This window comes from Salmo trutta, chromosome 2 (assembly GCF_901001165.1).
Source record: "Salmo trutta chromosome 2, fSalTru1.1, whole genome shotgun sequence".
NCBI classification, from domain to species: domain Eukaryota; kingdom Metazoa; phylum Chordata; class Actinopteri; order Salmoniformes; family Salmonidae; genus Salmo; species Salmo trutta.
In genome coordinates, this window is record NC_042958.1 from 13987859 (window position 1) to 14093784 (window position 105926).

A 105926-nucleotide genomic window follows, 5' to 3' on the forward strand; every position below is an offset into this window, starting at 1 on the left:
TGCAAAGCTGTCAAAGAAAAAGGGTGGCTACTTTGAATAATCAAAAATATTTTTGATTTAACACTTTTTTTGGTTACTACTGATTCAATGTGTTATTACATAGTTTGAGGTCTTCACTATTAATCTACAATGTAGAAAATAGTCAAAAGAAAAACCCTTGAATGAGTAGGTGTCCAAACTTTGACTGTTGCTGTATGTCCAACCATTCCAAATCTATGCAGAGCTACGGTGTAGAAGTTCTATATTACATGTATGATAGTGCAAAGACACTAACTGGCTAACTGACACATGCATGTATTCAAAACACATTTAGAATGTTTAAGCAAAGAAGAGTTACCACACTTAGCAAACTGACTGACAACACAATCCTATATTCTCACCAGCATGAGCCGAGAAGACAAACACACTATGTTTTGGTATTCTTTATTAAAATACTGCTGTACACACAAATATTACAACATTTTAGTCAAACACAAGAGGGGCATAAAACATACTAAGATGGTGATGGAGGTGTGTGTGGGGGAAGAGAGCTGTGTGTGTGTGTGTGTGTGTGTGGGAGAGAGGCAGCAATAGTTAGTGATGCACGGGTTGACTCATACCCCGCAGTCCCTAGTTATATCCGCAGGGCAAGAGGTTTTAGGGTCCTGAAATATTGTGTGGATGAAGGGTGGGTGGTTGGCAGGTTGAATAAAGTGAAGGGGGATTTATTTATTTTTTTATCTGTACATGTATAATTGTGTAACTCATATCTATAGGCTACATTGAGGTTTTTCTTTAATTAGAAAAATGAGTGCGTAAACCTAAGCTTCAGGGCCTAACTGCAGGCTACGCGTGCCAACTAACCTAGCATAGAGGACGCTATTTTGTTTCTCAACAGTGCTGCAAAAGAAAGACAAAAGTAGGCCATTATAGTCTCTCAACTGAACTTTATTTTGTGTAATAGCGTATTTATTTATATTTATATATATATATATATATATAGCTTAGAACATAAATACGCTATTACACAAAATATTTATATATTTCATTAGATGTTTTATTTCATTCATATGCTGGTAGAGGCTATTAGCCCACAGGCAGTCGGCCTAAAATATATCCATTTATTGTTTCACATTTGTTTCAGAAAAACATTAGGCTACTGTTCAATAGGCCTAAATATTGAATAAATTGATGAAATGTTGAAGAAAAACAATTGTTCAATAAATGTTGAAGAGAAAAAGGGAGCATTTTGTTTTCTATATTAGCAGGTTGGCTGCAGCCCTCAGATATTCACTATCACATATAGTCGGGTTGTTGCACATGGCTTTTTAGCAATTGCAGGTGGGGATGCGGGTAAACAAACAGCTGACCCGCGCATCACTAGCGCTAGTATTACTGGAGTGTGTGTCACGATGGTGATATGATAAGCGTTGACGAGTGGATAGGATGGCTGTGTGTTGGTATGGGTGTGTGAGAGATTGGTTTAAAGATAGGGGTCTAAGCACCACATTCACCAAATATTCTTTCGGTCTTGATCATGTCACTAAAAACAGGAAACAGTACATGATTCTAACATAGCCAACTCACAGCTCACCTCATGGAGTAGGTAGACGATGCCCCTAACAACTGACATAGGGTCAGATATGCTGTTATCCCTAGTAGTTCAGGTAAGACTGGACTACGGTAAACTGATGCTAGATCTGTGCTTAGGAGCATCCATCTCCTCACAATTTCCCCCCACAGTACCCCCCCACCCCCACTTAAGAGTCCCGCCCACACCGATCTGACTGGATAAAGGGCGACCAATGACGGCCAAACACATTCAGTCATTGGGCCCCTGCAGCTGTCCATTGTCCTGAGAGAATTTCAAACCATCCAACAGAGGGTCTATTCAATAGGGTTGATTGTTGCACATAGAACTGTGATGTATACAATAGACAGTTACCTTCTCATGTGACTAGAAGTCTTGGTATGATCTATATAATACATTTCTAAAACGCTTTGAATGTTTCACCCTTCTGAATAGATCCTTGCTTCTGAGTGCCACCACCCACCCCCCTTACCAATTCTCTATCCTTCTCCCTGATGTGTACACTCCTTCACTAGCCACTATGAATTCAAAGGCATTGGATTGGTATAAGCATGGTTTGGAGTTTCCATCATATCTCTTATGCCAATCCATTATTTTTAAAGCCATGAGAGGGTGTGAATGAGAGCACACTTCAGGGGGAAAAACCCAGGGGACCTCCGGAAGGGGTCAAAGGTGAAAGGTGACTCCTGGTCATTGCTGCTCGGTGTCTCCAGCATGTTTTGTGTCACATGATCTTAAAAGGTAAAATAAAAAACACATTTTCTTAAAATGATTCAAAACCCCTACCTACAATCCACTTCGCCCCATTGCCCCGTTCCTTGCCCCCCCCCCCCCCCCGCCCGCTGGAATTGGTCCACAGAATAACGTTTGTGTTGAGGCAGAAAGACTGTCCCTTCCATGTCCCATCATGCATCACTGCACTACAGCAGAGTAAAATGAGAAGAACCAGCTAGAAAGAATCATCACAAAAAGCATAACGTATTCTCAAATGAAGAGGTCACCAGGGACCCTTCAGGGGAGGGAGAAAGACGGAGGGAGGGAGGGACCCTTCAGGGGAGGGAGAGGGAGGGAGGGAGGGACCCTTCAGGGGAGGGAGAAAGACGGAGGGAAGGACCCTTCAGGGGAGGGAGAGGGAGGGAGGGACCCTTCAGGGGAGGGAGAAAGACGGAGGGAGGGAGGGAGGGACCCTTCAGGGGAGGGAGAGGGAGGGACCCTTCAGGGGAGGGAGAAAGAGGGAGGGAGGGACCCTTCAGGGGAGGGAGAAAGAGGGAGGGAGGCAGCAAAGAAAATAATTGAGGCAGAACTGGCTCCATTCTCTAGTTATGCCCAATCCATGGGTTCTACCCCAGAGCTGACAAAGCAGTTCCATCCCCCAAGTTCATCATTTGTGTCACAACATTTTCCACAATAGTGTCCTTCATTAAGCAATAAAGGAGGTGCTGCCTGGCCTGCATGACACTGCTCTAACAAACACGGACACAGCCATCGGGAGAAAACTGTTTCAACAGAGTCCCCATCCCAACCCGCACCCTACTCCAAAACTCAGTGGTTTGTCCTCTCTGAGTGGGAATCGACAACTAAGGCTGACTTGGACCGGCCCATTTCATGTATGGGTTCTTTGACCACCCCCTTAGAAAGCATCCTGCGGTCTGTCCCGTCTCTTAAAGTGTTGGTATGAAGGGGTGTGGCCCCCAGCAGAGAAACGCAGTAGAAAGAAAGCCTGGTTTCTATTCAGTTCTCAGTCTGTGTCGGTGTGTGTGTGACTTCACCTCTGTCTGTAGGTGCATCTTGTAGGCCACTCACACATCCATTAAAAGTCCAGTCTTAGTGCATCCTCCACAGAAAAAAACAGGAAGAAGTTCAATACCACGTGGTTGGTTTATTTTTTTAGAATCCGTTTTGTTCCCCAGTTCTAAAAAAAAATTATGCAGTGTTCATCATCCTTGTTATCATCGTCATCGTCACAGCTTCCGTTTCTGTCCATTATTTGTAGTCGCAGATGCTGGGTTTTAGGGGAAAAAAGAAAAAGAAATCAGCTTCAGAAAAGCCTTCCTGGTTGCTAAGACAGTGTATGTGACTGATCCAGCAAGTCCCGCCCCCTCTGATGATGTCCTCACTATGCGCCTGGTCCTCCGATGTAGTGCAATAATGTGCTTTCAGGTTCAGGGTTCAGGCAGTCCCACCCCGCTGCCTGTGTGTGGGGGGCAGCGGGGGCGCTACAGGGGGCCAGTGGCAGCGGCCTGCTGCAGCTCCTGGAAGGTACTGTCGAAGCAGCGTTTCAGGTCCAAGTAGGTCACCACCAGAACACTCTTCTCATCACGAGACACCAGGTTTATCTTCTCAGGCACGCCCGCGTCCAGCTACACAGGGAGACGAGAGACAGAGAGAGATAAGTACTGCTAGACTGGTAGTCCAGCTACACAGAGAGAGATAAGTACTGCTAGACTGGTAATCCAGCTACACAGGGAGACCAGAGAGAGATAAGTACTGCTAGACTGGTAGTCCAGCTACACAGGGAGAGATAAGTACTGCTAGACTGGTAGTCCAGCTACACAGAGAGAGATAAGTACTGCTAGACTGGTAGTCCAGCTACACAGAGAGACGGGAGAGAGAGAGGTAAGTACTGCGAGACTGGTAGTCCAGCTACACAGAGAGAGAGATTATATATATATCTGAAGACAAGTGGCTCACACAGAAAGAGGGGAGAGGTGAGAGGGAGGGAGGGTGAGTGGAGAGCAGAAGTGGGTGAGTGGAGGGTTAGGAGAAGAGGGTGAGTGGAGGGTGAGGAGAAGAGGGTGAGTGGAAAAGAGGGATGGAGAGTGGAGTGAGAAGAGGGTGAGTGGAGAGGAGGGAGGGTGAGTGAAGTAGAGGGAGGGAAAGCAGAGGGAGGGTGGAGAGGAGAAGAGGGAGGGTGGAGAGGAGAAGAGGGTGAGTGGAGAGTGAAGCAGAGGGTGGGTGAGTGGAGAAGTGGGTGAGGGGTGAGGAGAAGTGGGTGAGGGGTGAGGAGAAGTGGGTGAGGGGAGAAGAGAAGAAATGGGGGAGAAGAGATGAAGTGGGGGAGAGGAGGGTGAGGAGAAGAGGGATGAAGGGTGGAGAGTGAGAAGAGGGAGGGTGGAGAGGAGAAGAGGGTGAGTGGAAAAGAGGGATGAAGGGTGGAGAGTGAGAAGAGGGAGGGTGGAGAGGAGAAGAGGGTGAGTGGAGAGGAGAAGAGAAGTGGCGGAGTGGTGAGGAGGATGAGTGGAGTGAAGCAAAGGAAGGGAAATCGGAGGGAGGGTGAGTGGAAAAGAGGGTGAGTGGAGAGGGTGAGTGGAGAGGGTGAGTGGAGAGGGTGAGTGGAGAGGAGAGGATGGAGGGAGGGTGAGTGAGTGAAGAGGAGGGAGGGAGGGTGAGTGAAGAGGGAGGGAGAGTGAAAAGTGGAGAGGGTGAGTGGAGAGGGTGAGTGGAGAGGGTGAGTGGAGAGGGGGAGGGAGGGAGAGTGAGGGAGGGAGAGTGAGGGAGGGGAGAGTGAAAAGTGGAGAGGGTGAGTGGAGAGGGTGAGAGTGAGTGAGTGAGTGGAGTGGAGAGGAGGGAGGGAGGGTGAGTGAGTGAAGAGGAGGGAGGGAGGGTGAGTGAGTGAAGAGGAGGGAGGGAGGGTGAGTGAAGAGGAGGGAGGGAGGGTGAGTGAAGAGGAGGGAGGGAGGGTGAGTGAAGAGGAGGGAGGGAGGGTGAGTGAAGAGGAGGGAGGGAGGGTAGGTGAAGAGGAGGGAGGGTGGAGAGGGTGAGTGGAGAGGGGGAGGGAGAGGGAGTGAGTGAGTGAGTGAGTGAGTGAGTGAGTGGAGAGGAGGGTGGGTGAGTGAGTGAGTGAGTGAGTGAGTGAGTGAAGAAGAGGGAGGGTGAGTGAAAAGGAGGGAGGGAGGGTGAGTGAAAAGGAGGGAGGGAGGGTGAGTGAAAAGGAGGGAGGGAGGGTGAGTGAAAAGGAGGGAGGGAGGGTGAGTGAAAAGGAGGGAGGGAGGGTGAGTGAAAAGGAGGGAGGGAGGGTGAGTGAAGAGGAGGGAGGGAGGGTGAGTGAAGAGGAGGGAGGGAGGGTGAGTGAAGAGGAGGGAGGGTGGAGAGGGTGAGTGGAGAGGGGGAGGGAGAGGGAGGGAGAGTGAGTGAGTGAGTGGAGTGGAGTGGAGAGAGGGAGGGTGGGGTGAGTGAAGAGGAGGGAGGGAGAGTGAGTGAAGAGGAGGGAGGGAGAGTGAGTGAAGAGGAGGGAGGGAGGGTGAGTGAAGGGGAGGGAGGGAGGGTGAGTGAAGAGGAGGGAGGGAGGGTGAGTGAAGAGGAGGGAGGGAGGGTGAGTGAAGAGGAGGGAGGGAGGGTGAGTGAAGAGGAGGGAGGGTGAGTGAAGAGGAGGGAGGGAGGGTGAGTGAAGAGGAGGGAGGGAGGGTGAGTGAGTGAAGAGGAGGGAGGGAGGGTGAGTGAGTGAAGAGGAGGGAGGGAGGGTGAGTGAAGAGGAGGGAGGGTGAGTGAAGCAGAGGGAGGGTGAGTGAAGAGGAGGGAGGGTGAGTGAAGAGGAGGGAGGGTGAGTGAAGAGGAGGGAGGAGGAGGGAGGGTGAGTGAAGAGGAGGGAGGGTGAGTGAAGCAGAGGGAGGGTGAGTGAAGCAGAGGGAGGGTGAGTGAAGAGGAGGGAGGGTGAGTGAAGAGGAGGGAGGAGGAGGGAGGGTGAGTGAAGAGGAGGGAGGGTGAGTGAAGAGGAGGGAGGGTGAGTGAAGCGGAGGGAGGGTGAGAGAGTGGAGCAGGGTGAGAGGAAGGCATGAAGGAGAAGGGAATGACAGGGAAACGAGAGAAGAGAAGGAGAAAAGGAGATGAGGGATGGGTGAAGAGACAGGGCACTGAGTAAAAGAAGAGAGAAAGAAGGGTGAGAACGACCCAGAGAAGAGAGGCAGAAAGATAGAGCGAGGGAGAGAAATACAGAAAGAGAAGCAGGAGGGGGGGCATACTTTGTTGAGGCAGGAGACGATGTGGCTGAGGTCTATCCAGGGGGTCCCAGCCTCCGTCACCTGGTGGAACAGGTGGTCTCTGAACAGCTTCAGCAGGTACCGGTCTCCTGTCTCCGACCACGTACGGTCCTTCTGAAACCTGGCCACAGAGAGACAGACAGAGAGAGACAAAGTTAGACACCTACAAGTGAAGAGAGCTTGTAGAAGTGTGAAATGAAGGGAGAGTCAATTGGTCAATGTTAAACATTTACTTCAAACAGAGTGATACAGTACTTACTCTGGCCTCTCGTTGATGGTGCCCAGTTTGGCCAACAGACGGAAGAGACGACCATTTTGGACCTCCTACAATAGATATAAACAACTTGATCAGTCATATATAATACACTTAGAACCACAACACAATGGGTAAACTGAACCGTTGATGTAAAGTCCTAAATGTATTATTTTCAACTGGAAGAGGTGTTTGTCTGTGTGGACTGTAGGTGCTAGTATTAGTTATACACGGAGTGTACAACACATTCCTAATATCAAGCTGCACCCTCCCTTTTTGCCCTCAAAACAACCTCAATTTGTCAGGGCATAATCCATGTCTGAATTGTCTCAAGGCTTAAAAATCCTTCTTTAACCTGTCTCCTCCCCTTCATCTACACTGATTGAAGTGGATTTAATAAGTGACATCAATACGGGATCATAGCGTTCAGCTGGATTCACCTGGTCAGTTTGTAATGGAAAGAGAAGGTGTTCCTAATGTTTTGTACACTCAGTGTACAGTCGTGGCCAAAGGTTTGCTGCTTCAGTGCCTTTAGATATTTTTGTCAGATGTTACTATGGAATACTGAAGTATAATTACAAGCATTTCATAAGTGTCAAAGGCTTTTATTGACAATTACATTTAGTTGATGCAAAGAGTCAATATTTGCAGTGTTGACCCTTCTTTATCAAGACCTCTGCAATCCGCACTGGCATGCTGTCAATTAACTTCTGGGCCACATCCTGACTGATGGCAGCCCATTCTTGCATAATCAATGCTTGGAGTTTGTCAGAATTTGTGGGTTTTTGTTTGTCCACCCGCCTCTTGAGGGTTGAACACAAGTTCTCAATGGGATTAAGGTCTGGCCATGGACCCAAAATATCGATGTTTTGGTCCCCGAGCCACTTAGTTATCCCTTTTGCCTTATGTCAAGGTGCTCCATCGCGCTGGAAAAGGCATTGTTCGTCACCAAACTGTTCCTGGATGATGGTTGGGAGAAGTTTCTCTCGGAGGATGTGTTGATACCATTCTTTATTCATGGCTGTGTTCTTAGGCAAAATTGTGAGTGAGCCCACTCCCTTGGCTGAGAAGCAACCCCACACATGAATGGTCTCAGGTTGCTTTACTGTTGGCATGACACAGGACTGATGGTAGCGTTCACCTTGTCTTCTCCGGACAAGCTTTTTTCCGTATGCCCCAAACAATCGGAAAGGGGATTCATCAGAGAAAATTACTTTACCCCAGTCCTCAGCAGTCCAATCCCTGTACCTTTTGCAGAATATCAGTCTGTCCCTGATGTTTTTCCTGGAGAGAAGTGGCTTCTTTGCTGCCCTTCTTGACACCAGGCCACTCCAAAAGTCCTCGCCTCACTGTACGTGCAGATGCACTCACACCTGCCTGCTGCCATTCCTGAGCAAGCTCTGTACTGGTGGTGCCCCGATCCCGCAGCTGAATCAACTTTAGGAGACGGTCCTGGCGCTTGCTGGACTTTCTCGGGCGCCCTGAAGCCTTCTTCACAACAATTGAACCGCTCTCCTTGAAGTTCTTGATGATCTGATAAATGGTTGATTTAGGTGCAATCTTACTGGCAGCAACATCCTTGCCTGTGAAGCCCTTTTTGTGCAAAGCAATGATGACGGCACGCGTTTCCTTGCAGGTAACCATGGTTGACAGAGGAAGAACAATGATTCCAAGCACCACCCTCCTTTTGAAGCTTCCAGTCTGTTATTCGAACTCAATCAGCACGACAGAGTGATCTCCAGCCTTGTCCTCGTCAACACTCACACCTGTGTTAACGAGAAAATCACTGACATGATGTCAGCTGGTCCTTTTATGGCAGGGCTGAAATGCAGTGGAAATGTTTTTTGGGGGATTCAGTTCATTTGCATTGCAAAGAGGGATTTTGCAATTAATTGCAATTCATCTGATCACTCTTCATAACATTCTGGAGTATATGCAAATTGCCATCATACAAAACTGAGGCAGGAGACTTTGTGAAAATGTATATTTGTGTCATTCTCAAAACTTTTGGCCACAACTGTATATTACTTTACTGGAGTTAAACAGGCAATCTGCAATACATTTTTGGACTTTTAAATGAAACGGTATATACCCATTGATTCTTGAAGAATATAACTTAGAAATATAGCCTCAAAATGTTAAAATCTTTATGGCTCAGTTGGTAGAGCATGGCATTTGTAACACCAGTATAGTGGGTTCGATTCCTGGGACCACCCATATGTAAAATGTATGACTAAGTCACTTTGGTTAAAAGTGTCTGCTAAATATTATAGTAATGTTGATCTCACGGACAGTCAGTGCTAGCATCCATAGCTAAATCTATGAATTTGAGAGTGGTTACATTTCTCCAGTCCCATCCTTCAACTATTTTCCAAAACAGAGACGGGGGTGGCCACTTCTTTATATTTTGAACTGCAGATTGTTTCTTTAAATAAGTCACCATCAATGCAAACCCACAGAGAGCATGAACACACACACACACACACACACACACACACCATTTCCTGTTGGTAACACAATTCGACACAGTGGTGCTTATCTGTGTTGTATGTAAGGAAGGAGAAGTACGTGCAAAAGCATAAAGGTTATTGTGGATAAAAATACTACCAGAAACCCATCTGAAGAGGAACCCCGCACCAAGGGAGTAGCATGACTCTGGCACATTCACAACTGATAGATTGAAAGGTGGCATTTCCTGTTTAATGCTAAAGATGGCAGCAGAACCGCTCACACAGGACATACTCACTCCTCTCTTCCCTGATACAAGCACCAAAACAAAACTGAAGAAGGGGGAGGGCAGGACAGAAGAGGAAAGCAGAAGCTGTAGAGTGTGGACAGAGGGACCACAGCCCACACCCTGTATCTTCACACCCCTCTCCTTCCTCACCCTCGCCACCTTGCGTGCCTTCCTTTCACCACGCCTTCTACAGAGCAGAGGTGGCATCACAAAAATACACCCAGCAGGTTTCCAGCCTTTTTATGCCAGTAAAGTACATGACGGATTAAAAAAGTGTCACGACAGGCCTGATGGAAACAGAACATGTCGACAACACTAAATATGCTTGTCAAGGTGGGATCTCTGCGTCAGTCAAATTAATTATGCAAGAAATGGTGGTGGAATTGCCTTTATAAGCAAATATTGATATAATAACTAACCATCATATGGAAGTCAACTTGGAGTCACACGATGATATGGTGTGTGGTCCTCACACTCGACCCAGAAAACCATGCAGTTTATTAGGCTACAGATTAAGTTCTGATTAACTTCACAGGGTGGGGAAGGCTTGATGCTCCTTTCCAATAAATATCCAGGGTCTTACTCTGGTGGCATGATGATCGATGCTTGGCTGCCGTTTCGCAGAATAATGCTCTTTTGTCCATAACAATCTCATCATGTAGGTAGTCTACCCTCACTGCATCTGCCAGCTGTTGGCTAGAGCGCACATACCAACACCAGAGTGGCCACATTCACTATATAACGCAACATTTATGACAAAAACCATCTGTAAAGTAGAAAATGAGATGGAAACCCATTTAATTTGCAAGAATTTAATTGCAAAAGTTATTTAAATTACGTCATTATGCACAGCCTTTTATCTGCAACAAGTCAATTTGATGGAAACATCTCTGGTGGGAACATGTGCATATTGTGTGTATGTAGATTTGAGAATATTCACATGAAAATCTGTCACCAATTGGATGAAAACTTAGCTACTGTTGAACTCCATGACCCAACAGTGTGTGTACCTTGGCAAGGTCCTCCTCGATGACATCATTCCTCATCTGTGATGCGTCCAGCTGTGTGTAGAAGCGAGCTCCGATCATTGGCATGATGTCATTGACGCTTCGCAGCCTTGACTGCTCTGTCAGCAGATACCTACAACACAGACAGAGTGCATTACTTCAGTCAGTCCAAACTAACAACGCAGGAGTGTCAAACTCAATTCCTGGAGGGCCAAGTCTGAGGCTCTTGTTCTTTTCTTTCAATTAGTGTCCAATTAAGACCAAATAACGAGGTGAGCGGAGTTCCTTACTCAGTAGTGACCTTTAATTCATCAATCAAGTGGAAAGGAAGAGTGAAAATGTGCAGACACTCGGCCCTTGAGGACTGGAGTTGGACACGTGATGCTATATGTGAGTGTTTGTTGCAGATGCGTGAGCGGTTGATTAACACCAGCTTCATAGCCTTGTGCAGGTTCTGTCTGTGGGTGTCTTACAGGACGAGGTTCTGTCTGTGGGTGTCTTACAGCATGAGGTTCTGTCTGTGGGTGTCTTACAGGATGAGGTTCTGTCTGTGGGTGTCTTACAGGATGAGGTTCTTGAGGTCTGATGAGTAGTTGATTGACACTAGCTCCATGGCCTTCTGCAGGTTCTCTCTCTGAATTCCAGCCAGAGAGTTACAGGCCAGGGCCAACACCACCTTGCCCAGGGATATCAGGTCCGCTTGCTACACACACACACACACACGAGAAACGGTTAACAAAACACACACACTACAGGGAGGGGCCAACTCAACCATTTAAAAGAAAATCAGGTCAACATCTCACAAAGCCAAGTATAACAGACACAGACTAGGACTTAAAACTGGATCCGGTATCCTGAGATTTCCCAAACAAGCTCCTTCCCATCATTAAAAAAAAAAAAAAAAAAAAAAAAGACAGGTAGTGACATATCAACTCTCTAGCTTCATTCATACATGAAACTAGGTCTGTGACGATACCAGTACTGAGATACTCATTAGTATCGTGGCAAGGAAACAAAAAACAAAGCTGATTTAACTTCTTTAGGAGAACAGCCCTAATGTTGGAAACAAACATCATTGTTGTCATCCAAAGTAAAAAGGAATTCATTTTCTAAACTATAGCACAATATGTTACATACAGCAGGTTATTGAAGGAACAAAGAGTGAGGTATGCTTCATGTTTACATTTTGCCATCAAAAGAATACTGGTATCAAAAATTGACACACACACACACACACACACACACACACGAACAGGGTACAGAACAGAACCATGTGTCCATCTGAATCAGAACTAGGCTATGTTCTGCCAGACTGACAGACAGGGGGGTTACTGTACCTGGTACTGTGGCATGAGGGTCACATGGTTGGTCTGACTGTTGTCAAACGTTAAGACATCGAACACCCCTACACAGTTCACCCGTAACCTGCAGGGACAAACGGCATGGTGAGCTGTGTGTGTGTGTGTGTGTGTGCGCTTTCTCCACATTCTGCAGTCTGAAAAAAGGAAGCCAGGACTAATATGGAGCTTCTGCTTTCACTGTACTGTACAGGAAATAAGCCACCAGATAAGCATCAGGGGGCTGCAGACACAATGGTTTATACACAGTTCCCTAGCAGGGAACTTTAGGTAGCTTGCCCACAATCAAGCAATGCAAAAATGGTGGGAATTCAGGACTAACAGAGACAGCAGCTGCAACATTGAACTGGTTTGAGGTATCTATCAGTTTCTGACCACACTGCATCACATTCAAAATCTGTCTCTACCTGGTATCAGAAAACATGGACCTTGCTGGGATCCATAACCTTGGTCACCATTGTGTGTGCCTGCAAGGTGTGTGTGTGTGTGTGTGTGTGTGTGTGTCTACCTGGTCTTGCCGGTGATGAGGATCTTGCTGGGGTCCATGACCCTACAGGCCAGGCCAGCAGTGTGGATGGTTCTGAGAGCTGAGCTCAGCTGGACGATGTAGGCCCAGATCAGAGACTCAGGAAGCAGACCAGCGTGCTGCCGGGGCGGCGGGGGCTCATGCTGTCCTACAGGGGGGCACCAGACTCACACGATTAGAAACACGTTGAGGATTCTCAAATAAAAAGGATCAACTTCCTAGGCCATTTTTTTTTTATTGAACCTTTATTTAACTAGGCAAGTCAGAAGAACAAATTCTTATTTACAACGACGGCCTACACCGGCCAAACCCGGACGACGCTGGATCAATTGTGCACCGCCCTACGGGACTCCCAATCACGGCCGGTTGTGATACAGCCTGGATTCAAACCAGGGTGTCTGTAGTGACGCCTCAAATACTAAGATGCAGTGCCTTAGATCGCTGCGCCACTTGGAAACCAAATGTCAAGACACAGTCACAGACATCCCGGTACATACACACACACACCATGAACACTTGAGAGAGGTGTTAGTGTGATATAGAGTAGTAATTACAATGGAGGTCAGAGAGGCTGAGAGGCTCTGCTTCCTCTGGGCCTGCCTAGTAGCTATAGCACCTGTCTCAGGATCAGTTTCAGCCACAGCTTCCCCCCCACCCCAACTACAGCATGAGCACACCAGCAACCACACACACACACACTCACGACATCTCTACTATCATACAGACCAGCAACTGTCAGTGCTGGCACCACAAACATCCACTTACCCCCTACACCCCTTTACCACACTCACAGAGACACCGTTAGCACTGGTCACCTCACACAGACACCGTTAGCACTGGTCACCTCACACAGACACCGTTAGCACTGGTCACCTCACACAGACACCGTTAGCACTGGTCACCTCACACAGACACCGTTAGCACTGGTCACCTCACACAGACACCGTTAGCACTGGTCACCTCACACAGACACCGTTAGCACTGGTCACCTCACACAGACACCGTTAGCACTGGTCACCTCACACAGACACCGTTAGCACTGGTCACCTCACAGAGACACCGTTAGCACTGGTCACCTCACAGAGACACCGTTAGCACTGGTCACCTCACAGAGACACCGTTAGCACTGGTCACCTCACAGAGACACCGTTAGCACTGGTCACCTCACAGAGACACCGTTAGCACTGGTCACCTCACAGAGACACCGTTAGCACTGGTCACCTCACACAGACACCGTTAGCACTGGTCACCTCACAGAGACACCGTTAGCACTGGTCACCTCACAGAGACACCGTTAGCACTGGTCACCTCACAGAGACACCGTTAGCACTGGTCACCTCACACAGACACCGTTAGCACTGGTCACCTCACACAGACACCGTTAGCACTGGTCACCTCACACAGACACCGTTAGCACTGGTCACCTCACACAGACACCGTTAGCACTGGTCACCTCACACAGACACCGTTAGCACTGGTCATCTCACACAGACACCGTTAGCACTGGTCACCTCACAGAGACACCGTTAGCACTGGTCACCTCACACAGACACCGTTAGCACTGGTCATCTCACACAGACACCGTTAGCACTGGTCACCTCACACAGACACCGTTAGCACTGGTCATCTCACACAGACACCGTTAGCACTGGTCACCTCACACAGACACCGTTAACACTGGTCACCTCACAGAGACACCGTTAGCACTGGTCACCTCACACAGACACCGTTAGCACTGGTCACCTCACACAGACACCGTTAGCACTGGTCACCTCACACAGACACCGTTAGCACTGGTCACCTCACACAGACACCGTTAGCACTGGTCACCTCACACAGACACCGTTAGCACTGGTCACCTCACAGAGACACCGTTAGCACTGGTCACCTCACACAGACACCGTTAGCACTGGTCACCTCACACAGACAGACAACACTAGTTCTATACACACACACATCCATACTTTCAAAATAAATCACTACACAAGACATTCACTCCTGCACACACAGAAAACCTGTTAGGAACAAGTAAAAACGAGAAGCGGTGAGGAACAAAGGGGGTCAGTATGAGAGGTGGAGGGGGGAATGCATTGGGTCAGTATGAGAGGTGGAGGGGGAATGCATTGGGGTCAGTATGAGAGGTGGAGGGGGGAATGCATTGGGGTCAGTATGAGAGGTGGAGGGGGGAATGCATTGGGGTCAGTATGAGAGGTGGAGGGGGGGGAATGCATGGGGTCAGTATGAGAGGTGGAGGGGGGAATGCATTGGGGTCAGTATGAGAGGTGGAGGGGGGAATGCATTGGGGTCAGTATGAGAGGTGGAGGGGGGAATGCATTGGGGTCAGTATGAGAGGTGGAGGGGGGAATGCATTGGGGTCAGTATGAGAGGTGGAGGGGGGAATGCATTGGGGTCAGTATGAGAGGTGGAGGTGGGAATGCATTGGGGTCAGTATGAGAGAGGTGGAGGGGGAATGCATTGGGGTCAGTATGAGAGAGGTGGAGGGGGAATGCATTGGGGTCAGTATGAGAGAGGTGGAGGGGGAATGCATTGGGGTCAGTATGAGAGAGGTGGAGGGGGGAATGCATTGGGGTCAGTATGAGAGGTGGAGGTGGGAATGCATTGGGGTCAGTATGAGAGGTGGAGGGGGAAATGCATTGGGGTCAGTATGAGAGGTGGAGGGGGGAATGCATTGGGGTCAGTATGAGAGGTGGAGGGGGGAATGCATTGGGGTCAGTATGAGAGGTGGAGGGGGGGAATGCATTGGGGTCAGTATGAGAGAGGTGGAGGGGGGAATGCATTGGGGTCAGTATGAGAGGTGGAGGGGGAATGCATTGGGGTCAGTATGAGAGAGGTGGAGGGGGAATGCATTGGGGTCAGTATGAGAGGTGGAGGGGGAATGCATTGGGGTCAGTATGAGAGGTGGAGGGGGAATGCATTGGGGTCAGTATGAGAGGTGGAGGGGGAATGCATTGGGGTCAGTATGAGAGGTGGAGGGGGGAATGCATTGGGGTCAGTATGAGAGGTGGAGGGGGGAATGCATTGGGGTCAGTATGAGAGGTGGAGGGGGGAATGCATTGGGGTCAGTATGAGAGGTGGAGGGGGGAATGCATTGGGGTCAGTATGAGAGGTGGAGGGGGAATGCATTGGGGTCAGTATGAGAGGTGGAGGGGGAATGCATTGGGGTCAGTATGAGAGGTGGAGGGGGGAATGCATTGGGGTCAGTATGAGAGGTGGAGGGGGAATGCATTGGGGTCAGTATGAGAGGTGGAGGGGGGAATGCATTGGGGTCAGTATGAGAGGTGGAGGGGGGAATGCATTGGGGTCAGTATGAGAGGTGGAGGGGGGAATGCATTGGGGTCAGTATGAGAGAGGTGGAGGGGGAATGCATTGGGGTCAGTATGAGAGAGGTGGAGGGGGGAATGCATTGGGGTCAGTATGAGAGGTGGAGGGGGGAATGCATTGGGGTCAGTATGAGAGGTGGAGGGGGGAATGCATTGGGGTCAGTATGAGAGGTGGAGGGGGGAATGCATTGGGGTCAGTATGAGAGGTGGAGGGGGAATGCATTGGGGTCAGTATGAGAGGTGGAGGGGGAATGCATTGGGGTCAGTATGAGAGGTGGAGGGGGAATGCATTGGGGTCAGTATGAGAGAGGTGGAGGGGGGAATGCATTGGGGTCAGTATGAGAGGTGGAGGGGGAATGCATTGGGGTCAGTATGAGAGGTGGAGGGGGGAATGCATTGGGGTCAGTATGAGAGGTGGAGGGGGGAATGCATTGGGGTCAGTATGAGAGGTGGAGGGGGGAATGCATTGGGGTCAGTATGAGAGGTGGAGGGGGGAATGCATTGGGGTCAGTATGAGAGGTGGAGGGGGAATGCATTGGGGTCAGTATGAGAGGTGGAGGGGGGAATGCATTGGGGTCAGTATGAGAGGTGGAGGGGGGAATGCATTGGGGTCAGTATGAGAGGTGGAGGGGGGAATGCATTGGGGTCAGTATGAGAGGTGGAGGGGGGATGCATTGGGGTCAGTATGAGAGGTGGAGGGGGGAATGCATTGGGGTCAGTATGAGAGGTGGAGGGGGAATGCATTGGGGTCAGTATGAGAGGTGGAGGGGGGATGCATTGGGGTCAGTATGAGAGGTGGAGGGGGGATGCATTGGGGTCAGTATGAGAGGTGGAGGGGGAATGCATTGGGGTCAGTATGAGAGAGGTGGAGGGGGGGAATGCATTGGGGTCAGTATGAGAGGTGGAGGGGGGAATGCATTGGGGTCAGTATGAGAGGTGGAGGGGGGAATGCATTGGGGTCAGTATGAGAGAGGTGGAGGGGGAATGCATTGGGGTCAGTATGAGAGAGGTGGAGGGGGGAATGCATTGGGGTCAGTATGAGAGAGGTGGAGGGGGGGAATGCATTGGGGTCAGTATGAGAGAGGTGGAGGGGGGAATGCATTGGGGTCAGTATGAGAGGTGGAGGGGGGAATGCATTGGGGTCAGTATGAGAGGTGGAGGGGGGAATGCATTGGGGTCAGTATGAGAGAGGTGGAGGGGGAATGCATTGGGGTCAGTATGAGAGGTGGAGGGGGGAATGCATTGGGGTCAGTATGAGAGGTGGAGGGGGAATGCATTGGGGTCAGTATGAGAGGTGGAGGGGGGATGCATTGGGGTCAGTATGAGAGGTGGAGGGGGGATGCATTGGGGTCAGTATGAGAGGTGGAGGGGGGAATGCATTGGGGTCAGTATGAGAGGTGGAGGGGGGAATGCATTGGGGTCAGTATGAGAGGTGGGAGGGGGAATGCATTGGGGTCAGTATGAGAGGTGGAGGGGGGAATGCATTGGGGTCAGTATGAGAGGTGGAGGGGGAATGCATTGGGGTCAGTATGAGAGGTGGAGGGGGGAATGCATTGGGGTCAGTATGAGAGGTGGAGGGGGGGAATGCCATTGGGGGTCAGTATGAGAGGTGGAGGGGGGAATGCATTGGGGTCAGTATGAGAGGTGGAGGGGGGAATGCATTGGGGTCAGTATGAGAGAGGTGGAGGGGGGAATGCATTGGGGTCAGTATGAGAGGTGGAGGGGGGAATGCATTGGGGTCAGTATGAGAGGTGGAGGGGGGAATGCATTGGGTCAGTATGAGAGGTGGAGGGGGGGAATGCATTGGGGTCAGTATGAGAGGTGGAGGGGGAATGCATTGGGGTCAGTATGAGAGGTGGAGGGGGAATGCATTGGGGTCAGTATGAGAGGTGGAGGGGGGAATGCATTGGGGTCAGTATGAGAGGTGGAGGGGGGAATGCATTGGGGTCAGTATGAGAGAGGTGGAGGGGGGAATGCATTGGGGTCAGTATGAGAGGTGGAGGGGGGGAATGCATTGGGGTCAGTATGAGAGGTGGAGGGGGGAATGCATTGGGGTCAGTATGAGAGAGGGGAATGGCAGTATGGGGGGGGAATGCATTGGGGTCAGTATGAGAGGTGGAGGGGGGAATGCATTGGGGTCAGTATGAGAGGTGGAGGGGGGGAATGCATTGGGGTCAGTATGAGAGAGGTGGAGGGGGGAATGCATTGGGGTCAGTATGAGAGGTGGAGGGGGGAATGCATTGGGGTCAGTATGAGAGGTGGAGGGGGGAATGCATTGGGGTCAGTATGAGAGGTGGAGGGGGGAATGCATTGGGGTCAGTATGAGAGGTGGAGGGGGGAATGCATTGGGGTCAGTATGAGAGGTGGAGGGGGGGAATGCATTGGGGTCAGTATGAGAGGTGGAGGGGGGAATGCATTGGGGTCAGTATGAGAGGTGGAGGGGGGAATGCATTGGGGTCAGTATGAGAGGTGGAGGGGGAATGCATTGGGGTCAGTATGAGAGGTGGAGGGGGGAAGGGAATGCATTGGGGTCAGTATGAGAGGTGGAGGGGGGAATGCATTGGGGTCAGTATGAGAGGTGGGGGGGGGAATGCATTGGGGTCAGTATGAGAGGTGGAGGGGGGGAATGCATTGGGGTCAGTATGAGAGGTGGAGGGGGAATGCATTGGGGTCAGTATGAGAGGTGGAGGGGGAATGCATTGGGGTCAGTATGAGAGGTGGAGGGGGGAATGCATTGGGGTCAGTATGAGAGGTGGAGGGGGGAATGCATTGGGGTCAGTATGAGAGAGGTGGAGGGGGGAATGCATTGGGGTCAGTATGAGAGAGGTGGAGGGGGGAATGCATTGGGGTCAGTATGAGAGGTGGAGGGGGGAATGCATTGGGGTCAGTATGAGAGGTGGAGGGGGGAATGCATTGGGGTCAGTATGAGAGGTGGAGGGGGGAATGCATTGGGGTCAGTATGAGAGAGGTGGAGGGGGGGAATGCATTGGGGTCAGTATGAGAGGTGGAGGGGGGAATGCATTGGGGTCAGTATGAGAGGTGGAGGGGGGAATGCATTGGGGTCAGTATGAGAGGTGGAGGGGGGAATGCATTGGGGTCAGTATGAGAGGTGGAGGGGGGAATGCATTGGGGTCAGTATGAGAGGTGGAGGGGGGGAATGCATTGGGGTCAGTATGAGAGGTGGAGGGGGGAATGCATTGGGGTCAGTATGAGAGGTGGAGGGGGGAATGCATTGGGGTCAATATGAGAGAGGTGGAGGGGGGAATGCATTGGGGTCAATATGAGAGAGGTGGAGGGGGGAATGCATTGGGGTCAATATGAGAGAGGTGGAGGGGGGAATGCATTGGGGTCAGTATGAGAGAGGTGGAGGGGGGAATGCATTGGGGTCAGTATGAGAGGTGGAGGTGGGAATGCATTGGGGTCAGTATGAGAGGTGGAGGGGGGAATGCATTGGGGTCAGTATGAGAGGTGGAGGGGGGGAATGCATTGGGGTCAGTATGAGAGAGGTGGAGGGGGGGAATGCATTGGGGTCAGTATGAGAGGTGGAGGTGGGAATGCATTGGGGTCAGTATGAGAGGTGGAGGGGGGAATGCATTGGGGTCAGTATGAGAGGTGGAGGTGGGAATGCATTGGGGTCAGTATGAGAGAGGTGGAGGGGGGAATGCATTGGGGTCAGTATGAGAGAGGTGGAGGGGGGAATGCATTGGGGTCAGTATGAGAGAGGTGGAGGGGGGAATGCATTGGGGTCAGTATGAGAGGTGGAGGGGGGGAATGCATTGGGGTCAGTATGAGAGAGGTGGAGGGGGGAATGCATTGGGGTCAGTATGAGAGGTGGAGGGGGGAATGCATTGGGGTCAGTATGAGAGAGGTGGAGGGGGGAATGCATTGGGGTCAGTATGAGAGAGGTGGAGGGGGGAATGCATTGGGGTCAGTATGAGAGGTGGAGGGGGGGAATGCATTGGGGTCAGTATGAGAGAGGTGGAGGGGGGAATGCATTGGGGTCAGTATGAGAGAGGTGGAGGGGGAATGCATTGGGGTCAGTATGAGAGGTGGAGGGGGGAATGCATTGGGGTCAGTATGAGAGGTGGAGGGGGGGAATGCATTGGGGTCAGTATGAGAGGTGGAGGGGGGAATGCATTGGGGTCAGTATGAGAGGTGGAGGGGGAATGCATTGGGGTCAGTATGAGAGGTGGAGGGGGAATGCATTGGGGTCAGTATGAGAGGTGGAGGGGGAATGCATTGGGGTCAGTATGAGAGAGGTGGAGGGGGGAATGCATTGGGGTCAGTATGAGAGGTGGAGGGGGGAATGCATTGGGGTCAGTATGAGAGAGGTGGAGGGGGGAATGCATTGGGGTCAGTATGAGAGAGGTGGAGGGGGGAATGCATTGGGGTCAGTATGAGAGGTGGAGGGGGAATGCATTGGGGTCAGTATGAGAGAGGTGGAGGGGGAATGCATTGGGGTCAGTATGAGAGGTGGAGGGGGGAATGCATTGGGGTCAGTATGAGAGAGGTGGAGGGGGGAATGCATTGGGGTCAGTATGAGAGGTGGAGGGGGGGAATGCATTGGGGTCAGTATGAGAGAGGTGGAGGGGGGAATGCATTGGGGTCAGTATGAGAGGTGGAGGGGGAATGCATTGGGGTCAGTATGAGAGAGGTGGAGGGGGGAATGCATTGGGGTCAGTATGAGAGGTGGAGGGGGAATGCATTGGGGTCAGTATGAGAGGTGGAGGGGGAATGCATTGGGGTCAGTATGAGAGAGGTGGAGGGGGGGAATGCATTGGGGTCAGTATGAGAGGTGGAGGGGGAATGCATTGGGGTCAGTATGAGAGGTGGAGGGGAATGCATTGGGGTCAGTATGAGAGGTGGAGGGGGAATGCATTGGGGTCAGTATGAGAGAGGTGGAGGGGGGAATGCATTGGGGTCAGTATGAGAGAGGTGGAGGGGGGGAATGCATTGGGGTCAGTATGAGAGAGGTGGAGGGGGGAATGCATTGGGGTCAGAATGAGAGGTGGAGGGGGGAATGCATTGGGGTCAGTATGAGAGGTGGAGGGGGGATGCATTGGGGTCAGTATGAGAGGTGGAGGGGGGAATGCATTGGGGTCAGTATGAGAGGAGGAGGGGGAATGCATTGGGGTCAGTATGAGAGGTGGAGGGGGGAATGCATTGGGGTCAGTATGAGAGGTGGAGGGGGGAATGCATTGGGGTCAGTATGAGAGGTGGAGGGGGGATGCATTGGGGTCAGTATGAGAGGTGGAGGGGGGAATGCATTGGGGTCAGTATGAGAGGTGGAGGGGGGAATGCATTGGGGTCAGTATGAGAGGTGGAGGGGGGAATGCATTGGGGTCAGTATGAGAGGTGGAGGGGGGAATGCATTGGGGTCAGTATGAGAGAGGTGGAGGGGGGAAGCATTGGGGTCAGTATGAGAGAGGTGGAGGGGGGAATGCATTGGGGTCAGTATGAGAGGTGGAGGGGGAATGCATTGGGGTCAGTATGAGAGGTGGAGGGGGGGAATGCATTGGGGTCAGTATGAGAGAGGTGGAGGGGGGAATGCATTGGGGTCAGTATGAGAGAGGTGGAGGGGGGAATGCATTGGGGTCAGTATGAGAGAGGTGGAGGGGGGGAATGCATTGGGGTCAGTATGAGAGAGGTGGAGGGGGGAATGCATTGGGTCAGTATGAGAGAGGTGGAGGGGGGAATGCATTGGGGTCAGTATGAGAGAGGTGGAGGGGGGAATGCATTGGGGTCAGTATGAGAGAGGTGGAGGGGGGAATGCATTGGGGTCAGTATGAGAGGTGGAGGGGGAATGCATTGGGGTCAGTATGAGAGAGGTGGAGGGGGGGGAATGCATTGGGGGTCAGTATGAGAGGTGGAGGGGGGAATGCATTGGGGTCAGTATGAGAGGTGGAGGGGGGGAATGCATTGGGGTCAGTATGAGAGAGGTGGAGGGGGGAATGCATTGGGGTCAGTATGAGAGAGGTGGAGGGGGGAATGCATTGGGGTCAGTATGAGAGGTGGAATGCATTGGGGTCAGTATGAGAGAGGTGGAGGGGGAATGCATTGGGGTCAGTATGAGAGGTGGAGGGGGGGAATGCATTGGGGTCAGTCTGAGAGAGGTGGAGGGGGGAATGCATTGGGGTCAGTATGAGAGAGGTGGAGGGGGGAATGCATTGGGGTCAGTATGAGAGGTGGAGGGGGGAATGCATTGGGGTCAGTATGAGAGGTGGAGGGGGGGAATGCATTGGGGTCAGTAAGAGAGGTGGAGGGGGGAATGCATTGGGGTCAGTAAGAGAGGTGGAGGGGGGAATGCATTGGGGTCAGTATGAGAGAGGTGGAGGGGGGAATGCATTGGGGTCAGTATGAGAGAGGTGGAGGGGGGGAATGCATTGGGGTCAGTATGAGAGAGGTGGAGGGGGGAATGCATTGGGGTCAGTATGAGAGGTGGAGGGGGAATGCATTGGGGTCAGTATGAGAGAGGTGGAGGGGGGGAATGCATTGGGGTCAGTATGAGAGGTGGAGGGGGGGAATGCATTGGGGTCAGTATGAGAGGTGGAGGGGGGGAATGCATTGGGGTCAGTATGAGAGGTGGAGGGGGGAATGCATTGGGGTCAGTATGAGAGGTGGAGGGGGGAATGCATTGGGGTCCGTATGAGAGGTGGAGGGGGGAATGCATTGGGGTCAGTATGAGAGGTGGAGGGGGAATGCATTGGGGTCAGTATGAGAGAGGTGGAGGGGGGAATGCATTGGGGTCAGTATGAGAGAGGTGGAGGGGGGAATGCATTGGGGTCAGTATGAGAGAGGTGGAGGGGGGGAATGCATTGGGGTCAGTATGAGAGGTGGAGGGGGAAATGCATTGGGGTCAGTCAGAGAGGTGGAGGGGGGAATGCATTGGGGTCAGTCAGAGAGGTGGAGGGGGGAATGCATTGGGGTCAGTATGAGAGGTGGAGGGGGGAATGCATTGGGGTCAGTATGAGAGAGGTGGAGGGGGGAATGCATTGGGGTCAGTATGAGAGAGGTGGAGGGGGGGAATGCATTGGGGTCAGTATGAGAGAGGTGGAGGGGGGAATGCATTGGGGTCAGTATGAGAGAGGTGGAGGGGGGAATGCATTGGGGTCCGTATGAGAGAGGTGGAGGGGGGAATGCATTGGGGTCAGTATGAGAGAGGTGGAGGGGGAATGCATTGGGGTCAGTATGAGAGGTGGAGGGGGGAATGCATTGGGGTCAGTATGAGAGAGGTGGAGGGGGAATGCATTGGGGTCAGTATGAGAGGTGGAGGGGGGAATGCATTGGGGTCAGTATGAGAGGTGGAGGGGGAATGCATTGGGGTCAGTATGAGAGGTGGAGGGGGGAATGCATTGGGGTCAGTATGAGAGGTGGAGGGGGGGAATGCATTGGGGTCAGTATGAGAGGTGGAGGGGGGAATGCATTGGGGTCAGTATGAGAGGTGGAGGGGGGAATGCATTGGGGTCAGTATGAGAGAGGTGGAGGGGGGAATGCATTGGGGTCAGTATGAGAGAGGTGGAGGGGGGAATGCATTGGGGTCAGTATGAGAGAGGTGGAGGGGGGAATGCATTGGGGTCAGTATGAGAGGTGGAGGGGGGAATGCATTGGGGTCAGTATGAGAGAGGTGGAGGGGGGAATGCATTGGGGTCAGTATGAGAGAGGTGGAGGGGGGAATGCATTGGGGTCAGTATGAGAGAGGTGGAGGGGGGGGAATGCATTGGGGTCAGTATGAGAGAGGTGGAGGGGGGGGAATGCATTGGGGTCAGTATGAGAGAGGTGGAGGGGGGGAATGCATTGGGGTCAGTATGAGAGAGGTGGAGAAAGACTCACCCCACTTCCTCTTGGTGAAGTAGGAGTCGGCAGTGGGGTCGTTGAAGTGCCTGCTAAACATGGTCTCTGCCCCCGCATGGAAGTCATAGGAAAACACCAACGCTGAGAGAGAAACAGGAGGTTAGCATGGGGGTTATGCATCAAACATACACTGAAACAAAAACCAACGGAAACACACTTAGAGACCATCTACACCCCCACACACAACTCACAGTGGTCTCCAAAGGCCTTGGTGGTGAAGACCTCCCTCAGGGTAACAGAGTTGGAGTGCTGGATCTTCTTCCACATGTCCACCAGCATCATACACTTGGTGTTCACCAGCCTGAAACCTGGACACACACACACACACACACACACATACAGGAAAGACATTTAGAGAACATGACCACTCAAGAATCCTTTTATTTTCAATCAAGGTTGAGAAAAGATGTGATCATTTAAAATCCCAGTGTGTGTGCTCTCACCATGTACCCTCCTCAGGCAGTAAGGCAGGTCGTCCTTGCTGTTGACGGCCTTGTAGCAGGAAGTGATGTAGCTGAAGTTGCTGGTTTTCTGCAGGCGGTTGGGAGGGGGGACAGGCTCCAGGGGAAACAGGCTGTGGTAGCTGTCCACCTCAGATGGAACACCTGGGACAGGGATAGGCATCATGAGAACACACGTACACAGAGTGGACAAAACATTACAAACAACTGCTCTTTCCTTGACAGACTGACCAGGTGAAATCTATGACCCCTTATTGATGTAACTTGTTAAATCCACTTCAAATCAGTTTAGATGAAGGGAAGGAGACAGGTTAAAGAAGGATTTTTAAACCTTGAGACAATTGAGACATGGATTGTGTATGTGTGTCATTCAGAGGGTGAATGGGCAAGACAAATGATTTAAGTGCCATTGAACAGGGTAGGGTAGTTGGTGCCAGGCGCACCGTTTTTAGTGTGTCAAGAACTGCAACGCTGTGTGGTTTTTCACACTCAAAAGTTTCACGTGTGTATCAGGAATGGTCCACCACCATTAGGACATCCAGCCAACTTGACACAACTGTGGGAAGCATTGAGTCAACATGGACCAGCATCCCTGTGGAATGCTTGATCCCTTGTAGAGTACATGCCCTGACAAATTGAGGCTGTTCTGAGGGCAAGGGGGGTGTACACAGTGTATATACACCAGCACACAGTGTCTACATCAACTACATCACTTGACACTTATCTTCAGTTACAAGTTTTGATAGTTGAACAACTTGACAATGTTCTACAAACCAACCAGTGTGACTGTCCGTGTGTGTGTGCGTGTGCGTGTGCGCGTGTGTGTGTGTGTGTGTGTGTGTGTGTGTGTGTGTGTGTGTGTGTGTGTGTGTGTGTGTGCGTAAACTGTCGTCAGGAATCCTACAGACAGAGACATGAATCAGATACGAGTCTCACTTTCAGCCTGCAAGGAAACTCCACATCGACCGCAACAGAAGCTACACAACCACACCGTCACAACACATTTCAACTGTCCACAATGACCACAACTCCAACAACCCAACAATAGCCCCTCCACTACCTCTGTTCAGCCAATCAGGGAAGGAATGCTTTACCGGTGTTCTCTGACTGGTCGATCTGAGCCATGGTGATTAGATGTCTGTTTATCAGCTCCTAGAGGGAACCACAGGAAATGACATCAGAGATCAACACTGTGACATCACAGTATGATTGGAGGATTAGAACAGAGCCAGACAAACAGAACCAGGTAGATGAGAGAGAAAGAGTGAAATATGGAGACAGGGCAATAAGAGAAGGGACCGAAAAGGAAACAGAAAGTTGGGGTTTCAGACAGGAAGAACCAGGAGGATGAAGAGAGAGAGAGGGATACTGACAAATAAGAGACGGGGGGGGTACCTGTCGGAGTTCATCAGCCATGAAGAAGGACGGGGCGTTGGCTTTGGGCTGCATGTAGGCCACGTGGGGAGCAGTGGGGGGGTAGATGTGGTAGGTAGGAAACACCTGCACAAAAACACATTTAACAACTGCACTTCCTATTGATGGAGAAATCATAACTGACACAGTCCACTGATGATAATGAGGAATTTGTTTTTAATGCCGTCAGTAAGGGCAGACTAAATGGAACGTACCATCCCAGCCATGGGAGCGGGGGTGTTGTCGGTGTAGAAATAGGTGGTCCCCCCCACCGTCTCCTTCTGGATGATGTGGGCCCCCTGGTCAGACACACTGGTGGGCACCATGTAGTTAGCCGGATTGGGGTTGTTGGGGTTGGGGGTGTGGCTGCGCCGGCGAGGGGCGGGGGAGGTGTGGGGGGTGATTTTGGGGGAGTGGAGGGGGGAGGACCCTGCAGAAAGAGACATCCCTGTGGAGAGGGGGGGATACCAGAGGACATTGGTTAAACAGAGGTACAGAGTTCATTGGGGCGGCAGGGTAGCCTAGTGGTTAGAGCGGTGGGCTAGTAACCGAAAGGTTGCAAGTTCGAATCCCCGAGTTGTGCCCCTGAACAAGGCAGTTAACCCACTGTACCTAGGCCGTCATTGAAAATAAGAATTTGTTCATAACTGACTTGCCTAGTAAAAATAAAATTGGAGTGGCTCCAATCATTGTTCTGACTAAAGGGTGACTGACTATGGTGGAATTCATCGTGTTGGGGATTTACTTGCTGTTTTTTCTAGAGCATCTCCATTGTATGGAGTCCATTCACCTGGTTGCCAGGACAACAATGGGAAGTAACATCATTAGAAAACCTCTACACTGCAAACTCACTCAACCTGACATACAAAAAGAGAGCAAGGCTGAAAGCAATACAACCCCTTGGTTGGTGGGTTCAGAGAATGAAGTGGTTTTTGTAGTGGATGGCTCACCGGGTGCTAGGGCAGCGGCAGTGGAGCTGCTGGGGTGGGGGAAGAGGGGCAAGGGGAAGGCTGGAACACTGGACTGGACCATAGTGGCCATGCGGGGAACCCCCTTAGGGATGAACTCATTGGCTGTAGGGTTGGGAGCCTGGGAGAGCGAGCGAGAGGGAGCGTGAGAGAGAAAGAGCGAGAGATGCATGATATTAGAATTAGATTAAGTTGTTCTGCTTCATCAGAGATTGTATAATGTTTGTTTCCTTGTAAGCAGCTTTGGCTTCGTCGCATACTGGAAAACATACACTTCTCTACGTATTTATTTGGACAGTGAAGCTAAAACTTTAATTTGGCTCTATACTCCAGCATTTTGGATTTGAGATCAAAATGTTTTATATGAGTAGACATCAGGGGTGCAACTTTAGTTTTCGAAGTGGGGGGAACATCCTAATTTTTTTCTCTCTGGTCGGAAAAACCCTCCAAACAGCCTACCCGATCCCTCTGAGGCGTGTGTCCACATGGTCCTAAAGCACACCGTTGCCTCGTTTTGTATCACATTTCAATAATAAAACACGGGGAGACAAAAATAAAATGTCAAAACGTCCCCAGTGAAAGTTGCGCCCATGGATGATACTACAGAATTTCACTTTATTTGAGGGTATTTTCATACACATCCGTTTAACCGTTTAGAAATAAAAGTATCTAGTCCCTCCATAAAGGTGTCACTATTATTTGGACAAATTCACTTATAGGGCTCTATTTTCAGCTGGCAGTAAGGAGGCAGAACTGTCAAACCCACGTTAGTTTGCAATTTCATCATGTAAAATCTGGCGCACTGGCATTTTCCAGCTCTTGCACCAGGTTCAGCAATTTACCGGTCTAAAATCAGCTGGTTTGCGCTGAGGTGGGAGATGGAAATATTTTAGATGTGTCCTTAAAAAACAAAAAGTGTACAAATACGCCAATTTCAGTGAATGCAACTAGGGATATTTAAGACCGATCAAAGCTGGTTTTAGCGGGAATGCAATTGGTTATGGCATCGATTTTGCCATGAATCGTGAACGATGATGAGCAGGAAAGTTGCAGATGCACAAAGATCATGCCCCCAAAACATACTAACCTATCACAATTACCAATAACAGGGGAGGTTAGCATTTTTGGGGGGCGTATGATATGCCTTTCTCACTCATCATTAATCACGATTCATTCATGACTATCTGTAATAATGGTAGCATCCACATTAATGTAGAAGTGTTCAGAAACCTATTATATTCTTATTTACAATTAAAGTGACTTTGAAATGACAATACAATATTTAGCATTAATTTCTATTGGGCACAACATAATCTGAAACATAACCAAAACAAACTGCAAATGCATCCAACAAGTTTGTAGAGACACAAGCTAGATGTAGTCATTGCGTGCTAAGAATATGGGAACAAATACTCAACTTGACTAAATGTAATACACTATAAATAGAATTTCTACAAATACCTATGACACCTCTATTTCTAAATATTTTAAAAAAACAACATAAAAACACACTCAAATATAAAAGGTGACTTTCTGTAATGTTGCCTCATAAAACATTTGATCTCAAATCCAAAATGCTGGAGTATAGAGCCAAATGAAACGTTTTAGCTTTACTGTCCAAATAAATACGTAGGGGAGTGTATAAAACAACCAACAGAGATAGGATCACATTAGCTAGAGAAAACACACAACCCAACCACCACGGATCGGTTTAGCTTGAACTACTTTCCACTGTAGATGCCACAAAATCCAACTATTACCCTTGGTTGATAACCTCACCAGGGACCTGGGTAGTGGTGCTCTTACCTTTCTCCTTTGTGATATGCTCAGAGCACCAAAGTCACTGAAGAGTGAGGACATAGGAGAACTAACTGGATCTGGAAGAGGACATAGAGGGAGAGGGAATGAAGACTGTGTTGTCCAAGGGGAGTTTTCCATCGACCCACAACTCTGACCTGGTCCAACTGCGAGGGTTCCATGGAATAGATCTGTCAGTGATTCCATGGGTGTTCCAATCAAAGAGTTAGAAGTAGTTTCAATTATAATTCTACAGTTATTCGTTTCAATGATCTGATACATAAAGTGTTCTGTAGGTGCTGGGTTCTAACTTCTTACCGTGAGCGCTGTGGCTAAAGTTCTTTGCACCGTCATCAAGGAGACTGGGAGAACTGCTGCTACTGCTGCTGGTCATTCTCTACACAACAATGACAAACAAAACACAGATGCTTAAGATGTACTCTCTTAGTTAGCTAACATATCCTAGCAAAGCAAACAACCCTGATTTTCTTAAAAGGTACTAATCTGTAGCAAAAAAAATCCCATTAGTATCTGCATCACTGGCTGATTGTCTTGGAATTCTGGAATTCTGCTTAGGTATATAAATCTGGTTGAATTACAGATTAAATAGCCTACATACGTGCACAATTGAAATAAACAAGCACCTAGGCCTACGTAATTAATTCTTTGGACCTGTACTGAACCAGACTTTCTGATTAACATACAAGAAGAAGACCTTTTCCACATTAGCCAAGTAGCACTATCATTCAGTAACTGACCCATATTTCCTCATTTACCGCAGATTTAAAGCTGGTACCAGAACACTTGAGTGCACCTGTTCAGTCAGTACTATATAGTTTAATTCTGAGGCTGGTCATACCTGCATCATTGAGTATTTAGACTCTGCGGGGCTCCCGAAGCCGTTGACCCCAATGAAGCTGCTGCTGAAGTAGGAGTTGGTCAGATTAGCATCGGTCCCACCCTCCATACCAGGGACTGCAGAGGACAGGGATGAGGGGTTCAGAATCAGACATCCCTTCTACTACACAGGCACAAGATCTGGATGGTCCTGGTAAATGTCCTATTCAATGTTTGGAAAACATTATGGAGAGTGAGACAAGCGATGCCATACAGACTATCAGCCTAATGTATTGTTTGGCCAGTTGCTGGTCGAAAACATGTAAATTAAAGAACAGTTAACTTTCTCCCTTAAAGAGTCAACAATAATTAAATGGCTGTGTGCAGCAAAATGCATGTAACGCACAAAAGTCGTTTAACTAATGTTGTAGCCATGGGGCCATTGTTTGACTGTCTTCATTTACAGGACTGGTCCATTACAGATGAGTAGCCAATCAGCAAGCTTCTTGAGAAGATGTAAACACTTCAACTATATCCAGTCAGCTAGCTAGCCAACTTGTGTGCAAAATGATAATATCCACGTTGCAATCAAACGTATCATTGTGCATAGTTCACTGATATCACATACGGTGGTTGCAATATGTTGCTAGTTAATTATGCTAACTAGCTACTAAGTAAAGGGACTTCATAACACTGCAGCAGCTGTTTTGGGTTAGCATGTAAGCTAGCTAGCCATCCTACTCATGCATGAAGACAACAATGATAAAATATCTCGCTTCCAAACTATTCCACATTAACTAGTTAACTAGTTAGATACATTAACTAGCGCGTCAACAAGAGTTGTGTAAACGTTAATTTGCCACAAACTTTGATTTTGCAAGAGTTGATAATGGCTAGGCTAAGTTGTTTCGCCATAGTATGATAGTTAACAAGTTAGCCAATGATTGTCTGAATTTGCCCACTCATGTCTTGAAGCGGTCAAATACAAAACACTGAATTGTCTCAGTTAGCTAAATGCATTAATTGAAAGAGCTCAAAGGTCGACGCTGGATGAAAACCTTAGTGCTCAGACACTTTAATTAGGTATGCTTGATTGTGTAGCTTGAAAAACATGTTTTTGGGGGCAAAGAGGCCTCAAAGAATCCCCGGGCTCAATTTTAACAAAGCCACTCACACGCCCCAAAACCAACAACCAGTGATGAGGATGTGCTAGGCCCTGTCGTGTCGAACAGGGGGCAACCAGACCAAGCATACTCACTGGTTAACAGCTGTCCATCCAGAGCCGTGCCTGCAGACCCCAGAGAGTCGCTCTTTTTAGTGACGGTCGGCACCCCTACCGGGCAGGCCGGGGGTGCACTAAGCGGATACCCCGCTGCCGTCACGGCTCCTCCTGACATGGATAAAGGGACAGGGCTTCCTCCACCGTGAAGAGACATGCTTGCCATGGACGGTTCCTCGTGCAAAAACTGACACTCGTCCCCATAAAAGCAAGTCTTGTCCTTTGCGTAGTATCGGCAGAACTTCACCTTCACGCAGGGTATTCCGACACCCCCGAGCGGAGCAGCTGAAGCTGGGAGTCCACTGTTCATGGCACCGCTGCTGCCGCCGGAAAATATTCGAACATAGAGAGACGTCGATTGCTAGTTAGCTTGCTCTCGAGCTGGGTTCGATTAATGTAAATGTAAATGCAAAAGCGATATGCAACAGCAAATATGATTCGTCCTCACCTAAAATTACATCACTCACATATACGTCTAGATGACAAATAATTGAGATAAGGACATCACGTTTGATAAATCCTGGTCGCTTTTGTCGCTACCCATGTAGCTGGCCTAGCTAGTAGCTAGCCTGTTGTTGAGCCTCGTTCACCCTTGTTGTTGTTGTTTTCTGCTCTCTGGCTACTCAGCTAGCATAGCATTGCATTATGGGTAGCTTGCTACAACGCAAAGCTCCTACCGCAAAAGCAAGCGGACCGGGATGTAATCATTAGTCCAAACAGTTGCAAAACGTTTCGTTTTTGCAACGAAAACAACAGTTTCTATTCGACAAATTCAGGTAGGTCCCGCCCCGTTTCGTTCCGTTTGCTTCCGTTTAAGAAACGTTTAGCAACAGGTTCGGCGTAATGAATACGCCCCAGTGACATATGAAGCGGCTTTGGCTGAGGGAAAGCTTTTGGTCTGTGTACTGTACAGAACCAACGATTTCCTAAACAGAAATATGTTAGTTTGTTACCAAACCCAATCGTTGTATAGAATATGCAGTCATGAAAGTGCAAGTGACGTTTGATATTAAACCTCTATGATGTAGTAAATCACTGATGTCACACAAAAGGCTGAATGTCACGTCACATTGTAGCAAGCCAACATTTAGGACTGTTTGTTACATTGTAGCAGGCTAAGCACAGTATTCCTTTTCCCTTTGACATTTCACCAGTCATTGGATTACTCATTATTTGTATTATGTTAGCAACTATGAAAGTAATCACTTGATAAAGACATTTCTGTAAAGTAAAATACCTATGGTCCTACAATAATATTACTATCAATCCAATGAAAATGTGAGAATATGAGAACATTTCAGACTAAATAAAGATGTGTGATATTTTATATACATTTGGTTTCATTTTATTAGGTTGGTACACGGTCCTGTGTGGCTCAGTTGGTAGAGCATGGTGTTTGCAACACCAGGGTTGTGGGTTCAATTCCCACGGGGGACCAGTATGGGGAAGAAAAAAAAATGTATGAAATCTATGCATTCGCTACTGTAAATCGCTCTGGATAAGAACATCAGCTAAATGAATAAAATATTGCCATTAAGTAAGTGGTTATTACATTAGGGGCTCTAGTTCACCACCAGGTTATAATAGGTAGTCTAGCAGTTAGAGTGTTTATTTAATACATTCTTTATTTAACTAGGCAAGTCAGTTAAGAACCTGTTCTTATTCATAGTGATGTCCTACCCCTGCCAAACCCTAACCCGGACGACACTGGGCCAATTGTGCGCCACCCTATGGGACTCCCAATCACGGCCGGTGGTGATACAGCCTGGAATCGAACCATGGTCTGTAGTGATGCCTCTAGCACTGAGATGCAGTGCCTTAGACCTCTGTGCCACTCTGGGCCAGAAACCGAAAGGTTGCTGGTTTGAATACCTGAGCTGACAAGGTGAAAAGTCTGTCGATATGCACTTAACCTAATTTGATCCAGTTTGGATCCACTTAACCCTAATTTGTCGCCGTACTACTACCCTGTAAAACTACACATTTCACTGCACCTATCTGGTGTGTGACAATATACACTAAATATACAAAAGTATGTGGACACCCCTTTCAAATGAGTGGATTCGGCTATTTCAGCCACACCAGTTGCTGACACCAGTTGCTGACAGCACACAGCCATGCAATCTCCATAGACAAACACTGGCAGTAGAATGGCCTTACTTGAAGACCTCAGAGACGTTCAACGTGGCATCGTCATAGAATGCAACCTTTCCAACATATAAGTGTTGTTATTAGGAAGTGGAAATGTCTAGGAGCAACAACGGCTCAGCCCTGAAGTGGTAGGCCACACAAGCTCATAGAACAGGACTGCAGAGCACTGAAGCACGTAGCGCGTAAAAATTGTCTGTCCTCGGTTGCAACACTCACTACCAAGTTGCGACTGTAAGCCAGGCCTAATCACCCAACATCAGTGCCCGACCTCACTAATGCTTTTATGGCTGAATGGAAGCAAGTCCTTGCAGAAATGTTCGAACATCTAGTAGAAAGCCTTCCCAGAAGAGTGGAGGCTGTTTTAGCAGAAAAGGGGGACCAACTCCATATTAATAGCCAGGATTTTGGAATGAGATGTGTCCACATACCTTTGGTCATGTAGTGTATATATATTTTTTAAAGCCAACCATCGCCATTTTCGTGGCCTGACATTCAAAGTTACTGTGATAACGTCATGAACCTTCAAGTACCAAATAAGTCTCTCTGAAAAAGAACCACAGATCAAACGTCACACATAAAAGATACCTTATTGTGGCATCACTCTCGAGAGCTTCTCATTGTGAAAAAAAGAGACACAAGTTGAACACCAATGCCAGTGAAGGGAAATAGCAGAGTTCTCATCGGTGAGTTATTAAAATAACCAACAACGTTTTTTATTGCAAAAATAATCAATTGAATATTATTATCTCTAATCACGTTATTTACATTTTTTGCCTTATGTCCAACGACTGTTTTATTCGATAACCCTAAAATAACAATCCTAGCCTATATATTATCAAAATACGTTTTATAATCTATGTTGCACAACACTATATGCTGAATTGTATACTTCCCCATAGTCGCAATTTCCCCAATAGACCTATCACCCACCTGCTGCGCATCATTTAGTTTTTTTTTATGCATCAAAAGTTTTATTTTTTGTCTTTATCTGAAAGAAAAACATTACAACAAGTTGATGATTCTTCGTGTTGATTAGCTATTATAAACTCTTGCGTTTCGCTGATCTTGTTCTCTCTCCAGCTGCGCTCCTGTTGCTGTTCTCCCGCTGTGATGGAGACGCGTCGCAGCTTCAGGGAGACTCACCTCGAGCGCACTGTATCACCAGCCTGGAGGTAGGTGCCTAAACTTTTATTTCTTTTATTTATTTCACCTTTATTTTAAACTTTTCATCCGTGGGATTATAATTGACCAAATTGACAGGTCACCCACTATAAACCTATGGCACGGCACACCAGGTTTTCAAACAGTTTGTTCAAGAAAATTAGCCAGGGACGAGAAAGAAGAGTGGGCGAACTGCAGCCGGTGACTGTTGCGGGAGTGTACACTGAGTGTACAAAACATTAGGAACACCTGCTCTTTCCATGACATAGATTGACCAGGTGAATCCAGGTGAAATCTCTGATCCCGTATTGATGTCACCTGTTAAATCCACTTCAATCGGTGTAGATGAAGGGGAGGAGACCGGTTAAATAAGGATTTTTAAGCCTTGAGACAGTTAAGATATGGGTTGTGTATGAGTGCCATTCATAGGGTGAATGGGCAAGAAAAAAGATTTAAGTGCTTTTGAACGGGCTATGGTAGTAGATGCCCGGCGCACGGGTTTGAGTGTGTCAACATTTACATTTACATTTACGTCATTTAGCAGACGCTCTTATCCAGAGCGACTTACAAATTGGTGCATTCACCTTATGATATCCAGAACTGCAAAGCTGCTGAGTTTTTCATGCTCAACAGTTTCCTGTGTGTATCAAGAATGGTCCACCACCCAAAGGACATCCAGCCAACTTGACACAACTGTGAGACGCATTAGAGTCAACATGGGCCAGCATCCCTGTGGAACGCTTTCGACACCTTGTATAGTCCATGCCCTGACGAAATGAGGCTGTTCTGAGGATAAAACGGGGTGCAACTCAATATTAGGATGGTGTTCCTAATGTTTTGTACACTCAGTGTCTGTCACGGACAGTAAAGAAAGACCTGAGTCCTCCGTTCGGTTCCTGTTTAATAATAATGTAATAATGGAAGCCCATTACATCCATTCATTAGTAGTAGTAGCCATGAATTCCAGAATTACATAAAATACACATATTAAAATAGAAATACAAAATGCAAGCAGAAAGAAAAACATGGTCATAAAAAACAAGCACATTCATTAGTAATAAGGCCCTCAATCAGCATTCTGAATTGCCCTAGAGGCAACAAAACATCAAATTTAAGATTGTTCCACAAATAAGGTGCAGAAAAACGTATTTACCTAACTCAGTAGTCTCTATATGCATTCAATACTAAATTCAGTTCAATAAAGGTTTGTGTAATACAATGAATGCAGATAGCGTACACAACAGTATCATCAGCATACAAGTACTGCAGGTGACCATTTTTTTTCAAACCAGTCAACATTGTTAATGTAAACAGTAAAAAGTACAGGACCCAGAATCAACCCCTGCAGAACACCTTTCGTAATATCCAGGAAAGCTGATTTAATACCATCAGTAGGAACACATTGAGTTCTATCTGTCAAGTCATTTTTAAACCAGTTATATGCAGCCTGGTCTAGGCTAATTAAGGAAAGCCTTTGACAGGTCAATGAAGAGGGCAGCACAATGTTGCCTTTTATCCATACAGTTTACCACATCATTTATAACTAGGGATGCAGCAGAGATAGTGCTATGACCTGGTCTAAAACCCAACTGGTGTACATTTAGAATATATTTCAAAGATAAGAACGATCTGAGCTGAGAATTTGTCAACGATTATAATATTTTAGCTAGGCAAGAAAGTTTAGAAATAGGGCCGTCATTATTTAGGTCACAAGGGTCACCTCCTTTGTGAAGGGGGAGTACATGGGCTGCCTTCCAAACCTTGGGGATAGTAGCAGATTTAATCATTAGGTAAAAATATGGGTTAATGATTCAGCAATCAGAGGGGCAGAGAGCTGCAGCAACAATGGATCAAGCATATCAGTCCCAGCAATTTTTTTTTAGATCAATCTTAAGCAAGGCATCTAGCACATCACAGATAGTAAATTGTTAACATGAAAACAAAGATTCACTAGAAGTTGAGGGGTTAACCGTCGGGTCAGCTAGAGGCTGGCGGAGGGAAGACCAGGGTCAATTAAACCACCATTTCTCTCAAATAAAAAGCTTGCCGAGGTAAAAAATTCTAATTAAAAGTATCACTTATCCCATTCTTCTCAGTTATGATGCCAGAGTCAAACAGAACTTGCTTATGCAGGGAGGAAGAGCAATTTCTACGCTTAAGTGCATTTGCTGTTTTCCAAAATGTTGAAGGATCACCAGCAGAGACAGAGTTTTAAAATCAGCTTGATGTAGCTTTCTGAATGGAGATAGTACATCTGTTCCTCAATTGTCTGAAAGATTGCCAGTCCACTACGGAGTCAGTTTTTCTTGCTTTGGCCCAGGCCTGATTTCTCATCTGAATGAGCTCAGATAGCTCAGAAGAAAATCAAGGGTTAGCTCTATCTTTGACTCTAAATAGTTTAAAAGAGGCATCTTTATCTGCCAGAGGAATAAATAGGGCTTTTCACATTTAGCTGTGTGGGTTTTGAGATCAGTTGAGTCAGATTAAAGTCTATGCATATACTCTTAAATTGATCTGAGGCCGAGGAAAGCCAATCCAGATTCAAATCCCTTAAAATGACCAACTCCGAGGACAAAAAAGGTGTTAAACACTCAGATATAGCACTAATAGCATTCGCCATGGCAGCAGGGGGGAGGTAAATCCCAGCAACAAATAAATGTGTATTCTGGTTTATGGACACATCTAGGGGAAATTGAAGAGGTAGGTGTGGAAGGCAGTGTGGCATAGCTCAGTGTATCTGCATGCAGCTCCTGGTAGAGAAGTGGTGGAGGGTGGTGTGGGGGCAGGGTTGCTGATTTGTCTCAGGGAGTTGATGACTGGTCTGCTGCTCCTGTCAGGTGAGGTGGACTGGCCACCCGGAGCAACATCCTTTAACGAAGGTGGGGACTGTCTCTTTGTACAGGTCTACATTGTCGTAAAGACAGTCCAGGCTGAGGGTGGGATGGTGGGCCAGGTGTACGATGGGCCATAGCACACAGCCCCGAGAGAGGCTGGCATTTACCCTCTGGATGGTGGCAGGATGAAAATCTCTCCTCTGGAGCAGGTTAGATATTACCATCTTTGCAACAGGGAAGATGGTGGAGGTCCTCTCCATCACTCCCCTTAGTGATGTGGCCACCCTCTCTTGTTGGGCACGCAGGTCATTGATCCCAAGGTGAATGATGATATGACTGGGGGAGCCAAGCTGGGCCACAGTCAAGAGCTCCAAAGCTCCCTCTGTTGTGGGGCACTATAACTTTTCCACTTTTTTATTTGGGAAAAGTTTGTTCTCTGATATAAACTTTACATTGGTGTCTATCACTAATATAATGTCTGGTTTCTCGTTAGGTCTATGGAGGATGGCAGGAGGGATGTGAGTAATTACAGGCTGTGAGATGGGGATGGAGGGGGTCAGCTGGGTTGGTGCATTGGTTGGTTGGGTTGGTTGGTGGGTGGGTGGTTCTGATTCAGCTGTTGGTTTGGTCCTGTGTTTTTTATGGGAGTCTTTATAGAGTGGATGGTAGTAGCTGAGAAGTTCCTGCCTTAGCTCATGTAGCTCCTTCTCATTTGGTCGAAGTAATGGCCTCCGAACCTTGAATTATCACAGTGCCAATATTATAAATATTAATGTTCAATTTGGGGGTGGCCTATTTTAGGCTATAAAGACATAGCTTAGGCTGTAAATACATGACGTTACCGTTTCGTTTCCCCTGGCCCAGATGGGTTTAGAGTGCATAGGCTTCTCTGGGCTTCCTGCAGCTGTGGTTGTTATCAGTAGGCTACAGTTGAAGCACAGATTAATTGTGCACGAGTTGACAAATCATGAGGCAAAATCAGTCTAAACAGCAGTACTTTGTCCCTCCTTTCAATGCTTTTGTGTCAATATTTTGTATTAAACCAAATCAAAAGCGCTGGGGCAAATGCTTCTCGGCGGCCCAGCTGTGCTGATCTCTGCAAAGTGGACAGATGGAAATCGCCACACAATGCCATAAATTTGTAAGTCGCTTTGGATAAGAGCGTCTGCTAAATGACGTAAATGTAAATGTAAAAAAGAAACAACATATATATATGACATATATATATATATATATGATCTACTATACATTTTTTGGTTGTTGATAGTATCTCAAAATGTTTCAAAATGTTTCCTAACGTATCTCAAAATGTTGAGATAGTATCAACATTTTATGAAAGAATTGTGGGTGGCTGGAATGTGCTTCCGGAATTCCCACACTGTAAACTTTTCCCTTGAAATGTATAGCATTGTACTGGCAGTAAAGTTGCCAGCTTAATACTGTAATTTTGCAATAGAGCAGGGATGCTGTAATATGATTTACAGTATTATTACTGTATACAGATTTATTACTGTATTATTACTGTAATCATTACTGTAACACAGCTATAATTACAGTATTTTGAGTCACTGTACATTTACAATGCCCTTTTGAGATCAACCTCCCAAACAGTATACCTCTATCTTCTGTATTTTTCTGATGGCAGGCCTATAGGCTGTGTAGCATAATGCCATTTCACATTGCATTGCAGACGGATGCAGAATTGCTCTGATCATTTTGTAGGTCTGTTGTATTGTGTTCTTGAAGAATCTTGTGAATTTTTTAGAGGATAATAAAAATGAAATTCTGCTGCCTTAATTAACATAACTCTGAAAAGAAGACTCTGACCTCAACAAGGTCAAAATAATAAAAATGCATAAGAGAGGAAGGTAGAAACTCATAGGTAGTAGTGGTGATATAGCGCCACACCTGCTAGTCTACAGTGCCTTCAGAAGTATTCATACCCCTTGACTTATTCCACATTTTGGAACATTCAGTGACATCTTGGTAAGCAACTCCAGTGTATATTTGGCCTTGTGTTTTAGGTTATTGTCCTGCTGATAGGTGAATTTGTCTCCCAATGTTTGCTGGAAAGCAGACCAAACCAGATTTTCCTATAGGACTTTGCCTGTTCTGTTTATATATATTTATATATATATAAACTCCCTAGTCCTTGCTGATGACAAGTATACCCATAACATGATGCAGCCACCACCATGCTTGAAAACATGAAGAGTAGTACACAGTGATGTGTTGTGTTGGATTTGACCCAAACATAAGGGCTGCATGTAGCCAAGTGATTACGAGCGTTACGAGCGTTGTAACCAATAGGTCGCTGGTTCGAATCCCCAAGCTGACTAGGTATTTTTTTTTATTGATGTGCCCTTAAGCAAGGCACTTAACCCTAATTGCTTCTGTAAGTTGCTCTGGATACAATCATCTGTTAATTCATAAAAATTAAGTAATGCTTTTTATTCAAGACATAAAGTTAATTTCTTTACCACATTTTTTGCCATTTTACTTTAGTGCCTTATTGCAAACAGGATGCATGTTTTGGAATAATTTAATTCTGTACAGGCCTCCGTCTTTTCACTCTGTCATTTAGGTTAGTATTGTGTAGTATTATTTATTGAACCTTCATTTAACTAGGTAAGTCAGTTAAGGACAAATTCTTATTTACAATGACGGCGTACCCCGGCCAAACCCTGACGACACTGTGCCAATTGTGCGCCACCCTTTGGGACTCCCAATCACGGCCTGATGTGATACAGTCTGGAATTGAACCAGGGACTGTAGTGACGCATCTTGCACTGAGATGCAGTGCCTTAGACCACTGTGCCAGTCGGGAGCCCAAAAGGAGTAACTACAATGTTGTTAATCCATCCTCAGTTTTCTTCTATCACAGACATTAAACTCAGTAACTGTTTTAAAGTCACCATTCATGGTGAAATGAAGCAATGTTTTACTCCTGAACTTATTTAGGCTTGCCGTAATAAAGGGGTTGAATACGTATTGAATCAAGGGATTTCAGTTTTCATTTTTAATCAATTTGTAAAAACATTATATAAACATAATTCCACTTTGACATTATGGGGTATTGTGTGTAGGCCAGTGAGCCAAAATCTCAGTTGAATCCATTTAAAATTCAGATTGTAACACAACAAAATGTGGAAAAAGTCAAGGGGTGTGAATACTTTCTGAAGGCACTGTTCCTGTAATACACAGTGTAAAAAGTTGTCATAACACATGCATATAGATACAATCCTTTAAATGTGACCGAGTCAAAGAGAAAAATCTGAACTGCTATTTCAATAGAAATTCAACTAAATGTACAATTGACATTCTGGTAGGGCTTCTGGTACAAAGTTTGGTGATTATCTGACATTTGTGACGGAATTACTTAATGAATATTCTGAATAGTGATCTCTATTCATTTTCAAAAGCCACATCATTTTCGAGCTGGTCTTCCTCTCTGACTCTCTCTCCCTGACATGGTGACATGTTGTTCTGTGTTCCAGGGAGGGTTGTGTACTCTGTCTGAAGCCCATCTGAATGCTTCTGGTCCTGCCAGACTAGAGGTCCCTGCTGGACAGAGGCTCCTGATCACCATGCAGAGCCTCCCGGGAGACCCTGTCTGCAGCTGGAGCCATGGAGCTGACCCAAAAAGGTGTGTGTGTGTTTGTTGTTTTACCTGGCGCCTCAAAGCCACTGTGTTATTGTATTATTATTGCATCCATAGGGGTGTACTTTTGCCTCCCTGCTGTCTTCATCTGTAGTTGTTTGGCCTGCCAACAGAAGGGGCTATTCCATGACCATACTACAGACACATGTGAGTGATTCTGGAGAGTACACATTCAGCTGTGAGAGAGGCGGGATCAACTCCTCTCTGACCCTCTCTCTACTGGTCATACCTCCGCTGAGTGAGTGACAGCCACATGACCCAATACTCTTGCTCTTTTGGACCTCAAACCTCCTCAGACTACCCAAAACCATATTCACAGCATCTTCTCCATTGCTACAAAATTATTTTCAAAAGTTATGTTCCTAACCACACAATCATTTGAAATCATATTCAGATCTACACAACATTCATGTCTTGTATCAGAGTTGACTCTATCGCACCATCTTGATTCTGAACCACATTGAAATTATGTTTGATGCAAAATTCATAGCTACAGCTCAATCTCACCTATCTAGGACTTCCCACAAAACCACAGCTGAAATTTATCCCTGGGAAAAGAGGCTTCTTACCAGACTATCAGTGTTCTTCAGAGGGAAACCCTAAGCCCAAGATCAAATGGTTCAACAACCTTGACAAGACTGGGTACGGTCTCACCAAACTTCAATGAAAATGTATAGAATCCAAAAGAATTGTTTTCAGGGTATTGCTTTAAAGTTTTATAAAGCCATGGCTATACATGATTTCAATCTCAGCCATCAATAGCAGCCGTACAATAGTTTAATTTCTCCTCCGTTCCAACAGAAAAGGTAATAATGGGACAGACATTCCCTCTACGATCAAAGAGAGGGCTAACAACAAAGAGAAAAGTAACAATTACTACAGGACAACAGTTATGTGCTGTGCTAGCAATTCTCAAGGAGAGGCATGTTCTCAAATATATGATTACGGTAAGGTAACCGCTGAACAAAAGTCATCAAATTACAATATTACATTTACAGTACACTATACAGTGAGCATGACCATATGTGTTTTTCTGTGTGTGCCTCAGATCTGGACCGTGTCAGTGATGAGGATGATGAAGCTCCAGAGATCACTGTGAGTCCTGGGCAGCCCCTGCTGCTCAGCTGTCGGCAGAAAGAGAACAGCCCCACACAGTGGCTGACTGACAACCAGGGACAAGTAGGCTTTATCAATCTGACAATCTTTTTGTTCACGTTTTATCAGCCTTCTCTTCACTCTGCTGAAAACCCTTCCACCTTTCCCATCATGACTTCCTCACTGTATTCATGTAATGCAGATGTAATGCAGCATACCATATTTTCCTCCAGGTCTTCATATATCAACTCAGATATAAAGAAATAGATATGACCTACCTGTTCATTGAGTCGGTGACAGTGAACCACAATGGAATCTATACATGCCGGAGCAACAAGAACAAGGTCAAATCCACCCATGTCCAGGTCCTGGGTCAGTTTATAGGCTACAACACTGAATCCTCCTCGTTACCTTTGTTTTCAGTCAAACATTCCCTTTTAAATGTCTATCTGTACTTGATCTTTACTAATCTCTCAGACAAATTCTTGTTATCTGTCCTGATTCTCTCTTTATCACTACCTGCCTGCATGTTTTTGGCCAAAACGTGATCTACATGTGATTTCCTGTGTTGTGTGTCCTCAGAGAAGGGCTTCATTTCCATCGACCAGCTGAATGAGAGTAGTACCATCTCAGCCCAGGAGAGGCCAGGGTTCTGTCTGCGGGCCCTGGTCTCCTCACACCCTCTCCTACGCTGCCATTGGCTGGGCCCGGACAACAGACAGACCCAGTGCCCTGAGCCCACACGGCTCTGGAAGAACAGGTAGAGACCTTCAGATGTAGTTAGTTATGTTGATGTGCAGTAGTTTGATACTATACTGCTCAAAAAATAAAGGGAACACTTAAACAACACAATGTAACTCCAAGTCAATCACACTTCTGTGAAATCAAACTGTCCACTTAGGAAGCAACACTGATTGACAATAAATTTCACATGCTGTTGTGCAAATGGAATAGACGACAGGTGGAAATTATAGGCAATAAGCAAGACACCCCCAATAAAGGAGTGGTTCTGCAGGTAGAGACCACAGACCACTTCTCAGTTCCTATGCTTCCTGGCTGATGTTTTGGTCACTTTTGAATGCTGGCGGTGCTTTCACTCTAGTGGTAGCATGAAACGGAGTCTACAACCCACACAAGTGGCTCAGGTAGTGCAGCTCATCCAGGATGGCACATCAATGCGAGCTGTGGCAAGAAGGTTTGCTGTGTCTGTCAGCGTAGTGTCCAGAGCATGGAGGCGCTACCAGGAGACAGGCCAGTACATCAGGAGACGTGGAGGAGGCCGCAGGAGGGCAACAACCCAGCAGCAGGACCGCTACCTCCGCCTTTGTGCAAGGAGGAGCAGGAGGAGCACTGCCAGAGCCCTGCAAAATGACCTCCAGCAGGCCACAAATGTGCATGTGTCTGCTCAAACGGTCAGAAACAGACTCCATGAGGGTGGTATGAGGGCCCGACATCCACAGGTGGGGGTTGTGCTTACAGACCAACACCGTGCAGGACGTTTGGCATTTGCCAGAGAACACCAAGATTGGCAAATTCGCCACTGGCGCCCTGTGCTCTTCACAGATGAAAGCAGGTTCACACTGAGCACGTGACAGACGTGACAGAGTCTGGAGACGCCGTGGAGAACGTTCTGCTGCCTGCAACATCCTCCAGCATAACCGGTTTGGCGGTGGGTCAGTCATGGTGTGGGGTGGCATTTCTTTGGGGGGCCGCACAGCCCTCCATGTGCTCGCCAGAGGTAGCCTGACTGCCATTAGGTACCGAGATGAGATCCTCAGACCCCTTGTGAGACCATATGCTGGTGCGGTTGGCCCTGGGTTCCTCCTAATGCAAGACCATACTAGACCTCATGTGGCTGGAGTGTGTCAGCAGTTCCTGCAAGAGGAAGGCATTGATGCTATGGACTGGCCCACCCGTTCCCCAGACCTGAATCCAATTGAGCACATCTGGGACATCATGTCTCGCTCCATCCACCAACGCCACGTTGCACCACAGACTGTCCAGGAGTTGGCGGATGCTTTAGTCCAGGTCTGGGAGGAGATCCCTCAGGAGACCATCCGCCACCTCATCAGGAGCATGCCCAGGCGTTGTAGGGAGGTCATACAGGCACGTGGGGGCCACACACACTACTGAGCCTCATTTTGACTTGTTTTAAGGACATTACATCAAAGTTGGATCAGCCTGTAGTGTGGTTTTCCACTTTAATTTTGAGTGTGACTCCAAATCCAGACCTCCATGGGTTGATAAATTGGATTTTCATTGATTATTTTTGTGTGATTTTGTTGTCAGCACATTCAACTATGTAAAGAAAAAAGTATTTAATAAGATTATTTCTTTCATTCAGATCTAGGATGTGTTGTTTAAGTGTTCCCTTTATTTTTGTTGAGCAGTGTATATATGATTCCCTGTGGTTTCATCATCTCTCCCTTTCTCCCCAGGACTCTGGAGTTGTGTAACACCGAGCCAGGAGAGTACCAGTTACACCTGGAGGCTGGGGAGCTGAACCTCACAAAGACCCTCTCTCTGTGTGTGGCAGGTGCGTGACAGCTGATTGCCCAGATAGATAAGATGTGTGATTGTGTGCATGACTCCTCAGTAAGACACCTGTCCTTGTCCTCTGTCTCTTAGGTACGTCCACCCCCAGTCTCTTACAGAATGGAAACAATATCACCTGTGAGACCAACACCCCCCTCCCCTTCAACCTCACCTGGAGCTCCTGCTCTTTGACCAATGACAGGTATTAGATCTAGGTCAGTTTCTAATGTTAGGATTCAGCACTGTAGTGGTAGGCACCAATATCGATCATTTGATATGATAACGATATCAAATGATATTGATAGGAGCAAGACATATCATGATATCAGTTTATCCTTGCTGTTAAACTACACGGTTGTGTAAAAGAGCATACGTGTTCCTGCAACCCCACTTAACTGCCTGCTGATGCAATCACATAATTTTACCCTGATGCTCAACGCTCCCCACCTCTGCTTCGGAATAACAACGGCCTGTTTCCCCCTACTGCAGAATCCATCTTTAACCTGTGTGTGTTAACCTGTGTGTGTTAACCTGTGTCTGTTAACTTGTGTCTGTTAACCTGTGTGTGTTAACCTGTGTGTGTTAACCTGTGTCTGTTAACTTGTGTCTGTTAACCTGTGTGTGTTAACCTGTGTGTGTTAACCTGTGTGTGTTAACTTGTGTCTGTTAACCTGTGTGTGTTAACCTGTGTCTGTTAACCTGTGTGTGTTTACCTGTGTGTGTTAACCTGTGTCTGTTAACCTGTGTGTGTTAACCTGTGTGTGTTAACCTGTGTCTGTTAACCTGTGTGTTTTAACCTGTGTCTGTTAACCTGTGTGTGTTAACCTGTGTCTGTTAACCTGTGTATGTTAACTTGTGTCTGTTAACCTGTGTGTGTTAACCTGTGTTTGTTAACCTGTGTCTGTTAACCTGTGTGTGTTAACCTGTGTGTGTTAACCTGTGTGTGTTAACCTGTGTGTGTTAACCTGTGTGTGTTTACCTGTGTGTGTTAACCTGTGTGTGTTAACCTGTGTGTGTTAACCTGTGTGTGTTAACCTGTGTGTGTTAACCTGTGCTCTTTTCCAGCTGTCAGTCAGAGTCTGCAGCCTGGAAGGAGATCCCTGCCCCACCCCCGAAGCTCTCTGACTCAGACCAGTTCTGCCATAAGAGGGTCCTCAGCTCCCGGGACAGTACCGAGCTGGGGGACTTTGTCAAGTGCTGCATCACAAACTCTGTCCACTCACAGTCACACTGCAGTGAGACACTGTTCAACATACAACGTAAGTGGTCGGTCAGGAAAAATGTGTCCTCAGAAAATAATTGACAACTTTAAATCCGTTTATAACGGTTGTCCCAGTGTGCAACAGAATTGGTCACAGTATTGTCATAGCTATAGTCAGACATTAGTTATATCTAAAAGAAAGGAGGACCAAGACACTCTTCATATCATTCATTAAAATGCCTTTATTTGTATGATTTTAAAAACATTGTTTCTATTGAACATGCCATACTAATAAAGGCATTTTAATTCATTATATGAAGAGTGCCTTGGTCCTCCTTTCTTTTTGATGACCAATTTACCCCTTTTACCAAAGAGCACCTTCTGTCTACCAACATTTACTATTGTGTACCTTAGACCACAGCAACACAGGGTTGGTGGGAATACTATTGGTGAGGCTGGTTGTACTGTTCTCTTCCTATTGGTTCTATCTGTTCCATCAGCCTCCTCTCAAGTCCTCCTGAAAGTGGCCAGTCTGATCCTGTTCCTGGCTTTGATGCTGGTCAGCCTGGTGCTGCTCTACTTCATCAGGAAGAAGGTACTCACACACATAAACACACACACACACACACACACACAAATGCCCCCTCTTCGTCTCACACCTTCCTGATATTTCCTGTGTAGAAACCCCAGTACCAGAGCCAGCTGCAGATGATCCAGATGGTAGGGCCTAATGACAACGACTACATCTACATCAACTTCAAAGACTTCCAGTACGACCAGAAATGGGAGTTCCCCAGAGAGAACCTGGAGCTGGGTAAGACTGGGAGAGATGTACCAGTGGAATGACTTAGCCTGACCCATTTACTTGGGAATCTCTAGTCTCCAGTACAGCCAGCCTCACCAGTAGTATTCCCACCAACCCTGTGTTGTTGTGGTCTTTCTCCCCAGGGAAGGAGCTGGGCTCTGGGGCCTTTGGCATGGTGCTTCAGGCTACAGCCTACGGCATCAGCAAGCCAGGGGTCTCCCTGCAGGTGGCTGTCAAGATGCTGAAAGGTACCGGGTTTTACCTGTGGGATGTTTTACCCTGCTGGCTAAGTGTTGGTGTTTGCTGAAGACACTTTTGTCATACTATTGTACCCTGCACCAGTGAAGTCTCTCAGGTCATTGTTGAGTGGTAACGTTTGCCCATGCAGAGAAGCATGAGACAGTAGAGAAGGAGGCTCTGATGTCAGAGCTGAAGATGCTGACTCACATCGGACAGCATGCCAACATCGTCAACCTGCTGGGGGCGTGCACTGGCTCAGGTACGACAGCCAATCACAGGCTCTGTGATTGGCTGTGTGACTGTGTGACTCTGTGACTGTGTGTGGCTCTGTGACTGTGTGTGGCTCTGTGACTGTGTATGGATCTGTGACTGTGTGTGACTGTGTGTGGCTCTGTGACTCTGTGTGGCTCTGTGACTGTGTATGGATCTGTGACTGTCTGTGACTGTGTGTGGATCTGTGACTGTGTGTGACTCTGTGACTGTGTGTGACTCTGTGTGGCTCTGTGACTGTGTGTGGCTCTGTGACTGTGTGTGTGACTCTGTGACTGTGTGTGGCTCTGTGACTGTGTGTGGCTCTGTGACTGTGTGTGACTCTGTGACTGTGTGTGGCTCTGTGATTGTGAGTGACTGTGTGTGGCTCTGTGACTGTGTGTGGCTCTGTGACTGTGTGTGACTGTGTGTGGCTCTGTGACTCTGTGTGGCTCTGTGACTGTGTGACTCTGTGACTGTGTGTGACTCTGTGTGGCTCTGTGACTGTGTGTGACTCTGTGACTGTGTGTGACTCTGTAACTGTGTGTGACTGTGTGTGACTCTGTGACTGTGTGTGACTGTGACTGTGTGTGACTCTGTGTGGCTCTGTGACTGTGTGTGACTCTGTGACTGTGTGTGACTGTGTGTGGCTCTGTGACTGTGTGTGTGACTCTGTGACTGTGTGTGGCTCTGTGACTGTGTGTGGCTCTGTGACTGTGTGACTCTGTGACTGTGTGTGGCTCTGTGATTGTGAGTGACTGTGTGTGGCTCTGTGACTGTGTGTGGCTCTGTGACTGTGTGTGACTGTGTGTGGCTCTGTGACTCTGTGTGGCTCTGTGACTGTGTGTGACTCTGTGACTCTGTGTGGCTCTGTGTCTGTGTGTGACTCTGTGACTGTGTGTGACTCTGTGTGGCTCTGTGACTGTGTGTGACTCTGTGACTGTGTGTGACTCTGTGTGGCTCTGTGACTGTGTGTGACTCTGTGTGGCTCTGTGACTGTATGTGACTCTGTGACTGTGTGTGACTCTGTGTGGCTCTGTGACTGTGTGTGACTCTGTGACTGTGTGTGACTCTGTGTGGCTCTGTGACTGTGTGTGACTCTGTGACTGTGTGTGACTCTGTAACTGTGTGTGACTCTGTGTGGCTCTGTGACTGTGTGTGACTCTGTGACTGTGTGTGACTCTGTGTGGCTCTGTGACTGTGTGTGACTCTGTAACTGTGTGTGACTCTGTGTGGCTCTGTGACTGTGTGTGACTCTGTGACTGTGTGTGCCTCTGTGTGGCTCTGTGACTGTGTGTGACTCTGTGACTGTGTGTGACTCTGTGTGGCTCTGTGACTGTGTGTGACTGTGACTGTGTGTGACTGTGTGTGGCTCTGTGACTGTGTGTGACTCTGTGTGACTCTGTGACTGTGACTGTGTGTGACTGTGTGTGACTCTGTGACTGTGTGTGACCCTGTGACTGTGTGTGACTCTGTGTGGCTCTGTGACTGTGTGTGACTCTGTGTGGCTCTGTGACTGTGTGTGACTCTGACAGGGCCCACGTACCTGATCTTCCAGTACTGCCGTAACGGGGACCTGCTGAACTACCTGAAGAACAACAGAGAGCTCTACCACAAGTCTCTGACCGACGCCTTCACCAGGGACCGCTTCAGCAGCCTTTACCACAACCTGCCCAAGAGGAGCTCCAGGTTGGGGTTAATGTATGGGTGTCAAGGTTTAGTTTAATTCAGAAATGGGATTGTAGGCTACTCTCATGGTGAAGTAGGGGTATGATTGTGAGGGTTAATGTGCTAATGTTGGTCTGTGTTCTTCTTAGTGAGTTCCAGAGACCAGTGGACAGCATTTACATCCCCATGTCCCCCACCACCACTAGAGGGCAAGAGAGCATCGCCCTGATCAGCCTCAACTCTTCTCCCATCAACACCTCTGATGGTCAGTGTGGGGTAGACACACACATTCCCACATACACAAACACACACACACACACACACACACTCACACGCACAAACACACACACACACACACACACACACACACACACACACAAATTAAGAAATAGGTTTGCTTACTTACTTAAAATATCTGTAGGATCTCTCCACTGCTGTCCAGTGGATTCTGTTGATCCCAGCTGATCCCTGTTGATCCCTGTTGATCCCTGTTGATCCCAGCTGATCCCTGTTGATCACTGTTGATCCCAGCTGATCCCTGTTGATCCCTGTTGATCCCAGCTGATCCCTGTTGATCACTGTTGATCCCTGTTGATCCCTGTTGATCCCAGCTGATCCCAGCTGATCCCAGCTGATCCCTGTTGATCACTGTTGATCCCAGCTGATCCCTGTTGATCCCAGCTGATCCCTGTTGATCCCTGTTGATCCCAGCTGATCCCTGTTGATCCCTGTTGATCCCAGCTGATCCCTGTTGATCCCAGCTGATCCCAGCTGATCCTAGCTTATCCCAGCTGATCCCTGTTGATCACTGTTGATCATCAGGTCCAGGGATCTATGAGGAGTTAAATGAGCTGCAGGAGGAGGAGGAGGAGGAGGAGGAGGCGCTGACCTACGACGACCTGCTCAGCTTCTCCTATCAGGTGGCCAAGGGCATGGACTTCCTGTCCTCCAAACACGTACGTGGAGCAACAACACTGCCCACTGCAAACTACACACTACACATGGCACCATATTCACTTCACCATGTCCCCTCAGAATTATACAAGGCTGCGCTCAATGCAATAAATCTTAATACTCCCTGGCCTGTACCCTACATCATCACACCCTCTCTGTGTCCTGGGTGTGTGTATCTGTCTCCAGTGTATCCATCGGGACCTTGCAGCCAGGAACGTGTTGGTGACTCAGGGTGGACTAGTAAAGATCGGGGACTTTGGACTGGCCCGGGATATCGACAACGACTCCAACTACGTAGTGAAAGGAAATGTAAGGACTATACACAGGAGGGAGTGTTTTGGTTGTCACTAGTTAGCAGTGCCTGACTTGGGCAGGAGTTCACCGGAGCTGAGTACCGTCACCTTCAATGTTCTACTGCTTGATCTCCTGTTCCTCTTATAGAATATGAACTAGAAAGTATTGTGGAACTCCTGCACCTTAATATAAACAGTACCAGAACCCAAAATGAGTACCGGCACCTATTCCAGTCAAGCACTACTAGTTACCACATAAACCCTGCCTATTTCTGCTATTTATCTTCTTAATATGTGATTTTAAACCTACATTTAACCACATTGCTAACCTTGTGCCTAACTCTAACCTTAAAGGAAGACTAAAAAGCTAACGAAATAATCCAGCTTTTTTTACAATAGCCAATTTTGACTTTGTGGCTGTGCTATATAGTGGAAACCGAGTGTTTGTCTGTATTCTACAAATTCTCTGTTGTGTCAGTGACAACTGTGTTCTCAGAATCCAGTGTCAGTGTGTGTGACTGATGTGTGTGTGTGTGTGTGTGTTGTGTTGCAGGTGCGTCTGCCAGTGAAGTGGATGGCTCCAGAGAGTATCTTCAAGGGGATGTACACCATGCAGAGCGATGTCTGGGCCTATGGTATCCTGCTGTGGGAGGTCTTCTCTCTGGGTAGCCACATAAACATACGTACTCTTACTTTTGATTGTACTGTAGGGTGTCGGTGTATGTGTGGGATGGGGGTGGGGTGGGAGGGTTCAAAAAGCGTACTTTTGTTCACAAACAAAATAAGAATATCCACTGGACACACACTGGTTGAATCAATGTTGTTTCTACGTCATTTCAACTAAATGAAATGACGTTGAAACAACGTGGAATAGATGTTGGATTGACGTCTGTCCCAGTGGGTACGAACTACACACACACAATGTGTGAATTTGGTACTGGCACTGACCCTGTAGCTTACATTCTGCTGTTTTTTTCTCTTTCTTTCTTGTTTTTTTGTTATACTATTTTGATATTTATTTAATACTGCACTGTTGGGAAAGGCTTGCAAGTTAAATATATTACTGTACTTGTACATGTGACAAATTAAACTTGACGTGTTCCCTGCATCTTTCTGATACAGCGCCTTCAGAAAGTATTCACTCCCCTGGACTTTTTTTACATTTTGTTGTGTAACAGCCTGAATTTAAAATGGATTACGTTGAGATTTTCTAACAGCTGATAAAGAAGGGTATCTATTGGTAGATGGGTAAAAATAAAATGAAAGCAGACATTGAATGTCCATTTGAGCATATTAAATGTATTAATGACACTTTGGATGGTGTAAATACACCCAGTCATTACAAAGATACAGGTGTCCTTCCTAGTATGTTATATACGTGGCCTCTGTTCCCTCGGTCTTTGTCGGGGATTGTTCCCATGTCCGTTGGTGGTGTGAGTACCTATGCGTTAGTGCAGCTGTTATGCTGCGTTCTATATATATTGTGTGTTACGGGTATCGTCCCGTGTCGTCAACGAGGTTACCCTCGCTCTTTTGTTTGGGTACAGCCCAGTGTTTTTGTATACGTGTTTGTTTTGGGTGAATTAAAAACCCCAATTGTGTATTCCTGCGCCTGTCTCCAAAATCCTTTATACCAGCGTGACACCTAAATGACAGAGTGAAAAGAAGGAAGCCTGTACAGATTACAAATATTCTGAAACATGAATTCTGTTTGCAATAAGGCACTAAAGTAAAACTGCAAAAAATGTGGTAAAGAAATGAACTTTATGTCCTGAATACAAAGTGTTATGTTTGGGGCAAATCCAACACAACACATCACTGAGTACCACTCTTCATATTTTCAGGCATGGTGGTGGCTGCATCATGTTAATCGCTGTAATCGCTGCCAAAGGTGCTTCTACAAAGTATTGACTCAGGGGTGTGAATACTTCTGTAAATTAGATATTTCTGTATTTCATTTTCAATACGTTTGCTAAAATGTCTAAACATGTTTTCACTTTATCATTGGTATTGTGTGTAGATAGGTGAGAATGTTTTGTTGATTTAATCAATTTTGCATTCAGGCTGTAACACAACAAAATGTGGAATAAGTCAAGGGGTAGGAATACTTTCTGAAGGCACTGTATTAAGTGATTTGCTCTCTCTCTCTCAGGTGTGACCCCCTACCCAGGGATAAAGGTGGACAACAACTTCTATGTGATGATAGAGAGAGGTTTTAAGATGGAGCAGCCGTACTACGCCAGTGAATCTGTGTATGTATCCAGAACCGCTCAGCACCTACATCTATAACATTACATCATACACATTTGATTAGAATCAAATATAGGAAGTGTAAAAGAGGTTTCATCACCCCTCCCTTCCTCCCTCCTGCAGGTATTCCATCATGTGTAAGTGCTGGGCCTTGGAGCCTCGGGACCGCCCTCACTTCTCCAAGCTGGTGGCCTTCATGGATGACCAACTGGCCGACATGGAGGAGAAGGTGAGGCTCAAACAACACAACAAGCCTCAATCTAGACAATCCTTAATGCACGTCATTCCATTCAAATCATGATTTCTTGTGATTTCTCTTCTAGCTCTACCATAACATCCTGGACCAGAGCTGCAATCATGCGTTATACCAGAATGCACCCGTGAAATCTGATCTCTCAGCCTTGGCCAAAGAAAAGGGTCTTCAAGCACAGTCACAGAACCAATACTGCAAGACCCACTCCACTGGAGAGGCCCCAACAACAACAACCACAACACTGTCTGACATGGTTGCCATGGAGACTGATGATGACAAACCTCTGAAACCATGTCAGTGAGAGCAGTGGCCAACTTTCTAATTCTTCTATTATATCCTGGTAGTGTATATTTGTATAATGCTGTGGATTTCAAATGCACTGATGACTTGCTTTATCCAAATATGTTGGATATTCAATTAATTGACATTAATTGAATGTCAATTAAAACTATGTTTTTGTATCAGCGGCTAGCTCCGTCACTGTAGAAATTGATGAAGTAATATTTAACATTGTAACATAGTAATGGATGTCAATTTAACACCTGTTTTTGTGAACATATTATATACTGTGCAACTAATTCCCTTTTAATCATGGTATTACTGCTTTTGAAGAAGAGATATTTCAATCATTTTGACAGCTGGATTATTCTGTCTTTTCTGTGTGAAGTTATTTTTTTTATTAATAACAATGATTTTAGTTTCCGTTATGTTTGTCCATCTGAGTTCTGGAAATTATTCAAATATTTGAAATAAAGTATTTGAAATGATCACTGTTTTTGTGGATTTTAGGTCTAATGAGTGACATTGGGATTGAACGGTGGTGTTTTATATTTATAGGGGGTGGGGAGCAATTGCACGATTGGTGGCGCCAGAGCTACATTTGTCGCAAGAGCTACGCCTGCCTTTCCGGTGTCCTGGGACGCAATAGTGTCATTCACCTGGCTCGCATCAAATGAAAAGCTGTGAAAGACCACTATCTCAATTCAAACCTTTTGAAATATAACAAACAAGCCAAGGTTCAGGTTGCATTATAAAATAGTAAGACTTCAAATCTGGGCATAAAAATGCATGATGGGTCATAGCGCCTTGTTGTCCCGGAGTTCAATAACCCTACAGTATTGGCATGCTGGGCTTTTCTGTTGACCTGTCCGAAGGTCAGTTTTGGGGCCGCTGCTAATAAGTCTGTGCAGACGAGACAGTAGAGTTTAATATGGACATCGGATCAGTGAATTATCTTCCTTACGAGGTCTTTGTGGATGTTTTTGGTAACGTGGTGGAGAAATGTCCACTCATAACGGCCGCAGTATGGTCCCGCCGTCCCTTCTCGAGCCTTGCTGACCTGGAGGCCAGTATAAACGACTTCATCGATGCCCTCCCCGAATCAGGTATAGCCAAGGATGAATGGATAACCTATATGTCGTTTTTTGTTCTTTCTTTAAAATGTAATATGATATTTTTTATTTTTACATTCAGCTGGTGAGAGATTGTTAAACTATAAGGCTTTTGAACGTGGGTGTGAAATATATTTTACTACACGCTATTCTATTAATCAATGAATATTGAATTTGAGATGATAGTTTTTCCAGCATCGGACGACTATCTAAACTCTACTATCCACAGGTAAAGAGGGAATCCTCAGAGTTCACCCCGACCTCACGGGTAGAGACCTCCAGAGTGGGACTCTGACCCGGGAGTCGCGAGAGGAACAGGTCCAGGCCGGTTTGGACACGCTGACCACTGCCGAGGTCTCTCGCATGGCCCGGCTGAATACGGAATACAAGGATCACTTCGGTTTCCCCTTCGTGATCTGCGCGCGGATGAACAACAAAGCGACCATCCTGCGGCAGCTCGAGGAGCGGCTCCGGAACGAGCGCACCATAGAGAGGGCGTGCGCCATCGATGAAGTGAAGAAGATCTGTCACCTCCGTCTGCAGGGGCTCGTGGTCCCGGAGACGTCCAACAAGCTCTAACTGACTGACGGGATGACATACAGTTTCGTGTGGTCTACCTGCTGAGTTGTATGTGTTTGAACAGCGCATCATAACGGCTGCGTCATTGTTGTGCGTAAAGGAGTAACTGTGCCTAAATGTGCTTAATTGTACCAAGTGCCAAAATTGAGCAAAAGTTATTAAATAACTGCAGATGTTTCATTGATTTCAAATATTAACTTTAATTTGATAAGTCTCAGATGATAGCTTAATAAAGATTTCAAAGTATAGTACATTCTTCACAGTGCCTATCATTTAGACATCAACGATATGATAACATAAGGTACATTTAAAGGCTATATAACTGGTGTGAGTGACTCGTTTTTGTCATATAACAATTTATCAGAAAATGCATCAGTATTGTTAATATTGACAACAGAACCATGTACTGTGTGTAAACTGCATACATTATACTGCCAAAATGTTCAGAGAAAAGTTTGAAATCTGAAGTGCACTGGTTTTAAAGCACTAAGCTTGCTTTAAAAGTAGCTCTCACCAGAGTTGTGTGGTCTGTATCACCACGGTCTCTCCAAGCTGCTGGTGCTACTGCCCAGAGATCAGAGCAATAGTATAAAATGGGTCTATATGTATGTCCAATGCAAAGTGTCATCATCAATGCATGCCCCTCAGGTCCTCAACACCAACATGAGGTCAGTTCAGTCGCAGAATGATGACATCACAGACAATGCCCCTGCAGTCCTCTACTTTCACATCTCTTCAATCTTTCACGGCCGACAACGTACATGAATGATGCCAGCAGAGTCTGTTTGAAAAGTGCCTTCCTTTTCTCCATGTGTCTGCCCAATTTTCACACATATCAGCCCGGCTAAGCCGAGTCTCTAGAACCTGACAGGGAGTGGGAGTGTAGGGGTGAGGGGGGTGTGGTGGTAGTGGTGAGAGGTGCCGGTGTGGGAGTCCCTGCCACCGCGACCCCCACCCCCATCCCAGCACCTCCGACCCCCAGCCCAGCCCCCCCGACCCCCAGCCCAGCACCTCCGACCCCCAGCCCAGCCTCATCCTTCAGGTCCCCTGACGTAATGGACGAGTCCTGCTCGGGGTCGACCCCCCTCACTCTCTTCTTGTCCTCCTCCTTCTTCCACTTCATCCGTCGGTTCTGGAACCAGATCTTGATGTGTCTCTCTGTGAGGCTGAGGGTGAGGGCCAGCTCGACACGCCGCGGCCTGCTGATGTACTTGTTGAACAGGAACTCCTTCTCCAGCTCCAGGAGCTGGGCTCGCGTGTAGGCCGTCCTGGTCCGCTTGTTCTCCTCTGCCTCCATGTAGTGGCCTGGGGGAGGATGGCAACGGAGGGGAGGGGAAGATAGAGACAGAGTGAGAGGCAATGAAAGAGCGGGAGGGGAGAGATGGAAAGGGTTTGGGAGTTTTTAACTTAACATTGTATCCTGCCACAGTTAAAGTCCCAAATGCACAATCTAGATGAAATTGGCAATGACCCACCAGTGGGTTCTAACCCATTGGGTCTAGTTGAAACACACACAGCACACTGACTGAACTCAGCTCACACACTGACCACCCAAGAATGCAGAACATCTACTGTATAGACAGTTGGGTAACTGATGATAACTAAAACACATGCAGTAGGCTACATCAGAAGACAGGTAAACTCTCACAGCTGTCAATGCAACTATAGCAACAGATACTGTATACTGACTATGGAAAATGACTATGTGAGGTATCATGCATTCTGTGCAGAACAATTCTGCCTGGGTCACAGCACACTGAATTTCACATTACTGCATATTCTATAACAAAGACTCACAAATGGGTCAATCAATTGGAGAGAAAATTGTTAGGACTATTCAAAAAAAAAGAACAGTAACATTTCTATTACTGTGGGTATTGTTAGTTGGCAAAAGTGTACAATAGTTGAACATCTTGTGGTTTATAATCTAATTTATTTTCACATGATAGGTTATTATTCTATAGTAATTTCACCTGAAAAGTTTCACTAACTTGAACTGTTCAATAAAACACAAAGCCTGGATCAGCAAGGCAATTTAGAGACAGTCCGTTAATTTAATGTAATTACTTTAATCAAAAATGAAGGTAGGCCCACATGATAAAAGAACAGCCATAGATTTTCCTGTATCACCACTACAATTCATTTGTGTTTTGAATTATGAAATTAGTAGCTCAAATGTTAAACTTTTTTATTGGTGAAGGTGGTCGTTGACTTCAAAATAAATAAGCATTTCAAATCTGTTCTATTCAATAGTTGAACTGTTATTCGTTTTAGAGCAAGCTTATTCTTGCCCTGGTTGCGCTTGTCCATTAAGGAAAATATTTTTACTGAAATAAACTTTGATCGAAATGATTTGCCAAAAAGTGTATCGTTTGTAAAGTTACACAATTTTCTAAAGCCACGGGAATAAACAATAAAAGCACATATAGCCTAATTAAGTCATATTTAACACATTTGTATCCTAATTGTCCTATTAATTACAAACAATATTTTTGTTATTATTTTTGAGGAAGATTGAGTTGAGAGAATAATTGTCTATAGGCCTACGCAATAATTGAGAAGAACCTTGTGCTCTGCTCTAACTTTCCACATATTGTTACCATCAATTTATTTAAGTAACATCAGTGCCTGACTTGGACTGGAATAGGTTCCGGTACTAATTTTGGGTTCTGGTACTGTTTATATTAAGGTGCAGGAGCTCCACAATACTTTGTAGTTAATATTCTATAAGAGGAACAGGAGATCAAGCAGTAGAACATTTTAGGTGCTGGTACTCAGCTCCGGTGAACTCCTGCCCAAGTCAAGCACTGAGTAACGTACATTACTTTATATTTCGTTTAATTGTGTATGTGGTTTGAAAACGTATTCAGATATTTTAGGTTAGAGAAAAAAAGGCTCAATCGAGTTCCCATTTACCCGCTGAACCAAGTTGACTTAAAATGGCCGCAACAGAAAATACTTTTAGGAGGAAGAGTTGAGTCGTTATTTTGCTACGATTCCTTAAGACTCCACCTTAATGATATACCCTTTAATATATTTGATATATGTAAAAAATATTGACATAATTAAGGTTATTGTAAGACACTGTAATATATTCTACGCAGCCTTTTTCATGAAGGCCTGTATGGATAATAACTGCCATTAGGAAATCATTAACAAAGAAATTGTCACAACGGAAATTTTCACATATTTGAAGTAAATCTCAACTTGGTACTTGAGACAGGAGGCACACCTTCAGAGGCATACAAAACAGTTTGGCTTGTATGAGGGAACCTAGGTCCTTTACAGATTGATTGACAAGGTAAACTGGCACCCACCCACGACATATATTGTAGACATCATGATGTAATTTAAGTTCTTATAAGTGCACAAAAGACTCGGTCTATTCAAACTTCATGAACATTTATCACGATTAACGTCTGATCCTTTTCTAGGCCTACATTCACAGCAGTGGCATTAGCCTACACATAAAGCAGCAGCAACTCAGGCTCCACACCGCAGTTGATTGTGTGAGTTAAATAGCTTTGGAATTATACTCAATGTTCAGTTTTATTTCTGCTGAATTCCCTACGGTCAAATAACATTCCCTCCATGGCTATTGGCAAAAGAAAACTCCTGAATGTTCAATTAACTATTACATAAATACTTATGTTGAAATATTGTATTTTAATCAAATACATTATCCACTTGTAGGCTATTTCTACAGTATAAAGGTGTGTTCAAACGAATATATTTAGATAGGCCTACTGTAAAAGAACGGTCTGCAAAATTCCTATAAATGTGTGGGTAGATTCCTTGAGAGGCCTAGATGAATTCCTTTCATTGCAGCCCTACAGCAACGAGAACTATGCGAAAATTGCCAAGGTGACTGCAGTTACCTGCCCACTGTCCCTTCCAGGTTTGTACGTGAGACTTGGTGCTTTTCATCCAGGGGAAAGACAGGTGGTATCTGTTCCTATCCGCACACAGAGCCAGCTCCCCCTGGTCTCCGTAACCCCCAGGTTGGAGAGTCTGCTGGGGCGCCTGGGGGTGGTGAAGCTGCTGCACACCTGGGTCCTCTCGCATGGGCATACTGTACGGAGCAATATCAGGGAGACTTGCCTGGTCTAGCCCTCCGATGGAAGGCGAGGAATAGACGGACTGAGCCTGCCGGCCCATGTAGAGGCAGGGCGGAGGGCTGTGGCTGAAGTCCTCGCTGTGGGGTCTCTGGTAGGGGCAGGGGTCTTTGAACAGCTGCGCGGGGGAATAGTAGTGCTCTTCTCGATTCATGACTGCCGAGGGCCAGGGCTATCCAACGGGTGTGTGTGCACACATGTACATGCGCCCTATTGCCTTCGCTGCGTGGAACCTTGTGCTCTGCTCTACCTGTGCTGCTCGTGCATCTGTCGCCGCTATAGGCCCTGCGCAGGTGTGTCACCTCCACCACGTGACCCTGCTGCACCTAAGCCATTGGTTTCACTGATTACACAAAACTGAGAAGTTGTCACCTTAGTTTCTATTCGTGTCTGTATTCTCTGCCCCGCGGTGCGACAATAATTGAACAGAATTGACCGTGCACAAATCAATGCCCTCGGCAAACACTCCACTGTTTGACGGCGGATATCTGAGACCCACCTGCTGCAGGTTGGTCCCAATGCAGCGATATACAGGTGAGCAGCGGAATCTGCGGGTCCTATCGCTGCGAGCGGACAGGGGATAATGCCATCCAACTAATCAGAGAGATTGCGGCCTGCAGAGAAAAAGCACGGAGAGAAACGCAAACAGAACGCGCCTCCACAATGTCAGTACCATCACGGCTTTGGCTCTCTTGGTGGAAAAGAAGAAGAAACGATGGGAATGCAGTGCGCTCGTGAAGCCTGAATGCAGATTTCACTGCCGTAGAACAATGTCAGCCATTGAACATTTATATGAACGTAGTTCTCTTATCAATAAGCGACTGATAAAGGGGGAAATCGATAACCAGATGTATAGGCCTAATAGCCTACTCGCATCGGCTGACCCTGGTGATAAGCAACTTGCAGCGGCGGTTGTCTTGGAAACTTGGCAATGAGATGTGAGGGGATCAAAGACCAAATCCTGGCCGAACCCTCTCTTGGTTGGATACCTTTTAGTGTTCTCTTAAAAGTGGCCGAACTTGCGACTTTTTAAATCCAACCCATTATAGCCAATGGCTCATTTAACACCATTTAACGGATCTCCTCTGGTTCATAACAAACAGCAGCAGAGCTCGTGTCTCCCACCGCCACTCTTCCTCTGTGTTTGCTGGACATTAGGCAGACAGGTGCTCGCTCCATTAAACAACACTCTTCACGGTAAAGTAAAGAGGAGAGCCAGGGTGTAAACCAATTAGCATGGAGTGAGGAGCAGCACTCAATTAGCGCGCGTGGTGCGAGGAAATACACGTCTTTCCAGGCGGGTGAGCACTTTTACGCAGCAACTGAGTGCCAGGCAGCAGCCAAGGCCGACGACTTATTAAAATATCAAATGTATTATCATGTTATAACTGTAATGTTATAAAGCACTAGCATTTCTTTCAGCTGGTCTTGCAGGCCGTCGATAATAACCATTAGCCTACATGAGATAAGACATTTAAAATATATATATAACGTTTACATTGTTTTTCTATTTTGGCCATTGTGCTTACATAGGCTTTATCTGCATTTTAGACATCACAGTTGACGTGATGTCTAAAATGGCCAGTCAAACGCACACAGAAACGAATAGGTCTATGGCAGCACTGAGTTCTTCAAGACAGATTATGTCTCTTTCTCCTGTATCTTAATGGGGCACTCAGCACCTGCTATAAAGTTCAAGTAAACCAATTCCATACAAATCAGTCCATGTATTGTCGCTTAATGGTGTTTATATTTGCTCGTCGTTTGAACGAGGAAGGAAACTGTTAATCGCATGTATTTCCCCACTACACTGAAGACGCACAACGGAGTTTATGAAGCGTGACTGGGTAAAACGCTATTTAGACCCCTTATCCGTGGCATTGAAATTTGCGTAATGGTTTTAAGTGAAAGGTAATGCGGCGTTGCTGAACCCAACTGCAATGATTCATACACAGGTTTGCAAATAAAAAGCCTTTAAGGACTCTTAATATGAACCGCAATAAAACGGCTGTAGGCAATCGAGAGGGGCCATAGCCGTATAGAGCAGTACAGGTTATGGACCCAACGGGTTAGAAACACCAGACGGAACGGAGTGCGGTGGGGAGAGATACTATAATGCTTGAGTGAATGTCCATGCTGTTTATACTGATGTTGCCTCATCTAGTCCCTGGGTTACCCCCATGAGCGCCTAGCGAGCAACATTATTCATTAATTCATGCTTAAATTAAATTGCTCAAACAAGGTCTTTCTCGATTCATGGAAATTGTCAATCCCATAAAAAAAATCGAAAGTAATAGGGCTAATTAGTATTGCCTAATAACCCATCAACAATGATAACAATGGTAATTGAGGACCGCTGACCACTTATTGCACGTTTTTAAACCTGCTCTTTTAAGATCACTTGTGCACTTTGCACTGTTTTAACTTTCATTCATTGTTATGCTTTGTGTGTTTTTGTGTCTGTTGTTTAACTAACTATAGGTATGTAGCCAGGGCTCACTTGAAAAGGAGATGTAAATCTCAATGTGACTTCTCTGGTTAAATTAAATATAGATATACTGTATATATTTATTTTTTTATTTTTTTATTTAACCAGGTAGGCCAGTTGAAAACAAGTTCTCATTTACAACTGCGACCTGGCCAAGATAAAGCATAGCATATATACAGTACCAGTCAAAAGTTTGGACACACCATCTCATTCCAGGGTTTTTCTTTATTTTGATTATTTTCTACATTGTAGAATAATAGTGAAGACATCAAAACTATGAAATAACACATGAATGCCAATAGTGTGCAAAGCTGTCGTTAAGGCAAAGGGTAGCTACTTTGAAGAATCTCAAATAGAAAATATTTTTTTACACTTTTTTGGTTACTACATGATTCCATATGTTATTTCATAGTTTTGATGTCTTCACTATTATTCTACAATGTAGAAAATAGTAAAAATAAAGAAAAACCCTTGAATGTGTAGATGTGTCCAAACTTTTGACTGGTACTACACACACACACACACACACACACACACACACACACACACACAAACAAACACACACACACACACACACACACACACACACACACATGTATATATATTTCCAAATTAACAACAACCACGATGACCTAATAAGAATACATATTGGTGTTGTTGTTGTATTATCCTATTTCTATGTAATTAAAAAGGAGAATTATTGGAGTAAAATGTTGGTTAATGGATTAGAGAAAACCAAGTGGAATGCAAAGAACAGGTTTTACAGAACCCGAGGAGTGTCACGAAAACACTAGATATTCTTTCTTTCACAAACAAAGCCGTTTCTGATAGAAGCAGGTATATACATGTCAAAAATGAGGAGGCACGATAAAAAGTGCTTACCCATGGCGACAGCCATAGCTTATGTAAACATGGCCAACAGTGAGTAACGACCAAATGCAAACGACAATTAAAATCAAATCTATTCTGAGTGAAGAAATTACGGCCCCATAAATCAAACTATGAGAGACAATGTGAGATAACGACTGCAAATCAGCTTAATGCCAAATCGAAAGGATTATGCAGCAAATATACTATCTACATTATGGGATTTTGAAGTGCCATTTTGTGGGCCTAATAATATGTAGACTATATTTTAGGGGAAATCATTAACATGAGAAGAGTAATTTGAACACTAGAAGAATATATTCACCAGGACCAAGAGTTTTTCTTAACAAGTTGACCAGGCAAATCTCCCTAGGCTTTATACTTCTAACGTTAGATAAGGCCCAGTTTGTTCGCTTTGTTATGTTTTTTCCCCCATCTATAGCGCCAGGGACAGGACTGCAAAAACATCTCTGCTGTATTACAACGCGAACGTCAAAGGCCCTGGGTAAATGCGGAAATCACACGTCACCTGCTGGATTATAAGGCACATTACATCTGTGGAAAGCAACCCCAGCCAGTCAACCCTTGGCATACCACTGTAGAAAATGCGGGCGTGACTTGGATAACCTGAGCTAATTTACTCTCTGTATTAGATATCTCAAGAGATAATAAAATTTACCTTTATTTAACCAGGTAGGCTAGTTGAGAACAAGTTCTCATTTGCAACTGCGACCTGGCCAAGATAAAGCAAAGCAATTCGACACATACAACAACACAGAGTTACACATGGAATAAACAAAACATAGTCAATAATACAGTAGAAGAAAAGAAAAGAAAAAGTCTATATACAGAGAGTGCAAATGAGGTAAGATAAGGGAGTTAAGGCAATAAATAGGCCATGGTGGCGAAGTAATTACAATATAGAAATTAAACACTGGAATGGTAGATTTGCAGAAGATGAATGTGCAAGTAGGGATACTGGGGTGCGAAGGAGCAAGATAAATAAATAAATACAGTATGGGGATACAGTAGGTAGATAGATGGCCTGTTTGCAGATGGGATATGTGTCAAGTTTGGACCAGTAAAGGGGTTATTTGTTATTGTAGTTTGGTCAGGACGTGGCAGGGGGGGTGTTTGTTTTATGTGGTTCGGGGTTTGTTGTTATATGTGTTTATGTAGAGGAGTGCTTGTTTAGAGTATTCCGGGGTTTTGGTCTATGTTCTATGTTAGTGTATTTCTATGTTCAGTCTAGTCTATTTATTTATATGTTTAGTTAATTGATTTGGCCTTCAATTGGAGGCAGCTGTTCCTTGTTGCCTCTGATTGAAGGTCCTATATAGAGGGGTGTTTTTGTATGGGTTTTGTGGGAAGTTGTTGTTTGCATAGCTGTGTGGTTAGCCTGCAATCCTGTTCGTGTGGTCGTTTTCTTGTTTTGTTTGTGTTCAATAAAAGTCATTATGAGCACTCAACCCGCTGCGCCTTGGTCCACTACGTACGACGGCCGTTACAGAACTTCCCACCACAAATGGACCAAGCAGCGGGCCCAGGAAGAGGAAGGATCCTGTGCCAGGGAGAGAAGGGAGTGGAGGACATTTTGGACATGGGAGGAGGTAATGGCAGGGGACAAGACCCTGCCATGGAAACAGGTGGAGACAGCGAGGGAGGAACGGCGAAAGTGGAGCGAAGAGCGGGCCCAACGTAGGATGCATGAGAGGCAGCCCCAATAAAAAAAAATTGGGGGGGGCACACGGATAGATCGGCGGAGCCGAGGATGGAACCAGAGCCAGTCGGGGTAAAATTGGAGGTGAGAGAAACAGAGACTATAAAGGAGTTGATGGGAAAATTGGAGGAGAAAACTATGAGAGAGCTACTGTGTTGGTGTTTTAGGCACGACATTTGCCCTACGGAGCGTGTCCTAAAATTGATGTCACCTGAGTCAGCTCTCCATACTTGTCCTGAGGTGCGTGCTAGCCGTCTGGTGAAGACAGTACCAGGCCCACGCACCAGGCCTCCAGTGCGTCTGCCCAGTCCAACTCGTCCTGTTCCTGCTCCCCGCACTAGCCTTGGGGTGCGTGTATCCAGTCTGGCATCTCCAGTACCAGCCCCACGCATCAGGCTTCCAGTGCGTCAGCCCAGTCCAACTCGTCCTGTTCCTGCTCCCCGCACTAGCCTTGGGGTGCGTGTATCCAGTCTGGCATCTCCAGTACCAGCCCCACGCATCAGGCTTCCAATGCGTCAGCCCAGTCCAACTCGTCCTGTTCCAGCTCCCCGCACTAGCCTTGGGGTGCGTGTATCCAGTCTGGCATCTCCAGTACCAGCCCCACGCATCAGGCTTCCAGTGCGTCAGCCCAGTCCAGAGCTTCCGACGACAGTACCCCGTCCAGAGCTTCCGACAATAGTGCCTCATCCAGAGCTTCCGGCAATAGTGCCTCGTCCAGAACATCCGGCAGCAGTGCCCCGTCCAGAGTGTCCGGCAACAGTGCCCCGTCCAGTGTGTCCGGCGACAATGCCCCGTCTAGAGATGGCCCACAGTCCGGAACCGAGTGAGACGGCCTACAGTCCGGAACCGAGTGAGACGGCCTACAGTCCGGAACCGAGTGAGACGGCCCACAGTCCGGAACCGAGTGAGACGGCCCACAGTCCGGAACCGAGTGAGACGGCCCACAGTCCGGAACCGAGTGAGACGGCCCACAGTCCGGAACCGAGTGAGACGGCCTACAGTCCGGAACCGAGTGAGACGGCCTACAGTCCGGAACCGAGTGAGACGGCCTACAGTCCGGAACCGAGTGAGACGGCCTACAGTCCGGAACCGAGTGAGACGACCTACAGTCCGGAACCGAGTGAGTCGGCCTACAGTCCGGAATCGGCACAGCGAGAGTCGCCCGACAGTCCGGAATGGGCGCAGCGAGAGTTGCCCGACAGTCCGGAATCGACGCAGCAAGAGTCGCTCTACAGTCCGGAATCGACGCAGCGAGAGTCGCCCGACAGTCCGGAATCGGCGCAGCCAGAGTCGCCCTTCAGTCCGAGGTCTCCAGCGACGCGCATCAGCCTGAGGTCTCCAGCAACGCACATCAGCCCGAGGTCTTCAGCGATGCGCCATAGCACAGAGACTTCGGGAGGGGTAACATTAAATATGTATTCAGCGGGGGTGGACAGGTTAGGTGGGGGACTAAGGCCAGAGCCTGAGCCACCTCCACAGTAGGAGGATTGGGGAGGGGGGGTATAGCACGGGAACCGTCGGTGACGGCAGCCACCCTCCCTTCCCTCCCTTTAGTTTGGGGGGTTTATTTTTGTGTTTATTTTTTTGTGAGGTGCATCCGGGGTCTGCACCTTTTGGGGGGGGGGGGGGGTACTGTCACGTTGTGACCAGTAAAGGGGTTATTTGTTATTGTAGTTTGGTCAGGACGTGGCAGGGGGGGTGTTTGTTTTATGTGGTTCGGGGTTTGTTGTTATATGTGTTTATGTAGAGGGTGTTTGTTTAGAGTATTCCGGGGTTTTGGTCTATGTTCTATGTTAGTGTATTTCTATGTTCAGTCTAGTCTATTTATTTATATGTTTAGTTAATTGATTTGGCCTTCAATTGGAGGCAGCTGTTCCTCGTTGCCTCTGATTGAAGGTCCTATATAGAGGGGTGGTTTTGTATGGGTTTTGTGGGAAGTTGTTGTTTGCATAACTGTGTGTTTAGCCTGCAATCCTGTTCGTTCGATCATTTTCTTGTTTTGCTTGTGTTCAATAAAAGTCATTATGAGCACTCAACCCGCTGCACCTTGGTCCACTACGTTACGACGACCGGTACACTATGTACAGGTGCAGTGATCTGTGAGCTGCTCTGACAGCTGGTGCTTAAAGCTAGTGAGGGAGATATGAGTCTCCAGCTTCAGTGATTTTTGCAGTTCGTTCCAGTCATTGGCAGCAGAGAACTGGAAGGAAAGACGACCAAAGGAGGAATTGGCTTTGGGGGTGACCAGTGAGATATACCTGCTGGAGCGCGTGCTACGAGTGGGTGCTGCTATGGTGACCAGTGAGCTGAGATAAGGCGGGGCTTTACCTAGCAGAGACTTGTAGATAACCTGTAGTCAGTGGGTTTAGCGACAAGTATGAAGCGAGGGCCAGCCAACGAGAGCGTACAGGTCGCAATGGTGAGTAGTGTATGGGGCTTTGGTGACAAAACGAATGGCACTGTGATAGACTGCATCCAATTGTTGAGTAGAATGTTTGAGGCTATTTTATAGATGACATCACTGAAGTCGAGGATCGGTAGGATGGTCAGTTTTACGAGGGTTTGTTTGGCAGCATGAGTGAAGGATGCTTTGTTGCGATATAGGAAGCCAATTCTAGATTTAACTTTGGATTGGAGATGCTTAATGTGAGTCTGGAAGGAGAGTTTACAGTCTAACCAGACACCTAGATATTTGTAGTTGTCCATGTATTCTAAGTCAGAGCCGTCCAGAGTAGTGATGCTGGACGGGCGAGCAGGTGCAGTCAGTGATCGATTGAATAGCATGCATTTCGTTTTTTTGCATTTAAGAGCAGTTGGAGGCCACGGAAGGAGTGTTGTATGGCATTGAAGCTCATCTGGAGGTTAGTTAACACAGTGTCCAAAGAGGGGCCAGAAGTATACATAATGATGTCGTCTGCATAGTGGTGGATCAGAGAATCACCAGCAGCAAGAGCAACATCATTGATGTATACAGAGAAGAGAGTCGGCCCGAGAATTGAACCCTGTGGCACCCCCATAGAGACTGCCAGAGGTCCGGACAACAGGCCCTCCGATTTGACACACTGAACTCTATCAGAGAAGTAATTGGTAAACCAGGCGAGCAATCATTTGAGAAACCAAGGCTGTCAAGTCTGCCAATAAGAATGTGGTGATTGACAGAGTCGAAAGCCTTGGCCAGGTCGATGAATACGGCTGCACAGTAATGTCTCATCGATGGCGGTTATGATGTCATTTAGGACCTTGAGTGTGGCTGAGGTGCACCCATGACCCGCTCGGAAACCAGATTGCATAGCGGAGAAGGTACGGTGGGAACTTGCACTTGGCTCAGGACTTGGTTCTAATACTATGCCATCATACTACGCCCACTCCAATTTGCATACGGCCCCAACAGATCCACAGATGATACAATCTCTATTGCACTCCACACTGCCCTTTCCCACCTGTACAAAAGGAACACCTATGTGGGAATGCTTTTCATTGACTACAGCTCAGCATTTAACACCACAGTGCCCGCAAAGCTCATCAATAAGCTAAGGACCCTGGGACTACACACCTCCCTCTGCAACTGGATCCTGGATTTCCTGACGGGCCCCCTCCAGGTGGTAAGGGTAGGTAACAACACATCCGCCATGCTGATTTTTAACACAGGGGCCCCACAACCTCTCCCTCAATGTGATCAAGACAAAGGAGATGATTGTGGACTACAGGAAAAAGAGGACCGAGCACGCCCCCATTCTCATCGACGGGGCTGCAGTGGAGCAGGTTGAGAGCTTCAAGTGAAGCGGGTGCTATATCTCTTGACACATTGATGAAAACAATCATGGCCTCTAAACTTTCAAGCTGCATACTGGACCCTATTCCAACTAAACTACTGAAAGAGCTGCTTCCTGTGCTTGGCCCTCCTATGTTGAACATAATAAACGGCTCTCTATCCACCAGATGTGTACCAAACTCACTAAAAGTGGCAGTAATAAAGCCTCTCTTGAAAAAGCCAAATCTTGACGCAGAAAATATAAAAAACTATCAGCCTAAATCGAATCTCCCATTCCTCTCCAAAAAAATTGAAAAAGCTGTTGCGCAGAAACTCACTGCCTTCCTGAAGACAAACAATGTATACGAAACGCTTCAGTCTGGTTTTAGACCCCATCATAGCACTGAGACTGCACTTGTGAAGGTGGTAAATGACCTTTTAATGGCATCAGACCGAGGCTCTGCATCTGTCCTCGTGCTCCTAGACCTTAGTGCTGCTTTTGATACCATCGATCACCACATTCTTTTGGAGAGATTGGAAACCCAAATTCGTCTACACAGACAAGTTCTGGCCAGGTTTAGATCTTATCTGTCGGAAAGATATCAGTTTGTCTCTGTGGATGATTTGTCCTCTGACAAATCAACTGTACATTTCGGTGTTCCTCAAGGTTCCGTTTTAGGACCACTATTGTTTTCATTATATATTTTACCTCTTGGTGACGTCATTCGGAAACATAATGTTAACTTTAACTGCTATGCGGATGACACACAGCTGTACATTTTGATGAAACATGGTGAAGCCCCAAAATTGCCCTCCCTGGAAGCCTGTGTTTCAGACATAAGGAAGTGGATGGCTGCAAATGTTCTACTATTAAACTCAGACAAAACAGAGATCCTTGTTCTAGGTCCCAAGAAACAAAGATATCTTCTGTTGAATCTGACAATTAATCTTGATGGTTGTACAGTTGTCTCAAATAAAACTGTGAAGGACCTCGGCGTTACTCTGGACCCTGATCTCTCTTTTGACGAACATATCAAGACTGTTTCAAGCACAGCTTTTTTCCATCTACGTAACATTGCAAAAATCAGAAACTTTCTGTCCAAAAATAATGCTGAAAAATGAATCCATGCTTTTGTCACTTCTAGGTTAGACTACTGCAATGCTCTACTTTCCAGCTACCCTGATAAATCACTAAATAAACTTCAGTTAGTGCTAAACACGGCTGCTAGAATCTTTACTAGAACCAAAAAATGTGATCATATTACTCCAGTGCTAGCCTCTCTACACTGACTTCCTGTTAAGGCAAGGACTGATTTCAAGGTTTTACTGCTAACCTACAAAGCATTACATGGGCTTGCTCCTACCTATCTTTCCGATTTGGTCCTGCCGTACATACCTACACGTACGCTACGGTCACAAGACGCAGGCCTCCTTACTGTCCCTAGAAATTCTAAGCAAACAGCTGGAGGCAGGGCTTTCTCCTATAATTTTTACGGAATGGTCTGCCTACCCATGTGAGAGATGCAGACTTGGTCTCAACCTTTAAGTCTTTATTGAAGACTAATCTCTTCAGTAGGTCCTATGATTGAGTGTAGTCTGGCCGAGGAGTGTGAAGGTGAACGGAAAGGCACTGGAGCAACAAACCGCCATTGCTGTCTCTGCCTGGCCGGTTCCCCTCTCTCCACTTTGATTCTCTGCCTCTAACGCTATTACAGGGGCTGAGTCACTGGCTTACTGGTGCTCTTCCATGCCGTCCCTAGGAGGGATGCGTCACTTGAGTGGGTTGAGTCACTGACGTGATCTTCCTGTCCGGGTTATTATTTGACCCTGCTGGTCATCTATGAACATTTCAACATCTTGGCCATGTTTAGTTATAATCTCCACCCAGCACAGCCAGAAGAGGACTGGCCACTCCTCATAGCCTGGTTCCTTTCTAGGTTTCTTCCTAGGTTCTGGCCTTTCTAGGGAGTTTTTCCTAGCCACCGTGCTTCTACACCTGCATTGCTTGCTGTTTGTGGTTTTAGGCTGGGTTTCTGTACAGCACTTTGTGACATCAGCTGATGTAAGAAGGGATTTATAAATAAATTTGATTGATGTACATACTACCTCAACTAACCGTGCCCCCGAACATTGACTCTGTACCGGCACCCCTCCCCCCCCCCCCCCGTACTTGTTACTTTTACTTACTCTTATCCATATTTTTGGAAACTGCACTGTTGGTTTAGGGCCCGTAAGTAAGCATTTCACTGTAAGTTCTAGACCTGTTGTATTCGGCGCATGTGACTAATAAAATTTGATTTGATCATGTCAGTTTACAGTTCGTACCAGCAAGATTCACAATGAAATAACAGAGCTGAGTGCAAGATGGGAATAAGTGTGTCAAAATTGAGAATAAGAATAGGAAAGAGATGACTTCCAGTTAAATGATCAGTAGAAACAAATGCAATTTAATCAGTTATGCTTGTCACAAACTGACAACAGCAACCCCAATCTTTCTCACATTCTCAGACAATCCATTATTTCCAGTCATTCAATGGTTATGTACGTCTTTCCAGTCATTCAATGGTTATGTACGTCTTCGAGGGAGAAAACCTCCTCTGGTAATGCCGTTACAGCACTCCCTACAAGGTTATGATGTCACATGTGGCTCCTCCCACTGGGAGTGTCCTTGACAGGTGAGCGTGCTGGTTTGATTGATAGAAGGTGTGGCCTATGGAGTGAGAACTGGCCCTGAAATGGGCGTGGTCTGATGAGGAGGAGGAGCTACTATCGGCGGAGAGAGCGGTCTCTACAAGAGGAAGGGGCTTCAGATGGGGAGTGTTCTTTAGAATGGGGACTGTATGTTTTGTGACCAGTGACGCTTTTATCCCGGTGTTTCTTGTCTCTATGGCTGTATCTGTCATTGTCTCCAACCCCTCTGTATTTGTAGCTGTCTCTGTGGCACGTGTTGCTGTCTTTGTCTCTTTTGTGTCCATCTTTGAGACTATGTTCTCTGCTGTCCCTATGACTGTCTTCGTCCCTGTGTCGTCTGTGACTGTCTCTGTGGTCTGTGGATGGGGTCCTGCTGCGCCGCCTACACTCTGATGTCTGTTCTCCTGAGTGGCCAGCAGGGCGGCGCTGTGGGATGGTGGTGCGCAGAGTGTTGAGCAGGAAACGCTTGTTGGTGCTGCGCAGTGGACATTTCATCCTGGAAGACAGTTGAACCAAAATTAACATTTCAAACCAGCAAGGCCTTCAATATTATCTTTGATATGCATCTGTCTTGGTCTGTCACACCTTGCCATGTGTCAAGTACATTCTGCATTGAAAGCCAAACACCCGTAACAGATGGTTTACCAGATCCTTTCCTAACGTATGCCACTCACCAGCCTGCTGGACCCATGGTTTCTGCTCGCACGCGAGCCCTACTGGTCTCCTTCAGCAGCTCCTCCACTGCACGTCTACATGGCACATGGAGAGAGTGACAGAGAGAGTTTAGGGCGCAAGAGAGGGAGATATTGATTAACATATAAGTGAAAAAGGGAGAGTAGAGAAAGAGACAGAAAGAGAATAAAAGTGAAGGAAAACAGCAGGATAAAAGGCAGAGAGAGAAGGCACTATGCCAGTCACAGAGCTAGAGGCACATGTCATGTGTGTCCTGGGTTGACCTGCTGAGTCATTCTGCCCTTTGACCCCAGATCAACTGTTACAGCTGCCCTTTGACCACGGATCAACCGTTACAGCTGCCCTTTGACCACATATCAACCGTTACAGCTGCCCTTTGACCACAGATCAACCATTACAGCTGCCCTTTGACCACAGATCAACCGTTACAGCTGCCCTTTGACCACGGATCAACCGTTACAGCTGCCCTTTGACCACAGATCAACCGTTACAGCTGCCCTTTGACCACAGATCAACCGTTACAGCTGCCCTTTGACTACAGATCAACTGTTACAGCTGCCCTTTGACCACAGATCAACTGTTACAGCTGCCCTTTGACCACATATCAACCGTTACAGCTGCCCTTTGACCACAGATCAACCGTTACAGCTGCCCTTTGACTACAGATCAACCGTTACAGCTGCCCTTTGACCACGGATCAACCGTTACAGCTGCACTTTGACCACAGATCAACCGTTACAGCTGCCCTTTGACCACGGATCAACCGTTACAGCTGCCCTTTGACCACGGATCAACCGTTACAGCTGCCCTTTGACCACGGATCAATCGTTACAGCTGCCCTTTGACCACGGATCAACCGTTACAGCTGCCCTTTGACCACGGATCAACCGTTACAGCTGCCCTTTGACCACGGATCAACCGTTACAGCTGCCCTTTGACCACGGATCAACAGTTACAGCTGCCCTTTGACCACGGATCAACTGTTACAGCTGCCCTTTGACCACGGATCAACTGTTACAGCTGCCCTTTGACCACGGATCAACTGTTACAGCTGCCCTTTGACCACGGATCAACTGTTACAGCTGCCCTTTGACCAAGGATCAACTGTTACAGCTGCCCTTTGACCAAGGATCAACTGTTACAGCTGCCCTTTGACTACGGATCAACCGTTACAGCTGCCCTTTGACCACGGATCAACTGTTACAGCTGCCCTTTGACCACGGATCAACTGTTACAGCTGCCCTTTGACCAAGGATCAACTGTTACAGCTGCCCTTTGACCAAGGATCAACTGTTACAGCTGCCCTTTGACTACGGATCAACCGTTACAGCTGCCCTTTGACCACGGATCAACTGTTACAGCTGCCCTTTGACCACAGATCAACTGATATAGCTGCCCTTTGACCACGGATCAACTGTTACAGCTGCCCTTTGACCACGGATCAACTGTTACAGCTGCCCTTTGACCACGGATCAACTGTTACAGCTGCCCTTTGACCACATATCAACTGTTACAGCTGCCCTTTGACTACAGATCAACTGTTACAGCTGCCCTTTGACCACATATCAACCGTTACAGCTGCCCTTTGACCACATATCAACTGTTACAGCTGCCCTTTGACCACGGACCAACTGTTACAGCTGCCCTTTGACCACGGATCAACTGTTACAGCTGCCCTTTGACTACAGATCAACTGTTACAGCTGCCCTTTGACTACAGATCAACTGTTACAGCTGCCCTTTGACCACGGATCAACTGTTACAGCTGCCCTTTGACCACATATCAACCGTTACAGCTGCCCTTTGATCACGGATCCCAGACTAGTGTGCACAGGAAATACAGAATCTCTCATGCACATTTTATTTTAATGTCAATGGTACACACAGACATCAATCACTATTTTCCCTTTTTACACACACACACATACACTTTCCAGCAGCTGCGACTCAAAAATATCCTCAACTTGTTTAGCTGGCATACAGTACCCTACTGAATCGCGACAACAATTCAGTCTCTATGTGAGTTATCTAGATAGTCACGCAACAAATAATTGAAACATAGCTAGCTAATCATTGACACGCATAGCAAGCAATCTAGTAGCTAAGCTGGTGAACAATTAACTAGCTATTTTAACAGCATAATAAATCACACTGACCTAGCTACTTGACTAACGCTACTAGCTGACGTTCCTTAGCTAACGTTAGCTCCCCCTTCAAAACACCCCAGAAATTCACATCAAGCAACAAATACCAGTCTGGCAATAGCATAGATTATAACATACTTCTCCAATTCGCCATCATCTGCCATAGTGTAATGATCAATGTAAAATAATCAAAAGATATTTCAAATCAATACTGCCAATGCTAGCTAATGTTTATTTCTGAATATGTATGTTTACTTCTCCTCCATGGGGGCCTTCCGGCGGGGACCCCGCATGACTACTGTCCTTAGCAGTGCCTTATGTAATATTGAAATTTGTACGTAAAAAAACAGATAGCTTTGCTTACCAACAAACAAATTATGTTTCAATGTTGTACAACAGTATGTATTTTGTCTAATATTGAAAATAAATGTCATAATGATACTTTTTAGTGGTTAGTTTCGAACAGGCATAAAGGGAAACCTCTAATTTAATTTTGGGATTGACAGCACGAGACCCTGCCCCCTTCTGCTTGACTGACTGCTGGAGAAGAGCAGTGGGCGGGTTCTTCACGGCGAAAGTCACCGGGGCGTTTTATGTGCGGCTGCTACGGCTCTGCTTGTTGCGGTGAATGTGTGATTGAGGTCCGTTAATTGTCCCCTCTCGGGGCCGGAGTTCTCGGCACCAAGGAGAAGCCGGAATAGGTAATATAATGTATGTATTCTGATCGCACATCTTCACTGTCACGATGTCTAGAACATATATATATAAAGCAGGTTCTATATCTATGGTCTAGTAATAGTCTATAGCTTTCAATTGAAGTCGCTATTGTCCATCCATGATGTATCCATCTCAGCGCAATTCCACCGATCTCGAAGGAAGGGAGGGAGGAATCTGACAATCAGACAGACACTCCGGCTGGTTCACTCACCAGCCTAAATGGAGAAGGGTATTGGTGTCATCGAACCAATTATATGATCTATCTGAATCTGAATCTGCGTGTCGTCTTTCAGGGCAGTGCATAAAATGGGTAGTCAAATAATGCAATTTAAATAGATAGCCTTTGTTTGGTATATGCCGTTTTGTTCTCCCCTTCAATAAGCCATTATGTTATTCAGCCTTCAACAATATATATTCTAGGCTAGGCTATATTGAAACGAAACATGAAATGAAACATTGCATATTCAGGTTTGTTTGTTTTTTGCGAAGGTTGACAAGATGATTATGCTATTGAAAATCATGGTAGCCGTAATAGATCTTTGGGATTGTGGTTTTATTAGTCTACTGACTACCTTATTAACGTGATCAACTGTTCCTGAGGGCAAGGAGATATCGCGTTTTCCTCTTGTCTGACATGCAAGATTGTTGTAGACTATATGTTATAGTCATGGTTTACCCCTTGATTTGGGTTGGCAATAGGACAGACGTCATCTTCTTTGTTCGTTAGTTATCGGGTATTGTGCATTAGTCGCTGAGTCGCTGTAGGCCTTGTCTACTGCTGGTATCAATAGAAGGAGCAGAGAACAGCAAGCCTATGAATGAAATAACAATACAATAGCATAGTGGCCTTGAGGCGCCGGGTAACACAACAAAGACAATAACACACAAACACACACACACACGCTGTTGCAATCCAGCTATTTTGAAAGTAAGAGTCATTTAAGTCATTTAAGTGCTCTTGTAACTGCTGTATTATCCTGGCAGAAGGTTAAAAACAAAGGGTGAGCGAGAGAGCGGGAAAGAGAGAGAGATCTAACTTATAGACTGCATTAGTCTTGCATGTCAAACTTATACACAGCAGTGGTAGAAAGACACTGCACACACCCACAAACTCATACCCCAAAAGCATACACTGTGTGTGTACATACGTGTGTGAGTGTGTGTGTGTGAGTTAAAATGATGTCAGAGCTTTGTTATGGAAACAGAGGAGCCTTATGTCTACATGAATAATGCATCTCCAGCTGCACACATACATACACACACACACACACACACACACACACACACACACACACACACACACACACACACACACACACACACATTCACATAGAGACAGAAGCAGGTACTTAAAAGAAGGAAAAGGGTACCAGCAGTCAAGGAGACAGATGCAGGTTACATAGACAGGTTATATACAGGCATGTAGTCATGGAAACAACAGTCATAAAGACAGGCAGAAACAGCAGTGGCACGGTCAGAAGGACAGGAACAATTGAGAATATAGCCAGCAGCAGATAGAAGTGTACAAAAATAGAAAGGACACATGGAGGAGAGAACACTCCATCTCTATCTACACAGCTCTGAATGTCAAGCTCTACTGAACATGCTCCGTAGCCATGGAGACAGGAGCAGACCCTCACACAGACAGACAGAGGCTGCATCTTAACAGTCTAAAGTGGCTTCCTCTCTGCGTCATCTGTTTTGGTCGGAAATCCCAGGATCGGTGAAAGCAATATGGTGGACGACTATTTAGTATTTGCTATGACCTCTTCAGTTCTTTCAGATTCATGCAGATGGAGGCAAGGAGATGAGAATAGAGGCTGGTAGTCAAGTGTTATTAGCTTGGCTCTGTTTCATGCGTAAATACGCTCCCTTGTGTCGATTTGTGTCCATGAGCTCCTCAGGGACAGGGCTAGAGTACTGTAGTAGGGGAAGTGAGTCTAAATGGCTTTGGATGTGTAACACAGTGGAAATGACTGGTACACAATGCATTAGTTTTGAGGACGGCTCAGCATTGGGAATTTGTATGAGTGGTCGGCTGTGTTTCAGAGCTGCAAGGAGTTTTCCGTTAGCTCTGGCTCTCTCACGCTGCAGAACCGGCCAGAGTGCATCACACACACACACACACACACACACGTTTGTTTTACTATCCTTGTGGGGACCAAACAATTGACCCCCATTCAAAATCCTATTTTCCATAACCGATAACCCTTAACCTAACCCTAATCCTTAACTTAACCCTAACCTTTAACCTAACCCTAACCCTAATTGTAACCCTAAACCTGACCCCTAAGCCTAAAATAGCCTTATTCCTTGTGGGGACTGGCGAAATATCCTCACTTGACCAAATGTTTCTTGTTTTACTGTCCTTGTGAGGACTTCTGGTCCCCACAAGGATAGTAAAAACAAAAACACATCACACACACCACATACACACCACATACACACCACATGCACACCACATACACACCACATGCACACCACATACACACCACATGCACACCACATGCACACCACATACACACCACATGCACACCACATGCACACCACATACACACCACATACACACCACATGCACACCACATACACACCACATACACACCACATACACACCACATGCACACCACATACACACCACATGCACACCACATACACACCACATGCACACCACATACACACCACATACACACCACATGCACACCACATACACACCACATACACACCACATACACACCACATGCACACCACATACACACCACATACACACACATACACACCACATACACACCACATACACACCACATACACACCACATGCACACCACATACACACCACATACACACCACATACACACCACATACACACCACATGCACACCACATGCACACCACATGCACACCACATGCACACCACATACACACCACATACACACCACATACACACCACATACACACCACATGCACACCACATGCACACCACATACACACCACATACACACCACATGCACACCACATGCACACCACATACACACCACATACACACCACATGCACACCACATACACACCACATGCACACCACATACACACCACATACACACCACATACACACCACATACACACCACATACACACCACATGCACAGTGATCAGTTGGCAGTCTTCCACTCTTTTTTTCTTGTCCCTATCTCACAGCTCTCTCTCTCTTTCTGTCTTCATCTCTCATTTTCATTCTGTTTCTCTACTCCTTTGTTTTTCCATTTGACCCTTTCTCTCTGTCAACCTTTTTTCCTTTTCTCTTTCCATCTCTCTCTTCTCTCTCCTGTTTTCTTTCTCCCCTCCCTCCCCTCTCCCTTTCATATTCTCTCTCTCGTCTCTTTTTCTCACTACTTCTCTCTCTCTATCTCTCTATCCCTCTTTCTCTTCATCGTTCTAGCCCTCTCCCTTTTTATCTCTCTCTCCTTCCTCTCAACCATACCCATGTCCTCTCTGCCTCAATCCCAGATAATTCCGTCTGTCTCAATCCCAGATAATTCCTTCTGTCTCAATCCCAGATAATTCCCTCTCTGTGAGACTGTAATATTGCAGCAGGCGAGAGCGAAAGAGAGATTACACTGAGCAGGCGCAGTGCTACAGTACATCATCTCTGCACACACTACACACACTACACACACACGTTGATATAAACATGCACACATGTCACATATACACTAATACAATGCAAATATTTACCAAGTTATACAGTACTACACATGTATGCATGAGTACACACTCACATGCACACACGTGCAGAGACACACACACACAACACTATGTTTAATTTCCCAGCTTTTTAACCCCTGCTCTCTTACCTACAGGGTGATGTCTGATTGGCCACTGGGGGGCGGCTGTCCTCTCTGTCACCAGCTCACCCTCTGAGGCTTATGGGATAGGACGCCCCCCTCCCCACCCCTTTGTAACCTCCCGACCTGTAACCCCAGTGACGACTGTGCCAAAGGCCGTGCCTGGCGATTGGAGCCCTGGTCCTGACATGGGCAGCCCCGGCTGTGAGGTGGGTTTGGATTTTAGTTTGTACCCTCCCAGCTGTGTGTATGAGGGGTACTGGTACCATCGTGTTGAATTGTGTAATGCTGATCCTCTGATCTGCTATTTACCATTCCGATCCGCTAATTACCTTGTATACACAAAGAAAAGACAAATTGGTAATTACACTGTAATAACATACAGATTACTTGGTTGTTTCTTTGGGATTTATTCAAACAAGCTTTTCTGTTCAACTATCATTGTCCTCCAACATCTCCCATATAAATCTCTTCTCCAGGTGGGTCCGGCAGGGCCTGTGGAGCCCGTGCTGGAGGCCTTGTGTCCAGAGTGTGGTCAGATCCACCGGGCCTGGGAGAACCACCTCTATAACTATCGCCTGGAGGTGGACGATGACCTGGTGTGCCACATCTGTCTGCAGCCCCTGGTCCAACCCTTGGACACACCCTGCGGACACACCTTCTGTGCCCGCTGCCTCCGCAGCTTCCTCCAGGAGCGGGACTTCTGCCCGCTGGACCGGGACCGGCTACATCTGCAGGTGTGTAGGCGGAGCAGCATCCTGGTACACAAGCTGCTTGACAAGCTGTCTGTGTCCTGTCCCCTGGCCCCGGCCTGCAGCCTCAGCATGCCCCGCTGTGACCTGGAGGCTCACCTCAAACACAGGTAGAGTGGAGTCACACACACACACAAACACACAGACACACACACACACACACACACACACACACAAAACCAAAATAAACACACACACACACACACACACACACAGACACACACACACACACACAAAACCAAAATAAACACACACACACACACACACACACACACACACACACATGCACACACCTCACAATGTGAGTGGATATGTGACGGTGGGGAGCTCAGCAGGCTAGTAGTGTAAAGTACTAATTTCGGTTGCAGAATTTGGTCTCTAAGCTGTGATGTCTTGATGCTGACATGTGTAGTGTTAAAAACAGTAAATAGGACAGACATTACAGTTACTATGTAGAGATGATTCAACAGTTGAAGTCGGAAGTTTATATTCACTTAGGTCGGAGTCATTAAAACTCATTTTTCAACCACTCCACAAATTTCTTGTTAACAAACTATAGTTTGGCAAGTCAGTTAGGACATCTACTTTGTGCATGACAAGTAATTTTTCCAACAATTGTTTACAGACAGATTATTTCACTTATAATTCACTGTATCACAATTCCAGTGGGTCAGAAGTTTACATACACTAAGTTGACAGTGCCTTTGAACAGCTTGGAAAATTCCAGAAAATGATGTCAATGCTTTAGAAACTTCTGATAGGCTAATTGACATCATTTGAGTCAATTGGAGGTGTACCTGTGGATGTATTTCAAGGCTTACCTTCAAACTCAGTCCATCTTTGCTTGACATCATGGGAAAATCAAAAGAAATCAGCCAAGACCTCAGAAAGAAAATTGTAGACCTCCACAAGTCTGGTTCATCCTTGGGAGCAATTTCCAAATGCCTCAAGGTACCACGTTCATCTGTACAAACAATAGCACGCAAGTATAAACATTATGGGACCACACAGCCGTCATACCTGTCACGTCCTGACCAGTAAAGAGGTTATTTATTATTGTAGTTTGGTCAGGACGTGGCAGGGGGTGTTTGTTTTATGTGTTTCGTTTTTTTGGGGTTAATGTTCTATGTTAGTCTATTTCTATGTCTGTGTCTAGTTATTCTATTTCTATGTTTAGTTTATTGGGTTGACCTTCAATTGGAGGCAGCTGTTCCTCATTGCCTCTAATTGAAGGTCCTATTTAGTAGGGGTGTTTTTTCATGGGTTTTGTGGGTAGTTATTCAATGTGTAGCTGTATGTCTCACAGGACTGTTTCTCGTCGTTGTTTTGATTCAAGTGTTTATTTTGGTTTTCTTCACAATAAAGAAGATGAGTATTCACATTCCCGCTGCGCCTTGGTCCCATCTTTACGACGAACGTGACAATACCGCTCAGGAAGGAGACGCGCTTTGTCTCCTAGAGATTAACGTACTTTAGTGCGAAAAGTGCAAATCAATCCCAGAACAACAGCAAAGGACCTTGTGAAGATGCTGGAGGAAATAGGTACAAAAGTATCTATATCCACAGTAAAATGAGTCCTATATCGGTTTGCAAGCCGAAGAACACCATCTCAACCGTGAAGCACGGGGGTGGCAGCATCATGTTGTGGGGGTGCTTTGCTGCAAGAGGGACTGGTGCACTTCACAAAATAGATGGCATCATGAGGGAGGAAAATTATGTGGATATATTGAAGCAACATCTCAAGACATCAGTCAGGAAGTTAAAGCTTGGTTGCAAATGGGTCTTCCAAATGGACAATGACCCCAAGCATACTTCCAAAGTTGTGGCAAAATGGCTTAAGGACAACAAAGTCAAGGTATTGGAGTGGCCATCACAAAGCCCTAACCTCAATCCTGAAAAGGTGTGTGCGAGCAAGGAGGCCTACAAACCTAACTCAGTTACACCAGTCAGGAGGAATGGGTCAAAATTCACCCAGCTTATTGTTGGAAGCTTGTGGAAGGCTACCCGAAACGTTTGACCCAAGTTAAACAATTTAAAGGCAATGCTACCAAATACTAATTGAGTGTATCTAAACTTCTGACCCACTGGGAATGTGATGAAAGAAATAAAAGCTGAAATAAATCATTCTCTCTACTATTATTCTGACATTTCACATTCTTAAAATAAAGTGGTGATCCTAACTGACCTAAAACAGGAAATTCTTACTAGGATTAAATGTCAGGAATTGTGAAAAACTGAGTTTAAATGTATTTGGCTAAGGTGTATGTAAACTTCAACTGTATCTAAAGCTTATTGCTTGGTTTCTATAGCTAGCTTGAGTGCTAGCCTTTCGTCTTCAGCCAACTTGTTTGTTGTCCTGACTCCTGCTGTATTTGTATTTATAAAGGATCCTGGGGTCCTTTATCATTTTAAAAACATTACAATACATTCAGAACAAATTTCACAACACACTGTGTGCCCTCAGGCCCCTACTCCACTACCACATATCTACAACACAAAATACATGTGTACGTGTGTGTGTATAGTGCGTATGTTATCATGTGTGTGTATGCATGTGTCTGTACCTATGTTTGTGTTGCTTCACAGTCCCCACTGTTACTTAAGGTGTATTTTTATCTGTTTTTTAATTCTGTTTCTACTGTTTGCATCAGTTACCTGATGTGGAATAGAGTTCCATGTAGTCATGGATCTATGTAGTACTGTGCGCCTCACATAGTCTGTTCTGGACTAGGGGACTGTGAAGAGACCTCTGGTGGCATGTCTTGTGGGGTATGCATGTCTGTCTGAGCTGTGTGCTAGTCGTTTAAACAGACAGCTCGGTGCTTTCAACATGTCAAGTCAATCTTTCCTCCACTTTGAGCCAGGAGAGATTGACATGCATATTATTAATGTTTCTCACTGTGTACATCCAAGGGCCAGCCGTGCTGCCCTGTTCTGAGCCAATTGCAATTCCTAAGTCCCTCTTTGTGGCACCTGACCACACGACTGAACAGTAGTCCAGGTGCGACAAAACTAGAACCTGTAGAACCTGTAGAACCTGTCTTGTTGATAGTGTTGTTCAGAAGGTAGAGCAGGGCTTTATTATGGACCAACATCTCCCCATCTTATCATTCTGCTTATCATACCATTCTGCTACAAGACCATGGTGCTTGCCTACGGAGCTGTGAGGGGAACGGCACCTCCGTACCTTCAGGCTCTGATCAGGCCCTACACCCAAACAAGGGCACTGCGTTCATCCACCTCTGGCCTGCTGGCCCCCTACCTCTGCGGAAGCACAGTTCCCGCTCAGCCCAGTCAAAACTGTTCGCTGCTCTGGCACCCCAATGGTGGAACAAGCTCCCTCACGACGCCAGAACGGCGGAGTCAATCACCACCTTCCGGAGACACCTGAAACCCCACCTCTTCAAGGAATACCTAGGATAGGACAAAGTAATCCTTCTAACCCCCCCCCCCCAAAAAAAGATATAGATGTACTATTGTAAAGTGGTTGTTCCACTGGATATCATAAGGTGAATGCACCAATTTGTAAGTCGCTCTGGATAAGAGTGTCTGCTAAATGACTTAAATGTAAATGTAAATTTTATCTACTGTCGCATCAACAATGTTTTGACCATGTCAGTTTACATTTCAGGGTTACTCCAAGAAGTTTAGTCACCTCAACTTGCTCAATTTCCACATTATTTATTACAAGATTTAGTTGAGGTTTAGGGTTTAGTGTATGATTTGTCCCAAATACAATGCTTTTAGTTTTTTTTGTTATATTTAGGACTAACTTATTCCTTGCCACCCATTGTGAAACTAACTGCAGCTCTTTGTTAAGTGTTGCATTGATTTCACTCACTGTAGTAGCTGACGTGTAGTGTTGAGTCATCCGCATGCATAGATACACTGGCTTTACTCAAAGGATTTGACACGACAACAACAAAGGATTTGGATAAAGCTGGAACATGCTGCTTACTGAGCTACTCCTGAGCTGTGTGAGGTTGTAGACTGATTCTGGACTAGACCAGAGGAATGCCAACGAAGAACTGAGAAGGTTTCGTTTGCTGAATTCCACAGTGTGTAACTGTCCCTAGAGAAACTACTCTCCATTGCTGTGTTGATGCGTGGTCATTAAGGTTATAGCTGCTAAACGGACGGTGGAAAAAGTATCCAAATGTATAGATATTGTACCTTATTAGAAAATTAAATGAAAGTCACCCAGTAAAATACTGTTTGAGTAAAAGTCTAAAAGTATTTGGTTTTAAATATACTTAAGTATCAAAAATAAATGTAATTGCTAAAATATACTTAAGTATCAAAAGTAAAAGTATAAATCATTTCAAATTCCTTATATTAAGCAAACCAGATGGCACAATGTTCGTGTTTTTTAAATGTACGGATAGCCAGGGGCACACTCCAACACTCAGACTTAATTTACATACAAAGCATTTGTGTTTAATGAGTCCGCCAGATCAGAGGCAGTAGGGATGAGCAGGGATGTTCTTTTGATAGTTGTGTGAATTATATCATTGTCCTATCCTGCTAAGTATTCTAAATGTAATGAGTACTTTTGAGTGTCAGGGAAAATGCATGGAGTAAAAAGTACATTCTTTTCTTAAGGAATGTAGTGAAGTAAAAGTAAAAGTTGCCAAAAATATAAATAGTAAACTACAGATACCCCCCAAAACTACTTAAGTAGTACTTTAAAGTATTTTTTACTTAAGTACTTTACACCACTGTACACGGGACACCCACCCCTGCTCTACCCTGCACTGCACTGCCCTGCCCTGCACTGCTCTATCCTGCACTGCACTGCCCTGCCCTGCCCTACCCTGCACTGCTCTACCCTGCACTTCTCTACCCTGCACCTCTCTACCCTGTACTGCTCTACCCTGCACTGCTCTACCCTGCACTGCTCTACCCTGCACTGCTCTACACTGCACTGCTCTACTCTGCACTGCTTTACCCCGCAATGCTCTACCCTGCACGGCTCTACCCTGCACTGCTCTACACTGCACTGCTTTACCCTGCACTGCTCTACCCTGCACTGCTCTACCCTGCACTGCTCTACACTGCACTGCTCTACTCTGCACTGCTTTACCCTGCAATGCTCTACCCTGCACTGCTCTACTCTGCACTGCTCTACTCTGCACTGCTTTACCCTGCACTGCTCTACCCTGCACTGCTCTACCCTACACTGCTCTACCCTGCCCTGCAGTTTTCTACCCTGCCCTGCACTGCTCTGTCCTGTCCTGCTCTGTCCTGCCCTGCCCTGCTCTACCCTGCACTGCTCTACTCTGCACTGCTTTACCATGTCCTGCCCTGCCCTCCTGCCCTGCACTGCTTTACTCTGCCCTGCACTTCTCTACCCTGTTCTACCCTGCTCTCTGCTCTATTCTGCTCTGCTCTGCCCTACACTACTCTGCTCTGTCCTACCATGCTCTGCTCTCTGCCCTGCTCTGTCCAGCCTATGGCCCAGTGTCCACTAAAGCTCAATTCTAATTATTTTAAAGTGCATCCTCTCTTACTTCCTTCCTCCCTCAAAGTCATCACTGCTCTGTCAAGGTTGGATTGGTGAAACCAATGAGATGAAAACCTTTGCCAACAATGTCAACTTGGTCAACAAACATTGCCAGCAATTTTAATCAGTGATTGCCTCAATAAAGTAAGGAATGGAGGAAGGAAGGATACCTTTTAAAGTGTTTAAACAAAGTGTAAGATGCTAGGTCAGAAAAATACAGGTTTAGGCAACCTAATAATTCCATGTGGCAGCGTTAGAAAATAAACAAAATCATTGGACCAGCGCCATTGCTAATTCTACAGGATGAGCATTAAACACGTGACCAGCCGTCTGGAAATCAAATAATACAGTGGTTGAAGATCAATTGAAAAACGTTTAAATGAATAGAATGACAGTAAAACAGTTATGCTATCATTTACTTCCAGACTGACAAGATGGTGTGGACAGACATGGCTGCCCTGTTCGTATTTTTCTTGTTGGGTGTCACTGCACTGTTGGAGCTATGAACATAAGCATTTCACTAAACCCGTGATAAAATCTGCAAAATACGTATATGCAACCAATCCAATTTTATTTTATTCGATTTTTGCCCACGGCGCTGAACATTTATGGATAGAATTGTTACATTGCCTTTGGAACCTTCAACCTACACTAGATGTCCACTATACCTTCTCCTCACTAGATATCCACTATAGCTTCTCCTCACTAGATATCCACTACACCTTCTCCTCACTAGATATCCACTACACCTTCTCCTCACTAGATATCCACTACACCTTCTCCTCAGCGTATGGACAAGTATACAAAATTGCTTCCCACTGGGCAACCAGTTGTGGCAGGTGAGCTATGTCTCACTCCAAGTGTTCCCTAGGTCTTTCTGAGGTGTTTGTGCATGACTGGGCATTCTTTGCTCTGTTCTTAAAGCATCTATAGATTAAGGCCCAGGTCCATGTGGGTTGTTCCCTATGCCCCAACCCTAAGATAGTAATGAAGCTAAGGACGGATGAGATCACGAGAGACAGAATTGGGTGTCTGTCAGCTTGGACATTTAATACTGTGTCACTAAAGCCGCCTTAAAGTCAGAGATTAGAACAGAAGACTGCCAGGGCACTTGGTAGTAGGGATGACCAGGGATGTTCTCTGTTTAGTGAGTCCTCCAGATCAGAGGTAGTAGGGATGACCAGGGATGTTCTCTGTTAAGTGAGTCCTCCAGATCAGAGGTAGTAGGGATGACCAGGGATGTTCTCTGTTAAGTGAGTCCTCCAGATCAGAGGCAGTAGGAATGACCAGGGATGTTCTCTGTTTAGTGAGTCCTCCAGATCAGAGGTAGTAGGGATGACCAGGGATGTTCTCTGTTTAGTGAGTCCTCCAGATCAGAGGCAGTAGGAATGACCAGGGATGTTCTCTGTTAAGTGAGTCCTCCAGATCAGAGGCAGTAGGAATGACCAGGGATGTTCTCTGTTAAGTGAGTCCTCCAGATCAGAGGTAGTAGGGATGACCAGGGATGTTCTCTGTTTAGTGAGTCCTCCAGATCAGAGGCAGTAGGGATGACCAGGGATGTTCTCTGTTTAGTGAGTCCTCCAGATCAGAGGCATTAGGGATGACCAGGGATGTTCTCTGTTAAGTGAGTCCTCCAGATCAGAGGTAGTAGGGATGACCAGGGATGTTCTCTGTTTAGTGAGTCCTCCAGATCAGAGGTAGTAGGGATGACCAGGGATGTTCTCTGTTAAGTGAGTCCTCCAGATCAGAGGCAGTAGAGATGACCAGGGATGTTCTCTGTTTAGTGAGTCCTCCAGATCAGAGGTAGTAGGGATGACCAGGGATGTTCTCTGTTAAGTGAGTCCTCCAGATCAGAGGTAGTAGGGATGACCAGGGATGTTCTCTGTTTAGTGAGTCCTCCAGATCAGAGGTAGTAGGGATGACCAGGGATGTTCTCTGTTTAGTGAGTCCTCCAGATCAGAGGCAGTAGGGATGACCAGGGATGTTCTCTGTTTAGTGAGTCCTCCAGATCAGAGGTAGTAGGGATGACCAGGGATGTTCTCTGTTAAGTGAGTCCTCCAGATCAGAGGTAGTAGGGATGACCAGGGATGTTCTCTGTTTAGTGAGTCCTCCAGATCAGAGGTAGTAGGGATGACCAGGGATGTTCTCTGTTTAGTGAGTCCTCCAGATCAGAGGTAGTAGGGATGACCAGGGATGTTCTCTGTTTAGTGAGTCCTCCAGATCAGAGGCAGTAGGGATGACCAGGGATGCTCTCTGTTTAGTGAGTCCACCAGATCAGAGGCAGTAGGAATGACCAGGGATGTTCTCTGTTTAGTGAGTCCTCCAGATCAGAGGTAGTAGGGATGACCAGGGATGTTCTCTGTTTAGTGAGTCCTCCAGATCAGAGGCAGTAGGGATGACCAGGGATGTTCTCTGTTTAGTGAGTCCTCCAGATCAGAGGCAGTAGGGATGACCAGGGATGTTCTCTGTTTAGTGAGTCCTCCAGATCAGAGGCAGTAGGGATGACCAGGGATGCTCTCTGTTTAGTGAGTCCACCAGATCAGAGGTAGTAGGGATGACCAGGGATGTTCTCTGTTTAGTGAGTCCTCCTGTGGGTGAGTGGGTGGGTGGGTGGGTGTGGGTGTGTGGGTGGGTGGGTGGGTGTGGGGGTGGGTGGGTGGGTGGGTGTGGGTGTGTGGGTGGGTGTGGGGGTGTGTGGGTGGGTGTGTGTGTGGGTTGGTGGGTGGGTGGGTGGGTGGGTGTGTGTGTGTGAGGGTGGGTGGATGTGTGGGTGGGTGGGTGTGTGGGTGGGTGGGTGGGTGTGTGTGTGGGTGGGTGTGTGGGTGTGCGCGCGTGCAATGTATGAAACTGTACATGCAGTTTTAAAGGTTGACTTTGGGCACGAAAAACCTCCACCCCTTTCTCAATCTTCTAACAGAAATGCGGTGTGCCTTTGGTGGTTTGTCGATGTGTCATTCTGGTCATGCGGGCTGCGGCAGATGAAGCTTGTTCATTAGCTAAGCTAACCACTTGTAGCTAGCCAGTAACTCCTCCAGTATGTGTTGATGTCATTTCACAGGATATGTTTTTGGAAGGAAGCTGAGAGATCGGTAAGAAATGTCACTTCTGTAGCCAAGTGTCTTATTCATCCTAATGTTTTTGTTTTTAAGCATTAAATGACCTGGTATGATTGGGAAAAAACGATATAACTGATCAATGCACTAAGTCGACCCCCACATCCCCTCTCTGTGTCCAGGTGTCCGGGGACGCAGTGTCAGGAGACCAGTTTAGAGGGACCACCATGTGATCCCGGGGAGGAGGGAGCCATGGTGACCAGCCCCTCCAGGTCCCCACGCGCCCTCCAGACGGAGACAGACCTGCAGGAGGAGAGCTCCTCCTCGCCCCCTGGTGGCACCTCCACCACCGAAAGCAGCGTCCCCATGTGGACCGACGAGCCTGGATTGGACAACCCCGCCTTCGAGGAGAGCAATGAGGAGGACAGTGAGTAACAACTGTGTGTGTGTGTGTGTGTGTGTGTGTGTGTGTGTGTGTGTGTGTGTGTAACCCCTCTCTCTGTGTGTAGGTTTGGTAGGGTTGGAGTGTGTGGTGCCCAGGGTAAAGCGACCCCTCAGTAACCCGTGCATCCACCTCCTCCGCACCGCCAGCTCTGCCTCCTCTGGATGGGACTGCCCAGAGTCACCGCCCCTCTCTGCAGAAGAGGGTACAACATCACTTCTTCCATCTGACTTCCTGTCTCTAACCTTCCAATGTAATCATGTCGAATCTAAACATTCATGAATATAAGAGATTGATGTGCTTCCATGTCCCTGTGTATTTCCCAGGTAGTGTGAAGCTGCCGTCCCTTCCAGAGGGTGAGATCACCACCATCGAGGTCCACCGCTCCAACCCCTATGTAGAACTGGGCATCAGCATCGTCGGGGGCAACGAGACGCCTCTCATCAACGTGGTGATCCAGGAAGTGTACCGTGATGGGGTCATTGCTCGAGATGGCAGGCTTCTGGCCGGGGACCAGATACTACAGGTGAGGACCATGGATCCATCCTCACCTCTTCCTCACCTTTTCTACTCTAATATTCCTCCAAAGCCAAGCTCCCTCCTTCTCCCTCTCCCTCTCCTAATGTCCCTCTCTTTTTCTCCCTCTCTGCAGGTCAACAGTGTAGACATCAGCAATGTGGCCCATAACTTTGCTCGCTCAACGTTGGCACGCCCCTGTGCCACACTGCAGCTCACTGTCCTAAGGGAGCGCCGCTGTGTCTCTCGCCCACCCCCCTCCACCACCCCCTCAGTGCCCCACGCCCCCTGTTCCACCCCAGAGGGTACTCCGTCCAGCCCTGCCAGCCTGAGGATCACCCTGCAGAAGCGGGACTCGTCGGAGCAGCTGGGCATCAAGCTGGTGCGGAGGACTGACGAGGTGGGGGTGTTTGTGTTAGACCTGCTGGACGGCGGCCTAGCGGCCAAGGACGGGAGGCTGTGTAGTAACGACCGAGTGCTGGCGGTCAACGAGCAGGACCTACGCCATGGCACGCCTGAACAGGCTGCTCAGATCATACAGGTAAGACTGCTAGGAGATAAACAGTGTTTCTGACCATCCTCTAGTGGATGGCTAACTCTACTCCCTTTTCCTGTCAACTACAGGCCAGCGGCGAAAGAGTCTATCTGCTGATTGGCCGTCCCAGCAAGCCTACCCTTCCCCCTCCATCAAGCTCCGCCTCCAACAAAGATCTGTACTGCCATGACCACTTCCTCCCCAACCACCACCACCATCACCACAGCTTCTCCCCCAACCCCAGCACCGTGCCCACCTGCGCCCACCTGGCCCGCTCCAGCACCCACAGAGTGAGTACACACCTGAGGGAGTGTGTGTGTCTGACTGTGTTTGTTCATATGTATCTGTTTATGCTGGAGGCCTCTCCCAATGTGCATTATACACCATAGGACCACTCTTAGTGTGTGTGCGTGCGTGTGTGTGTGTGTGTGTGTGTGTGTGTGTGTGTGTGTGTGTGTGTGTGTGTGTGTGTGTGTGTGTGTGTGTACACAGTTGAAGTCGGAAGTTTACATACACCTTAGCCAAACACATTTAAACTCAGTTTATCACAATTCCTGACATTGAATTATAGTAAAAATTCCCTGTTTTAGGTCAGTTAGGATCACCACTTTATTTTAAGAATGTGAAATGTCAGAATAATAGTAGAGAGAATGATTTATTTCAGCTTTTATTTCTTTCATCACATTCCCAGTGGGTCAGAAGTTTACATAAACTCAATTAATATTTGGTAGCATTGCCTTTAAATTGTTTAACTTGGGTCAAACGTTTCGGGTAGCCTTCCACAAGCTTCCCACAATAAGTTGGTTGAATTTTGGCCCATTCCTCCTGACAGAGCTGGTGTAACTGAGTCAGGTTTGTAGGCCTCCTTGCTCGCACACACTTTTTCAGTTCTGCCCACAAATGTTCTATAGGATTGAGGTCAGGGCTTTGTGATGGCCACTCCAATACCTTGACTTTGTTGTCCTTAAGCCATTTTGCCACAACTTTGGAAGTATGCTTGGGGTCATTGTCCATTTGGAAGACCCATTTGCGACCATGCTTTAACTTCCTGACTGATGTCTTGAGATTTTCCTTCAATATATCCACATAATTTTCCTCCCTCATGAGGCCATCTATTTTGTGAAGTGCACCAGTCCCTGTTTGCAAGCCTCCCCCTTTTTCCTCCAAACATAACGATGCTCATTATGGCCTAACAGTTCTATTTTTGTTTCATCAGACAAGAGGACATTTCTCCAAAAAGTAAGATTTTTGTCCCCGTGTGCAGTTGGAAACCGTAGTCTGACTTTTTTATGGCAGTTTTGGAGCAGTGGCTTCTTCCTTGCTGAGAGGCCTTTCAGGTTATTTCGATATAGATACTTTTGTACCTGTTTCCTCCAGCATCTTCACGATGTCCTTTGGTGATGTTCTGGGATTGATTTGCACTTTTCGCACCAAAGTACGTTCATCTCTAGGAGACAAAACGCATCTCCTTCCTGAGCGGTATGGCGGCTGCGTGGTCCCATGGTGTTTATACTTGCGTACTATTGTTTGTACAGATGAACTTGGTACCTTTAGGCATTTGGAAATTGCTCCTAAGGATGAACCAGACTTGTGGAGGTCTCCAATTTTTTTCTGAGGTCTTGGCTGATTTCTTTTGATTTTCCCATGATGTCAAGCAAAGAGGCACTGAGTTTGAAGGTAGGCCTTGAAATACATCCACAGGTACACCTCCAATTGACTCAAATGATGTCAATTAGCCTATCAGAAGCTTCTAAAGCATTGACATCATTTTCTGGAATTGTCCAAGCTGTTCAAAGGCACAGTCAACTTAGTGTATGTAAACTTCTGACCCACTGGAATTGTGATACAGTGAATTATAAGTGAAATAATTGTCTGTAAACAATTGTTGGAAAAATTACTTGTGTCATGCACAAAGTAGATGTCCTAACCGACTTGCCAAAACTATAGTTTGTTAACAAGAAATTTGTGGAGTGGTTGAAAAACGAGTTTTAATGACTGCAACATAAGTGAATGTAAACTTCCGACTTCAACTGTATTTATATGTGTGTGTGTGTGTGTGTGTGTGTGTGTGTGTGTGTGTGTGTGTGTGTGTGTGTGTGTGTGTGTGTGTGTGTGTGTGTGTGTGTGTGTGTGTGTGTGTGTGTGTGTGTGTGTGTGTGTGTAGGACCTGTCCCAGTGTGTGACCTGTAGGGAGAAACACATCACTGTGAAGAAGGAGCCTCATGAGTCTCTGGGTATGACCGTGGCCGGGGGGCGGGGCAGCAAGAGCGGCGAGCTGCCCATCTTTGTGACCAGCGTCCAACCACATGGCTGCCTGTCACGGGTTGGACGAATCAAACAAGGTGAGCTGTGGGCTACATCACAGCCTGTTAGATTGTCCAGGCCAAGTTCTTATTTGGTTTGGCTCATTATCTGCCACAGCTACATTCTCAGAGGTCAGTGTTTGAATGTTCTCTCTCAGGACTCTTTGTCCTTAAGTAACAATGTATTTCTCTATGTCCCTCTCGCTCCTTCTATCTCTCCCTCTTTCTCTCTGTCTCTGCACTCTTCCGGTTCTTCGCTCTGCCTCACCAACTCCTGTTTTCACTGTCTCTGTTTTCCTCTCTCTCTCATTCTCTCTCTGTCCCCTCCTCTCCTGCAGGTGACATCCTCCTGAGTATCAACGACCAGGACCTGACCTATCTCAGCCACAGCGAGGCGGTTGGTACCCTGAAGGCCAGTGCGGCGTCACCCTCCGTCCAGCTGAGGGCGCTGGAGGTCAGCATGGTGGAGGAGCCGGATCAGAGCCCCGTGGACCAGCTGCTGCCCACACACCACCACACACACGACTCGGACTACGACTCCTCCTGGTCCCCCTCCTGGGTCCTGTGGCTCGGCCTGCCCAGGTAAACAGGAGATATAGAAGACATACCTCGTTGGGTTGGACTCACCTGGGGTGGTTGGGATGTTGGGGGTTTGTGTGTGAAAATATTGCTTTGATTTATTCAGTGTTTTCATATTAGTGTAGGTGAAGCAGAGGAGACAAGGAAAGGAAGCAAGTTGACTAGTGAGATCCACCCCATGATTCACCTGAAGTAATCTGAAGTAATCTGAAATAATCTGTGGAGAATGTGTAGTCGGAGCATTTGTGTTGATCTTGATTTGAGTGTGTTCTGTGTTGGGATGAAAATGTCACACAGATCATGTATTATGTGTGTGTGTTGACGTGTGTGTGTTGATGTGTGTGTGTGTGTTGACATGTGTGTGTTGTCCTGAACGGCGCTGTAAACATCAGCAGCTGTGGATTATCAACTGAGGGGCATGTGGTGACATCCCCAATGTCTCTCCCTCATTCATCCTTCTGAGACTGGTACAGAGAGGACAGCCTCAAACTCACCCCTCCCTTTTTCTATCGTTCTCTCCTTTTGTTCCGCTCTGTCTCTCTTTCTCTCCTCCCTCTCTGAATCTCGTTCCTCCAACTCTCTTTTCCTCCCCACCTCGGTCTTTCTCCATCTCTTATCCTTTCACCCTTTCTCTTGCCCTACTTCCCTCTCTCTCTAAACCTGGCCCCTCCCTCTCTCTCTAAACCTGGCCCCTCCCTCTCTCTAAACCTGGCCACGCCCTCTCTCTCTAAACCTGGCCCCTCCCTCTCTCTCTAAACCTGGCCCTCCCTCTCTCTCTAAACCTGGCCCTCCCTCTCTCTCTAAACCTGGCCCCTCCCTCTCTCTCTAAACCTGGCCCCTCCCTCTCTCTCTAAACCTGGCCCCTCCCTCTCTCTCTAAACCTGGCCCCTCCCTCTCTCTCTAAACCTGGCCCCTCCCTCTCTCTCTAAACCTGGCCCCTCCCTCTCTCTCTAAACCTGGCCACTCCCTCTCTCTCTAAACCTGGCCACGCCCTCTCTCTCTAAACCTGGCCACGCCCTCTCTCTCTAAACCTGGCCACGCCCTCTCTCTCTAAACCTGGCCCCTCCCTCTCTCTCTAAACCTGGCCCCTCCCTCTCTCTCTAAACCTGGCCCCTCCCTCTCTCTAAACCTGGCCCCTCCCTCTCTCTCTAAACCTGGCCCCTCCCTCTCTCTCTAAACCTGGCCCCTCCCTCTCTCTCTAAAACCTGGCCCCCCCTCTCTCTCTAAACCTGGCCCCTCCCTCTCTCTCTAAACCTGGCCCCTCCCTCTCTCTAAACCTGGCCCCTCCCTCTCTCTCTAAACCTGGCCCCTCCCTCTCTCTCTAAACCTGGCCCCTCCCTCTCTCTCTAAACCTGGCCCCTCCCTCTCTCTCTAAACCTGGCCCCTCCCTCTCTCTCTAAACCTGGCCCCTCCCTCTCTCTCTAAACCTGGCCCCTCCCTCTCTCTCTAAACCTGGCCCCTCCCTCCCTCTCTCTCTAAACCTGGCCCCTCCCTCTCTCTCTAAACCTGGCCCCTCCCTCTCTCTCTAAACCTGGCCCCTCCCTCTCTCTCTAAACCTGGCCCCTCCCTCTCTCTCTAAACCTGGCCCCTCCCTCTCTCTCTAAACCTGGCCCCTCCCTCTCTCTCTAAACCTGGCCCCCCCTCTCTCTCTAAACCTGGCCCTCCCTCTCTCTCTAACCTGGCCCCTCCCTCTCTCTCTAAACCTGGCCCCTCCCTCTCTCTAAACCTGGCCACGCCCTCTCTCTCTAAACCTGGCCCCTCCCTCTCTCTCTAAACCTGGCCACGCCCTCTCTCTCTAAACCTGGCCACGCCCTCTCTCTCTAAACCTGGCCCCTCCCTCTCTCTCTAAACCTGGCCACGCCCTCTCTCACTAAACCTGGCCCCTCCCTCCCTCTCTAAACCTGGCCCCTCCCTCTCTCTAAACCTGGCCCCTCCCTCTCTCACTAAACCTGGCCCCTCCCTCTCTCTAAACCTGGCCCCTCCCTCTCTCTCTAAACCTGGCCCCTCCCTCTCTCACTAAACCTGGCCCCTCCCTCTCTCTAAACCTGGCCCCTCCCTCTTTCACTAAACCTGGCCCCTCCCTCTCTCTAAACCTGGCCACGCCCTCTCTCTCTAAACCTGGCCCCTCCCTCTCTCACTAAACCTGGCCACGCCCTCTCTCTCTAAACCTGGCCCCTCCCTCTCTCACTAAACCTGGCCCCTCCCTCTCTCACTAAACCTGGCCACGCCCTCTCTCTCTAAACCTGACCCCTCCCTCTCTCACTAAACCTGGCCCCTCCCTCTCTCTAAACCTGGCCCCTCCCTCTCTCTCTAAACCTGGCCCCTCCCTCTCTCACTAAACCTGGCCCCTCCCTCTCTCTAAACCTGGCCCCTCCCTCTCTCACTAAACCTGGCCCCTCCCTCCCTCTCTAAACCTGGCCCCTCCCTCTCTCTCTAAACCTGGCCCCTCCCTCTCTCACTAAACCTGGCCCCTCCCTCTCTCTAAACCTGGCCCCTCCCTCTCTCTCTAAACCTGGCCCCTCCCTCTCTCACTAAACCTGGCCCCTCCCTCTCTCTAAACCTGGCCCCTCCCTCTCTCTCTAAACCTGGCCCCTCCCTCTCTCTAAACCTGGCCACGCCCTCTCTCTCTAAACCTGGCCCCTCCCTCTCTCACTAAACCTGGCCACGCCCTCTCTCTCTAAACCTGGCCCCTCCCTCTCTCACTAAACCTGGCCACGCCCTCTCTCTCTAAACCTGGCCCCTCCCTCTCTCACTAAACCTGGCCCCTCCCTCTCTCTAAACCTGGCCCCTCCCTCTCTCACTAAACCTGGCCCCTCCCTCCCTCTCTCACTAAACCAGGCTCCTCTCTCACTAAACCTGGCCCCTCTCTCACTAAACCTGGCCCCTCTCTCACTAAACCTGGCCCCTCCCTCCCTCTCTCACTAAACCTGGCCCCTCCCTCCCTCTCTCACTTAACCTGGCCCCTCCCTCCCTCTCTCACTAAACCTGGCCCCTCGCTCTCTCTCTCACTAAACCTGGCCCCTCGCTCTCTCTCTCTCTAAACCTGGCCCCTCCCTCCATCTCTCTCTAAACCTGGCCACGCCCTCTCTCTCTAAACCTGGCCCCTCCCTCTCTCACTAAACCTGGCCCCTCCCTCTCTCACTAAACCTGGCCCCTCCCTCTCTCTAAACCTGGCCCCTCCCTCTCTCACTAAACCTGGCCCCTCCCTCCCTCTCTCACTAAACCTGGCCCCTCCCTCTCTCACTAAACCTGGCCCCTCCCTCCCTCTCTCACTAAACCTGGCCCCTCTCTCACTAAACCTGGCCCCTCTCTCACTAAACCTGGCCCCTCTCTCACTAAACCTGGCCCCTCCCTCCCTCTCTCACTAAACCTGGCCCCTCCCTCCCTCTCTCACTTAACCTGGCCCCTCCCTCCCTCTCTCACTAAACCTGGCCCCTCGCTCTCTCTCTCTCTAAACCTGGCCCCTCCCTCCATCTCTCACTAAACCTGGCCCCTCCCTCCCTCTCTCACTAAACCTGGCCCCTCCCTCCCTCTCTCACTAAACCTGGCCCCTCCCTCCCTCTCTCACTAAACCTGGCCCCTCCCTCCCTCCCTCTCTCACTAAACCTGGCCCCTCCCTCCCTCTCTCACTAAACCTGGCCCCTCCCTCCCTCTCTCACTGAACCTGGCCCCTCCCTCCCTCTCTCACTAAACCTGGCCCCCCCCCTCCCTCTCTCTCTCTAAACCTGGCCTCTCCATCTAAACCTGGCCCCCCCCTCTAAACCTGGCCCTCCCTCTGCCTCTCAACCTGGCCCCTCCCTCTCCATCTCCCCCTTCTTCTGTCTCCCTCACTAAAACACTGACTCATTCTTTCCATCCATTTATCTCAGCTTCCTTCACAGTAGCCATGAGATTGTTCTGCGTAGAAGTCACCCTGGGAGCTGGGGCTTCAGCATTGTTGGGGGATACGAGGAAAACCATAGCAACCAGGCATTCTTCATCAAGACCATTGTCCTTGGAACGCCTGCATACTATGATGGCCGCCTCAAGTAAGCCATCATTCATGTTGTTGGCTTGTAAGCATAAAGACACATTTCCATTCTTTGTAAGTTAATAGGCAATAAAGTATATACACATATATACACTGCTCAAAAAAATAAAGGGAACACTTAAACAACACAATGTAACTCCAAGTCAATCACACTTCTGTGAAATCAAACTGTCCACTTAGGAAGCAACACTGATTGACAATAAATTTCACATGCTGTTGTGCAAATGGAATAGACAACAGGTGGAAATTATAGGCAATTAGCAAGACACCCCCAATAAAGGAGTGGTTCTGCAGGTGGGGACCACAGGCCACTTCTCAGTTCCTATGCTTCCTGGCTGATGTTTTGGTCACTTTTGAATGCTGGCGGTGCTTTCACTCTAGTGGTAGCATGAGACGGAGTCTACAACCCACACAAGTGGCTCAGGTAGTGCAGCTCATCCAGGATGGCACATCAATAAGGAGCTGTGGCAAGAAGGTTTGCTGTGTCTGTCAGCGTAGTGTCCAGAGCATGGAGGCGCTACCAGGAGACAGGCCAGTACATCAGGAGATGTGGAGGAGGCCGTAGGAGGGCAACAACCCAGCAGCAGGACCACTACCTCCGCCTTTGTGCAAGGAGGAGCAGGAGGAGCACTGCCAGAGCCCTGCAAAATGACCTCCAGCAGGCCACAAATGTGCATGTGTCTGCTCAAACAGACTCCATGAGGGTGGTATGAGGGCCCGACGTCCACAGGTGGGGGTTGTGCTTACAGCCCAACACCGTGCAGGACGTTTGGCATTTGCCAGAGAACACCAAGATTGGCAAATTCGCCACTGGCGCCCTGTGCTATTCACAGATAAAAGCAGGTTCACACTGAGCACGTGACAGACGTGACAGAGTCTGGAGACGCCGTGGAGAACGTTCTGCTGCCTGCAACATCCTCCAGCATGACCGGTTTGGCGGTGGGTCAGTCATGGTGTGGGGTGGAATTTCTTTGGGGGGCCGTACAGCCCTCCATGTGCTCGCCAGAGGTAGCCTGACTGCCATTAGGTACCGAGATGAGATCCTCAGACCCCTTGTGAGACCATATGCTGGTGCGGTTGGCCCTGGGTTCCTCCTAATGCAAGACAATGCTAGACCTCATGTGGCTGGAGTGTGTCAGCAGTTCCTGCAAGAGGAAGGCATTGATGCTATGGACTTGCCCGCCCGTTCCCCAGACCTGAATCCAATTGAGCACATCTGGGACATCATGTCTCGCTCCATCCACCAACGCCACGTTGCACCACAGACTGTCCAGGAGTTGGCGGATGCTTTAGTCCAGGTCTGGGAGGAGATCCCTCAGGAGACCATCCGCCACCTCATCAGGAGCATGCCCAGGCATTGTAGGGAGGTCATATAGGCACGTGGAGGCCACACACACTACTGAGCCTCATTTTGACTTGTTTTAAGGACATTACATCAAAGTTGGATCAGCCTGTAGTGTGGTTTTCCACTTTAATTTTGAGTGTGACTCCAAATTCAGACCTCCATGGGTTGATAAATTGGATTTCCATTGATTATTTTTGTGTGATTTTGTTGTCAGCACATTCAACTATGTAAAGAAAAAAGTATTTAATAAGATTATTTCTTTCATTCAGATCTAGGATGTGTTGTTTAAGTGTTCCCTTTATTTTTTTGAGCAGTATATATACACATACATACAAACACACACAGAGTATATAAATCATTAGGAACACCTGCTCTTTCCATGACAGACTGACCAGGTGAATCCAGGTGAAAGCTATGACCCCTTATTGATGTCACCTGTTAAATCCACTTCAATCAGTGTAGTTGAAGGGGAGGAGACAGGTTAAAGGAGGATTTTTAAGCCTTAAGACATTTGAGACATTGAATGGCACACATACACAATCAGAGGGTGAACGGGAAAGACAAAAGATTTAAGTGCCTTTGAATGGGGTATGGTAGTAGAGGCCAGGCGCACCGTTTTGTGTCAAGAGCTGCAACGTTGCTGGGTTTTTCAGGCTCAACTGTTTCCCGTGTGTATCAAGAATGGTCCACCACCCAAAGGACATCCAGCCAACTTGACACAACTGTGGGAAACATGGGCCAGCATCCCTTTGGAATGCTTTCTACACCTTGTAGAGTCCATTCCCCTGATGAATTGAGGCTGTTCTGAGGGTAAAGGAGGTGCAACTGAATATTGGGAAGGGGTTCTTCATGTTGGGTATAGTCAGTGTATATGGTCCATCCATATTGATGTTCCCCTCTGTGTCCCCTCTGTACCCTAGGTGTGGGGACATGATAGTGGCGGTTAACGGGCTGTCTACGGCTGGTATGAGCCACTCAGCCCTGGTACCCATGCTGAAGGAGCAGCGTAGCAGAGTGGCTCTCACCGTGGTCTCCTGGCCTGGCAGCCTGGCATAGAACCGGGTCAAACTGCACTGGAGCCAAACTTCACTGGACTGCATCATGCCATGCTGAAATTACTCTAGACTGTATCTAACCAGGGCCAAATCATGCTAGACTGCATTGAAACCAAGCTATGGTGCCAAATCATGCCATACTGAAATTGCTCTTGATCGGACTTACTGTAACCTGGGACAAAACACATGGACTACATCAAACCAGGCTAGAGTGAACCTGGCCCTCCTAGGCAAAATCCCTTGATACTAGGCTGGACTGTGCCAGCCCCACACCACACTGCACTCACACATACTGATGTGTTCCTACAGATGCAGTATCTTAATTTGATCACCCTGTTGCAGAACTATCCTGCAATGCAGGACATTTCAAATTTGTAGTGTATGAGGTTTAAAAAGGCTTCGGAAGTTTGTAATGTCCACTTTAAAATGTCAGACTTAATTTTTCCTTACGAAAAATGTATCAAAACGCTACAAAAATGTCCATTCTTTATAATCAACATTTCCTGCTGTAGCAAACTGGCTGAAATTAAGAACCTATATCTGTATGGTCATGTTACCGGTCTTCACTCCCACACAGAGAGAGTGGGACTATCTGTTAAAGGACAGTATATTGTCTCTGTTTCCCTTCACTGGACTCCAGTAGTAGATACCAGGGGCATATTCACGTGGCCGCAACGTTACAGAACGTTTCAGATAGAAATTCCCTGCATAGAACAGGATTCTCTGCCATGTAGAATGAAATAGATCAGCTCATGGCCATGTATTTCTGTCATTATAAAACGCTTCTAGGGTTATGTTCAGGAGGAGAAATCATTTTTAAACGAAGTTCAGGTAACACCTGTTTCCAAACAATTTTAAAAATTCACCCAGTCATTCCTACTGAATAAACCCAGGCCTTACCAAATCCCTGCCAAGCCCTGGAGGCCCGACCCGCCCCCCTGGACACAGCCTTAGGCCTCATCACCGTGACGACCCAGCCGTCAGCTTGTTGGGGATTTATACGTGTGTGAATGTGTATTCTGCGGTTTAATAAAGACTTCCCACAGAGCGCATACGAGTCAGTTCTCTTACCTAGAAGTCCATCCACCGTGCTTGTGTGTGTGTGCCACCTCTGCCTGGCCCCACACCTTCATAGTGAAAGAGGAAAACATGTCTTTGGCACGCTAGTTTACTGTAGTCAGTTCAGCACCTGGATGCATTTATATTTTAGTAATTTAGCAGATGCGACTTACAGGAGTAATTTGGGTTAAGAGCCTTGCTCAGGGGCTCAAACCAATTTTTCAACTAGTTGGCTCTGGGTTTCAAACCAGCAACCTTTCGGTTACTGGCCCAACACTTAACTACTAGGCTCCCTGCCGTGTGTGTTCAGTCAGTTCCGTTGGTGTCTTGTGAGCACTGAGAAGAGCATGAGAGCGTTGATATATTTAGAGCACACAGACTCTTGACTATTTTAAGTGCCATTTCTTCTTCAACAAGATCACCCCTCCCCTGGATGAAAGGAACATACTTTAGAAAACGATATGAAAGTGCCATTATTGGAGGCACTTAGCAAATGCCCATCAACCAAATATTTTTGCTAAACATGTTGCATGGTGCATTACACAAGCATTAACATCAGACACAAATCCAGACCTGCAGTAATGAGGATGTATTTGATACATAACTGAAAGAGCCGGCTTCTGAAAACAAATTGAACAAAAAGCCTTCACACAGTGCAAAGTATAGGTTCCTCTTCCACAGGTTTCAGAACACCCCCGTGGCTCTGATGGACCAGTCCATGTCAGAGCATGGGTGTTACATGGTGTAGGAGCTAGTGTTACAGAGTTGGGCAGCCAGTCTGCTGGTCTCAGATTGTGTGGACACAGTCCCTGACTCCAACTGAGTCTGATGGGACGGCTTAAGACTGTTGTGTCTTTATTTGCTCTGACCTTAACTGTTTTTTGCACATAATGTTTCTGCCATCATTTCCCATGACTGAAAGAGCTTCTGGACATCAGAACAGCTATCACTAACTGACTCATTGAAGTAGAAGTCCTCGTCCAAATAAAGGCAGCGATTGACATCGATCCCAGACCAGGCCCTAATCCCCAACACTCATAGAAAGGGAATACTGCGCTATAGAGGCCGACGTGAGAGCATCCTGGTAAGACTATGTCGGCGAATGAATAAAAATCACCTCTACCCTCTTACCTTATGTGCAATCGCTGGAGAATAAACTGGATGAGCTCTGTTTGAGACTATCCTATCAACGGGACATTAAGAAGTAATATACTATGGTTCTCGGAGTCATGACTGAACAAGGACACGAATAATATAAATCTAGCAGTTTTTTTCTATGCATCAGCAGAACAGAACGGCAGATTCCGTTAAGATCAAGGGTGGTGGTGTGTTTAATAGCTGGTGCGCAATCTCTAATATTAAGGAAGTCTCGAGGTTCTGCTCGCTTGAGTTAGAATACCTCAAACTGTAGACCACACTATTAACCAAGAGTTTGTATTTTGCATAGCTGTCCATTTACCGCCACAAACCAACGCTGGCACTAAGACAGCACTCAACGAGTTGCATAGGGCCACAAGCAAACAAGAAAATGCTCATCTAGGAAGCTGTTCTAGTTGCCGGTGATTTTGATGCAGGGAAACTCAAATTTGTTTTACCTCATTTCTACCAGCAGTTCAGCTGTGCGACTAAAGGGATAAAAACTCTAGAGCACCTTGACTCCACACAGAGATGCAAACAAAGTTCTCCGCTACCCTCCATTTGGCAAATTGGACCATAATTATATTCTCCCGATTCCTGCTTACAAGCAAAACTCAAAAAGGTTGTACCAGTGACGCGTTCAATAGGGGAGTGGTCAGATGAAGCGGATGCTAAGGTACAGGACTGTCTTGCTAGCCCAGACTGGAATATGTTCCGGGATTCATCCAACGGCATTGGGGAGTTTACCACATCAGTCATCAGATTCATAAATAAGCGCATCGACAACGCTGTCCCAACAGTGACCATATAGGTACAGTGTCTTCAGAAAGTATTCATACCCCTTGACTTATTCCAGTGTTACAGCCTGAATTCCAAATGATTTAAATAGATCCCATGCCCATCTACACACAATGACAAAGTGAACACATATTTAGACAATTCAGCAAATGTATTGAAAATTAAATACAGACATCTAATTTACTTAAGTATTCACACTGAGTCAATACTTTGTAGAAGCACCTTTGGCAGCAATTACAGCTGTGAGTCTTTCTGGGTAAATCTAAGACCTTTCCATACCTGGATTGTGCACATTTGCCCATTATACTTTTCAAACTGTCAAATTGGTTGTTGATCATTGCTAGACAACCATTTTCAGGTCTTACTCTTGCCACAGATCTTCAAGTAAAAACTAACTCGGCCACTCACTGTGTTCTTGGGTAAGGAACGCCAGTGTAGATTCAGCTTTGGGTTTTTAGGTTATTGTCCTGCTGAAAGGGGAATTCATATCCCTGTGTTTGGTGGAAAGCAGACAACCAGGTTTTCCTCTAGGATTGTGCCTGTGCTGGGCTCCATGTTTTTAATTATATCCTGAAAACTATCCCGTCCTTAACCACTACACACATACGCAGAACATGATGCAGCCACCACTATGTTTAAAAATATGGAGAGTGGTACTCTGTGATTTGTTGTACTTGCCCCAAACATAACTCAGGACAAAAAGTAGCAAATTCTCTTACAGCCCTAAAAGTTACACCTATGAGAAAGTGTCAGAGCTCAGGCTGACGTGGTAGAGCCTGAATGCCCCTGTAGAGGCCAGTGTGTGTGTCATCTTCACTGAAAGGGCAGCAGTTGTGCGTGTTCAATCTTGTGCAGTAGGACCCATGTTTGTCATTTTCCGATATGGCCGTCACTTTTCCTTCACCCACTCAAAACTGGTAGAGTGGAAGTGTCAAGTGGGCTCTCAATAAAATCACGTTCAGCCATCAACTGATTCAGAACCGGGTCAATGAAATCTAAGGCAATAAGGAGATGAAGCCGAGCCTCAAGGTTTAGACAACCTTCTAGTCCTGGTGAACGCGAGCCATGTGTCTTCATGCTGCCATGTGTGATGGCCTCAGAGCATCTGCAGCCAGACACCTGCAAACACACAAACACACAAACACACACACACACACACACACACACACACACACACACACACACACACACACACACACACACACACACACACACACACACACACGGGAGACCAGAGGGAAGGTTGGAAGAGGATTGATGCATTTCATGTCTCAGATATCACAGTGGGTTAGGCTACTGCTCATGTCCATTCAGTAACATTTCTGGTTCATACACATTCAGAACTAAACCCTAGCCTCGGAGCCAACCTGTTGCTTTGCTTTAGCCAACTGGTTGTCTTGCCAAATGGCTTGGAAATGCAACAATGTAGTATTGTAGAATGAAAGATCAGCCATCCAGCCTCTAACAAACCAGTCATTGACAGTGAAGTGATAGTGAAGCTTCACACTCACGTGTATGGCTTCTCTCCACTGTGGCTCAGCCCATGTCTGGTGAGCCGGTAGCGGATCCAGAAGCTCATCACAGTTCAAGTGAGAAGGGTTTCTGTGGAAGAGAAACATCACCATCGTGGATTCCTCTCTGTAACAAACACTATCATACCCATGCGTTTCTGACCCCCAGACACATTAACTTTCATCTAGCAGTAAAAAAACAAACATAGGATGTCCATTCTTTGTCTGATCTAACAGAAATGTGAATTTCAGGCCCTAGGAGCTAGGAACTGATATCTTTGGGACCATCTGTTGAAAGAGGCTATAGCTGGGCAGGACAGATATAAACACACCAAACCTGTGTGCTTACAAAGATGGGCATCTAATTTCCATGATTTATTGAAGGTGGCTTTGCAGTTGACAAAATAACAAATAAAGCTTTTTTTGGACTTGTATCCTTTCCCCCATTTTAATTGTATAGGTGGTAAAGAACCGCCTCTAACAAAAGCGAGAGCAGGTCATTTACCACACTACATGGATTGACACACCTGAGGATGATATATTTTATTGGGCGATACCACTATTGGATAATACAGGGGTGTTTCAATCCACGCAATGGAAAGTTAGCTAAATGGAAAGCAAATTTTGCCTCGGTAGCATAATAAGTATTTTCATTATTTGGCGAAATATTGATTTATAATAAATTAATATTGGACACCTACTTTGTGATTTTATTCACCCATCACCCTACATTTGACATTATTGATTGGAGAAAGTTAGGAAGAGTGAATTGTTGTGAATAGATGCAAACAGCCTGATAGAGAAAGGACTCATCATGGATATAACCTGTCTTAGCATGGACATTGCCATTGAGGGCTTGCATGTTTCCACCATTTTAAAGTAGTCAACTGGGTGGGAATTCCTATGGGTTGTAGCCTCAATGGTGCTGCCTATGCTGTCACAGACGCTATAATGCATATGTGTCAAACTCATTCCAAGGAGAGCCAAGTGTCTGCAGGTCTTTGCTCTACCCTTGTACTTGATTGACGTCACTAATTAGTAAGAAAGTCCCCTCACCTGGTTGTTTAGGTCTTAATTATTATAGATTTTTTTAACTGCAGACACTCCTTTTAACTGCAGACACTTCCTTTGAACAAGTTTGACACCCCTGCTTTAATGGCACAGTCCTCTATCTATCTCTATGAACAGCTTATACAGGGTTGTGACGAGGAGTGTCTGCAGGGGTTTCAAACTCATTCCATGGAAGGCCTAGTGTCTGTGAGTTTGGGGTTTTCCTTTCAATTAGTGTGTACACAGGCAGCCCAATTTTCACTAATTGCTATTTTGACCAATCAGATTAGCTCTGAAAAAGATCTGCTGTGAAAAGACCTGATGTGAATGGTCAAAAGACCAGTTAGTGGAAAAGTATCAGAATTGGGCTGCTTGACTGAACGCAGCCAAAATAGCCTCTCTTGCAAATGTTTGGGTTTCTGGCTCTGATTTGCTAGATCTAAATGGTGTTATTGGTAAATTGAGTAGACTAGCCAGCAGTTGTTGTGATTCAGGTCCTTGAACTTACCTTTCTCTGACTGATTGCAGGCTTTAATATTGTTGTCCAGGCTTTTGACACTGTGCATCGCAATCTTCTGTCTGTGTGCGTTTGTAGTATGAGCTAAGTGACTGTCTGTCTCCAGTCATCAAACGCACATGGAAATTACAGCCCTAATTGTGGTCTTATCAACCAGCTCCATACTGGGATTTACAGTCCAAACCCAGTCTTCATTCTCCTGCTCTCTCCCAATGTGATCCTCCTTAAACCCATAAGACTGAGTCATGCAATTCTGAAGACCGTTTAACCCACTCCCAATTATGACACTGCTCTTTATGTAGACTTAGATTAACAATGTAATAGGTTTCCACAGGGATACTTAATTGTGAAAACAAAACATAAAATCTCAAATACAATATGGTCTGTCCATTTCCTAAAGACTAGAGACCAACTACCATGCATGTGTCATTTTCCCATGATCTGGTGAGAAACCTTTGGCTGACTTCTCTGAATGAGGCCTATTAAGAACTCCAGGGCGTTACCTCTGCTCCCTCCCACGCTTCAGGTCACCCGCCACCGATATCTCCCCGTCCGGTCACACTGGCCCAATCCCTCCACTGACAGGATCAATAACCCGAGTTCTGTATACGACCATGGTCTTCACTGATAACTACTACTGACAGGTACAGGGGGGAAGAAAGACCCTATCTGTCCACCTATCCCCCAGAGAGATACACTGTGTTCTGTGTATGGCCTGGGATTTCCTAGCTCCATTGTCCACCCTCACCCCCCAAACGAAAACACACACACATACCACACACTCCCCCCTCACATTACTGACTCAAATACACCCTTCATTTACTCACTGGCAGTCCTTCAGCAGTTTTAATCAGACTCTAATCAGGCCAGAGACAAAGAAAAACAGAGAGAGAGAGGTGAAACAAGAAGGGTTGACAAGTGTGTGAGAGCAACATGAACTCATGGAAACATTGTGAATAGAAAGAGAGAGACATAGTGTGATGTCTGTCGTTATTATCATCCCATACAGCTTCTGCTCTCCTCCCTCCCTCCACCAGTGGTGTGTGTGGTTAATGTGTGACACACAAGGTCGATATGGCTGCTCTGGGCTGCTGGCTGAGTTGACAGCCTCAATCTGTGTGTTGAACGTGTGTGATTAAGGAGCCCATAGTGATCCATGGCTTTTATCCACAAGTCCCGTTCCACACCACCCCCCCTTTCTCTCTCTCCTCCCTCCCTCCCTCCCTCCCTCCCTTCCTCTCAGACTGTTTACTTTTTCCTCCTTCAATCAGTAACTCACATGAGTCAGTGCTCCAGATGAAGGTCCATTCTGTCTGTGAGAGCAGATTCACACAGTTTCAATGTTTCCTTCTTTCGTACTCTGTCATATCCTTGTTCTGTCTGACGGTACAGATATCACTGTTTAAAGGAAGCTCCATAGGTGAGAAGGTAGGTGCCCAACACCATAGGCAGTTATCTAAGCACCCAGGCCTCAATGCAGTCTATACTGATCAATAACCAGGGATTTGGATGTCCGCTACTGATTGATCACATTGATTTTGGGTGTAACCCCAGATTGTATTCATTCAGCTTGTTGGACACTTGTTCCACCAGTTATCTTCTGCCTTTATGGAGACAGCCAGGGGTAACAAGGGCTGTAGGTTTGAGGTCTTTATGGGGGATAGTATCCCACCAATGGGAATTCTAACACTAATAGGCTGCATTTACACTGGCAGACAAATTCATATATTTGCCCAATTATGGGCAACAGATCTGATTGGTCAACAGACCATTAGTGGAAAATAAATATCAGAATTGGTCTGCCTGTATAAATGCAGCCAATTGGCTGCATTTTAAAAGAATCGGGGGAAAATAGAGGCATTTTCAAAAATGTAACGCCACAGGACATACCACAGAACTAGAATGATATTCAGATAGACACAACTCATCAAGCATAACATTTCAATAAAGTGATACATTTTCATATACATTCACGATATGGCTCATTACCTGATACTGTCAGTTCATGATCTCTCTCCCAGCTGCTGCTACTCTCTCAGTAAACTGCTCCTAATTGGAGTAAATATTGGGTAAAGAACTGAGGTGGGATGCGATAACATATGTCAGATACCCAGTCAGCCATTCAGCCTCCGCTGATTAAACAGCACAAGTCAAGATAGGACAGGGGTAGTCCCTCCTCCCTACACACACACAAAGTACACAGTCAAACAGTACCACGTCACACACACATAACAGGCATGGCTGCATGGTCACGCCACCAGAAAAGAGATGTAACACTTGAATGAAGAATGATGTACTTTACACTAAAGACTGAACACCAGCCTATGTTGTGATTGTACTTGAAGGGCATTTAGGGGTTCACTGAACAGGTCAAACACTGCTCTCAAATACATTTAAACCTGATAGGACACAATCAACATTTACAGGGAATAGCTTTTTCAGATGTATTCTCAGTAGCAGTTTATGATCATTGGCATGTTTATAGGAGCCTGGGCATTCAATCATTCAAACTGTACTATGAAACAATGACAAATGTACTACATGGAAAGCTATTCCACATCAAGTAACTCATACAAGCAGTAAAATCTGATAAAAAAAAAAGCTAAAGATAAAATACACCTTCTGGAACAGCGAGGACTGTGGAGACATGTAGACTGTTGTAGATGTGTGGTATACACCTTCTGGAACAGCGAGGACTGTGGAGACATGTAGACTGTTGTAGATGTGTGGTATACACCTTCTGGAACAGTGAGGACTGTGGAGACATGTAGACTGTTGTAGATGTGTGGTATACACCTTCTGGAACAGCGAGGACTGTGGAGACATGTAGACTGTTGTAGATGTGTGGTATACACCTTCTGGAACAGCGAGGACTGTGGAGACATGTAGACTGTTGTAGATGTGTGGTATACACCTTCTGGAACAGCGAGGACTGTGGAGACATGTAGACTGTTGTAGATGTGTGGTATACACCTTCTGGAACAGCGAGGACTGTGGAGACATGTAGACTGTTGTAGATATGTGGT

At 46.8% G+C, this 105926-nt stretch overlaps 6 protein-coding genes and 1 long non-coding RNA gene across 12 annotated transcripts; 3 read left to right on the forward strand and 4 right to left on the reverse strand.

The window, feature by feature from the left end:
* Window positions 1-2968: 2968 nt before the first annotated feature.
* Window positions 2969-31088, reverse strand: pan3 (poly(A) specific ribonuclease subunit PAN3). Of its 2 annotated transcripts, none has more exons than XM_029695084.1 (18): window positions 30354-31088; window positions 29118-29233; window positions 28577-28655; window positions 28268-28449; window positions 26444-26582; window positions 25709-25941; window positions 25476-25580; window positions 25175-25232; window positions 24063-24224; window positions 23811-23927; window positions 23599-23700; window positions 12410-12575; window positions 11881-11968; window positions 11107-11246; window positions 10547-10676; window positions 6806-6870; window positions 6529-6667; window positions 2969-3930 (listed from the first exon to the last, which is right to left on the reverse strand). In XM_029695084.1, exons 1-18 carry the CDS (start codon window positions 30682-30684, stop codon window positions 3787-3789), a joined length of 2496 nt encoding a protein of 831 aa, XP_029550944.1. In that variant the 5' UTR covers window positions 30685-31088; the 3' UTR covers window positions 2969-3786. The 2 variants fall into 2 exon arrangements, with proteins under 2 accessions (XP_029550944.1, XP_029550952.1); XM_029695092.1 differs by having other exon boundaries at window positions 3787-3930; window positions 28268-28338; window positions 30354-30684.
* A 2003-nt stretch (window positions 31089-33091) lies between these two features.
* LOC115151084 (fms related receptor tyrosine kinase 3) lies at window positions 33092-52491 on the forward strand. 3 transcript variants are annotated; one of them, XM_029695056.1, is made up of 24 exons: window positions 33092-33208; window positions 33606-33697; window positions 40018-40166; window positions 40295-40419; window positions 40697-40823; window positions 40983-41128; window positions 41230-41360; window positions 41510-41648; window positions 41859-42036; window positions 43715-43812; window positions 43905-44013; window positions 44877-45070; window positions 45513-45607; window positions 45694-45826; window positions 45961-46065; window positions 46206-46316; window positions 47842-48007; window positions 48124-48239; window positions 48797-48930; window positions 49115-49237; window positions 49775-49886; window positions 51374-51473; window positions 51595-51700; window positions 51795-52491. In XM_029695056.1, exons 1-24 carry the CDS (start codon window positions 33175-33177, stop codon window positions 52023-52025), a joined length of 3054 nt encoding a protein of 1017 aa, XP_029550916.1. In that variant the 5' UTR covers window positions 33092-33174; the 3' UTR covers window positions 52026-52491. The 3 variants fall into 3 exon arrangements, with proteins under 3 accessions (XP_029550916.1, XP_029550926.1, XP_029550933.1); XM_029695066.1 differs by having other exon boundaries at window positions 47842-47995; XM_029695073.1 differs by lacking the exons at window positions 33092-33208; window positions 33606-33697 and adding an exon at window positions 36691-36729.
* A 336-nt stretch (window positions 52492-52827) lies between these two features.
* Window positions 52828-53947, forward strand: urad (ureidoimidazoline (2-oxo-4-hydroxy-4-carboxy-5-) decarboxylase). The gene is made up of 2 exons (XM_029695117.1): window positions 52828-53109; window positions 53345-53947. Exons 1-2 carry the CDS (start codon window positions 52935-52937, stop codon window positions 53692-53694), a joined length of 525 nt encoding a protein of 174 aa, XP_029550977.1. The 5' UTR covers window positions 52828-52934; the 3' UTR covers window positions 53695-53947.
* Window positions 53948-54538: 591 nt separating this feature from the next.
* pdx1 (pancreatic and duodenal homeobox 1) lies at window positions 54539-58510 on the reverse strand. Its single transcript, XM_029691005.1, has 2 exons — window positions 57573-58510; window positions 54539-54999 (listed from the first exon to the last, which is right to left on the reverse strand). Exons 1-2 carry the CDS (start codon window positions 57961-57963, stop codon window positions 54539-54541), a joined length of 852 nt encoding a protein of 283 aa, XP_029546865.1. The 5' UTR covers window positions 57964-58510.
* Window positions 58511-69054: 10544 nt separating this feature from the next.
* Window positions 69055-72451, reverse strand: si:ch211-140b10.6 (protein POLR1D). The gene is made up of 3 exons (XM_029695131.1): window positions 72301-72451; window positions 70001-70075; window positions 69055-69822 (listed from the first exon to the last, which is right to left on the reverse strand). The coding sequence occupies exons 1-3, from the start codon at window positions 72324-72326 to the stop codon at window positions 69402-69404; spliced, it is 522 nt and encodes a 173-aa protein (XP_029550991.1). The 5' UTR covers window positions 72327-72451; the 3' UTR covers window positions 69055-69401.
* A 279-nt stretch (window positions 72452-72730) lies between these two features.
* lnx2a (ligand of numb-protein X 2a) lies at window positions 72731-97878 on the forward strand. Of its 3 annotated transcripts, none has more exons than XM_029695142.1 (12): window positions 72733-72873; window positions 76731-76924; window positions 77195-77577; window positions 86206-86450; window positions 86533-86670; window positions 86792-86991; window positions 87118-87522; window positions 87606-87806; window positions 89681-89858; window positions 90158-90401; window positions 94268-94426; window positions 96694-97878. In XM_029695142.1, the coding sequence occupies exons 2-12, from the start codon at window positions 76904-76906 to the stop codon at window positions 96827-96829; spliced, it is 2310 nt and encodes a 769-aa protein (XP_029551002.1). In that variant the 5' UTR covers window positions 72733-72873; window positions 76731-76903; the 3' UTR covers window positions 96830-97878. The 3 variants fall into 3 exon arrangements, with proteins under 3 accessions (XP_029551017.1, XP_029551002.1, XP_029551010.1); XM_029695150.1 differs by having other exon boundaries at window positions 72733-72863; XM_029695157.1 differs by lacking the exons at window positions 94268-94426; window positions 96694-97878 and adding an exon at window positions 90519-91070 and having other exon boundaries at window positions 72731-72873.
* A 2166-nt stretch (window positions 97879-100044) lies between these two features.
* Window positions 100045-104998, reverse strand: LOC115151144 (uncharacterized). Its single transcript, XR_003867226.1, has 3 exons — window positions 104890-104998; window positions 101334-101424; window positions 100045-100941 (listed from the first exon to the last, which is right to left on the reverse strand). It is a non-coding gene; the product is annotated as an uncharacterized LOC115151144 (long non-coding RNA).
* Between the last annotated feature and the right edge of the window lie 928 nt (window positions 104999-105926).

Coding starts and splice junctions, on each gene's coding strand:
- pan3 (XM_029695084.1), bottom strand. CDS start 30,684: ATGAACAGTGGACTCCCAGCTTCAGCTGCTCCGCTCGGGGGTGTCGGA. Junction 25,581..25,708: donor CCGCTCCCATGGCTGGGATG/GTACGTTCCATT, acceptor GTTTTTGTGCAG/GTGTTTCCTACCTACCACAT. Junction 3,931..6,528: donor TCGTCTCCTGCCTCAACAAA/GTATGCCCCCCC, acceptor CTCCCTGTGTAG/CTGGACGCGGGCGTGCCTGA.
- si:ch211-140b10.6 (XM_029695131.1), bottom strand. CDS start 72,326: ATGGCAGATGATGGCGAATTGGAGAA. Junction 70,076..72,300: donor GATGATGGCGAATTGGAGAA/GTATGTTATAAT, acceptor TGTGCCATGTAG/ACGTGCAGTGGAGGAGCTGC. Junction 69,823..70,000: donor ACCATGGGTCCAGCAGGCTG/GTGAGTGGCATA, acceptor ACTGTCTTCCAG/GATGAAATGTCCACTGCGCA.
- pdx1 (XM_029691005.1), bottom strand. CDS start 57,963: ATGAATCGAGAAGAGCACTACTATTCCCCCGCGCAGCTGTTCAAAGAC. Junction 55,000..57,572: donor CTGGAAGGGACAGTGGGCAG/GTAACTGCAGTC, acceptor ATCCTCCCCCAG/GCCACTACATGGAGGCAGAG.
- LOC115151084 (XM_029695056.1), top strand. CDS start 33,175: ATGCCAGTGAAGGGAAATAGCAGAGTTCTCATCG. Junction 45,827..45,960: donor CAGAGAGAACCTGGAGCTGG/GTAAGACTGGGA, acceptor CTTTCTCCCCAG/GGAAGGAGCTGGGCTCTGGG. Junction 46,066..46,205: donor GGCTGTCAAGATGCTGAAAG/GTACCGGGTTTT, acceptor TTGCCCATGCAG/AGAAGCATGAGACAGTAGAG.
- urad (XM_029695117.1), top strand. CDS start 52,935: ATGGACATCGGATCAGTGAATTATCTTCCTTACGAGGTCTTTGTGGAT. Junction 53,110..53,344: donor CGATGCCCTCCCCGAATCAG/GTATAGCCAAGG, acceptor TACTATCCACAG/GTAAAGAGGGAATCCTCAGA.
- lnx2a (XM_029695142.1), top strand. CDS start 76,904: ATGGGCAGCCCCGGCTGTGAG. Junction 86,992..87,117: donor CCGGGGACCAGATACTACAG/GTGAGGACCATG, acceptor CCCTCTCTGCAG/GTCAACAGTGTAGACATCAG. Junction 90,402..94,267: donor CTGTGGCTCGGCCTGCCCAG/GTAAACAGGAGA, acceptor CATTTATCTCAG/CTTCCTTCACAGTAGCCATG.